At 42.1% G+C, this 144,179-nt stretch overlaps 7 protein-coding genes and 2 pseudogenes across 8 annotated transcripts; 5 read left to right on the plus strand and 4 right to left on the minus strand.

Annotated features, from left to right (window-relative positions):
- The first annotated feature begins 17,245 nt into the window (after positions 1-17,245).
- LOC136507587 (uncharacterized) lies at positions 17,246-20,307 on the plus strand (annotated as a pseudogene).
- A 14,626-nt stretch (positions 20,308-34,933) lies between these two features.
- LOC136508947 (small COPII coat GTPase SAR1A-like) lies at positions 34,934-38,551 on the minus strand. The gene is made up of 3 exons (XM_066503726.1): positions 38,267-38,551; positions 37,034-37,165; positions 34,934-35,466 (listed from the first exon to the last, which is right to left on the minus strand). Exons 1-3 carry the CDS (start codon positions 38,393-38,395, stop codon positions 35,146-35,148), a joined length of 582 nt encoding a protein of 193 aa, XP_066359823.1. The 5' UTR covers positions 38,396-38,551; the 3' UTR covers positions 34,934-35,145.
- Positions 38,552-42,760: 4,209 nt separating this feature from the next.
- On the minus strand, positions 42,761-59,911 carry LOC136508532 (uncharacterized; annotated as a pseudogene).
- A 1,642-nt stretch (positions 59,912-61,553) lies between these two features.
- On the plus strand, positions 61,554-64,396 carry LOC136509169 (RNA pseudouridine synthase 1-like). The gene is made up of 2 exons (XM_066504000.1): positions 61,554-61,893; positions 63,302-64,396. Exons 1-2 carry the CDS (start codon positions 61,554-61,556, stop codon positions 63,982-63,984), a joined length of 1,023 nt encoding a protein of 340 aa, XP_066360097.1. The 3' UTR covers positions 63,985-64,396.
- A 370-nt stretch (positions 64,397-64,766) lies between these two features.
- Positions 64,767-65,959, minus strand: LOC136509052 (DNA-directed RNA polymerases II, IV and V subunit 9B). Of its 2 annotated transcripts, none has more exons than XM_066503852.1 (4): positions 65,757-65,959; positions 65,571-65,646; positions 65,253-65,449; positions 64,767-65,126 (listed from the first exon to the last, which is right to left on the minus strand). In XM_066503852.1, the coding sequence occupies exons 1-4, from the start codon at positions 65,757-65,759 to the stop codon at positions 65,046-65,048; spliced, it is 357 nt and encodes a 118-aa protein (XP_066359949.1). In that variant the 5' UTR covers positions 65,760-65,959; the 3' UTR covers positions 64,767-65,045. The 2 variants fall into 2 exon arrangements, with proteins under 2 accessions (XP_066359949.1, XP_066359950.1); XM_066503853.1 differs by having other exon boundaries at positions 64,778-65,126; positions 65,253-65,411; positions 65,757-65,956.
- A 23,900-nt stretch (positions 65,960-89,859) lies between these two features.
- On the minus strand, positions 89,860-95,778 carry LOC136506408 (uncharacterized). The gene is made up of 5 exons (XM_066501332.1): positions 93,275-95,778; positions 92,692-92,880; positions 92,488-92,616; positions 92,021-92,223; positions 89,860-90,967 (listed from the first exon to the last, which is right to left on the minus strand). The coding sequence occupies exons 1-4, from the start codon at positions 93,321-93,323 to the stop codon at positions 92,153-92,155; spliced, it is 438 nt and encodes a 145-aa protein (XP_066357429.1). The 5' UTR covers positions 93,324-95,778; the 3' UTR covers positions 89,860-90,967; positions 92,021-92,152.
- Positions 95,779-100,991: 5,213 nt separating this feature from the next.
- On the plus strand, positions 100,992-101,312 carry LOC136507588 (uncharacterized). The gene has a single exon (XM_066502261.1). The coding sequence runs from the start codon at positions 100,992-100,994 to the stop codon at positions 101,310-101,312; it is 321 nt and encodes a 106-aa protein (XP_066358358.1).
- Positions 101,313-136,197: 34,885 nt separating this feature from the next.
- On the plus strand, positions 136,198-139,667 carry LOC136507907 (phosphatidylinositol:ceramide inositolphosphotransferase-like). The gene is made up of 12 exons (XM_066502503.1): positions 136,198-136,878; positions 137,030-137,119; positions 137,323-137,409; positions 137,520-137,588; positions 138,042-138,122; positions 138,224-138,295; positions 138,379-138,439; positions 138,529-138,631; positions 138,736-138,831; positions 138,907-138,953; positions 139,038-139,162; positions 139,252-139,667. Exons 1-12 carry the CDS (start codon positions 136,843-136,845, stop codon positions 139,324-139,326), a joined length of 942 nt encoding a protein of 313 aa, XP_066358600.1. The 5' UTR covers positions 136,198-136,842; the 3' UTR covers positions 139,327-139,667.
- Positions 139,668-140,443: 776 nt separating this feature from the next.
- On the plus strand, positions 140,444-143,224 carry LOC136508415 (uncharacterized). Its single transcript, XM_066503082.1, has 3 exons — positions 140,444-141,428; positions 142,357-142,472; positions 142,885-143,224. Exons 1-3 carry the CDS (start codon positions 141,318-141,320, stop codon positions 143,222-143,224), a joined length of 567 nt encoding a protein of 188 aa, XP_066359179.1. The 5' UTR covers positions 140,444-141,317.
- Positions 143,225-144,179: the final 955 nt, after the last annotated feature.

Genomic DNA, 144,179 nt, shown 5'->3' on the forward strand with positions numbered 1-144,179 from the left:
TGACACACTCGTTGAAACCCTTAGGATTGTTATCTTTAGTCTGATCACCTCCTGCCATTGTAAACATAAAAAATAGGAGCAAACAGTGAAAGTTATCCCTAACAAATGACTACGTGGTTGCAGTGGTGTCACTTTTCACAGCAAGTGGAAGCATCTTACCAAGCTCTTACAAAGTTCTTACCAACGCAAGCAGTGGATGGTACAACCGGCGGCTGGTTCGTGATACCTGTGAGGCAGTGGTACCGAGATTGCAAGACCCTTTTTCTGTACTGATCTGAAGAGTTTGTGGAGCTTGGAAGGCACACAAAGAGTAATATGTATATCTGGCACACAAGTCAGTAATAGAAAGTAATACTGAATTATAGTCCAAAGTACTTATTCTCGTTGCTGGTCTAAAATATTCCAAGTACCAGGTGTGTGACAAAAGTATGGTGGATAGCAAGATGATAGGTGTGTGAATAACAAGTATGATGGATGGAAACAGAAACACAAACAAGGAATCAGATAGCACATGCAAACACAGCTCATTTTGGTCTTCTCTATGTGCTCCTCTAGATATTGTTCCTCTTTTGCCCCTCTCTTTTTTTCCTATTTTTTGGGCTGTCGTTGTTTTTTTGGGAAATCTCAACTTTTTTATTTTATTTTATTTTGATATTTTCCTTTACTTAGGAGCACAAAAGAAGTAACCACAAAAAATATGAGCTTAAACAAGTGAAAGACGTGGCCTGTGGAAAATTTTGAAAACTTGCTCAAAATCGACACAAACCTTATGACCACGAAAAGAGGATCTTGTGACCACTTTTTGACCAATTTAAAATTTTTGAACCCCGGTGCATGTGGGCAAAAGTCATTGGACAATGACAGGTGCATGTGGGCCCTATAATTTAGGAGGTTCTGTCACAGACTGGTATCAGAGCGACCATTACAAAGTTTTTTATAGTATTGTTTTGCAAAAACTTCAAAATGATTTAGGGCAAATAAATTTAACCTGTTAATTTGGTCCAAATTGCTTCCGACTTATCTTAATTCATTCTCGCAATTCTTTATTTGATTAATAAGGCTTTATATGGTGGAGTGGTAATCTTATTATGTCCTATATAATAATAACTATTGTTTATGTACCTTATGAGCTTTGATGCTTAAGTTTCGTAAGGACGATTCATGCATCATGATTAATCCACTTGTTAATTACTTTCCCTCTTAGTTTGAGTTGAGTAGTATAAGTCACATTCTTACTACTCTTTAGACTTTTCTCAGATTATCTTACTGTTATTAAATCTTGCTTTCTATAGTATGGTTCGTACCAAAGTAACGCCCCGTAAGTCCGTTGGATCCAGAGGAGTTCCTCGTCACCAGCTTGCCCCTAGGAGTGATGGTGTTAGCAGTAGCAGCTTGAGGCCTGATCCCCAGGCTGAGGTACAGAGGCTTTCAGCAGAGTTAGCACAGGCTACTAGAGATAGGGATGATTCGAGTTTCCCGAGGACATCCGACATGCTTCTTAAGTTACCGGGAACATATGCATAGTCGTCAAAAGTCATTGGAAAATAACAGGTGCATGTGGCCCCTATAATTTAGGAGGTTCTGGCACAATAAAGCTTTTGCTACCTTTTATAGATCTCCAAATTAAAAATGAAGATGCCAAGCTGGATAATGGAAACGAGGATCCTGATCTTTCGTCAGGTGGTGGTAACTATTGTTGTGGCAGAGAATGACACACCGATCCGGCTTCAGATCGAAAGATCGAACCCTGCAATCTTAGCACCATAGCTCCTCTGGTTATCAACCGAGTCTCGGACTAGGTTGACCTCGCCAAGAAGGCTAATCCCTGCCTGCGCAATGAAGAACACAAGCAAGAACAAAAAAGAACACAACCAAATTGCAGATGAATGATTAATCTCTCAAAGTTAGGGTCTCACAAACCGATGAACGGTGAAACTGTTCTTGACAGAATAATCTAAGCAAAACCCAAACCCTAATGGAGGGGCAGCGGCTGTTTAAGAAGACTCTAGGGTCGTGCAAGACCCCTGGACGCGCCCCTAATGGGCCCAAACTCGATACATGGTCCAACGGACCAAAAGATGGTGTCGCAGCACCCTGGTAGATTCTGGACGCTAACTTGTGATCATGATTCCCGTTGATTCTGAACAGCTTTTGACGTGAAACCACTTGGATTGGCTTCCTTATCAAATTAGCTTTCCATCCATATGTGGATCATCGAAAACGGAGTCCACGTCTTGGGTGACTAGTTTAAGGCAGACTGGTCCTGGAGGCCGAGACAGACTCGAAATCATATTGGACCGGGCCTCTAGTTCCTGTTTGACGTCCTTGCTGGTCATCTTCGCCTTCACCACGTCCTCTAAGTCCTTCATGACCCTCTCCAATGTTCCTAAGCAACATAACATCATTAGGTAGTAGTCTATTCTCAAAAGTATAAAAAGAATCGCTTAAGAACGAGCTCACCTCTAAATTGAGTTGACGCATTCGAGCCTGGGTTATTGGACCTTACATGACGGTTGGAGGATCAGCGGGTACATCCGAAGGAGTGATGTCCTCATCACTAGATGCACCACCATTGAAGCCTAAGGATCCTACATTTACTGTTAAGGAGGCCATAATCTTAGTGCATGATATTATAAATTATTGTCTAATGTTGTTGTAAACATCTTTGTGCCTTATGCCTATTTATCTCTAAAACCCGAAGTGCTTTGCAATTCAGTTAAAACGCAACCTGCTGCAACTGTACCAGCTCTGTGGACGGGAGTCCAAGCGGTTATGGCTAATTCTCCCACTTGTGGCCCGGGGCATGGTCCAACTGGTGCCACAGCCCACAATTGCATCGTACTTCGTACCCGATAGAAGAACGCGCAAGTGGAAGGGGTTGGCTGGGCTGGGCCGGCCTTGTTTGGTTTCATGTGACCAAACAACTAGTCGTGTGGAAGAAATATAGGAAATAATTGAGCTATGCTAATGGACTGTGATGGCTTATCCTTGTGGGCCAAAAGTGAGAAAGAGAGGAAAAGAGAAAACAAAACTTTTTCTTTTGTTTCAAAGCCATCAAAAGTAAATTTCCAAACTTATTTCATAAAACAAATATGGAAAATATTTTTAGTATATTTCTAAAGACTTTTGAAAATTAGACTTAAACTAAACTTGTTTTTCAAACAAAATTTTGAAGATTTATTTTTGAAAAGAGAACAAAATCTATCGAGGCATAAGCACATTTTGTAAACTTATTTTTCACATAGATAAAATTATGCAGCTAGCATAAAGGCAATACCACCAATAAAGTTATTTCATAAAAAATATAAAGTTTAGTTTCTTTATCAACATTGGTAAAAAAAACTAACTAAAGATAGGAGAAAATTGAAGAAACCATTAAATCATTTTATTCTATTTAGTAGTTTCTATTCACAACCCAAAATCAGAATTTTAGGGGTGTGACAAAGAACTAATTGATAAAGAGAAAATATTAGAATACACAAAGAAGTACTTTAATAAACCTTAATTAGTGGAATATGCAAAAGAGAGTTGCGCAAACCAAGGACCAAACATAGATTTTTTTTATAAAGGAAGGATTTTATTAATTCACCATTATTATATCGATATGATATAATAAAAGTGAATTCACTTCCTGCTTCTTCCTAAACACATTGCCAAAGAGAAAAAGCATGACACTCTAATGCCATTAGTTCTGAGACTAGATCGCCATACATGTGTCCAGGAGAAAAAGGCCGTAGCCGCTTGCATCAATTGTTGCAGTGCCTTCAACATCAAAGCCAATATGATTCTATGATTGTGAGACTTTAAAAAAAACTAAATAAATTCTTAAAATACCTTGCATCCAAAATGGATTCGGTTGACCTTGATGTACGCATTTTATTGCTTCCGGCGCAAACTCTTGCAGGATCACGTGTTCCTGGACTCATCGGATCCAAGCATGTGCGCATCAAACGAAGTCGCAACTTGCAAGGCCTCAATTGAAGCTACAACAGATATGCATATCTTACGTGAATATACAAACACCATTATCTTATTATATCGATCAAAACAAAAGAAAAGTATATAGTACTAGATATCCCTAGCTGCTTAACGGCCTGTTAACTGGCTAAAACTAAACCTAGCGTATCAAAATAGTGAGACAGAATTAATTTTATAGCTAAATATTTAACCAGTTGTTAGTTATCACCAATTAATTTAAATTAGTTTTTAGTATAACTAGTAACTAGCCTTGATCGGTCCAGAGAGACTTGTTATGGACTCTAGACATGGAGCATCTAGTCAAGACTGGATCCAGATACAACCTCTTTTGCTGATATGGCTGGCCTCACCGTGAAACAAGGTCCTTTGATCTAGGAGTACAGGCCACTCAAAAATCGAAACTTGGCTGACATGAATGGGGCCGAGGACCCACTAGATAATTTTCTAGCTCTATCTTCATTTTCCACTTGGGCACTTGGCACTAGTTAATTAAGCTCGTTTTCAGCCTGTAACTAATAAAAAAAGAAAGTGAACGTGCAAGAGGAAAATGTCATGTCACCATGTCGGTGGCATCTATCAAATTAATTGTCTATTTGCACTATCTAAAATCGCAATATGATTTTTTTTTCTGGCAGGACAAGTTTTTGGCACTCTCTTATTTTACTACACAAGATTTTTTGATGTAAAGTTGATGCTTATTATATTTGTATTTGTAATAGTTACTTATAATTTGATTTTGTAAAATAATTGTATATATATAGGATATTTTTGCAATAGCTTCCTATAGGTTTAGTTTGAAATAGTTACATTTGTTTTTGAAATAGTTACTTACATTTGACATAAGTTGATTTTTTTTCAATTCAATACACATTATTTTTTGCAAAATAACTATATATACCGATATTGTTCCAAGAGTAATACTTTTACGTTAGCATCAGATCTAAATGAATATAGGATATACACTAGTGCACACAACATTTGTACTAGCAGCACTCTTTGAATTTTCATTAGCGATTTTGTAAATCCTCGGTGTGAAAGCCTAGTGAAAATGACGATGTGTTACATTTGTGTGTGATTAGAACTATCCATGTAAATGATTTAAACTGGTGATATGCTTACACAACCCGCTAGTGTAAATGGTTTTCAAGAATTCATAACACTAGTAGAGAAACGACATTTGATCCACTTCGAAATTTGGGTATAGTCCCGGTATTTGTCGCGTCCGGGACTAGAGAAACCTTTAGTCCCGGTTGGTAGCTCCAACCGGGACTAAAGGTTCACTTTTACTCCTGTTTTGTCCCTCCAACCGGGAGTAAAAGTCTATTCCCGGCTGGAGGATCCGTCCGGGACTAGAAAGGGATCTTTAGTCCCGGTTTCTGTCTACAACCGGGACTAAAGGTCCCCTCCTATATGCCCCTTGTTCCTCTCCGAGCTCGAGCCACTTCGAGCTCAGTGTTCTTGCTTCATCGCTGGCCTCTCTTCTTCCTCATCATCGGTGATCACAAGATTTCTTCCATTCCTCCATCGATTCTTCGGTTTTAAAGGTTACCAACTTTATACTCTCATGTTTCATCAGTAGCTTATTTCATTTTGTGGACTAGATATATGTGGTTTTTTTATGATAGATTTTTTTTCTTTGTAAGCCATTTAAGCTCAAAATCACTTTAAAGTTTGCATATTTGGATGAAGGAAGGTTAAAGAAGTTATTCAAAACTAGTATTGAGCTTTCATTTCTAGCATGCATAGCACACTTCATGCTTTAGAGATATAGAGAATTTTAAAGTTTTTTTAATTTTATTTGTTTATAAAATGATAAATTTATATTATATTAAAAATGAGTATAGAGAGTAGATGGCAACTGCTTCCGGGTTCTCGGCCTCTCATTGGGTTACAAAGCGACTGAGGCCGCACCTCCCTCTCATTGCATGCGGCAAGTGTGAGGAGAAGATTGTGATGGAGTACCGGGTGAGGAAGGAGTGTCCCAACAAGGGCTGTATCGTCTACAAGTGTCCGGATCACAATGTGAGTTATTTTGTCACATTTGATGATTATGGTTAATTTATACTTATTTTCATGATGATTGTGATTAAAGTTCTAATTTTTTGTTTTAATTTCAGTGGGATGGCACTGGATGTTCAGGCTGGTACTAGGAGGAAGAGTATGTTGAACATGTGCAAAACTCTCTTGCACAGGCGGCTACGGCGGCTGATGAGGCAGTGATCCTACGGAAGAAGCCCATAGATGTTGAACAAACGCATGATCTGTCTGTTTTAGTTGGGATTGGTCGCGAAATCCTTATGCTGCTGAAGTACATTTTAGCTTTAGTTTTTTTAGTGGTAGTTGTGATTGTCTACATTGTAGCGAGACTTTCATAAATTAATACATTGTGTGGTGTCATGCATATTGTATAATTAACTAATTATGTTCTAAGTTTTAATATGGTATGTATGTCATGTAATGCAAATGAGCCGACATTGGATGTACAATGCTGATCGTCGCTCCCAAGAGTTCATTGAGGGCGTGCATTCTTTCTTACGTGTGGCCGAGGCAAACAAACGCGATGATTTCATGTGCTGCCCATGTGCCATATGTAATAATTTGAAGGAATATGCTAGCTCAAGGAGTCTTCATTCACACTTGTTGAAGTCAGGTTTCATGCCAAACTATATTTGTTGGACGAAGCACAGAGAAACCGGGGTTGTAATGGAAGAAGGTGAAGAAGAACAATGGGACGATGATGACATTATTGCTGAATATAGGGCCTTCAATGATACTGCAATGGGGGAAGCTGAAAAAGAGGTAGGGACAGAAGATGAGCCCACTGATGATCTTGGTCAGGCCATTCGTGACACATAAAGAGAATGCGAAAGTGAAAAGGAGAAGATCAAGTTCGAGCGCATGCTAGAGGATCACAAGAAATTGCTATACCCAACTTGTGATGTGGGGCAGAAAAAGTTGGGTACCACACTGGAATTGCTGCAATGGAAGGCAAAGAATGGTGTATCTGACAAGGGATTTGGGGAGTTACTAAAAATCCAAAAGAAGATGCTTCCGAAGGATAACGAATTGCCCGCCACTACGTATGAAGCAAAACAGGTAGTCTGCCCTTTGGGATTAGAAATCCAAAAGATACATGCATGTCCTAATGACTGCATCCTCTACCGTGGCGAGGAGTACGAGAAGTTAGATGCATGCCCGGTATGTCATGCATTGCAGTATAAGATCAGGTGAGATGACCCTAGTGATGTTGAGGGCGAACGTCCCACGAAGGAAATCCCTGCCAAGATTATGTGGTATGCTCCTATAATACCATGCTAGAAACGTCTGTTCAGAAACAAAGACCATGCAAAGTTGTTGTGATGGCACAAAGAAGACCGTAAGGTAGACAATATGTTGAGACACCCTGCTGATGGGTCCCAGTGGAGAGCAATCGATAGAGAATTCCCGGAGTTTGCAAATGACACAAGAAACTTAAGGTTTGCTTTAAGTATGGATCATATGAATCCTTTCGGGGAGCAGAGCAGTAGTCATAGTACTTGGCCTATTACTCTATGTATCTACAACCTTTCTCCCTAGTTATGCATGAAGCATAAGTTTATTATGATGCCAGTGCTTATCCAAGGCCCAAGGCAACTTAGCAATGACATCGATGTGTACCTGAGGCCACTAGTTGAAGAACTTCTACTTTTGTGGAATAGACCAGGTGTACGTGTGTGGGATGAGCACAAACAGGAGCACTTTGACCTACGAGCATTGTTGTTTGTAACAATCAATGATTGACCTGCTCAAAGTAATCTTTCAGGACAATCAAACAAGGGATATAATGCATGCACGCACTGTTTTGATGACATTAAAGGTATATTCTTGAAAAAATGTCAAAAGGTCATGTACCTTAGCCATTGTCGATTTCTTCCTGCGAATCACCCCCTAAGAAAGAAAGGCAAGCATTTTAAAGGTAAGGCAGACCACCAGACCAAGCCGGGCAACCGAACTGGTGAGGATGTACTCAATATGGTCAAGGATGTGAAAGTAGTATTTGGAAAGGCACATGGCAGCGAACCTATTCCAAACAACGCCGACGGTCACGCACCCATGTGGAAGAAGTCCATATTTTGGGAGCTACCCTATTGGTAAGTCCTAGAGGTCCATAGCGCGATCGACGTGATGCACTTGATGAAGAATATTTGTATAAACCTGCTAGGCTTCATGGGTGTGTATGGGAAGCCTAAGGACACACTTAAAGTACGATAGGACCTACGGTGTTTGAAAGAACGAGACAACCTGCATCCAGAGAAGACAAATGATGGACGCCATTACTTAAGTCCTACCAGCTACACTCTTACCAAAGAAGAGAAGGAAATCATGTTTGAATGCCTAGCAAGCATCAAGGTACCATCTGGATTCTCCTCGAATATAAAGGGTATAATAAATATGCCAGAGAAGAAATTCCTAAACTTAAAGTCCCATGACTGCCACATGCTCATGACACAATTGCCTACCATTGCATTAAGAGGAATTCTACCTCCAAATGTATATCTAGCCATCGTGAAGCTATGTGCATTCCTCAATGTAATTTCTTAGAAGGCAATCGATCCAATGGATCTAGCTAAACTACAGAATGATGTGGTTCAATGTCTTATCAGCTTTGAGTTGGTGTTCTCTCCTTCCTTCTTTAATATCATGACACACCTCCTAGATCACCTAGTCAAGGAGATTAGCATTCTCGGTCCTGTATTCCGGCACAACATGTTCCCCTTTGAGAGGTTCATGGGAGTCCTAAAAAATATGTTCACAACCGTGCTTGACCAGAAGGAAGCATCGCCAAGGGCTATGGAATAGAGGAGGTCATTGAGTTTTGTGTTGACTTTATTCTTGACCTTAACCTGATTGGTGTTCCTGAATCGCGACATGAGGGGAGACTAAGTGGAAAGGGGACACTAGGGAAGAAACCATATATTGGTATGTAGGACAATTATTTTAATAAAGCACACTACACAGTTCTGCAAAACTCCTCTTTGGTGGATCCGTATATCGAGACACATAAAGAGTTGCTCCGATCCAAGTTTCTAGGGAAGTCTGAAGCTTGGATTACGCGTCAGCACATGGAAACTTTCAGCGACTGGTTACGAAAAGAATGTCAGGGTGATGAGAGTATTGATGAGCAACTTTATTTGTTGGCTAGGCAGTCATTGTGGCATATCCTCACATACAAAGGATACGAGATAAATAGGAATACATTTTACACACTAGCCCAAGATAAAAGGAGCACCAACCAAAACAGTGGTGTGCGCATAGATGCCACTAACCCTAATGGAAATAAACAAACACATTATGGCCGCATAGAGGAGATATGGGAACTAAACTATGCACCTACTTTTAAGGTACCTTTGTTCAAGTGCCAATGGGTAAAGATGATTGGAGGCGGGGTAGCAGTCGACAACCAGTATGGAATGACAACCATGGACCTCAACAATATTGGGTACAAAGATGAACCATTCGTCCTTGCCAAGGATGTGAATCAGGTGTTCTATGTCAAGGACATGTCTATAAAACCGAATAGAGGGAAAAACAACAACGACCCAATCAATGAGTCAAAGCACCACATAGTTCTTTCAGGGAGAAGAAACATCATCGGAATTGAAGACAAGTCAGACATATCAGAAGATTATGAAAAGGATGACCGAATTCCACCTTTCATAGTGAACAAAGACCCAAGCATCCACCTAAATGATGAGGACACTCTATGGTTACGACGCGATCATAACCAAGGGATATATGTTAAGAAGAAGTTCACTACTGTGCCCGCTTGATATATATAGTGATGTATTAGACCTATTATGTAATAATTGTGACTTCAGATTTTTTTGTCATGTTTTCATATTTTCTACGGTTTAAATGAATTTTCTGCTAGATGGTGGATTTCCCGTGGAGAATGTGTGATGAAAAACCAAATGATGAACGTTAATAAGATGTAAAAACTAATTTTCTGTCGAAAAACAATAGTTTTAATGATTTTAATTAAGTAGTATATTTTTGCATGGTGAAAATTGTAATTATTATTTACACTATGTCAAATATTTATACAGTAAAACAAAAGAGTTTAGTTTACAAATTTTTATTGTGTATAATAATGCAAAACCAAGTCCAAGAATTTTTTTTATAATTTTTTTGGATAATATTTTATTTATTAGGCAATTAATAACTCTCTGCATATTTAGTCCCCCTGATCAGTTGAAAAGCGGCTGCGCTTCCACGGAGTTGCTAAATTAAGATGATGCAATGCTATGTTTCCCTGTGGATGACATCACTGCACCGTTTACATCATGTGACCTACATATTCCAAAAGAGAATGCCACAACCATGGTGGCTCTCGGTGTTTTTTCTCCTGCAGATCCTACCAAAACACAAAGAATCCATGGGGCAATAATACCACCTGGATATGTTAGTGTCTTAGTGGATAGAGTTAACAAAGGTTTTAGTGATCTGGCTTTTGACATTCCAGGAGGTGATGGGGAGAAGACTCTAGGAGAAGTAGAGAAAACATTCATACTATGGCGCAAGCGCTACATCATTATTCTCGGGGTCTCTAGTCCACCACCGCTTCCTCAATTGCCAGACAATAGGTGCGGACAAAAGTGAACGAAATTTTTTTCACTAATTTTCTATTGACATGCATGATTAAAAATAATAATTTCTTATACCTAATTATTCTTTTTTGTACTCACACAGCAGGGTCTCCGCCAACCTAAGTCCAATTATTCAATCTCTTGATCATCATAGTGTTTCGGGCAATCAGGTGGCAACGCCACCACCGCCGCCACCTCCAAGGAGGTCTCCAACACCTCCAAGGAGGTCTCCAACAGCTTCCCCGCCTCCCTTGATGACTAAGAAGAAGCTAGCTCCTAAGAGGTCCACCCCACAAACGAAGCCGTTGGCCCACCAGCCGGCAAAGAAGAAAGCCTCATCTAATCCAGTTATTCCCCAAAAACTGTCTTACGAGAAAAGTGAAAAAGAATTAAATGCTGCAGTACAAAAAGATGTGGACAATTTCTTCGAAAAAGTGAAAAAGCAATGAGAAGCGAGGGAGAACCTGGAGAAACCGTACTTCTACCTACCTCCAGATCTTCTAAGAAAGAAGGTGGACCAGAAAAAGCGGGAATCTCAAAAGACCCTGCCAAAATCGGACTACGACCGCTCTCTCACCAAGTCATTTGAGGCGGCGTAGAAAAAGACTAGACCAGGGAAAGGTGTTGCACAACTCGGACAACAATCACAACAATCAGTCCCCCCTCTTATCGTTCATAATGAATATGGTTCGAACTTAGACTTAGACGTCGATTTTGAGGAGCTGGCTCGGTTTTACGAGGAAACTAGTTTGGACCTTGCCCAAGTGCTCGCTGAAGGACTATCTGCTCTGAAAGTGGATCCTTGGAAGAAATTTGAACATGAAAAGAGTCCATACAACCCTGAGGCCTTAAGTGAACTGGGTACACAAATGTACCTACTAAACAAGTGGTATATAACGGCGTGTGAACGGGGAGAGGCCATTGTTCCTGTCAGAGTTAGAAACCAACATTACTTCCGTGGCGATGACGTTATATATGTCGAGTTTGTAGAATTACACCAACTATGCCACCTGGACTCTCTCGACAAAAGTCTCATTAGCTGCTATTGTCTGTAAGTGTGATTATTTTCTACTATTAAAGTGTATATATATAAAGCTACATGTATATAAATAAATTATATATCCTCACACTATATTTTTATATATGCAGATATGAGATGACAGAACTCAGAAAGAGAAAGGATAATGATGTTGGTTTCGTTGATCCAAATGTCGTATTCAAACACCCTAACCCCCCGCCTCAATGGAAAGCTGAACTCGAGAAAAATCTCATGAGGTTCTTAGTGAACCAACAAAACATGAACATACTCTTCCCCTACAACTTCAAGTGAGTGTTAAATAATTAATGATGTCGATCATATGGACATTTGTTCAATTATTTGCTTACTAGCTAAGCTATCTCCCATATATATATATATATATATATATATATATATATATATATATATATATATATATATATATATATATATATATATATATATATATATATATAGGGAGAGGCTATTCAGTAGCCAGCTACAGAATAAGTTATTCTGTAGCCACCTCCATTTACCATAATTTTATATACTAATTTACGATAATGTCAATATATATTTACTATAGTTGGGTTACTATAACACATAGGGATATTTACCATAACGTTATAGTAAACCACTTAGTAAGGAGTTACTATAATCTCATAAATTAACATAGTAATTATAGTAACTCAAGGTGGCTACAAAATATGTTATTTTGTAGCCAGCTATAGAGTAGTTGTTCTATATATATATATTGACTCTAGTTAATATCGATCATATTTGTGTATAAAAACATATGCAGCAATCACTGGATATTGATGGTCATTGATATGGCCAATAGTTGGTTGAGCATCTTAGACTCGTTAAGAAAAGAGCAAACAGAGTACCAAGACATGATAGATATTATCCAAGGGTAATTTGGTCTCTCTAGCAACTATATATACCCCGATCTTTTAACTGAAATAATTATTAAAGGCCAAATTAATTTTTTATTTTATTGGGCGCAGTGTTTGGAAAAGTTTCATTGAGGAACACTACATGAAACATTGCAAAGCGCCACTGGATGTAATTGCACACAAAGTAAGTACTAGCTATATATATAATCCAATTAACACCATGCATGCTTTCAATTCACCGGATCTTTTTTCTCATAAAAGTGGGTTCTGAGGCAAGAACAGGGGAACAACTACTGCGGATACTATGTTTCCGAGTTCATCATGGCGTACGCAAAAAGAACTCCTGAAGAGATCCTCAAAGTACGTTATATAAATATATTCATATATTCACAATTTCTTTTGTTGCTCATATATATAAGTAATCATGTGACCAACACATATATATATTAATACTTTTCCTTTAACTTTTATTGAAGACTCTATGGTTGAAGGAAAAAGTCATACGACGTGATCAACTGAAAGCAATTCAAGAGACCATAGCAGGATTTCTTAATGACTAGGTCCTCAACCCCGCCGGCGAGTTCTACAATGACATCAACGAAACATGAAAGCCAAACCAGATGGAGTGAATTTGTTATCCCAAGGATATGATAGAATATACAATGCAAGCTTTATTTGTAATATATATATATATATATACATATTATATGTACATAAAATAACGTACAATATATGTATATGCATGTAATATATACGTTAGTTTCATACTTTAATTTGTATAAAATGTTCAAACATTATAAACGTGTAGAATACGTATATTACTAGCAGCGTAGAATGCATATTCGAAAACCAAAACGAATCATCAATTGAAAATAGAAAAAAAAAAGAAAACCTTTAGTCCTGGTTGGTAATACCAACCGGGACTAAAGGGCCGCCCCATGTGGCCAGGCCGGGAGGCCTCTTTAGTCCTGGTTGGTCTTACCAACCGGGACTAAAGGTGCACCTTTAGTCCTAGGTAAGAAACCGGGACTAAAGGAGGGGCCCTTTAGTCCCGAATTCGTACTCCCGGTTGGAAAACCGGGACTGAAGGGGTTTCCCAACCGGGAGTAAAGCCCGTTTCTGTACAAGTGTAAGTCGAGCAAAAAATAGCATTTTTTTTTAATTTGGGAGAGGCCCGCCAACCAACCTTACTGCTGCAAATCACAAGTCAAAGTCACTTGTGACCAAGTGTCTAATGCATTCTTTTTGTATTCATTTTAACAAATATTGTTGTATTGCATATGAGATCCTAAACTTATTCAAACGAAAAACTTGAACTAGAAAGGTTTAGAACACTTGGATTACTATAACTTTGGTTTAGTTCGTTTCTCCAACTGAGATCATTTGAAAAATTATAAAATTTTAAATTTAAAAATCCTAAAATAGAATTTTCAGGCACTTAAAGTTTTTAAATAAAAAATAGTCAAGTACAAAGTTGCACATCTTTTCGAGTATTAAAACTTTGGTTTAGATAATTTTTCCATACGAGGTCATTTGACAAATTCACAAAAAATAATTTCAAATTATTGGTACTGGCGGCAGGTTAAGAAAACCACCAGCGTAAACATATTTACACTGATAGTTTTCTTATAGATACTGCTGGTACAATTCTCTATTTACACTGACGGTAAACTTAAACATCCGCTAGTGCAAAACCAATTTACATTAGCGGTTGTCTTAAACCTGCGGCCAGTGTAAATAGAGAATTTCTACTCACGGTGACATTAAAGAAACCAGCAGTAGAGATGCATCCACATGAAAAATCTTTAGCATCGACAAACACTGTTTATGTACTGGTGACAATAATGCTTAGTGCCGTGTTATATCTTATATGCAACTAATTGCATGACAACATGGAAGTCCTGAAAGTTGCCTGTACCTACGAGTACAAATCACTTGATGTAATTTACTATATATCTTCTGTCCTCCCTCTCTTGGACCTCAAACCCATCTTCTCCATTCCACAGAACAATACACTTGCTAGACTTGTCAACGTTGATCTTTAATTTCTGGAAAATGTTAGGGAAAATAGTCCCTGGGCACTTCTCTGCCTTCGCCCTATTTTCTTGAATTCTGACCATCATTTTCTTGCTTATGGCCTCATTCATGGAGAAAACCAGATAGAACCTTGCATCTATGATGCTATCATTGGAACTCTCATGCACATTGTTGTGCACTGAGTCACAGTTCGAACCAAGTTTGAAGAGAGCCCTACTCCAATGTTCTGGTGAAGTGGTCATCATGTCCTTAGCTCCTGTTGGTGTGTCCTGAGCAAGGTAGGCTCTGTTCAGGTTGAACAAAACCCCACTAGATGACTTTGCACACCGCCACCACTTCTTCTGTAGCTTTTTGTCTTTTATCTGTGTATTTTTTCCTCCGGATAACATAAATGTGTCTTGCACACATTCTGTGCTCTGCATTAGGTACCAACTCCTTCATAGCCTTAAACAATCCTGCATGGACACTTAGTCAGGTAGTTGTTACAAATCATTTTTGTAAGGTACTAATAGTTAAATATGCAAACAACTATGCGGACACAAGGTTGATATGTGCCCTTGTGGTTCGGATTTGTGATGGGTGATTGTCAACGTGATTCGCGTCTTGGGTTGAGTTTCTAAACTAACCATGGCGTAAGTTGGGTTGTGCAACATATCTTTTGGCTTGTGGTGCACATATGTGGAGCTCGGAGGCGGTGGTCGACGACGAGGAGAAGGTCAAGTAGGGACGTGCCGTGCCGATGAACTGGGGCGGTGAAGGACGAACGCGAGGCTTGGACTGAGGGACCAGGAAGCCGGGCGTCCAGCCGTGGTAGCTGACATCTGGGGACATCGACGAGCGCAAGTGTACATGGAGGAGTGACCATGTTGGCTGAGAGTCAAGACTGCAGACGTGCAAGTCGAGCGGAGGCTCTAGAAGACTTGGCGACCGAGCGGTCATGGACGGTTTGGTGGTTTGGGCCTCAAAACCATCGGAAGGATGGTTTCCAGGTTTGGGCCTCAAAACTCGGGCGGAGCTTCCGAGGAGGAACGAGGCGGCACGTGGTGGAATGACAGAGGTTGCGTCAAGGCGAAGCAAATCTATGAAGGAGGCGTGGCCGTCCGATCGACAGAAAAAGAGTTGGATTGTTACGCTCTCAGGTCAAGTAGTTCGGCTTAAAATATCTAGAGACAAAACTAAAATTATGTAATAGCTCTCTTAAATAGGACGATGGTGCCCCAATCATCCTCAGCTCTACCATTTTTATTTTTCCTTGCCCTTGGTTTTCCCTATCCCTTATTGCTGTTGAGAGAGGTCCACTTATGAAGAAATTCGTGAGTGTATGTCCTCCAGGATTCATTTTTGTGTGTGATTTTCGTTCCTATGTGTTCTTCGTTTTACCTCATTTTCGTTCTGGACTACGATCTAATTTTTCCCGAAGTTTGGATCAACACTGGCTATGATTTCTTGGGATAGGTTTTTACCAAGTTGAATTTCATCTGTGGAAAGTTTGGGAGCGAATCCTTTTATTTTGGGTCGGACTTTCGTCGATTTTGTGCTCGGCGCCCCTTCTCTGTTCATGGCGCAGGAGCGCTTCGTCTCTGTTCGTCGTGTACGGGGTTCTGGTTAGGAGCTTCGGGCGTGAGCAGACCCACGCCGGCGCCGTTCTCTGAGCGGCGGAGTGCAGCCCCTCCATCCGCATCTCGCTTTTCCCTCTGTTCTTGCGTCGGGCTTCCCTTTCCTTCGGTTCGTCGCCTGCGTGCGTTCCCAGGTCCGTGAGGATGCTCGCTGCGGAACAAGGCAGCAACGCTACCAGCGCCGGTGCTCAAGCACCGTGCGAGCTCATCTAAGCAGCGCTCGCCCTGCCCTTCTGGAGACCCGTCGCCCCCGTCTCTCCTCTGCGTTTTGCTGCCGCCGGTTTCCTTGCAGCCACGTCGGTGCGCGAGGGCAGACACCGGTGCCGACCGGCAGCAGTCGCGGGTTCGGAGTGCAGCACCTCCGTCCGTGCTTCTTTCTCTCTGCTCGATCTCGTTCTCCCTTCGTTCGTTGCTTGTTCCTGCTTCACGCACTTGCGTGTGGTGGCGCTAGGAGATCAGTTCAGCAGCACAGGAGTGCTCCAGCGCCGTGCGCCCCTGGTCGATTCCTCTGCAGCGCGTGCAGTTTCTGCTTGCTGAACGAGCGCTAGCAGGCAACTCCATCTTGACCAGCAGCAAGTGCTTTGCATGTTCGTGATTTGGTTTTCCAATTCTTGAGTTGTCACTTTCAAGCTACAGAGCCTAATTATTGCTTGCTCTTCTAGCTAGTCTCATTCTTGTACGAGTGATTTTTGGTGCCGGTTGGCTACCTGATTTTCCAGGTGAATTTCCGGTCCAAACTACTTGAATTTCCAGTTCGAATTTCCAGCTCGCTATTTCATCTGCCGTTCGTGCGTTTGAGCTCTGATTTGTGTTTCGTTTTTTGCATTGGCTTTCCACCATTCAAGGAACCTTTCTAGGTACTCTCGTCACCGGTTGGCTTGAGTATTTTAGATTCGAGAATGTTTGTCGTGTGTTTTATTCTTGGTGGTGAATTCGGAACCGCAGCTGAATATTTCGAAATAAATTTTAGGCTCCCACTCACCCCCTTTGGTCGTCATTTTCGGTCCTTCAATTGGTATCGGAGCCGGTTAAGGATCATTCCACCTTAATCGGTCCGTGATCCACGAAGACGACATGGAGCGCGGTTCCGGTAAACCGCTGTTCTTCGATGGAACAAACTACCTTTACTGGAAGATTCGCATGTCTGCGCATCTTCAGGGCATAGACTGGCGGGTCTGGGAGATTTATGAGGATGCTAATTACGTTGTGCTACCTTAATCGGTCCGTGATCCACGAAGGCGATATGGGGCGCGGATCCGGCAAGCTACCATTCTTCGATGGAACAAACTACCCTTACTAGAAGATTCACATGTCTGCGCATCTTCAGGGCATAGACCGACGGGTCTAGGAGATTTGTGAGGATGCTAATTACGTTGTGCTTGGGGCTCGTATCAATCAGGAGCAGATTGACCAGCACAATGCTAATAGCAGGGCTCGTAGTGTTCTATTTTCGAGTCTTTGGCTTTTGGAGTTTGAGTGGGTTCTGATCTCACTACTGCTCAAGAGATCTGGATGAAGCTTCAGAGCTATCACGAGGGAACCACACAGGTCAAAACCAGACTCTTTAGACGTACAAACGTGAGTATGAGAACTTTGCTCAGTTGGATGGAGAGTCTATCGATGCTATGTTATCTCTCTTCTAGACGATTGTGAACAAGATGCGGGCAAATAAGCCGTAGCTACCTTATGATGATCATGAGAGAGCTCTTAAGTTACTATACACCCTAGATCGGAAGGTTTGGGATGCTAAGGTGTCCGCTATCATTGAGTCTGCTAACTACAACACCCTCATTGTGGATGAGCATTTCAGTAAGCTCAAGTCCACCGAGATCGACTACCAGACTCAAGCCAAAATCAAAAATCCATCTGCACCGACCATGGCTTTAGTCTCAGGTAATGGTTCAAGTTCTTCGGCTAACCCTTCATAGATTTCATTTTCCTTATCATCTTTGGTGTCTGTCACAGAGGAGCAGATGGAGGCACCTAGGGATGATGAGCTGGCACTGATCATCAACCGGTTCTCATGGTTTCACAACAACCACATGAACCGCCGGCATGGTGATCAAAAGGTGGGCTGCTACGGCTGTGGAGACCCCGATCACTTCATCGCCCACTGCCCTAAGAACACCTCCGACAAATATGACACCAGCAAGCGCAAGGACAAGCACGAGTACACCTCCGGCAAGCACAAGTCAAAGGGAGGATTCGACAAGGAGGCGCTCAAGCAGAAGTACCTCAAGAAGGCCAAGGCCCAGTAGCAGACCTTCCTCGCCTCCCTCAGCGACCTCGACAACGACACCAACGACGACCACTCTTACTATCCTTCGAGCGATGAGAAGTCCAAGGGAAAGCTTGAGGACAAGCTGACCGGGCTCTGCTTCGTCGTCGACTCCACCCACGGAGGATTCTGCACCATGACAGTCGATGACGAGGTGAAGGCCAGCAAGGATGAGGTTCCCATCGACGACGACACTTTTGAGGTAACCCCATCCATTGACGATCTTGCTGCTGTGCTTGAAACCATGAATGACACCTTGCTTAGTCAAGATAAGCCGCTTAAACGTGTTGCCCGTAAAAGGAAAGAATATAAGGACAAGCTCGAAATTGCACCGAGGGAGCTTGAGGCTACTAAGAAGTGTGCTATGATAGTGTCTGACGAGGTCGAGTGCGATGAGTGTGCTATTCACATGTCTAATCTTGCTTCCTAGCAGTCCAAGTATGCTTCTTTGCTTGATGAGAACGATGAGTTGAAGTCTAGGTCTAGCTTGTTGGGTGCGTGCAAGTCCTGCTCGGGCTTGCAATCTGAGCTGACAAAGAAGGTTGCTAGGATCTCTTTGCTTGAGAAGGCTAGTTCAGAGAGAACTGCTGCTAGGTGTGCACGCTATGAGGGTTTGGAGCTGGAGCTTGAGTCCTGCAGGCGCGGCAAGATGAGAACCAAGAAAGACAACATAAACCTTCGGTCCATCTTGAGCTGGGTGTCTTGCAGTGAGCCACAGTTGGACATGACGATGAGCCAGTTCAGGCGGGGAACTAGTGCATCGAGTGTAGGCTTTGCTTTAGGTGGGAAGGGTGAAAATCTCTATAGCAAGGTTAGAGAGTACAGTGGCTTGAAACCAAGTGAGAAACCTACTACTACTCCCAAATTGATCAAGATCACTCCACCTGAGCTCACTTTGCCTATCACCAAAGATGGAGCGTTTGAAGAACCTCCAAAAGCTCCACCTCAGAAACAAGTCTGAGTTCCAAAACCTAAATATCTCAAGAACCCACTTGATACTCTACCAAACATCTCTGAGGATCCCCTTCCTAAAGCCAAACAGCCACCAAGAGTGAACCATAACCACAAGAGAGTGAACCAACAACCACCAAGAGAGAGGTGAGGTATCACTGTGACTACTGCCATAGGGATGTTCACCTTGCTGAGTTCTGCTTTAGGAGAAAGAGAGGTGAGCGATGAGAGTACGAGTCGAACAACCGGAACATATACCGCACACCCCATGGCGTACATGTGCCGCCTGTTCAGAGGCGTAGTGCTAGGCCTAGAGGTGCAATGCCTCAAGGTGCTAGGCCTCAGGTTGCGAGACCACATGGTGGTTGTGCCCGCCGAGGTTCAGGTCGTTGTCAATATGACTTTGACCCCCCATGGCGGTGGCTTTTAGTTTTCAGTCCCACAGCTCTAGCGGACCACATTTTCCCCCACATGGTGATTGCTTCCCTCAAATGGGACATGATATGTTTGGTGTTTTTTCTAACACTTTTCTATGGCAAATGAGCCAACACTAGTATCCTTCATAGTTTACTAACCCCAGTGTTGCGCCATTTGCTCATCCCATGCATTTCTATTGATGCAGGACAGAGGCCTAGAGAACACGTGGCTCATTGATTCTAGTTGTTCGTGCCACATGATCGGAAATTCAAAATGGTTCTCCAGCCTCGACCCCGTGCAATGCAAGGAGTACATCACATTTGGGGACAGTAGCAAAGGTAAGGTTGTGTCTCGTGGGACCATTCGGGTCAATGAAAGTTTTGTTCAGTAGGATGTTGCTTTGGTTTTGAATTTGCATTTCAATTTGCTTTCAGTTTCGCAACTCCTTCAGGATGGCTTTGAAGTTCGTTTTAAGACCAGCTTCTCTTGAGTTCTTGATTCTCAGGAAAATCTTGTTTGTCAGATTGTTCCTTTTGGCCGTGTCTTTCGAGCTAATTGTTCAGGTGAATTTCTGGTCCAAGCTGCTTGAATTTCTGGCTCGAATTTCCAGCTCGCTATTTTGTCTGCCGTTTGAGCTCCAATTCGCGTTCTGTTTTTTGCGTTGGCTTTCTACCATTCCAAGGAACCTTTCTAGGTACTCTCATCACCAGTTGGCTTGAGTATCTTAGATTCAGGAACATTTGTCGTGTTTTGGTTCTTGGTGGTAAATTCGGGACAACGACTGAATATTTCGAAAGAAATTTTAGGCTCCCATTCAACCCCCGCCCCTCTGGTCGCTGTTTTTGGTCTTTCAATTAGTATCAGAGCCAGTTAAGGATCATTCCACCATAATTGGTCTATGATCCACGAAGGCGACACGGAGCGCGGTTCTGGCAAGCCGCCGTTCTTCGATGGAACAAACTACCCTTACTGGAAGATTCGCATGTTTGCGCATCTTCAGGGCATAGACTGGTATACTCAGATGTGAACACCAAGCATTGATCACCTCTACTGCTGATGTTAAGGTCTTTCTGTAGTAACCCAAGAAACCAGTACCAAGTTTCATAAGTCTCTGTTGGCACTGCTGCCGATGTCACTGGATACATTTGATTGGTGGCATCTCTTCCAATTGCACATAGTAAGTTACCATTGTTAGCACGTTTGATCCAGCAACCATCCAAGCAATCATCTTTCTACAGCCTGCCAGAAAACTGTTCTTGCATCCATCAAAACCTCTCAAACACTTTCTTGTCCTCAACATCTAGATCAAGACAAACAACTACAGTGCTTCTAGGGTTGCTTCTCATTAGTTCGAATTGGTAGCCATACACCCTGCTATTTCTCCCTTCATAGAATCTAGAGATTGCTGGAGTACTATGGCTTTGGCTCTCTTGCACTTTGAAAGGGAAACATCAACAAGGAAGTCCCTGAGGACTGCATTCTTGATAAGACCCATCTTCCAAGTGGGGCTATCCTTGATCTCCTAGTGATAGTGCTTAACTATTAATGTCGAGGTTACAAGCTTGTTATCCCTCCTTGATGGACAACAGTGGACACATCGTCAAACCTTACAACCTTGCACCATTCAGACCTCCTTGTAACGGACACATATATCAACCAATTACAACCTGGCCAAGTACACTACTATAGAAAATTAAACCTAGCTTATTAAAATAGTGCGACAGAATTATTTTTTAGCTAAATATTTAACTAGTTGTTAGTGAACTCCAATAAATTTAAATTAGTTTTTAGTATAACTAGTAACTGGCCTTCATTGGTCCAGAGAGACCGGTAAAGGACTCCAGACATGGAGCATCTAGTTAGGACCGGATACAGATACAATCTCTTTTACTGATAAGCCGGCCTCACGTGAAACAAGGTCCTTTGATCTAGGAGTACAGGCCACTCGAAAATCGAAACTTGGCAACTGTGGCACTACGGCATCTGCGCGCCATCTGGAAACTAATAAATAGTCTCTGTTGCATACGGCGTGCACATGACATGAATGAGGCCGGGTACCCACTAGACAATTTTCCAGCTCTATCTTCATCTTCCACTCGGTCACTTGGCACTAGTTAATTAAGCTCGTTTTCAGCCTGTCACTAATAAAAAGAGAGTGAACCTGCAAAAGAAAAATGTCAAGTCACAATATGAATTTTTTTTCAGCCTGTCACTAAAATCGCAATATGATTTTTTTTTTCAGGCAGGAGAAGGTTTTGGCACTCTCTTATTTTACTACACATAATTTTTTGAAGTAAAGTTGATGTTCGTTACATTTGTATTTGAAATAGTTACGTATAATTTGATTTGTAAAATAACTGTATATATAGGGTATTTTGCAACAGTTACTTATAATTATATTTTGAAATAGTTATATTTGTTTGTGAAATAATTACTTCCATTTGAGGTAAGTTAGCATCAAGTCTATATGAATATAGGATATACACTAGTGCACACTACATTTGTACCGCCAACACTTTTTGAATTTTCATTAGCGTTTTTGTAAATCGTTAGTGTGAAAGACCTGTGAAAATGATAGAACTATCCATGTAAATGATTTAAATGGGTGATATGCTTACACAACCTACTAGTGTAAATGTTATTTCAGAACTTATAAGTCGAGCAAAAAATAGAATTTTTTTTAATTTGGTGATGACGACGATGATGATGACCATGCCACTGCTGCCGACATTGAGGCTAAGAATGAGGACACCGACGACGACAATGATGGGCCTTCTCACAAGAAGCCGACCAAGGATGATCCTCGCTCTGATAGTGTGGACTTCCCAAAGATTAAGTAGTTTAGATTTATTGGTTTAGGTCTCTAATGTATCAGGCGTAAGGCTGGATAACGAGTTGGTTCGGCTCGGCTCGTTCTGGCTCGTTAAGATAACGAGCTAGCTCGGCTCGGCTCGTTATCCTAACGAGCCAGAAAGCCAGCTCGGCTCGGCTTGTTAAAAGCTCGAGCTGGCTCGTTAAGCTCGCGGACCAGGTATAAAAAATACACAAAATATAATATTTGCATTTATCTAAAGTTTGAGAATAATAATAATATAAAAGAAATGCATCTAGACCAGTTACCAGTCAATTTATAGGGTCTAGACCAGTTACCAGTCAATTATAAAGTGCAAGACATGAAGTAATATAAAAACTAATATAAGTTTTGATACTTTTTTTCCTGGAAGCTTGGCTCGTTTAGCTCGCGAGCGGCTCGCGAGTGGCTCGTTATAGCCAACGAGCTAAAATCTTGGCTCGGCTCGGCTCGGCTCGTTATTGTAACAAGCCGAGCCGAGCCGAGTCAAGCCAGCCACGAGCCAAGCGAGCTAACGAGCTTCGAGTTTTTCGTTCAGCCTTAATCAAGTGGAGTACAATAATGTACTCAAATGTACCTTTATTTTAGTGAATGATGAATAAGAAATAAATTTGATTGTTTCCTAAAATTTTAATGAAGGATGAATGTACCCAAATAGCGTGTTTGCGACTTAGTTGGTGAACCGCTAAAAACCACCATATGATATGGTTATGTTAGCATGGCACAGGTCCGGTTAATACGGACACCGTTAAACTTATCCCTGACCATCCGCCCTCCTTATCGATAAAATCTTGACCGTCCATACGTGTCGCTTATACCAGAATCACCTAGCCGTTTCCCGAACTCCCTTCAGCCCCTGTCGGCAGTGGTTCCTCCCACAAGAAAACCCCACTACGAAGCACTTAGTTCTCCCCACTCGATGGTTCCCCTTCATTGAATCCTAGTGTTAGATGTTTGCATTTGCTTCCAATTGATTTTGGTAATTAGGGCACAATTAAATGCTGAGCACAATAGATGATATCTTCCTTTTTGTCATGTTTGAACTCTTATTTTGCTTGAAATCTTAATTGATGTGCCTCCTAAGATTGTTCTATGTTTTTGTATTGATCGTGGGGCACATGTACTCTATGTCAGCACAAACGACCAAGATGGCCCTTCTTCTCGGCCGGATAATACAAAAAACCGACGGTGACAGTCGACCTCCTTATTGGTGGGATAGGGAGGGTTTTTTCATGATCGGTTGGCGGGATTGAAATAGCGGGGACAAAGACCTGGTGCGACCGCAGTAGTTGGAGTGGGCAAGATTGAACCTAGAGTGCTCGATGGCTGGTTCTAGCTCCAACTCGTCGCCGTGGTCCACATCATCTGGGTCTGACTTTGTGAGAAGGACACTCTCTTCCAGCATTGCAAGATACAACTATCCCGTACTGTGACGGCCCATTTGCATACTAGCCAAAAATTGTGTGCCCTTGCCGCTTGAATGCAGCTCGGTGGATTTCTTGGGGTGATGGGAACCCAGGTTGTCACTACCACAGATGCTACAGAGCACAGGTAACACGATTTATTTCTTGTTTGTTCAGTTGGCATGGAATGTTGAAAGTGCGCTCTAATTATGCTTATTTGTTTTCTCATAGAACAATTTAGATTGCGGCTTCTATAAGTGGTTCGATCCTGCACATGGAACATTTTTAACACTTTGCTGAAAGATTTACTTGATGCGATATGGGAGCTGAAGGAGAATGGGAATGTTATAACAAAGAAAGAGTTCCAATCTGCAGCATTCGACAAGGACATGCAGGAGGTCAAATAATAGATGGCAGAGATTGAAGAAACGACAAGGACATGCAGAACTAGTTTGTAGCAACCACGCCTTTTTTTTTTTAGGGGCGGCTCACTCTGCAGCCGCCCCTATAGTGCCCCCGTCGGGGTCCCACGAGTCCGGCCGCTCCTACAAATGGCATGGTAGGGGCTGGTGATACGAGCCGCCCCTACAAATAGGTCAATTTGTAGGGCCGGCTCACTCACCAGCCGCACCTATAAATTAAATTTGTAGGGACGGCTCAATCACCAGCATCCCCTACAAATAATTTCGTAATTTTCCAAATATTGGTTTTGCATATTTTTATAAATGTATAAATATATTAAAAACAATTTGCCATATTTGCCCGTACACATAAAAAACAACTTGCTGATATCTATCTATATATATATATATATATATATATATATATATATATATATATATATATAATGATATATTTTATTTTTAAAAAAATTATATTTAAAATTGAAAATTTAAATTTGTGAACTTCGAATTGAATTTTAAGATAGAAAATGACCTAAAATGAAAATGTTGTAAACATCAAAGTTGTAAAACTCATCAAGATTTATAACTTTCATTTTGGTCATCTTTTCATGTGACTTAGTTTGAAAAGTTCAAATTTTGAATTTCATAAAATGACAACTTTAAACAACATTTTCAAAGAGTAAATGATTTTAGCTAGAAAAGTCATGAATATAAAAGTTGTATAACTCATCAAGATTTAAAACTTCTATTTTGATCATTTGTTCATCCGACAAATTGATAAGAACAATGTTTACAAATTTTACATATTTCTCATATGGTTTCATAAACTAGATGAGAGATACGTAAGTTTTATGAACAATGTTACTGTCACTTTGTCGGATGAAAAAATAACCAAAATAAAAGTTGTAGGTCGTGATGAGTTCTACAACTTTTATGTTCATAACTTTTTGAGTTCAAATCATTTGGTGTCTCAAAATTTTGTTTGAATGTATTATTTATTGAAATTCAAATTTTGAATTGTTCAAATTTAGTCACATGAAAATATGACCAAAACAAAAGTTGTAGAGATTGATGAGTTATACAACTTTTATGTTCATAACTTTTTCATTTGAAACCATATGCTCCTTCAATATGTTGTTCCACGTTTCCATATTTTTGAAATTCAAAATTTAATTTTTTTCAAACAAAGTCACATGAGAAGATGACCACAATAATTTGATAGAGCATGATTTTAGATTTTTTGGAATGTGACATTGGTAATGTTATCGGACTTGTAGAATGATCGGACTTGTGAATTATGTCAATGTAATGATGAATTATATATGTTCTTGGGATTTGGACTTGTAGTCTAATTGGATATAATGTTCTTGTGAATTGTATATGTATATGTATATGTATATGTATATGTATATGTATATGTATATGTATATGTATATATCTTCTTGTGAATTAGCTGTTGATATAATGTCCTTGAGAATCATATATGTATATATGTTTCGATCAGATTTCAATTTACAAATCTGAATTTATTTTGGTGGAAAAAGGTACTCCGCCCCTACAAATAAAAACTATAGGGGCGGTGTCACACCCTAAAATTTGCCTCTTTTGAAAATTAGATAAAATGATTTATTTCTAAATTTTGGTGCTCATAAAATATAGAAAAATAAAATTTTACATTAAATTAAAATTCATCATAAGGTTTAGCAACATGTTTGAACATACATGCCCTTACATTTGATTTATTTGATTGAGTGGTTTAGATTAAAATTTAAAATAATTTGAATTGCTGAAAGAAATTAAAAATGGCTACGAAATAAAAGAAAAGAAAATTTAAAAATAAAAGAATTTAAAAAGGTTGTAAATTTTATTTTTGGGAACTTACTAAAATTTTTCAGTTTTAGTTAAGTTGAAAAGTATAATCAAAATTCTAATTGAAATTGGTTTGAAAATAAAAAAGGAAAAATAGAAAAGAAAATTGGAAAAGTATTTTCATTTCTCTCCCTCTCTTTTTCCTTTCTCGGCCTGAAGGCCTGCTTCCTCCTCTTGCTCAGCCCAGCAGCTGGCCTGGCCCTCTTCATTTCCTCGCGTGGGCCGAGCGGGCCCAGTGTGCCCTCTCCTTCTCCCTTGGCGCCCAACCCAGTTCTCATTTCTTTCCGCGGCCCGCCTTTCTCCTCCCGCTTGGGCCTGCGCCCTGTTCCTTTGCTTCAGCGCAGCACTTCTGTTTTTTCCGCGCGGCCCAATTTTGCCGATGGCCCAGTCACTCGCACTCCTCTTTTCTCCACTTTCTCGCTGACAGATCGTCCCCACCTGCCAGTCATCTTCTCCAGCTCGTCTACGCCTAGGACTCCACCGTCGTCTGCCTGCCGAAGGAGTCAATGCTTACCCCGCCCCGTGTCGTTGCCGTGCACGCCAAGCAGCCCAGGCTCATAAATAGTCGGTCGAGCCGCGCCGCTTCCCTACTCCTCCCTTGAGCGGCCGCAGCCATCTTCGCCGAGCCACCGCCTATGTCCTAAGCCACGCCGCTGCGAGCTCTACTCCGCCCAACCGCACCCGAGGCCACCACCGTGCCGTCACAGCTTCCCTCGAACCATCCATCGAGCTCGCCTCGAGCTTCTCTTGCTATCTGTAGTCGTTCGGTGCCCTATGGTGACCGGGAAGGTCGAAGCCAACGTCGCCGGCGAAGTCCGGTCATGGCACCGCCATCCAGGTATTACGCCGGCGACTCCCATCTCTCTCCACTCTCGGGCGTCCATATGGAAATCTATGGCCCTGATTACAAGATATCGGTTCGTAGGAATTTTTATTAAAGAGACCCTCGGTTTATTAGTAATTGAACCCGCAGTCCAAAACGTTATCCGTGAGTCCATTTTCTTCTTTTGAAAGCATACTTTGTTTCGGTTAGGTTGAAAATATGTTTTCACTTATTTACAGATTTGCCACTGATTTTGTTTTAGCCATAACTTCTCCGTTTTAACTTCGATTTGATCCGTTCAACTTGCATTAGGTTCGTAATTTCATAATCTACATGTTAATACTACTGTTAAGTAGGTTTTCAACTTTTAAAATTCATGATTAGATTTAATCTAATATTTTATTAAAGAAAATCTTATTTAAATCATATCTTCTACGTTTTAACTCTGTTTTGACCCATTCAAGTTGCGTTAGATTCATAGCAACGAGATCTACGCGTTAGTAATAGTGGTTACCATGTTACTATTTCTATAATTTCATGGTTTAAATTATATCTTGATTAAATTATGCAACTGGATTATATAGATAAAATATGATTTATTTTACTTTAGTTTTATAAATCAAATCTAAATTTGATTTAATCCAATTTATATAAGCTTTTATATAGTTAAAAGTTTTCTTTTCCGTGAATAAAGTAAATCTTTCGGTAGCTGTATCTTTTTCACCGTAGCTCCGATTAGCCTGCTTTTCGCGTCTGTGTTCGTAGCGATGCGTAGAATCATATTTCAAACTCTTTACTTATTTTTTTATGATTGGTGTACTGTTCTAATTTAGATCTATTATTTGCTTCATGTATGATTGTATGGATACTTGTGTGGTGCTTTATGATTACGTCCAGTCGATGAGATATACGTGGTGATCAAGAAGAAGAAGAAGAACGTTGAAGATTAAAGCTTACTGAAGGATTGCTGTTTAAGGCAAGTATAGCATAGGACCATTCTTGTTACATATTCACTTTTAATCACTTAATTCATATTACATGTGTCTACCTTAACTGTCACTAAGGATTTCCTAGTACTTTGTTATCTTGTGCCTTGTTACCTATGGGGTGTTGCATTGGGTAGTATGATGCTAGTGCTCCACTACAACCGTGATCTTGTAACTTGACTAATGGTATATGCAATAATCACTAAAAGATGTTTTTAGCAATATGGAACAAGGGAGCTAGAGCATTGGGCTATTTTATGGTGCTCTAGATTCCTCTCTCTAAGGACTTATCTGTAAGTGATCATCCGTGACTTACAGTATAACTCTGAGGGCTATATGGCTCTAGCTTTAGCTCAGTATGAGGACCTTTTCTAGCTTGTTAGTGGTTACCTTTATTGGCATAAGAATGGCTTGCTGAATCGGGTATAGTGCGGCCTCTGTCCCCATGTGTATAGGCTGCGTGTAAATATGTCATCGGGAAGGGGGCTCTACATTTGTTTGCCGAGTGAATCTAATAGCCCTAACTTGTTAGACGAACCTTTGAAAGGCTTCATAGTGAACCCTGTCAACCTTCCTTGATAGTGGGTCAAGAGGTTGATCACCTCGGGCGAAAGGATAAATCACGACTCACGGTGAAAGTGTACAATCTCTGCAGAGTGTAAAACTGGTATATCAGTCGTGCTCACGGTCACGAGCGGCCTTGGAACCCTTACGGAATAGATGATGAACACTAATGATACTGATGATCAAGATGCTCATTAATGATTACTGTTTATGTTATTCATTATTCATGTTTACCTGATCATGTGTTTACATGGGCTTGTGATAAACTTGTTGATACTCCTATGCTAAAATTGTGACAATTAAAAGCTAATCACGGTTAAACCAGTGTCAGCCTTTTGAGCCTTATGAACCCCATGTCATATTTGTTGAGTACGACATGTATTTACGCTTGCTTTACTTTTCAAATATTTGGATGAAAATCCCGGATGGATACCAGATTGTTAGAATTTAGAGGAATTATGCTTGTGATAAACCAGTTAGTTGTCCCTGTGGAGGTGGAGTCTTCACCTGAAGATCAGAGTTGTCTTTCCGTCGTCTATACTCTGAGGTTATATTCCTTATACTAATATGCTATGTATTTAAGCATTGTCTATTGATATTACCTTTATTTGTAGCTATATGTGAGATTTGACTTCATGGGCTCACATATGGTGTGTATCTGGTTTTGTCCTTCAAACCGGGTGTTATAGGCGGTTGATGTCACAGCTGCCCCTATAAATCTAAATTATAGAGACGGCTGGTGTTATCAGCCGCACCTGCAAATCATTTTATAGGGACGGCTCGTAACACCAATCATCCCTACAAATCGATTTATAGGGACGGCTTGGGAACCGTCCCTATAAATAAATTATTTGTAGACACGGTTGCTTATGTGCTACTGGGGAAACAACCCCTACAAACCCTTACCTGCCCCTACAAATCCTTACGGTAGTAGTGCTGGTCTCTATTCTCTGGGGTCTACTAAAGGAGCAAACAATTTGTTGAGCTCTATTTACACTCCTACCACACCTCGCTCCCATTCATTCCCCTCGCTCTCCTTCTCTGCTCACACTGTTGTTGGTGGACAGGAGCCATTCGTCCTGACCGTTGGAGCGTGCACGTTGATAGGACTCAGCCAGAGTCCAGTCATCATCGACCGGACGCGTTCGGTCGCACTGGCGCTGCTCTAGAACCTCTCTGGACTCGATCAGATGTTGTACTTCGTGCGTCCGATCATCCAGTCTGCTGTGTCCGGTCACGCTGAAAATACTGCCATGACGATGAACAGTGTCATCGTTGCATCCAGTCACTTCTTCGGTCAGTGTCCAATCACATGTCTTTCTTGAGGTGTTGATCATTGGATCATCACGTCGCCTTCTTTCAAGTCACGTTTTGCATCCTATTGAACTACAAAACAACTACTTACAAATCCATTAGTCCAATTTGGTGGTGTTGGTCATCAGACACCAAAATCCAAAGTAAATAGGCCTAGGGTCTATTTTCCTTACAGTAAGACAATGTTTGATTTTTGTGTGACGTCTCATATTGAATTTCTATGTATTTGTGTTACTATATTGCTATTGTTCCCTTATCAATTATTATTATCTAAATTAGCGGTGTTGTTGTCTAAATTTACTTTATAAAACCTGTATATTTATTGTTGTATTAACCTTTGCTGAAAAAATTTGATTAGTTTGGTTAGAACCAGAACTGAACCAAAATAACTGAGAATCGAAATGCTCGGTTCCTAAAATTTCTAGGAACCAAATTTTATCAATAACCGAGGGAACCAAACGGAGAACCGAACGTCCACCCTGACGTGCAGCGCGTGCGTGTCCTAGAGTCAGAGCCTGTGGGGAGCAGCACCCTACTAAAACAAGGTGAAACAACTAAAACATACGTTTGCAACATATGTGTATAACCACTGCAACATATGCAACATCCAGATAAAACACTTACAACATACATCTGAAACAGGTGAAATGTTTGGAACATAAACTTGCAACATACATGTATAGCCACTGCAACATATGCAACATCCAGATAAAACACTTGCAACATACGTTTGAAACAGCTAAAACATTTGAAACATACACTTGCAATATACATGTATAGTCATTGCAACATATGCAACACCAGATCTACTTTTACAATATCCAGATGAAACATATGCAACATATATCTGAAACACATTAAACATACCGTTGCAACATGTGCTCATCTACTTGCTGCCGTCCAATGAAGACTCATTGACGCAGGCATGGGGCAGCACAGTGCGAGGCACGGGCGGTACGTGGCGCAAAGCGGGTCCGATGCAAGGCCAGTCCATCCTAGAGGAATCGGCCGTAGCGGGCGAATAGGAAAGTGAAGCGTCTAGATCTTTTTTAATAAAATGGAGAAGTTGTGAGGGGAGTTGGGCCGATGAGACCTGGTCCGTAGACCCAGTGAAGGCACGCATCCGGCCGAACCAACGTTTGTTAGAGAGCGTTACCGGTTAAAAAAATGGAGCAGAGGGAAAATCGGTAACCGACCACAGCAGGAAAAAGGTGCTTCGTCAAGTAAGGTCCTTCTCGCTTTTGGGTCCGCCTGTCATATCTATATATTAAGGTTCGATGTAAAATTGAAATACATCTGAGGGTGGAGACCTTAGGTGAGCAGGGGGGGTTAGTTGACATGTATTTTATAATTCCTTTACTCTTTTATAGTATAGATCAATAGATAGATAGATATAAGATAGTATAGATATATTTTTTCATGGTATTTTTAATGCTGAATAGAAATACAACATTACACAAAAGGGAAAAAAAATAAAAAGGCGACGTTACTGTTAGTTTCTAAACAAAGGGGAAAATATTTTTTCACTGTATTTTTTATGCTGAATAAAAAGACGATATTACACAAAGGGAAAAATAAAAAGACGACGTTACTGTTGGTTTTTAAACAAAGCAAAAAAACTAAAAAAAAGCGCAGCGCGTGTTTGTCACGCTGTGGTGGACGATTCGGATGCGAGCGCAGGAAACGGAGCTGGCACGGGCGACACGCGAATCTAAGCGGACAGGAAAAATAAAGCAAAAATAAAAAGACGACATAACTGATAGTTTTTAAACAAAGAAAAAAAAAAGGCAGCGCGCGTTTGCCACGCGCGACGCGGTGGCGGACGATTCCCATAATTAACCAGTTTTGTCAGGCTTTGCCTGCGTGGCACAGGCGGTGGCACCAGTGTACTAATTGTGATCACGAGTCAGACTCGTGTCATTAGCGTGTGACTGCAAGGGTCACACCGCCGTCTCCGCCCGCGCCTTTATCAAGCGGCGCGCGTTCGCCACGTTCGCCACGCTCCGCGGTACGGGACTATCCAAGCTGTCAGGTCGGAGGCCCACCGATCGCCGAGGGGTTAGAATAGCAATAGCACAGCTCTGATTTCTTGGATCCAGTTCCCTGCTTCTGCCCGTGTTTTATGCTCGGTAACTAGGGATGAAAACAGTATGGATATTTTCCGACCGTATTCGAAACCGAATCTGTTTAGAGGGATTGAGATCTGTCCGTATCCGAGTCCGGATATCCAACATCCGATACCGTATTCGTATTCGAATACTCAAATCGCATATTTATGATGTCGATATCCAATCGTATTCTATCCGACATAGTTGACACTATCCGTATTCGAATCCGAATCCGGACAAAAATATGAAAACAAATGTAATATCGGTGATATACATCCGTATCCGATCCGTTTTCATCCCTATCGGTAACATATCATACCAAAAATTTTCTGTTTCTCATCGGCTGACGATATTTGGTCTTGGTGTTGATCTGGGGATTAAGGAAAACAAACCTCGGAAATTTCATGGCCCCCTCCTAACATATCATACCAAATATTTTTGCTAGTGTAACTATATTTTTTATTTATATTAATTTCTTTGTGAATTTTCTTATTTTTTATTTATATTAAAAGAGAGAATATAACAAAATTCTTGTCATATATACCTAACAATGTCTTCTAGATAAAAAAAAATCACACAAAGCACAATTATATAACAAAATCACCTATATGAGCACATCCAAAATGCAATAGATAATAAAAATTATCCCTATAAGAACATCTGAAAGACTTGGCGACTAGATCTTGAGATTTACAAAAGCATCATAGAGCCTCGCTGTTAATGGACATGTCGTCTACCACTAAAAAATAGTGACTTAAATCCTATAAATACATATATAAAAAAAAAATCCGAACACCCGTGTTAAGTCAATAGATTAACCTCGACGGTCAACGCGAGAAACCTAACCAGTTGAACTTGTTATCGATTTTTACAAGTTGAATCTTTGTAGCTTGCCCTAACAAGTTGAGCCACGCTCGATTTTACAAGTTGGATCTTTGTATCTAGCCACCCCTATGTATAATTCGGCTCTGCCACTGCGTATATCGCAATTACAACCCAACATGTCTCTCTACTAATCGCTAAGGTTGCACTCCTCAACTAACGATATACTAATAACCTTACAAATGATTAGACATTTTCTCAATACCTCGTGGAAGCAAACCAAGAAAGCATGAATAAACAACTTTCTAGTTAGTAGGCTAACATAACCTCTAATGAATTATGCAAAATAAAACCGAGCTACAAAGCTAGGATAACCCAAACTCAAAGTGACAAGCAGCTATGAATAAACAAATAAATTGGACAACAGCTCATGCAAGAGATCATGATAACGTTCACTGTAGCAAAGAAAAATGCTTAAACATTAAAACATGCTATGGCGGAGTACAATGGCTCACGCGTACAGATCATGAATGATTACTGTAGATAGAAAGTTGTTGGTGCTGAACTTCTCTGAACATGACACTCAGAAAGCTCCTGAATGAATGAAGCTGTTGCTGCTGCTGTAAAACCCGAGAGTTCACAAACCTGCACTTATTGTCGATGGACTGCTGCTTCTCCTGCTCAACTGCTGTTGTGCTACTATCTGCTACTCTGCAAGAGCTAATGAGAACCTGCAGGGCGTGCAAGACACTGAGGAGAAGAGAAAGCAGACAGAGAGGCGCACTGATGAAGAAAATTAAACAGCCTGGCCTCTAGGTTCAGTACAAACCGGAAATTATTAATCAAGAAACCTAGAGGAAATTGCTCAAATCTTTGGCACATTAACCCTTCCATTTCAATCGGCAAGAGCAAAAACAAACTCGAGAGACTAGAAAGGACAAGCTCACAGAGAAAAAGAAGAACTGTTGAGAAACAAAGCAGCCTGTAGCAAGAACCACCCAAGCTCCACTGAGAATCTCTGAAAATAACTCAAATCAAATGTGATTCAAACAAAATTATAACCACAACCTTGTCATACCATAAGTGATCCATTCCAACGGAGAACTCCCAACCAGAACCTTGCCATAACATGAGCCATCCATTCCAACAGAGGCCTCCTGGAAAGATTGAGAACCTTGCCATACCTTGTCATCAACATAAAATTCGGAACCTTGCCATTCCAGGAGTGCTCCATTCCAAAAGTGAACTCGCGAAAAGATTGAGATTGTCATCACCATAAGATCTGGGAAACCCTAAAAAAAATGGGGACCATGCGTCATAGCACCAAAAGCCCACAAGAAATTTGCCCCAAATTGCACTCAAACCACAAGAATGTAAAATACCAAAAATAACTCCGAAAAACACGAAAATAACAAATTTCAGATTTAGAGAGAAGTAAACAAGCTTGATCGTTGGATTGCATTAAGACGTGCGATTACAATCCACTTCTAGCGCTAGTCAAATCTAATAAAATGGACAAAAGCTCAAATCAAAGAGTCTCTCATTTCTCTCTCTAACCCTAGCCTCCTCTCACACCAGATGACAGTGACCCTCCAAAGGCTTAGTCATTATCACTAACGACTGCAAATTTTCACCGCTCAGGGTCGATGCAACATTTACCGCTCAAGGTCTGACGCATTTGATACAATGCTCAACGAGTCATCTTCTTCCTCATGACCTTCACAATCCCAGGCATCCTAGGACCAAAGGCCTCCCTTAGAGCTTGTCCTGTTAGTCTTCAATTCAAGGGGATTGATTACAAGTCAAAATCCTTTAATCCCCTCGACTGAAGACTATCAGAACAAGCTCTTAGTTAGTCTACGGTCGGCAAAAGTTTAACCCTTCATGGGAAGGCGTCCAACTGTACTTTTTTCCCCCAAAATTCAGTCGACTGACGTCAGGTATGAAAAAGAAAAACAAAGTAGACAGCAAGAAATCAAGAGCTCCAGCAATGAAGTATAAAAGGTGCTCCTCTTCCACGATCACACTGTAACAGAAGAAAAATCTGGCACAAGATTCCAGATTTTGCACTACTTCCATGAACACATATGTACTGGCACCATGAACAACCATGACCAGGCAGCTAGCTCCCTATCTCTCTTGTGGTAGCTAAGGTACAGGGAGTACCACGGTGGGTAGCTAACACTAGTTGATGTACTGTGACACCCACTTAAACCCATCGCCATACCCCATCTTGCGAACAATGCTGCACATGAACACCTCCAGGGGGCGGACGTTGGAGTCGCCCAGGTTAACCTTGCCCTTGCCAGTGGTGAAGTTGCTCAGCCCCATGTGGTAACGGAGTTCCTCCTCGGATGCGGCATAAGGGATGTCGATCTTGTTCCCCAGGATCAGGAACGGGACAGTGGCCAGGGAGTCATCTGAAAGGAGCGCATCTAGCTCCTTCTTTGACTCAGCAAACCGCTCCTTGTCATAGGCATCCACGAGGTAGACCACTGCATCCACCTATATCAGAATGAAAACAGGAAGGTTCAGCAAACCAAATGTCGAAAGCACACACGTCCAGTTCCACCAGCATTCACAGTAACACGGTAAATTAGGAAGTCAAGATTTGATCATGAGGAATAATAAAAGTAGGCTATACAAGTATGCAGCAGGGCACCAAAGCAGCATCTCTAAGGAAGTGCCATAGTAGGATATGTTTCATCAGTCATCAGATCATTGCATGATTTTGGTAAAGGTATGCTTCAAACTAAAAGTGCTTCGGATATAAAGTGAGGACCTAATGCTTTATCTAAGAAACAATTTCCCAAATCCAAATACCTCGTTAAAACCCTGTACCTTCTAAGGTCCAATTTAGACATATAAAGTCAGACATTTGAAGTGGACGAAACGGTTTTATTTTCATCCAAGACAACAGGTACTAGCAATCCATGCGTCCTAACATAACAAATTCAGCATCAGTGTAGCAATGTAAGTCCTCCCTATGAAGATGCACCTTGCAAGGAAGATGCATTTCTGTCAGGCACTCCTAATTGTCTCGTATTCCTAATGTCTCTTCTATCAGGAACTCACACTTAGTTTCTTGTTTGTGGGCTTAGTTTATTTGCAGTTTCTAGTTTGGACATCCTCTGGACCCTACCCATCCTTGGATCCCTCTCAATACCTCCCCCATCTTCAAACCTTTATACTCTGCCCTTTTACCTAGAGTAAACTCCAGACTCTAGTTCAAATGTCTCTATAATCTATATTGGCATATAGTCACTTTCTTTAGCATTCTCATATTACAGAAGTATATCCCATCATATTACAGAAGAATATCCCAATGACTAAGCCAACTCCACCACCTCATCGAACAATAGAAAGCTAAAAAAGATGAAAAGTATAAGGGGGTGTTTGGGACTGCTCCACAAACTCTGCTCCGCAAACTCTACCGTGGAGCAGCCCATAAAAAACTGGAGTTTGTGGAGCACCTCTTTAGGTGCTCTCACAACTTCATCCTTTTTCCTCGAACAAAGTCCGTGGTGCTGAAACCGTTTGGCTAAAAAACGTGGAGCGGAACAGTCCCAAACACCCCCTAAATATTAGTTGCAAGAATAAATGCTAGTTGGGCACACAAAAAAACAGACAAAACCAGAAGTCCAGAAGAGCATAATTCCAAAAGATTATGGAATCTACATACTATCAAGCATATCTCCCACTAACAAACTAAAAGTTAGATGGCTGCACCAAGGTGACTAGCATATAGGGGTGGGCAATGGGCTACTTAATATTGTATGCACTAAACCCACCGACCAACTTGATGGAAATTTGGTAATAAGCAACAGGTGTTGCAAGTGGGAGCAAAAGTGAAGACCAACATATTCAATGTCCTCTGATAATGATGCCAACTAAAACATTTATCACTCGAAACGAAGCATGACTACTGTATTTCTAAAAAAAAGGAACTAGAGAATTAGAAAAGGATAGCATGAAACCACCAGAAATCACAAGTATAGGATAAGAACACATTGATACAACTACACACCAAGTTATTAATATTGAAGAAAAAAAAGGAAGAGTAAGGTGGGACCTTAGCATAGTAATCCTTCCAAACACGGCGAGCAATCTGATGTCCTCCTAAATCAAATGCCTTGAACTTGATCTTCCCAATACTCAACTCTTCAGAAGTTGGATATTGTGTAGGTTGATGCTGAACCAATCTCTGCCAAAAAAAACACAGATCCCAGAAAGAAATTCCATGAGCCTACAGATGTTAAAATATAAACTGCATAGAACTTTCCTTTGTTATCTGCTTAGCTTCAGCACATACAATTTTTCAGCAGGATTCTAGTTCTTATTGATAACTGTTCAAGTAACAGATCTAAAATTGAAGTTCCGAATGAAAGAGACAACCTTTCCCCAGATTTTACAGCCTAGAATTCCAGAAAATCGATAGGTTATCTTAAGCCCAAATAACTGAAAGAAGCAAACTATTCTTCAGAACATGGAACTTTTCCAGGTCTAGCAAGCAATCCAGAGCTCAGAGAAATGGTCAAGCCAGACCAAACAAGGCAACCCCAAGTCTTCAGAACATGGAACTTTTTCAGGTGTAGAAAGCAATCCAATGCTCAAAGAAATGGTTCGGCCATACCAAACAAGGCAACCCCGACACCAACATAAACTCGTACTTCCAAATCTGGGCAAAGGTACTGTCTATCCCCAGGGAAACCTTATCCAGGGTAGGAAATGAAATATGATCGAATTGTTCCCAGTCCACAGTTTTGAGAGATTTCCAGTATCACTTTTGCAAGGCATGCTCTTGAAAGGGCTATAATTTGAATTATTACATAAAAACAACATAAAGAACACTCAACCCTTCAAATGGACATCATAGGGGTAGAAAACTAAAATTGGAGTGGAAACAAAAGCCCACCAACCTAAAGAAATGCGCGCTCATCCACTTATATTTGCGCTTAGGCCTCTACAATTTTACTCCCGAAAGGATGTAACCACAGTACCACACAACTCCCCCTGAAACTAAAACTACACGAAGGTAACACACACAAGGATTCACCAGATCATCACAATTCCTCCAAGCCTCACCAAAACTAAAACTGTGGGACTTTCAAATCGAAACAGAACTCCGCAATTCACAAAAAAGCATCGACCGCATAGCTCAAAGGGACTGTTTTTTTTTTTTTGGAAATAAAAATCTGGTAGACATATTAACCCAACCCATTCAGCCCATCCAACCATCCCGGGAAGAACCAGCAACACACAGCATCAGTTTGGAAAAAGAATAGAAGAGATATTCTATCCCGACCTCGTCCTTGAGCATGTGAAGGAGCGTGGTCTTGCCGGCGTTGTCGAGGCCGAGGAAGAGGATCTTCGCCTCCTTCTGCCACAGCCCCAGCGACGCCAGCACCCCGTAGAACCAGTCCACCAGGAACATCTCCGCCCGCCCGCCCGACTACTCGACAGCCGGCGCGCAGCGCGCTTCTCTTCCCTGCCCCTCTCTCTAGGTCGCCGGAGGAGGAGGAGAAGGCGGCGGGCGGCGGCAGCGAGCAGGAAAGTCTTAACGGATCTTGGCGGCGGAGGGGGGAGGGCAGCAAAAGAGATGATGAGGACATATGCGAGGAGGTCCCTGAGGATGACAGGTGGGGTCGGACGCTTGGTGGGGCCGGCTTAGCGATGGGGGTAAGTAGTGGTTGGTGGTTGGTTGGTTTGGAAAGATACCGCGGGCCGCGCCGGGCGCACGCGGCGGATTCCCATTTCTTTGTCTACGTGGAACATATTTCTACGTATGTCGACGATACAGCCATACATACGGGTAGAGTTTCCTACGGCGGCTGTCAAAACACTCTGACTTTATTTACTGTATGACACCATTTCAAAATTTAAAACTACTCCTGCTGCTTCTTGTGATTTTTCTTGAAAGGATGGCTACGTTCTTTGAGACTTTGATAGCGATATAAGACTAAGGCCTTGTTCCGCTTACCCTATATTTAACTTGATCGGTTTCTTTTTTTAATCGAAATAGTATTTTTCTTATACAACAATTCAGTCGGAGCAGTGTTTTTGAGCCAAATTTCAGATCAGCGAACAAGGCCTAAACATGCATTCATTTATGAGGTTTATATTTATATATTTTTTTAGTTGGAACGGGTGGCCGTATAATGGGTATAAGTTCACTTCAACAAATAATAATAGAAACAGGGTTACCAAAAAATTAATAAAACATTGGAAGTTTGTAGGTACTAGAAAACTCATAGCGCGCCGCGCCACCTTTGAGATGGTCAGCGGTGTTTTCACTACTGTGGATAAATATAAGTGCAGAGATACTAAAAAAATAAATTTTATGTTACCGATGCTAAAAAAGGCCTGAAGGAGGTGATGAAAGCATATCTCAGAAATCCATCAATTGTAGCCCGTGTTTAGTTGCAAAAAAAGTTTCAAAAAAGTACTACAGTATCTATCACATCGAATCTTGCGATACATGCATGGAGCATTAAATGTAAATGAAAAAAAAAACTAATTACATAGTTTGGTGGGAAATTACGAGACGAACGTTTTGAGCCTAATTAGTCCATGATTGAACACTAATTGCTAAATAAAAACGAAAGTGCTACAGTAGCTAAATTCCAACTTTCCCCTCAACTAAACAAGGGCGTAGATTTTCTGGAAGCATATTTCAACATAAGAATACAGGTAAAACGATAAAAATAAGGGATATCTAAGCTCTGCCGGATGATCACCTAGCTTTCAATCGCCATCGAGCCGTCTAGATGATGGCGATCACCAAGAGTAACAAGCACAAACTCTCACTTGATCAAGACAAACCTAATCAGAAAGGTGGATGCACATTTGCTACTCCCTATGCATTAATGAGGTCCTTAATCTTGGATTATCAAATCTCACTCGCCTCACTAGGCTCTTGCACTCCAAAGTGTTTCCTCGGCTGAACAAATGGGCAAGAGAGGTGAAATGGACGAGTAGGAGATGTATTTATACAACCACATTCAAATCATGACCGTTGGGGTCCAACTCAGCAACTTTTGGGGTGACCGGACGCGTCTGGTCAGTACACCACGGCTACAAACTCGCCAACGCAAACGGTCGACCGTTAGAGTGACCGGACTCACCGCGGAGTCACCCTGACCTGACGCGTCAGGTCCCCGAAAAACCTCTCTGGATGCATTATGTTGTTGACCAGACTCACACACGCACGGGTCCAGTCACTATTTCTTCTCAGCGTCTGGTCCTTCTTAGTACAGAGACCCCGTGGCTACAGTTGGTGGCACCTGTGCGTCCGGTCCTAGCTCTGCGCCAGCGTTCGGTCGTCCTTCTACCCCTGCAGCGCGCGCCATCAACTGACCGAACTCACCAGGACCGAGTCCGGTCAGGGCATCATCATGCGTCTGGTCCTCCTATCTTGCTTCAAATCACTTCCAAATCAACAATCTATATGAATGAAGTTGACTCCAATTGATCTTTGGATTGTCCCTGAGCTATCTAGTGCTAAGTTTGATAAGTGTGCACCACACTTAACACATTAAACTTACATAGGTCAAGCTACTATTTCATACCCCCTTAATAGTACGGCGAAAGGAAAAAAACAAAGTCCTAAACTATTATAAATGTCTCTCCAACGCCAAACGACACTTAGAACTAGTCCGTTCTTAACCTTGTCGTCCATCCTTTGAAAACCGAAACGATTTCCATCGACAGGGGCATGAAAACCATAATTGCCCAATCAATCATCATTACCATGACCTAACTCAAATTGCCTCTGCAAAACACACGTTAGTCATAGTAATATTGTGTCGTCATTAATCACCGAACCCAATTAGAGGCCTAGATGCTTCCGGTATATACCATATACATCTAGGTTGTTCTTTTCCAAATTGTCCGACTCTCAGATCCTCCAAATGCATGCATGTGTGCCGATCTCTTTTGGACGGCCTGTGAGTTGATCTTTTCAAGTGTTTTCTTATACAAACGTGAGAATGTTCATCCTGCACCATGCCGAGATCTCTTTTGGACGGCCTGTGAGTTATCCTAAGTGTTTTCTTATATAAACGTGAGAATATTCATCCTGCACCATGCCGAGATATTTGGTACCAAACTAAAGCTGGATATCGAGCCAGCTCGACTTGGCTCGGTCCAACTCGAGCTGGCTCGTTTCTCGACTTGGCTTGTTAATATTACGAGATAGAGGGGCAGCTCGACTCGACTCGACTCGGCTCGTTACTGAGCTCGAGCTGGCTTGTTTAGCTCGTGAGCTACTAAAAAAAATAAGACACATATGTTTATAATGTTTATGCTAAATTAATTTTAGAAGGTGATGTCCACCATTATGCAACCATACATGATTAATACATATCTGGTTCATCAAAAGTATCAATCATGTAACATAGCTGGTTCATCTATAATCATGCAGTTCCAGCATACTAACTAGTTGCTTGCCACCCCAAACTTAGGAAAGTCAACAGATTCAATGTCAGCATCATCTTCTCCCTGGAAAACAATCCATAAAATCAACATTTAAGTACCACAATAATTATAAAATTAAAATTCATATAAAACAGCTGAAAATAAGGATTATATACCAATAGAATATGTGTACACTTCTAGGTCAGCATCATCATCTTCTGGATTTATGGTCGTGGACTAATAGACCTCAGCTTGTTTCAGCTCGCGAGCTGGCTCGTTAAAATATCGAGCTAGACTTCCAACTCAACTCATAAAAAAAATAAAACGAGTCGAGTCGAGCCGAGCTGAGCCGACCACGAATCAAGCGAGTTGACGAGCCGCCAGTATTTTGCTCAGCCCTATACCAAACGGGTACTGCAACTCGACACCTGGAGGCTGGAGCTCAAGGTCTGAAATAGGCAGGTGCAGCAGCAAACCATGAGTACCGTCAAGTTCTACCTGCCGCTAATGGTACCGCATTCATTACGAAGGGAGTACCATATGCCTGTATCCCATGGCAATTAGCAGCAGCAGTAGAGAGTTCTATCAGTAATATTTAAATCTTTGGCATGACATCAAAATATGCATGCAATTTATGTTTTAAGTTAGAAGTGTTTGGGGGGGGGGGGGGGGGAACCTGTCCACTATGGCAAAGGAAAGCTATATCTAGCCCGCATCCCTAACCTGAAACACCGAATGACACGAAAATGACCCAAACAAATGACAAATGCGAAGGTAGGCAGAGGCTCTCTCAAAAGCCTTTGGCTCATACGCATCTGGATCGACCAGTGCTTGGCCTCCAGTTCCTGCATGCCCGGCTCAGCTGGCTCCTGCTGCTAGCCATCCTGCTGCACAGAACAAAGCAAGGAGAAATCAGAGAATGCAAAATGAACCCAATGAATGAGTAATAAAAAAAATCCAAGCACAGCAACAAACATAGCTACTACCTTTAAGGCTTTAACCCCCACAACCAACATGAGCAAAAGGCAGCAACCAAAGAGCCAAGGCCGCGCCTGAGAAGAGCCTCCCCTACGCAATTTAATGGTCGGGCGTTGACATCATATTTGCACGGAGCAAATGCCTAGCACAGATTCATGACATTTACCACACCATTAAACACAGTTTCCAATGCAAAACATGCTTAGCATGTTACAGACCCCGTCCTTGGTTAGTTTAACCATGCATACACAGGCAGCCACAGATGAAGTCCTCAGCTCCTAAATCCTCCTTCCTGGGACCAACTACAAAATAGGTGCCTAGTTGTGGTAGACGAGTGACCGCAGAGCATCTTCACCTCCCTCGACAGATCTACCGTCCCATAGTGATGCATGGTTCCAAGAGATGATCAGTTAGCGTCGTACTCAACCTTCCTGCCCTCTTCAGCTTGGCATCTCTTCCTGCAACAAAAAAATGCCAGTTGCATTTCTCACATAAAGCATGTACAGGAGAAAAAACATCAAGTTAGTGCACCAACCTCTTCTTCGGGCAATGCAGCATGCAACCCTTCTCACGATGTCCGATTTCTCCACACTGTTCGCACTGTTTACTTGCGCATGGTTCCTCGCTTGTCTTGGTTGTGTACTTCCTCTTCCCAAGTCCTGGCTTCAACTGCAGTGCCAGCAGCTTGAAACCAGGGTCCACCCGAGGCCACTGCGACTTGCCTGTCATGGGTGGAACTATACCGCTATATGCAGCCCTAAACCACTCAACATAGCAGTAGTCATGGACAAAGGATTCTGTTGACACAAAATGTGACGTACTGTGCCTCACACACAGCAAGCCGAAAAGCGTGGCTTCAATCGGGTTCCCGGGTGTTTCGTGATCCGGAAGCGTGCCAGTCAGTTTGACCTGAAAACTAACAAGGGATAAAACAATTAAATGTCAAACCGGAACATGTCGGGTAATACCGGACAGTTCCACATGTATGGCCCTGAAGCCACTTACAACGACATACGGCTATAGAGAGCTGTCTGCCAACAAATTCATAAACCATTCAGCTAATCGTAAGGTAAATGCACGTAAAGACCTAATTGCCGAATGCATGTGCATGGGAAGACACGTTTGAACAAATGAAATTAATTATGAGTTAATGCATAACCAAGCTCGGCAATCCAACCGAATTGGGATCCATGAAGAAGGAACGTACAAATAAAAGCGATTAAACTAAACTAAAACCTGCATCTGCCGCACGATACCTAGTTTCGTTAAAGCTTAAACGTGATTAACATGCATGAACCCGCAACATGTGACAATCTAGATTAAGACAATTCGGCCACTATGAGCATTTTATCTATTTTGCAAGTGTAATATAAGAATAGACAATGATCGTTGAAGCACGAGTAAAACCACAAGAGAAAGAAGTCTGAACAATATCAATCTAGATTGGGCAGAAGTGTGTTACAAATATATAAGAGGTTTAAAACATGCAACACTGGATAACTTAATGAATCTATTTAGATTTGCCATATCTAATATAGAGCCGATAACTATCTTGCCTTCACTAAGCATATGAGTAAACGCCTGCCGCACGGTATCTACTCATAAACGAAGCATAAGCAAAGACTTCCTGATTGTCAAGCAAAGATCCGCCGCACGACCATTGAAAACAAACAAGACTGCTTGCACCATGTCTAAATCCACCGCATGATACTAAACATGATAACAAGGTTGTCGGAACTTACGGAGGTCGACGGATCGATAATTCCCCTCGAAGAACTCGACGACACGACAAGAGGACTCGAAAGTTGGCACGGGGCCGGTTGTATTGATTTGGTTGTGAACCCTCCTTACAATGGTCGAGGGTCAATATTTATACCCTAGACAAAATGTGAGTCCTAAAGGACTACGATTTACAAAGGAACTTCTAAACAAACTTGGAAACTTACGATTCCTTACCCTAAACTTATAGATTCCTTTATTAATACAACTCTCATCTTCCCGATCGGTCTTGCCTGCCATCTTCTGTCTTCCCGAATGGATTTACCGCCTTCCAGAATAACCGACCGCACAAGCATTTAGCCGACCGCTTGCGTTGTTTGCCGAACACCCTTCTTCTCGCATGTGGGTCTACCTGTCATCTTCCAGAATCGACCAAAATCCAGTGTTAACACATGCCCCCTCAATTCCGGGATAAAAGTTGTTTTATTCTGGAATTGACCACAAGCTCTTTCATCCTCCTAGGTCATCACCGTTCAAAACCGCAGCCGCTGCCCAAAAAATTCAAGCTTTCAGCGCAACCTCGGACCTCCTTCCAATCTTCAATGGCGACCCAGGATGAAATTCCAGAGGTAAACTTCATTTATATTCGGCAACTTTCATCTCATCCTTCCGCTCCTTTTTTGATTTACTCCCCTCTGATTTCAATCATCTTCTAAAGGAGTACAAGAGCCAGATTTTGATCCCTTATGCTGCCAACCCGACTCCTATTTCCTTGGCCCAATGGGAAATCCTGACCCTTCTGAAATCATTGAGAAGGAAACCCAAAGAATTCCTTTCAAGTCTGGGATTACCTCACCAAACCGATGGCCAAACACATTCAAGAATTGGCCATTTCCCCCAATCACCGGATGGCGTAACTGGTACAGGAGAATGTTGGAGAAGAGCAGCAGCCACTGGGAAAGTCAGGACATCAGTCATTGTCTGGAGTTATCTTTAGCAGAGACACCCAGGAATGATTCTCTTCTGATAGCAGCTTCTCACTTTTGGTCTGACGCCACCAATGCCTTTATCTTTGGTCATGGTATTATGACCATCACTCTAGCCGACGTATTCATGATGACTGGTTTGAATGTGTCATTGCCAGTATATCCTTATAAGTACAAGAGCAAGAGTAATCAAAGAGCCGTCAGTTCTGGATGTGGATGGATCAAACATATCCAGAACTATATGAATGCATCTGGCACCGTTTCTGACAAAGAGTTGAAAGCCTTCATGAATATGTGGCTATGCAGATTCATCTTCTGTGGAAAATCCAATGAACCAACCCTGAATCACATGGTAATGGCTGAAGACTTAGCTGCAGGCACCCAGATCCCATTAGGCAAATATCTTTTAGGGTCTGCTTATCATATGATGCATCAGATCACCCTTCAGATGCACCACGGTGGAGAAATTTCTTATGTAAATGGTCCCTGGTGGCTAATTCAAATGTGGCTCCAACTATATATGCATCAGATAACCCCTGTGAGCCTCTTCAACCTAAGTTTCCCCTCAGTTAACTATGCTGAAGGCAGCACAGCAAAGGTCAAGGCTTGTCAGACTTATGAGGAAGCAGCAGCATCTATAAGCATTGATATAGACATTGGTTATCTCTTCAAGCTATTTTTCAAAGGATTCGGCAATGTGCTCTGGTTTCCTTACAGAGAGAATGAAGATCTGACTTTGCCCTGCAAGTTTAGCTATGAAATTGGTTGTTCAGGCCAAGAATCCACAGAGATTTTCAACTCCTTTATCAAACCTTGCACTTTGCCAGCCGAATTTCATCATGGGAGATTAGTACAATCCACCTATGAATTCTATTATCCAAACATGGTGGCCAGACAATTAGGATGCGGCCAACTGCCTCCAAAATTCCTCTTCTCAACAATCATAAAATCAAGGGAAGTACTAACAGAAGGAATGGAAGCCAAGAAGGTCTTTGAATTAGGATGGGAATTACCAATATACGAACCATCTCCATTTGGGCTAATAGATGTTGCTCACCCTCTCTTTGTCTCTTGGTGGCAAGAATGGCATGCTCATATCTTCAATATATCAGTTCATTCTTTATGCAAAAACTTGCAACCCGATTTTGCTTCTGACAGTGAGGTAATTTCACTACACCCATCATTTCTTGTTCCTGAATCCATTTCTTATTTTAACATCTGGTCATGCACAGGATCTTGAGTTTACTCCCCCTGCCAAAGCAATTCAGTACTATCCGGTTGGCCCCAAACCTGCTCTGGGGTTTGATGCTCCAAACTTAAAGGAATTCATGAAAACTTCTGCAACTTTGGATTTAGCACCTCTAAAGGCACTCATGAGAACTCCTGCTACTTTAGCTGCTGCATCTTCCAGAGGAAAAAGCAAAAGGAAAACACCTGAAAGTTTCCTCTTACCCAAGAAACCAAGGACCAAGAAAGCCAGATCATCCCTTAAGGCATGAACCTTTTGTTTTCTTATCAGTTCAACCATCTTATTTAGCAGTAAGCCTGACTACCTCTACACTCACTTCTTCCATTGCAGCCACAAGTCGAAATTCCCATACTGGGTAATACCTCAGCGCCTGCAGAACCAACCCCTGAAGTTTCTACTGAAGATGAAGAAATCCACGATAGCGAAACTTCAGAGACCTATGAAGCTGAAGGTTCAAAGGCTCATAAACCTGATGAGACTATAGGTAACATTGTTCAACCAATTCTCCTCTCCTTTCTCTTTAACAACATCTATCTCTTATGCTCATTATCATTTACTTTACTGAGAATAGATGAGATCTTAGATGAACTGGCAAGGGAAACTTCTCCTGATCAATCTCCAGACCCGTCTCTTCTGAACCTTCAATCAAGTCCTCCAGCAAGCCAGGGTATAACCCATCCTGATGACCAATCAGCCCAACAGGTAATGCCTTGTCTCATACTATATTTTAGCAAAATTACCCAATCGGCTAACACCTTCTTTCTTCCTCTTTGTCTAGAAGAACATCACTAAACCGACCACCAGTTACTCCTTCTCTATTGAGGACTACATTATTGAGAAAGGTGAAGAGATTACTTCTCATCAAACTTTATCACTGGAGAATCAGGCTCGACTCAAAGAAGTGATTACTCTGCTGAATAAGGATACCATTAGTCTGGTTCAGGATGCAGACTAGATAAAAGACCTCCTTGAACTCATTGATCAAGATATCCCTTCTGCTCTCAAGGCTCCCCTAGAATCTGCAGCCCATCTTGATGATCACTTTGCTATGGTGAGAAGGGCAACCAAGAACATATCTTCGAGGGCCGCTCTGCAGAAGGATAGATCTTTGAAAAAGCTCTAGATTAAAGATCTTCACTCTCATATCCAGACTACGAGAAATTCCTTGGCAACCTTGGAGCCTGAACTGAAATCCATGGAGGATGAAAAAATCAGACTAGAAGTTCAACTAGCCGAACTGAATGCCAAAATTCAGTCTCACAGGGCCCATATAGCCAATCTGCCGAAGAACATAGAAGCAACTTCACTAAAGATAGCTTCGACCATCAAAGAAGACCAGCAGATCAAAAATAAGTTATCCAGCATCCAGAGTTCCGAAGATGAAGACCAAAAAGTGCTAGATAATGTTAGCCGAATCAGGACCGAGGCCATAGAAGCAATCAATCATCTTCTGAACCAATAGACATTAGGCTTGTAATAAACTTCAAGTGTGATACCCTTTTTTCCTTGATTAAACAACTTTATGTTCATTTATTTTCATTCGTTCGGAAAAAGCAATCGGCCATTTTCCTTTAAATTACTCGATTAGAATGTAGCCGATTGTCTCCATTCTTCCGATAGCCGAACGAATCCAATCCAAATACTGTGAGGGTATAGCCGAACAATGTTAGCTCCAATAAATCATGGAGATATTCAAGCGACGTTCGACTTAACTCAGGCCTGGCCCAGTCCAGTAACGGCCCAGCCGAAAGGGAACAAACCTACTCCGCCGTTCGGGATTCTCGCCCCACAACCCCGTGGAATTCGCCACGATCTTTCGCTTCAGCTTATAAATAGACCTTTCCATTGGCCTTCATCACTATCTTTGCCTCAGCATTCTCACATCTGTCTCTTCCACTTCCTTCATTCGATTCATTCCAGAAGGAAACCCTAACCTCCACCAAAGCAAATGACGAACAGTGGCAACCGTGGCAAGCGTCCTGCCGACGGAGAGGCTGAAGGAAGCAGAGCGTCGCGCTGCCGGCGTCGTGGGTATGACTCAGTTCTTTGTCCCCTTTGCAATCTCCTCGTTCATCTATTAATTCCGATTTCCCCTTCCTCATTCATCAGGATAAGAGTCATCAGCTCCAGCCAATACCATCTCCTCCCTCCAGTGTTGGCAACTCAACCGGGAACTCCATCATCCGGCTCCTCCAGATCTTCCAGCTCCTCAAGCTCTTACCATTCCAACCCTTGGGGTTCGGCAGAGCCAGCAGATGCACATCATCCATACTCTCACGAGGAGGCGCTCAAGTTTCGCTAGGAGAGGAACGAAGCCCGAGAGGAGCTAGGCGACGTATCCAAGAAGTTCGGCATCGATCAAGCCGAATGGGAGGATCAGCGGAAACAATTCTGCGATGCCATCACCGGTTTGATATCCTCACTTAGTTTTATCATCCTGACTTCCTTCGCTTGCCGATCCATTTCTTCTTTCATGCCCAGCTCTTTCCGCGGAGAATGACCGCTTGAAGATGGCGGCGAACAAGATTGCCGACAAGGTGAATGCTCAGGGGGAGACATCCGAGGCACGCCTTGATGCTGTGGACGGCCGCATTGATCAGGCCGTCATCCAAGGTGTGCACCTCGGCGCTTCTCTCGGGCTAGCGGCAATGACCTCCCAAACCAACGAGGACTACTCCTCCCAGCCAGTTGGCTTCGTTGGAGGACGCCCGGACGAAGTCGACGACATCGATGAGCGTCTGGAGGCCTACGACGATCATGCTGCTGCCCTTGCCGAAATCACAAACCCCCAATCCATCCTCAACAAGTTATTTGAGGAGTAGTTTGTATTAGGATGAACTTTATAAACAATCTCGTCTTTTGGAATAATATTTACTTCTTTGATTCTTTTCGGTAAAATTCCACTTGCGACTGTCAGAAAAAATGCTGAAAACAACCCAGTTTCAGACAAACATTTTTTGTGCTAGAGGCGATGCAAACTGCATCGGCTATTTTGTGCTAAAGGCGATATGAATGATATCGGCTATTCTCAGTCTCGTATCTGATTTTTAGGCTAAAGGCAATTTTTTCCTTGTCGTTTTTCTGATCTACATTCACGAACCAACCTCAACACTGGGATAGTATTTCTTAATAAATCTTCCATTGATAGCTCTGGTAAACTCTTCCCCAAATAAAGTCTTCAATATGTATGCATTGCCAGGTACACACTTTACTATTCGGAAAGGACCTTCCCAATTTGGAGACCATTTGCCGAATGCTCTATCCTTTGTTCCAACCGGCAATACAGTTTTCCACACCAAATCTCCTTTTGCGAATTGCTTCAGCCTAACCCTTTTGTTATAATACTTGGCGACGCGTAATTTATTTTTCTCAATATTTTCTAATGCCTTAAGACGAATCAAATGTAAATCTTCCAATTCATCCATCATCAGATTCTTATAGTTTTCTTCTGCTAATTCTTTCTGTAAAATAACTCGCCTTGATCCTGACCGCAGTTCCCATGGTAACACAGCATGATGTCCATAAACCAGTTCATAGGGAGACGTTTGAGTGGACCCATGACAAGCCATTCGGTAAGCCCACAATGCTTCATTAAGAACCAAGTGCCATTTCCTTGGTTTTTCATCAATCTTCTTCTGGATAATTTTAATCATAATCTTATTTGATGCTTCTGCCTGACCATTAGCTTGTGCATAATAGGGAGAAGAATTATACAACTTAATCCCCATACTTTTGGCAAAGTCACAGAATTCTGAAGAAGTAAATTGAGTTCCTTGATCAGTTGTTATAGTCTGAGGAATCCCAAATCTGTAAACTATATGTTCCTTAACAAAACTGATCATATTCTCTGACGTTACCTTCTTCAAAGGGATAGCTTCAACCCACTTGGTAAAATAATCCGTGGCCAAGAGTACAAATTTGTGTCCCTTACTAGAAGGAGGATTGATCTGACCAATTAAATCTATACCCCATCCTCTGAACGGCCAAGGCTTGATTATAGGATTCATAGCAGACGCTGGAACCTTTTGAATATTGCCGAATTTCTGACAATTGTGACACCCTTTGTAATATTCAAAACAATCTTCCAACATAGTTGGCCAAAAATAACTAGTTCTCCTAATTATCCACTTCATCCGATGAGCTGATTGATGTGCACCACACAATCCTTCGTGAACCTCATACATTACTTTCTTGGCTTCTTCTTGACTTAAGCATTTGAGCAACACTCCATCGATGGACTTGTAATATAACTGATCATCAAGAAACGCAAATTTGAGAGCTTTGTACCTGAGTTTTCGGGAAACCTCTTGAGATGGATTTTTCAGATAATTGGTAACTTCGTATCTCCAATCACCATCTACTTGATCAGTATTTAAAACATCTTCTTCTATAGCAAAAATCTCCCGATTCTCTCGGTATCCAGAAGCAGCTTGAGCTAACTTATTTGCTTCTTCATTGCACTCTCTAGGGACATGATGCAAGGTTACTACCAGAAAATTCTTCAAAAGTTCTCTACATTCCTCATAATATTCTCTTAACACATTGTTCTTGCATTCATACTGACCATTCAATTGATTAATCACCAACTCAGAATCCCCAAAGATTTCGACAGCAGCTGCCTTTACTTCTATAAGAAGCCGAAGCCCTCTAATCAATGCTTCATACTCTGCCTGATTATTAGTAACATGAAATTCAATAGGAACCGCGTATTCAAAAGTCTTTCCTTGTGGGGAAATCAAGAGAATACCAGCACCACCACCTTTGTTACAAGATGATCCATCGAAGAACAAAGCCCAAGGCACAATGCTTACCACTTCAACAGAAAGATCCCGATGTTGGGTAATAAAATCGGCAATAATTTGACCCTTTACCGCCTTTGCCGATTCATATCTTAAATTAAATTCCGACAACGCTAAAATCCATTTGCCAATTCTTCCATTCAAAATCGGCATTGATAACATATGCTTGATTACATCAAAACTAGAAACCACCACGCATTCGGAATTCAACAAATAGTGCCGAGATTTGGTACATGAGTAATATACACATAAGCAAAGTTTTTCTGCAGCCGAATACCTTGTTTCCGGGTCTAACAACTTTCGGCTAAGATAAGCTATGACTCTTTCTTTTCCTTCAAACTCTTGCATAAGGGCCGATCCTATCGTTAGGCTATCGGCCGCCACATACAACTTAAAAGGCTTGTCAAGTTGTGGAGGTACCAGCACAGGTGGTGCTTTCATATATTGTTTGATCTCATCAAAAGCCTTTTGTTGTATGTCACCCCATACAAATTTTTGATCTTTCTTGAGCTTCAATAAAGAGGAAAAAGGTAAAACTCTTTCTGAAAGATTGGATATGAATCTTCTTACAAAGTTGATTTTGCCTAACAATGATTGCAATTCTGTGAGATTAGTTGGCGGCACAACTTTGTCTATTGCTTCCATGCTCTTCTTACCAACTTCAATTCCTCCTTTATGAACTAAAAATCCCAAAAACTCACCAGCCGAAACTCCAAAGGCACATTTGTTTGGATTCATCTTCAAGCCATGCTTTCTTGTGCACTCCAGAGTCTTTCTTAAATCGGCTAAATGTCTTTCATGATTTCTAGACTTGGCTACTACATCATCGATGTAGATTTCTACAATCTTGCCGATCAGCTCGTGAAAAATATAATTCATAGCTCTTTGATAAGTTGCACCGGCATTCTTTAACCCAAACGTCATGACTATCCACTCGAACAAACCAATATGACCAGGACATCTGAAAGCTGTTTTCGAAATATCTTCTATTGCCATAAAAATTTGGTTATAGCCAGCATTACCATCCATAAAACTAATGACCTCATAACCTGCTGCTGCATCTACCAGCAAATCGGCAACTGGCATTGGGTAACCATCCATGGGAGTTGCCTTATTAAGATTTCTGAAATCTATACAAACTCTCATTTTTCCATTTTTCTTGTATACCGGTACTATATTTGAAATCCACTCTGCATACTTGCATGGCCGAATGAAGTTTGCTTCTATTAATCTTTCAACTTCCTTCTTTACATCGGCTAATACCTCCTCTTTGTATATCTTTCGTGGAGGTTGCTTGTAAGGACGAAATCCAGGTCTAATGGGTAATCGATGCTCAACAATGGAACGATCCAATCCAGGCATTTCCGTATAATCCCAAGCAAAACAATCTTTAAACTCTTTCAACAGGTTTATCAACTTTGATTTATATTCTGGGTCTAACTTTGCACTAATATACATCGGTCTTGGCTTAGAATCATCACCAACATCAATTTCTTCCAATTTATCAGCCGACATAAAACCACGTCCCAACTTTCCTTTGTTGCCATCGACAGGATTTCCCATTAAAAATTACTATGAGAGCCGACTGCTTGGATCGGCTGTTGGTCCTCGCTGAAAACATTCACAGGACCTTCTTTCCACACTTTTCCGGAGAAACAATCAACGCCTTCATATTCCCAATAGGTAGACTCTGTAGTAGCAACACTTACCGAATCATCAGCATGTACAATTTCAACATCATCTCCAATCCATTGAATGAGAATTTGATGCATGGTTGAAGGAATGCAGCAATTAGCATGGATCCAATCTCTGCCCAAGAGTAGACTATATGCCCCCTTGCCATCAATGACAAAAAAGGTAGTAATCAGAGTTTTCGATCCAATGGTCAACTCGACATGGATAGCACCTCGGGTATCGGAAGGATTGCCAGCAAAGTCTCTGAGCACCATGTCAGTTTTCAACAATTCTTCATTAGTCATCCCAAGTTTCCTGAAGGTAGTATAAGGCATGATATTGATAGCAGCCCCTCCATCGACAAACATCTTAGTTAAAGGCTTGCCATTGACATATCCCTTTAAATAGAGTAGTCTCAAGTGACAATTCTTGATTGGTTTATCAAAAACAGCCTGCTGTGTTAATATAAGCTGAGCCATCAAATCCTGACATTCACTTTCATCAAAATCAGAGTACACCTCTTCTTGGACATCTTGGCTTTCGGGAGCTATAAACTCTGATGGGAGGAAGAAAGCCATGTAAGCATTAGCCGAAGGACCACATCCATCAGGCTTCTTTTTAGGACGCCATATTTGCTTTGTTTCGGCAACTTCCAATTCCAGCTCCCTATTCCTCAACCATTGCACTCTTCTTTTCTGACTTTTCCTCAGGCCTAGAGGACACCACTATCCTTTTTGCCATACGTATTTATAGAAGTCAGCTTCCTCATCATGCACTCTATTATGAATCCAACCCGAACCTGCAACTCTTTTCCTTTGCTGATTCTCAAAGCCACCTATCTTTAAGCGCCGATCATCTTCAGGAACCTTTGTTCCAAGTCTTTCATAGACGGGACGGCGGTTGACTCGAGATTGCCTATACTCGAAGTACTGAACACTACACTCCGGACAATTATTTCTTGCAGGCAACCTCAAACCTTCATTCCAACAATGCCTAAAGAACGAACAACCCCAATGAGACTGCTCCTGTTCTGTCATGTATTTTTCTTGCTCCCTTCGGTATACTTCTTCCTCATACCTCCGGCGTTCTCCCATAAACCATTGCTTCTTATAGTATTCCTTCTCTTGTTCCCTCTGCCACTTGTTTAGCAAAATACGTGATGTAACTCTGGGTTCGGAAGTTTGACCTTTTTCGGTTCGGCTATTCTGAAACCGAATTTGTTGCTGCAGCTCTTTACTGGTGACTTGCCGATCCGGGTCAACAGCACCACTCTCCTTTGCTCTATCAGAAGTCAACACCTTCACCTTGCCTTTACCCTTGAGATCATTGGCAGAGACCATATTCACAGAGAAAGAAATCATATTTTGTGGAAAAGGCTGATCATCAATTTTCATCTTACCATCAAACCTCAAATGTCCCTCTTGGATAGCTTTCTGGATTCGTATTCTGAATACTCGGCAATCATTAATAGAATGAGAATTAGTGTTATGGAAACCACAATACTTTTTGTCTTTCACTCCTTCAGGACGTAGCATAGGATGTCCTTCTGGCAGCTTGATGCGCCCTTCCTTTATCAACAATGCAAAAAGTCTATCTGCCTTAGTAACATCAAAATCATAGGTCCCCTTTTGTTGCTTCAACCAGCGTTGACTAACTTGAGTGGGTTCCTTTGCCCAATTTAACTCAGCTGCAGCTATCTCATCTTCATCAATATACTCAGTCGCTTCATCCAGAAAACCTTGATACACCTCATTAGTGGCATTGTTCTTCTGAAAGCGATTATCTCTCCTAAATCCTTGGGCTTGGTTACTCATAGCTGCTAAACGCTGTGCAAGTTGGCCAAGATCATCAAACTCCAAACCGAACAACTTCTCCCTGATATTCGGCAACATTCCTGCTATAGCTATTCCAGGTAGTTGATCATCTGGTAAATTTAAAGAATAACACATATTCTTGGTCTCCCTAAATCTGCGAAGATATTCCAATGGTGTCTCATTTGTTCTCATCCTCAGACTCATGAGATCAACTAACTTCTTCTCATTAGTACCCGTATAGAAATATGAATGAAACTTCTGTTCTAGTTCTGCCCACGTACCAATGGAATGAGCTGGTAGAGACGTGAACCATGTGAAAGCTGGTCCTGTAAGAGACAAAGGAAAATATCGAATTCTCCAAGCTTCATCTGAAGCAGCTTCTCCAAGCTGCATTAAGTATCGACTGACGTGCTCTATGGTACTAGTATCATCTTGACCAGAAAACTTAGTTAAATCTGTCGGAAGCTTCACCCTTGGAGGTAACGCCACTCTGTTGTACCATTCTGGATAAGGAGACTTGTATGAATAGGATTGATTCTTTGGCTTCAAACCGAACTGATTTTGCATCATATCGGCCATCCTGTGCATCAAAACATCAATGCCTGGATCTTGATTTCCTTGTACTTGCACTCCAGAAGGCAATCCTGAAACACTTCTATACCCTGGATTTGGCATAGCATTGATAGCACTGTAATCAGTAAATTCTTGATACCCATCACCATACATATTCTTTTGCAATCTGTTTGATATTGGAGAAACTCTATAAGCCGAAGGTGGCACTTCCCCTGTGGTACCAAATGTCACCTGGCCATAGGTGGGATGTGATTGCTTTTCAGTATGAGTCAATCCACCTATATTTGAAGGCGACGCTACTTCTTTTCCAACAGGCCTCTCTTGATGCTTTGGAACATTGAAAAGCGTCGGCCCATTGAGTGGTCCAACATTTTCTTCAAAGTATTTATCAACCATTGGACCAAAAGTACTGATCATGATTGCCCGAAAGGTATTCAGAAAAGCTGTGTGATGGTTTGTCATGGTTTCTCCCATGGCTTTATAGATCAGGGCTGCCATCTTCTGAGCATCTTCCTCTTCAGTGTAATCAGTTTGATGCGGAAGAAGAACCCTTGGCATTGACTGCTTTTGAAACACTTTATTGCTCTTGTTTTTGGAAAAAGACATCAAACACTTCCGTTGGTATTGCTCACATGCTTGTAGCACTAAATCCTTGTAATTATCTGGCAATTCTGCCATGCTTACGTCCAGAACATGATCATTGTTGATCTCAGATGCCATCTTGAACTAGCAGACTGTCCCATCGGGCGTGCCAAAAAGTGTGTTGACACAAAATGTGACGTACTGTGCCTCACACACAGCAAGCCGAAAAGCGTGGCTTCAATCGGGTTCCCGGGTGTTTCGTGATCCGGAAGCGTGCCAGTCAGTTTGACCTGAAAACTAACAAGGGATAAAACAATTAAATGTCAAACCGGAACATGTCGGGTAATACCGGACAGTTCCACATGTACGGCCCTGAAGCCACTTACAACGACATACGGCTATAGAGAGCTATCTGCCAACAAATTCATAAACCATTCAGCTAATCGTAAGGTAAATGCACGTAAAGACCTAATTGCCGAATGCATGTGCATGGGAAGACACGTTTGAACAAGTGAAATTAATTATGAGTTAATGCATAACCAAGCTCGGCAATCCAACTGAATTGGGATCCATGAAGAAGGAACGTACAAATAAAAGCGATTAAACTAAACTAAAACCTGCATCTGCCGCACGATACCTAGTTTCGTTAAAGCTTAAACGTGATTAACATGCATGAACCCGCAACATGTGACAATCTAGATTAAGACAATTCGGCCACTATGAGCATTTTATCTATTTTGCAAGTGTAATATAAGAATAGACAATGATCGTTGAAGCACGAGTAAAACCACAAGAGAAAGAAGTCCGAACAATATCAATCTAGATTGGGCAGAAGTGTGTTACAAATATATAAGAGGTTTAAAACATGCAACACTAGATAACTTAATGAATCTATTTAGATTTGCCATATCTAATATAGAGCCAATAACTATCTTGCCTTCACTAAGCATATGAGTAAACGCCTGCCGCACGGTATCTACTCATAAACGAAGCATAAGCAAAGACTTCCTGATTGTCAAGCAAAGATCCGCCGCACGACCATTGAAAACAAACAAGACTGCTTGCACCATGTCTAAATCCACCGCATGATACTAAACATGATAACAAGGTTGTCGGAACTTACGGAGGTCGACGGATCGATAATTCCCCTCGAAGAACTCGACGACACGACAAGAGGACTCGAAAGTTGGCACGGGGCCGGTTGTATTGATTTGGTTGTGAACCCTCCTTACAATGGTCGAGGGTCAATATTTATACCCTAGACAAAATGTGAGTCCTAAAGGACTACGATTTACAAAGGAACTTCTAAACAAACTTGGAAACTTACGATTCCTTACCCTAAACTTATAGATTCCTTTATTAATACAACTCTCATCTTCCCGATCAGTCTTGCCTGCCATCTTCTGTCTTCCCGAATGGATTTACCGCCTTCCAGAATAACCGACCGCACAAGCATTTAGCCGACCGCTTGCGTTGTTTGCCGAACACCCTTCTTCTCGCATGTGGGTCTACCTGTCATCTTCCAGAATCGACCAAAATCCAGTGTTAACAGATTCCACGTCAGCATTTGTCTCCGTGGTTATCCATGCCAGAGCATGGAGGCAGGGCTTCTTGGTTAGTTGCCACTCCCCGCAGCTGCGGGTGTGCTCGTCCAAGTCCACCACGTGCCTCCATGGCACCATGTCCTGAGAGCTGCCAGAAACTTCACCGGTCTGCAACCCGCATTTAGAGACCTTGATGTTTCTCAAACTCCTTATTTGTGTATTAAGTTGTTGGATAACTGCAGGGAGAATATGGCCAGAGAGCTTGCTTCCAATACACCTCCTTTTGTACCAAACCCCCATTGTCATCTGCCTCAACTTATCAATCAAGTCAACCAAAGGCATGCCCTTTATGTTCAGAGTCCATTCTAAGAAACTTTCAGTTAGATTATTATCACCAACATCAGCAGAAATTGTTAATCCTGGTAGATTCCCTATAGCCTTCTTCAATTGCTCCATGAACCAAGTCCAGTTATCATTTGAAGCAGAGTCAAAAATGGCCCATGCGACAGGGTACATCCAATTGTGACCATCAAGCGCACAAGCACATGCTAATTTCCCTGAGTAGATGCCAGCCAAGTCTGTGTAGTTGAGTGCAATGTCAGGTCTACAGCCTGTTTTGAAGCCATCTATGCATTGCTCCAGAGCAAAGAAAAGCTTGTCGAAGTGGACATCATCTCCACATATCTTAGTGCAAATCTCCACAACTGAGCCTGGAGACAAGGAAAGAAGTTCAGCACTGAAATTGTACAATGTTTGAAAAGTGTCTTCCCAAGACTGAAAAATCTTGTTCATCGCTTTCTGTCTTCCACCCCATACTGTAGCATAGCTAACCTCTACACTATACACCTCCTGCAGTTTCTCTTGCAACTCTTTTGCTCCTAGTTCTGGACTCTCCCTCAACCAATCAGCAGCCATCTCTGCAACCCAGCTTTGTGATGCCATTGAGGTAACAGGGTTACTAGTAGATATGCAATTGTGCTCTTGAGGCATCATGCTAATCTGCAATATAGGAAACAGAAACACAAAACAAATTAGACAAGTTACTAACGTTAAGCAAGTTAACAAGTTAGGCAGGTTAGAGTAGTACCACAACAGTTGGTTCGTCCCGCAATTTGCGTGCCACAATTCTCCATGGACAGCCTTCTGCCTTGCACTCAGCTCTATACCTAGTCTTATCAGTCTTGATTTTATGCACCTGAAACCCCATCTTTATTCCATGCTATCTCAGTGCCATCCTGAAGTTCTCCATCGAAGGGAAATATTCATTTACTTTGATCCTTGGATTTTCATTGTCATACACAATGTTGAACTTAACATCTGCATAATCATCAACTGGAATTTGTGTAGTGGAAGTGTCAGCATAAAAAATAGGATAAACCAAAGATTCCTCACTTTGAGTCTTTCTGGCTGCTTCCTATGCATCAGCTTCAGCCCTCAGCTCAATATCCACAAGGACTTCATCATCCATGGAAATGCCCTCATCATCCATCAAAGTAGAATCTACATTTCCCTGAAGTAGCACAGTAGGACTGTGGCTAGCTGCTGCACATGACTTCTTAACATTAGCAGCTGCTAAATGCAACTTCTTTGCATTAGGACCTATTGTGTACGTCTCCTTTGTTTGAAAACTTCCTTCCTGCAACTCCTTTACATGAGCACATCCTTCCTGTGAGTATGCCTTCTTTCTGCATGTCAATATGAATTATTCATTGCTATAGGGTAAGCTCAAACGAAAACTGGAAACTCTATTAATACGCTTCTAGTGACAAATCTAACATGCACCCTATTATAACAACAAAAGCCTTGGACATTTTGATGTATTAGAGCGTCAATGCTATATAGCATCAAAACAATTGGTGTACCATATAAATAAGCTCTCTACTATTAACAATAAAAGCCAAACCGAACAATGTCCAGATACAGAGAATAATCTGTTTGCTTAATGCGATGCAATGCTTGTAGGCTGTTCAGGTAAGACAGGTGCTTACTCCACTTCCTGTTGAGGTGCACCAAAGAATTCCCTCTTGGAACTTATCTCCACAATAGGAGTTCTCAGAACTTTGCTTAACTCCACCATCATCATGTCCTCCTGAAATCAAAATTTAAAAGTTTAGCATTCTCCATAAATCAAGTAAATGTGATCAAAGACATATATATACATGAACAGAAAAGCCTAAACTCTACATTGTTTTATAGGCATGGACACTAGAGCCTGCATAGGAACTTCTATGTTAAATAGAAATAGAGAGGGGCAAATCATGTGGCTCCTCCGTCAAGCCCTCTATCATACCAAATAACAAATTGATATTTGAGTTCTCATGGAAAACACAATGGATGGCTCACGACAACTCGATGGCCATAACCTAAGCAGTTAAAATTTACTCAGTTATAGGCCTGCCACCTGAATAACAAATTGATATACAATGTAGCCACCTGAATGGCAACTCATGAATCGGGCAGCCCAGAAGAGCGACAAGTACATCATCACAATTCATACAACAAGTGATGTAAAGCGCAGTATAAAAGTCCCAGAAGAAGCACCCCGAGAATAGCGGAGGAGATTGGAAGGGGAAGGGAGGCGAATACCCACATTGGACGATGACGACGACGCCCGCATCCTCCTCCACCCCAAATTGCCAACCACCGCCACTACCCAAATTGCCCGGAAAACCCCGAACCCCAGAGGCTCCAGGCTCACGGGAGGATCCCTCTACCCCGGGATCTCACCAGAGATCCGGGAAAGCCGCCGGCGCTCACGGCGGAGGCGACAGGCGAGGGTTTGGTTTATTTCTTTTCTTTTCTTTTAATGAGATGACAAGCACGGGAGGACTTTTTGGAATTCAGCTATTATGGGAGGTGGGTTTCCCAAGAATGCCATCCCGAAACGGGACTTCGTCGGATCGTCATTATGAAACATGGCCAACACGCCAAAATGCCATCCGAGGGCTTTGGGACTCTTTTATTCCTCATTTGCCCCTGCCTTGCCCCAAGCGAAGGCGAGGAGGATGCTGCTGCTGTGGCCGGCCTGGACGCGGTGCTCAAGGCGGGGCTGGGGCTGGGGCTGGGGCTGGCTGCCGCCGCGCCGCGGTCGGGGCGTGCCGGCTCAGGGCTAGGTGTCGCGATGCCGCCGCCGGGGCTGGGCACTCACGAGCAGGGGAGCAAGCCGAGAGCGGCCGAGCAGCGAGCGGCAGCGCCCAGCGGAGTCGCGCCGTTTCGCACGCGTGGACACGCGGCCATGCGCGAGGCCGAGCTCGAGAAGACACTGCCGAAGCCGCGACGTCGTCCTCGTCCTTTAAAACGCGAAGCAGCCGGCACTCCTCTTTTTCCTCTCTCTGCTCGCCGCCGGCGAACTCGACACGCCGGCGAAATTCGTCGCGGCCGCGCCATCTCCGCCCAATTGCTCGCACTCACGGCTTCGCATCATCCTTGCGCACCTCCTTGACCCAGCTGCAGCGGTCCTAGTCACCGGAATCAGCCATGCGCTCGATTCCCGCCGTGGCCGTCCACCATGGCCATCACATAGGGGCCGCCGTGCGCTCGCCTCTCCCATTCACCTCCGCCCAAGCCGGCCATAGCCTCGCCTTCCCCAGCATTGCGGCAGTGCCCCCACAGCAACATCACTCGCTCGCTCTTGCCGCGCCCCACGGCAGCGCCTCCCTCTCGCCTTCGCTGCCCCCATGATGGCCACGACTACGGCGCTTCCCACCCTCCCCCACCCACGACGGCCATGGATTATAGCATGATAGCGACGTGCCCAAGACCAGCCATGGTGTACAGCAGCTCCTCAGCAGGGCGAAGCCAAAGGATTTCATCCAATGAACTCCCTCTTGTTCATCCATGGAGGCAGGGGCAGGCACGCTAGAGAGGACGACGTGCGAGGGAGCGTGCGGGGAGAGACAGGCCGCCGTGGGGGAGCTGGTCGTGGGGACAGGGGCCACCGTGTGGGGAGCTCGCCGTGGAAGAGCTCGCCCGCTTGCGCTCCTCCTCGGTAGAGGACGAGGAAAGCATGCGCTCGCTCGATCTGTTTGCTCCCTCTGTTTCGTCGATGTGAGGAGCAGAAGGAAAGGGCAGGGGCAAACGAGGAAGAAAAGAGTCACAAAGTCGTCAGATGGCATTTTGACATGTTGATCATATTTCATAATGGCAATCCAACGAAGCCCCATTACGGGATGGTATTCTGGCAAAGCCCACTTTCCATGATGGCTGAATTCCAAAAAGCCCAGCACGAGATACTCAAGTGCTACCGTTTTTTTACCTCAATGACGAAACTACCCCTGTCCCTTCTCCTTCTCCAGCCTCCTGCCGGCGCCGCCTCCCCGCTCCGCTCCCTCCTGCCACCGGCGCGCCGCCTAACGGCGATGTCAGCGGCTACGTCGACGGCGCCGTCGAGCGGAGAGTATCCTTCCCCGGTGTCCCCGCCCTACCCGGCCGCCTCCAAGGACGTGGAGCTCCGGCGCGCCATGACCGCCTCCGCGCGCTCCGCCGCCTTCGCCTCTGCGGACGTCGTGTTCGAGGACGAGTGGCTCGCCGTCGTCGACAAGCCCGCCGGCGTCTACTGCGACGCCCTCCTCACCTCCTTTCCTTGCTCTGCCATTTCAGGTAAAAAAAGATTGAACTTAAAAAAAAAATCTGCTTTTAGGTGACAATGGCGCTGCTACAGTTGCAAAATGCGATTCTGCATAGCTCATTGCTTGTGATTTCATACTTTGATCATCCAGTGTGAGTGATATCGATCATTTGGATGACGAAATTGACGGATTTTAGGTAGTTTGTGATCTGTGTGCAATACAACGTGTTGTCTAATGTTATTTTACTGATGGCAATGCCATTGCTCAATACTTGGTTTGGTTAGGACATACAGGCTATGTGATCAGTGCAAAGGAATGAGTGCAAAGTGTGCATTGGAAGCTATTTAGGAGCATTACAATGTAGAATGCGTTTTGACAAATTGTGCAATTTTGCGTTTCATTACACTACCACAGGCATAAGGCAATCTGTAATTTTGACAAAGTGTTGATTCTCATTCTATTCTCAAATGATCTAAGCTTGTATAATGCTATCTTAATGGACTAGTTTAACAATTCCTACTAGCAAGTGAGCGTCCAGCACTGAAAGTATGGTATGCTATGATGATAAAAAAAAAATACAATGTGTATATTTGAGCTTCCTCCGCAAAAAGAAATGGCTTTAGAATCCATTTCCCATAAGTAATACTTATAATTAGCCCATGTGTTTTTTTATACCAATTAGAAAGCCTAAATGTGGGCTAATTTTGGGCTAATAAGAGCTAATGAGGGCTAATTACTGGTTAGAGTCCATTAGCCCTTAGTAGCCTATAATTAGCTCATGTTTAATCCATTTTCACAAGGTGGGCTAATTTTTAGCCCTGGGATCCAAACAGGCCCTTATTCTAGAACTAGAATTATGTTCAGCAGATGTAGAAGCAGAAGGGCATACGTGATACATCATACAGCTGTGCGGACTGTCGGACTGATATATTATTGTCTTGAACCCCTGTTTTTTTTAAACTTTGCTTGAGTTTCTTATTGCCTGCAAGCAATATCAGTGCAAACTAATGGCTGTAGGATTCTACTGAGCACAAGTTTTAATAATGGATCATATGAAGCTCTATAGTTTTATCATTTAGAATTTGTTTCCGCAACTCTTCATTTATTTTTGGGAGTTTTTGAATTGAATACAATATTCAAGGTTTGATATTTGTTTCTTGCCTTGTCTCCCAAAGCGTATGGAATTAGTTGTCTGGCTACTTTAGGACTATAGTTGTAACTTCTGGACAGGCTGAGGTGTGGAAACAACACTTCTGATCTGCCTGTCTTTTGTCAGAAAGTAAAAGTTTGATACTTAAGTAACCTGCTACATAATAATATCAGTGTGCTTTTTTTTTATTTATCATCTAGATTTCATTATTTGAAGCCACAATTGAATTGTTTTTCTTTACACTAGTATTGTTCTTGCTTCACTAAGTTCTGACTATTGCGACTTGCAGAGGATCCAGCAATTAAACCTAATCTTCACCTTGCAAACAGGCTGGATCGTGATACCAGTGGGCTCATGGTTATCACCAAATGCAACAAAGTTGCTGGGAAGCTAGTGAAGGCATTCACTGATCATAAAGTCAAGAAAACATATCTAGCTCTTTGCATAGGTTGCCCACCGACATGGGAAAAGATTAAGATATGTTCTGGTCATGGGCGATCAAAACATGGTGCTTGGCGTGTATATGCTATGTCTGATGTTGGCCGTTCACTGCCAGGTGGTTCTGTTGTAAGGGACATGAGCACACAGTTTCAAGTTTTAGGGGTCAATGGTAAAGGGCAGTTTAGAGAACCCAACAACTTTTGCACCGATGATATCGAGTCAATTACTGTACAAGAAAAGGCAGCTGACCAGACTTGTAGTGGTGATGTGAACAACAGTGCTATTTTGGTTAGAGCCTATCCTCAAAGTGGACGGACACATCAGATTCGTCTACACTGCCAGTATCTTGGTTTCCCAATCAGAGGTGATGTGAAATACGGTGGGGTGATTGAGTGGAACGGCGTAGAGTGTGATGGCCATGCATTGCATGCAGAGAGCTTGTCATTTGTACACCCTATCACTGGATTGCCCATCACTTTCCGGTCACCTCTCCCTTCATGGGCAAAAGATTGTATATCAACAATGGAATAAAGTTCCCTTGATCTTATTGTGATGCACGGTGCTCCAGTTGACACTGAAATATCCACCAAGGATGTAACTCTGAACGGCCAAAAGCATCATCTCTTGAAACCCTTCTGGGCGTAGCATTGGGAAAGGGCACTATCAAGTGCCTTTCTTTATTGTGGGGATGCTTATCAAAATCTTTACGCCGTGGATAGGATATCACAAATACTGTGTTGACTGTTACAGGCTTGTAGCACAGTTTTATTTCAGACTGTAATTGTAGCATTTGTACTGTAGAGATATTGAGTTGTTTGTTGTAATATTGTTTCAAATTTTGAGTATGCAAATGCATGCACACATGTTGTACCATGGATATTTATTTGGTCGTTCAACAAGACATCCAGAAATTTTGAGATCCACATCTAAAGTTGCTCTTGAAAGGGTGGCAACAGAATGGGAATTTTCAGTATCTCAAATGCAGTTCTGCAACTGAGCTAGTTCTTGGTTTGGATGTCCATTTGAGTGAGCTGAAAATCAATTAAGCACATGGCTGTTGAAGAAGTTTATAAAAAACTTGCATAACCATGAGCTGCAGAAATTGGTTAGTTGATTTGCCGTGGCTGTTCTGTCCTCAGGGGGAAAAAACTCGCATAACCGTGTGTGTGCCATGTCAACTGAGTACAGAACAGCCATTGCAAATCAACTGTATGTCTCTAACTAATTTCTGCAGCTCAAGGTTAATTTGCTTGAGTGGATGAAACCTTAATAGACGATTCCTCTTAAGGTTCACCACAAGTCCACAACTGAAGCTACCACAGAACTGCAGAGGGAAACATTAGAACATCGACAAAAAAAATTCCTCATCTCATCCTTTCTTTGATGCAAATGAATGGACCACAGGTAAGTTTACCCTGCTGAAGTTATTGAAAAAATGTCTAGTGCCTGAACGCACTCGGAACATACAATACAACCAGTTCACATGCCAATATGGGCAGCAGGTCTCTGGGATGAAATTTTCCAAAAATCATCATGTCGTCCTGGCTGTTGCACCAGAAGAATCGTACGTCTTGCTGAATCGATCAGCGCCTTTATTCTCTCCAGCGGTTGCCGCAGCTCGGGTTGCAGCAGACAAAGAAGAGCGTCATCCCTTCCTCGCCTCTTGCAGTCGCCTGCAGTGCCAGGGCAAAAGAACCATGGTGAGCTCCTTGTCAGAAGTTTCTCACTCATGGTCTATGAAGAAGACGATGCTATTGCTAGCTCTTGAGAAGGAGGCGGCGGAGGAGGAGGTGAGCGACCTGGAAGAAGACGGCCTCGCCGTGGCCGCAGGAGGCGCAGCGCACCGACTTGGTGCGGGGCAGCGTGGGGTCGCCGGCGACGTCCTGGAGCACCTGGGTGAACTCCCCGGCGCTGTGGTGCACCACGTTCCGGTACACGCAGTTGTTGTCGGCGACCTCCTGCGGTGCGGCGGTCCCAGCAGAGCATTTCAAAATGGCTAAACCACGTCAGGAATCTAGAAACAGGTAGAGATGGAAGAACAAGAGATATGCGTATGCTTCAGAGAGAGATCCGAATGGATCCGAGACGAGGCTGATGGATCGGCGAAGGAATGGAACCTGGTGGTCGCAGTTCCGGCAGGCGTAGAGGAGCACCTTCTGCTCCCGGTCCTCCTTGGGGTACAGGATGTTGTTGCTGCCATGCCAAGAAAGAGAGGGTGCCGTCAGTAGAGCAGAGCAGAGCAGGTGAAAAAGGAAGCGAGCAGGCAGCAGCATCAGCAGCGGTCGTCGTCGTCAGCGGCTTACCATTCACGGCAAAACTTCATGGTACTCATGGCTGCTGACCGGCTGGGAGAGCCTGCTTTGCTTCACTGCTGAGTTGACTCCGGTGCTGCCTAGCTGCAAGATCTTGTTTTTGGTGGTTTCCGGTGGTGGAGCTGAGGTGAATCGTATTCCTCTTTGCAGGAAAATGGTTGATTGGGAATGGAGGAGATTTGGTCAGAGGAGGTGAGCAGGCACCACTGCCCATTTTAAAATAGGGCACAAAGTGAAGATATAATATTAAAATATCGTTTTCTTTGAATTGGTGATGATGCTCAGATGCTGCCTGCCTGTGGGCTGTGGGGGCGCCTGGGCGGGTGGGGCTGGGGACATGAAAGACAGAGAATGCCCGGGAGTGGCCGTGACGGGAGGCCCACGCGGCCCACGAGGCTATGCACGGCCACGTTGTCGTACAGACGCACACAAGAAGTCGCTGCTCCGCGTGACCGTCCGTGATGCCGATGCCCTAATCCTAATCCTCGTCCACACTGTGTCGCCGAGGGATCAACTGACCCGGCTACATATTTGCATGGCCTCGCCACTGCTTTACTATAGTAAGTACTGGTTACGAGAAGGAAAATGTTTAATGGTCGTCACGTAAGACCAGGGATGGAGGAGACGGATCGGATTCGTCGTAGAGTCGGATCTAGATATCACTTGCTACTAATATTTTAATTTAAACTACAAATTTTTTTTGTAATAAGAAGATGTCTCAAATTCACATTTCTATTTGAATATTTACTCAATTCAATTTCGAAGTACATATTAAATTCAACATACATAAATAGAATTTTATATTAGTACTAAGCTCATCGATAACCAATATGAAATAAAATTAAAATACACTTCTAAAAATCCCTAGTATCAAAACGAACTGAATTATAATGGATAATATTTAATAAAAGGATAGGTCGAGTGGAAAAATTGGGCGTTCGGCTGGTACAGTTGGACACTGTAGCATGGTTGATTTTGGATGATTAAATAGTATTCTGTGAGAGAGAATAAGCTGAAACAAGCTGGCACATGACCAGCCGAACGCAGTGGAAAACGGTAGGCAACAATTAGCCATTTTGCTTAATCAATGTTTCCGTACTTACAAAATTATTATACAAGTAGAGGTTGAAGTATGTGGGTATCAAGCATGAACACGGATAACTCATAAAAAATAATACAGTTATCAATAAATATTTAATAATTATTAATATATCATTATTTATATAATATTTATCATAAAATTATAAATTATATAAAATTATTTTACATCACTAAATAAATAACTTAAAGTATTAAAATGATTTACAACAACAAATATATTAGGTTTAAAATAAATTAATTTAATCTTTATGTATCACCAATAATATTATATTAATAATAAAAGTTAGGGTGAGTTTTCCCTACACGCACGTGTATCTACTCCGACCTGAGTATACGCACGCAAGGATAGAAGTCGGGATGGTGGTGGTTCGGATTCGAATCGGATATCCGCGGGTTTCGGGTCTAGCGGTTTCGGTTTTGGGTACTGGTTTTCGCCCACGGATTTCGGATTCGCATACCCGAAAAGTAACAGTTTTAGTGCGGTTTTTCAATTTTACCCGTGGATCACCATTTGGGCCCCGAAACAATTCAGCCCACTAGTAGGCCATTAGCGACCCCAGGTATATAACCCTCCAATCCTCAATCCCTCGCCCTCTCGCCTCTCCCTCACCCGGTCCACCCCCACCTGACGACGGCTTTGCTCGGGCAGTCGAGAAGTCTCGACGCCATGCCTGGCCCTCTCTCTCTCGATCTGTCAGAGTCACCGGTGGAGGTGGTCTTGCCCTCACCTCGAAGTCTCTGCGCTCGAAGTCAACGGCCTCCTCGGCCCCGCGTCAGCGCGTCCCCATCTAACGCACAAGTCCCGACGGCCGCCTTGACCCTCGGCGGTCAGCGCCTCGGACGCCGCTCGAGCTCGACGCTTAGTAGCGGCCAGGGGCGGCGCGTCCAGCCCCCAGCAGGCAGCACCGGAGGTCCGTAGCAGCCCACAGCACGCGTGCGCACCAGGAGCAGCACGCCGACGCACCCAGCCAACAAAGCGGAGCTGTGGAATCTATTGTAAATTTTCGGGTTTCAGAGGATCCGTCGGGTTTCGGGGATCCGTCGGGTTTGGTTTCAGGGATGGATTTCCACCTGAAAACGGTGTTCGGGCGGATTTGGGTTTTAAGTTCGGGTTTCTGTTTTACGTGCACGGAGACTCCACCCGATTCGAATTCGACCCGTTGCCATCCTTAGGTAGAAGCAGTCCCGCGGACCTAGCTAACGGGCCGGTGGCTTAGCTAACAGGCCGGTGACTCCCACCTATCTAATTGGATTTTGTGCACAAACAAACCCGTTAAAAGTATCTGCATGTGCACGTGTTGAGTTGACGTCAGCCGCCGTTATATATCTCCATTATTTGTGCCCGGCGCTGATTTGTTGGCTTCTTCGAACACCTGTATACTTTTTTCTACTGCCGTATATGCATCCACTACCACAGAATGGACTTGTTGTCCCGAGCGGTAACAGCCTTTAGTTCCGGTTACCGCGCCGGGACAACGATCCCGGGACTAAAGGTGGAACCTTCAGTTCCGGGTCATCGAGCCGGGACTAAAGAGGGACCTTTAGTCTCGGTTGGTAACACCAATCGAGACTAAAGGCCCTCCAGCCGAGCGAACCTGGTGCACCCTTTAGTCCCGGTTGGTAACCCCAACCGGGACTAAAGGTTCCTTTTCTTTTTCTTTTTTTTTGTTTAATTTATTTTCAGTTCAGTTACACGTATTTGTTTAATATATAATATGTTTTTATGTATGTATTCTACGCTGCTAATATAAATACACGCATGCGTATAATTACATCTAATTCTCATCTTGAACATTATTATATTCGAATAAAGTATGAAACTATATATATTATAGATATATATATATGTATATATACAACACTTTCATAATCTTGTTCTCGAAAATAACGATATCAATAAACATTTAATTTACATCATTTATTCCTTAAGATCAAAGTAGAACTCGCCGTTGGGATTTAGCACTTTTTCTAGAAGATATCCTGCTATTGACTCTTGAACTGCTTTCAGATGGTCTTTTTGCATGACCCTTCGTTTCAACCATTCAGTCTTGCATTTGAAATAAAAGGAAAAGTATTAATACACATATATGTATATATATTCATTTAAAAATAAATAAAAATTGATATATACGTACTCTGAGGACATCTTCAGGAGTTCTTCTTATGTGCGCAGTGATAAATTCATAAACGTAGTATCCACACAAGTTATTACCTGGTTCCTGCCGCAAACACCACTGTACAAGAAGAAGATTATTCTCATCATCTCACACGTAAATTGAAGTACGATATAGTAATTAAACACATGGGGAAGTGTATATAGTACAACTTACTGGTATTTCAACTACATTAAGTGGTGCCTTGTAATCCTTGCGATGTTGCCGAATAAACTCTTTTCAAACCCTGTGCGACCAATAATGTACGATCGTTAATAAATTATGGCAAAGTCTATTCAATAATAGTTGTGCGCGAGAGATCAAAATTACCCCTGAATAATGTCTATCATATCTTGGTATAGTGCCCGTTCTTTTCTCAACGAGTCAAAGATTAGTAACCGACTTGAGTTTAACTCAATGACAATGAGTATCCAGTGAAAACTGCATTGGTTTATACACACACGTACATGCATATAAGTTGTATTGATATTACATAAAATGTGTAGACTACATTATTATTAACACTTACTCAAAGTTGTACGGGAAAAGTATTGTTGTCTTGTCGTGCTGCTTCACGAAGAACATCATGATATTCTCCTGTGCTTCAGATACCCATCGCTCCTTGACAATAATACCGGTTTTGAATACGATATAAGGATCAATGAAGCCAACATTGGTGTCTTGTATTCTTTGGAGCTCTAACATCTGGAATCTGTATATAAATATAAGTTATATGTGAGGATAATTATATACACGTACGCATGGAAGTGAGTTTATTAAATAAAAGTAAGAATCACTTACAAACAAAAGGAGCTAATGATTGATTTGTCCAGAGCGTCCATGTGGTATAGTTGATGCAATTCTTCGAAACTAATATGTAAGATGTCATCGCCACGGAAGTAATGATGGTCTCTAAATCTAACAAAGATCCACTGCTCACCCCTGCCACACGTCTGCATGTACCACTTGTTGAGCAAGTACATTTGCGTACCCAATTCATTCAAAGCCGCAGGGTTGTACAGACTTTTGCCATATTTATAAGTCTTCCAGGTATCAACTTCTAGGTTCTGGATTGGAGCTTTGCCCGTCAATTGATCCAAGGTTAAACCAGTATCTTGAAAAAAAGCATTAAGGGCTTGAACCGACACTTCTCCAGAGTTGTCTGGTCAATAGACTTCTATGTTGGAACCATATTGATTAGCAACAACAAGATTTTGCATTGGTTGCTTCTGTTGTCCGAGCTGTGGGACATCCTTCCTTGATGCTCTTTTCCTTTTCTTATCTATATCATGTGACTTCACGAGGGAGCGGTCATAGTCTGATAGTGGCGAAGGCTTACGAAGTTCAATCATCTTTTTCTTGTGAGCATCGACCTTCTGCCTCAGCACCTCTCGTGGTAGGTAAAAGTACGGCTTCTCCTTAAGCTTCGCTTGACTCTTTTTTTGGTATCTATAAAAAAATCTTTCACTTTTTTGTCTTCTTCAGCTGCTATTTGCTCATCAGTTTTTTTAGAAAGTATTTCTTGAGAAATAACTCTTTTTCTCGGGGTCTTCTTTGCCGCCGGGACCTTAGACGTCTTTGTAGTGCGTCGCTGTGGAGGGGTGGGGGCGGTGTTGGAGATCGGCGTGGAGGCGATGTGGTCGGTGTTGGTGGAGACCGGCGTGGAGGCGTTGGAGATCGTTGTGGAGGCGGTGGGGCCGGTGTAGGAGTTGGAGATCGTCGTAGAGGCGATGGGGCCGGTGTAGGAGTTGGCGATCGCCGTGGGGATGAAGTCGTCTCGCCCCCCGCGACGCTGTGATGAGATGGGGAATCAATGATTAGGCTAGGCTGGGGAGAGACCCTGCTACAAAAACAAGTTATGTGTCAATTATTTTTTAAGCCAATAGAAAATTAATGAAAAATAATATTTCATTCACTTTCATTCGTACCTAGGGTGAGGTAGGGGAAGCGGTGGCGCCCCAGGAATGATGATGAAGCGTTTGCGCCATTGAATAAATGTCTTTTCTGCTTCTCCTGGTGTCTTCTCCCCATCACCGCCTTCAATGTCAAGAGGAACATTGCTGTAACCTTTGAGCACTCTATCGACCGAGACGCTAGCATATCCAGGTTGAATAACTGACCCATGGATTCTTGGTGTCTTCATTCGGTCTATTAGAGATACAACCCCGATAGCCACCATGATTGATGCATTATTACCATCTGGAATGTGCAGCTCATATGTTGTTAGAGGCTCGGTAATGTCATCAACAGGGAAGCGCAACCCAGCGTCGTCTTGAATAACTGGCAGCTCTGTAGAAGCACAACTGCTTTTCATCTGACCAACGGGGCTAATGGTGACTCCCGGCGTTGATTGCGATTGCATTTGACTCATTGCTAGCTGCACTTGCCTCTTGATCTCCTCCTGCATTCTTGCCTCAAGAGATTTTTCTCGTTCACGTGATTCAAGCAATGCTTATCGTGACTCATCAACAAATTGCTCCAATGCACGGATTCGTTCTGCCTCCTCATCCTTCTTTCTTTGGCGGCTTCTGTAGGTATCCTTGTCTGCTGGGAATGCGTGTAGCCACGGAACCGCCCCATAGCCTCTAGTTCGACCACTGTGTTCGGGATTCTCTAGTGCATATGTCAATTCATCCTTCTCTCTGTTGGGCTTAAAAACACCACTATCAGCTTCTTTCCTAGCACGAGCTAGTCTCTGTGTTGCTCTCTCAATTTTTTGGCCGAAAATTAGCTTGCTAGTGTCTAGGTCTAGGCTTCCCCCATGAGCGTAGAACCAATTCTTCGCGCGTTGAGGCCAGTTCTTCTCTATTGTTTCAGGTATAATTCCCTTGGCAGTAATCTCTGCTTCTAGGTTCTGCCACTTGGGAATAGCACTCTTATAACCACCTGATCCCATGCGATGACGGTATTGCTTCTGTCGGGCATTCTGCTGATTTCTCATCACACGTTCCTCACTATCTTGGGATGTCTTGTATTCTACGAAGGCATCCCAATGGGACTCCAACTTGACAAACGCCTTAGCATTGAAATTCGGCGTAGCATTCTTCAAGATAAACTTTTTATACAATGTCTTCTTCCAACTCTGGAACAATGTTGCCATCTTCTTCATTGTCCAATCCCTCACTAGCTCCTTCAAAGCATCATCTGCTTGTAATATGAAATGCTGAGTGATATCTCTCCAAGCTAGGTTCTTGTCACGATCAGATACAAAACTAACATTAGGAGCGGATATCTTCTGCTTCCATTCACGAGCACTAACTGGGATCCTATCCCTTACAACGAACCCACATTGATTGACATATGTCTGAGCATGTGGTCCCAATGGTTTGCCGGTGTCGGTGTCGAATTCTGATATTATGAAACGGCCCTCTAATGGTTTTTTTGGCCCTCGGACTTTCCTACTTTTGTCGGTGGTTGATGTAGATCCAGAGACCGGCTACATGAGTAGAAACACAATGATTAACAACAAATATACGTACGCATGCATCTATAAGAGATGATAGATAATCGAATATACCTCGCCAGTATTTTCTTGTGCGATAATTTGTTGATCTTCAACCACCGGCATATTCAGGATATCCTCATAATCAGCAAAGTACTGACTCGTGTCATCTACATCCACATTGGTGCCGGCGTTGATAATATCCGCCATTATGTCATCACTCAAGTTATCATTCGGAGCAGCCATTTGTATCTTCAAGATAACACATAGATAGAATTACTATGGTACATAACATAAGTACATGTGATAACACATATAGAATTACTAAATCCAATTAAATATAATAACACATAATATTTCATCAACATGGAAATAAGTACATGTATATATATACACATAGAATGATACAATATATTTTCTCTCTCTCTCAACACATAGAAATAAGTGCATATGTCTATATCTCTAAATATGCATGTGATACACATAGAATATCTCTCTAGATACAATTTTTTCTCTCTCTCAACACATAAAAATAAGTACATGTATATATACATATAGAAATAATTAAGTACATATGTATACATATAGAATCTCTCTCTAGATATAATATATATAGAGAGATATAATATATAATTACTAAATCCAATTAAATAAATCTAACATGAAATTAGATAAACTAGTAAGATAATACATTTTAATCTAACATATATCAAAAACTATAATAAAAAACTATCTAAAAAAACTATCTAAATAAAATACTAATTAAATTTTAATACATTTAAATCTAATATATCAAAAACTATCTAAAAATAACTAAAAAACTAACAATAAACTACATGTACTTATTTTAATCTAACATACAGCCGAGACTTTGTAAAAAAAATCTAAAAAACATGGCCGATCGAGAGCAGCAGATCATATCGAGTTCGACGGAGGCCGTACGGCGTGGGCGCGCGGGAAGCGTCGGCGACGGATGGTGGGGTCGGGTGCGGCGGTGGAGACGGGATGCGGCGATGCGGGCCTGGAGAATGGCGCGGCCGGGTGGGGGTAGACGACGACGGCGGCGCGGCAGAGACGAGCTCGACGACGGCGGATGGCGCGGCCAGGCGGGGCTGAGCGACGGAGGCGAGATCGAAGATGAACAGAACAGACGTTCGATATATATAGCCTGCGACCCTTTAGTCCCGGCTGGTAACACCACCCTTTAGTCCTGGTTGGTCTTACCAGCCGGGACTAAATGTCCTTTAGTCCCGGCTCGTGTTGCCAGCCGGGACTAAAGGTATTTTTTTGGCGGGCACCGAAATTGCCGCCCACCCTTTAGTCCCGGTTCTTGGTCTGGGCCGGGACTGAAGCCCTAAAAAATTTGCCAACCCGTCAGCGTAATTGGAAAGGCCTGGGATTTTGTTTTTGTTTAATACTAGGTTAATCAATTAATTCCATAGCAACTTCAATACTTTGCAATATTTATTTTAAAAAATACTATTGATTAACTAATTATTTATTGTAAATAGGAAAATTTTGTAACCTAAAGTTTTTAATTTCTTTTATGAATATAGAATATAAATGTTACTAATACTAAGTATTTTGTTAATGCAAAAATATATTTCTAACTTAAAATTAATAAAACTAATATTATTCGATAGGAAATTTATTATCACATTATTGTAACGTCAATGTTTCAATTTTTTCTCGGTTTTTGACCAAAATTGACAGGAATTTTTTGTTGAACCTATAAAAATAGAGAAAATGTAGTATTTTTTGTTCTACAACTTTCTCAAATGAAAAAATGGCCTGTATAAGGATTGTATATATTGATGAGCTTAACAAACTCGGTATTCAAAACTTTTCAATTTGAGACAATCTAGGGTCCCGAAAACTAGTTTGTAGGCATCGAAATTTAAAAATCACAAATTTGAACCATCCAAACTTTCTCAAATGGAAAGTTGACCAAAACAACAATTGTAGATCTTTTTGAGTTTAACAAACTTGGTATTCAAAACTTTTCAATTTGAAGTCATTTAGAGTTCATAATACTAGAGTCAAAGTGTTATTTTTTTATTTAACCAAATTTGACTTGGTCAAACTTGCTCAAATGAGACACTAAATGACCTCAGATGAAAAAACTCTGAATACCAAGTTTGATCATCTCAGCAAAATCTACAATTGTTACATAGCTCATTTTCCCATTTGAGAAATTTTTATCAAACACTAGTCACAACTTCTTGAATCTCATATATACTTTCTAAAACTATGTCACACACTTGTGAAATTTGAACTACATTTTGTTCAAACTTTCTCAAATGAAAAAATGGCCTATATAAGGATTGTATATATTGATGAGCTTAACAAACTCGGTATTCAAAACTTTTCAATTTAAGACAATCTAGGGTCTCGAAAACTAGTTTGTAGGCGTCGAAATTTAAAAATCACAAATTTGAACCGTCCAAACTTTCTCAAATGGAAAGTTGACCAAAACAACAATTGTAGATATTTTTGAGTTTAACAAACTTAGTATTCAAAACTTTTCAATTTGAAGTCATTTAGAGTTCATAATACTAGAGTCAAAGTGTTGTTTTTTTATTTGACCAAGTTTGACTTGGTCAAACTTGCTCAAATGAGACACTAAATGACCTCAGATGAAAAAACTCTGAATACCAAGTTTGATCATCTCAGCAAGATCTACAATTGTTACATAGCTCATTTTCCCATTTGAGAAATTTTTATCAAACACTAGTCACAACTTCTTGAATCTCATATATACTTTCTAAAACTATGTCACACACTTGTGAAATTTAAACTACATTTTATTCAAGCTTTCTCAAATAAAAAAATAGCCTATATAAGTATTGTATATATTGATGAGCTTAACAAACTCGGTATTCAAAACTTTTCAATTTGAGATAATCTAGGGTCCCGAAAACTAGTTTGTAGGCGTCGAAATTTAAAAATCACAAATTTGAACCATCCAAACTTTCTCAAATGGAAAGTTGACCAAAACAACAATTGTAGATCTTTTTGAGTTTAACAAACTTGGTATTCAAAACTTTTCAATTTGAAGTCATTTAGAGTTCATAATACTAGAGTCAAAGTGTTGTTTTTTTATTTGACCAAATTTGACTTGGTCAAACTTGCTCAAATGAGACACTAAATGACCTCAGATGAAAAAACTCTGAATACCAAGTTTGATCATCTCAGCAAGATCTACAATTGTGAAGTCATAACATATTACATAATATCCGTCTCTAAAACATAATATATTAAACATGCATCGTTGTATCATGCGGGCACAACAGTGAATTTCTTCTTGACGTATGACCCTTGGTTATGATCTTGTCGTAACCATAGAGTGTCTTCATCATTTAACATGATGCTTGGATCTTTCTTCACTATGAAGGGTGGAATTCGGATATTTCTTTCGTAATCTTCTGACATGTCTGACTTATCTTCAATTCCCACTATATTTATTGTCCCAGAAAGAATTATGTGGCGCTTTGGCTCATTAATCATTGAGTTGATGTCTTCGTTTTTTCCTCTCTTTGATTTTGTAGATATGTCTTTCACATAAAACAACAATTGTAGATCTTTTTGAGTTTAACAAACTTGGTATTCAAAACTTTTCAATTTGAAGTCATTTAGAGTTCATAATACTAGAGTCAAAGTGTTGTTTTTTTATTTGACCAAATTTGACTTGGTCAAACTTGCTCAAATGAGACACTAAATGACCTCAGATGAAAAAACTCTGAATACCAAGTTTGATCATCTCAGCAAGATCTACAATTGTGAAGTCATAACATATTACATAATATCCGTCTCTAAAACATAATATATTAAACATGCATCGTTGTATCATGCGGGCACAACAGTGAATTTCTTCTTGACGTATGACCCTTGGTTATGATCTTGTCGTAACCATAGAGTGTCTTCATCATTTAACATGATGCTTGGATCTTTCTTCACTATGAAGGGTGGAATTCGGATATTTCTTTCGTAATCTTCTGACATGTCTGACTTATCTTCAATTCCCACTATATTTATTGTCCCAGAAAGAATTATGTGGCGCTTTGGCTCATTAATCATTGAGTTGATGTCTTCGTTTTTTCCTCTCTTTGATTTTGTAGATATGTCTTTCACATAGAACACCTGACTCACATCGGCAGCAAGGACGAATGGTTCCTCTTTGTACCCAATATTGTTGAGGTCTACTGTTATCATTCCATACTCTTTGTCGACTGTTACCCCTCCTCCAGTCAGCTTTACCCATTGGCACCGGAACAAAGGGACTTTAAAATTAGGTGCGTAGTCTAGTTCCCATATCTCTTCTATGCGGCCATAATATGTTTGTATATTCCCATTTGGATCTGTTCCATCTATGCGAACACCACTATTTTGATTGGTGCTCTTTTTATCTTGGGTAACTGTGTAAAATGTATTCCCATTTATCTCGTACCCTTGGTACATGAGGATATGCCACGATGGCTACCTAGCCAACAAATACAGTTGCTCATCAATATTGTCATCGCCTTGACATTCTTTTCGTAACCAACCACTGAAACTTTCCATGTGCTGACGCCTAATCCAAGCTTCAGTCTTCCCTGGAAATTTGGATTGTAAGAACTCCTTATGTATCTCGATGTACGGATGCACCAATGACGAGTTCTGAAGAACTGTGTAGTGTGCTTTATTGAAATAATCGTCTTCCATGCCGATATATGTTTTCTTCCCTAAAGTTCCTTTACCACTGAGTCGCCCCTCGTGTCGTGATTCGGGAACACCAATCGGGGCAAGGTCAGGAATAAAGTCAACACAGAACTCAATGACCTCCTCTGTTCCATAGCCCTGGGCGATGCTTCCTTCAGGCTTAGAACGGACTTTCACATATTTCTTCAAGACTTCCATAAACCTCTCGAAGGGGAACATGTTATGTAAGAACACAGGTCCAAGAATACTAATCTCCTTCACCAAATGAACTAGGATGTGTGTCATGATATTAAAGAAGGATGGAGGGAACACCAACTCAAAGCTGACAAGACATTGAACCACATCATTCTGTAGAGTAGCTAGTTCCACTGGATTGATTGCCTTCTGAGAAATTGCATTGAGGAATGCACATAGCTTCACGGTGGCTAGACGTACATGTGGAGGTAGAATTCCTCTTAAAACAACTGAAAGCAATTGCGTCATAAGCACGTGGCAGTCATGGGACTTTAAGTTTAGGAATTTCTTATCTGGCACATTTATTATACCCTTTATATTGGAGGAGAATCCCGATGGGACCTTGATGCTGCTTAGACATTCGAACATGCTGTCCCTCTCTTCTTTGCTAAGCATGTAGCTAGCAGGACTTAAGTAATGACGTCCATCATCTGTCTTCTCTAGATGAAGATTGTCTCATTCTTTCATGCCCTGCAAGTCCTGGCGTGCTTCAAGTGAATCCTTTGGCTTCCCGTACACACCCATGAATCCTAACAGGTTCACACAAAGATTCTTTGTTAGGTGCATCACGTCGATTGCGTTGCGGACCTCTAGGACTTGCCAATAGAGTAGCTCCCAAAAGATGGACTTCTTCTTCCACATGGGTGCGTGTCCCTTAGCATCTTTGGGAACAGATTCACTGCCTTGTCCCTTTCCAAATACTACTTTCACATCCTTGACCATTGCGAGTACATCTTCCCTGGTTCGGTTATGAGGCTTCTTCCGATGGTCTGGCTTACCTTTAAATTGCTTCCCTTTCTTTCTTACTTGGTGATTCAACGGAAGGAATCGACGATGGCCAAGGTACACGACCTTTCGACATCTTTTCAAATATATACTGTCAAGGTCACCAAAACAATGTGTGCATGCATTATATCCTTTGTTTGTCTGACCTGAAAGATTACTTAAAGCAGGCCAATCATTGATTATTACGAACAACATTGCTCGTAGGTCAAAGTGTTCTTGTTTGTACTCATCCCAGACACGTACACCTGGTTTGTTCCATAAAACTAGAAGTTCTTCAACTAATGGCTTCAAATAGACATCAATATCGTTGCCAGGTTGCCTCGGACCTTGGATGAGGATCGGCATCATAATGAACTTTCGCTTCATACATAACCATGGAGGAAGGTTGTAGATACATAGAGTAACTGGCCAAGTGCTATGACTAGTGCTCTGCTTTCCAAAAGGATTCATACCATCTGTACTTAAGGCAAACCTTAAGTTTCTAGCCTCATTTGCAAACTCTGGAAATTCCCTGTCTATCGCTCTCCACTGGGACCCATCAGCTGGGTGTCTCAGCATATTGTCTACCTTACGGTCTTCTTTATACCACCGCAACAACTTTGCATGGTCTTTATTTCTGAACAAACGTTTTAAGCGTGGTATTATAGGAGCATACCACATAACCTTGGCAGGGATTTTCTTTCTAGGACGTTGTTCACCCTCGACGTCACCAGGATCATCGCGCCTGATCTTATACCGTGATGCTTTACATACCGGGCATTCATCTAAATTCTCGTATTCATTGCCATGGTAGAGGATGCAGTCATTAGGACATGCATGTATCTTCTGGATTTTTAATCCCAATGGGCAGATAACCTTTTTTGCTTCGTACGTAGTGGTGGGCAATTCATTTGGCTTCGGAAGCATCTTCTTTATAAGGTTCAATAAATTCCCAAATGCCTTGTCGGATATACCATTCTTTACCTTCTACTGTAGCAATTCCAGTGTTGTACCCAGCTTTTTTTGCCCCTCTTCGGCCGTCGGGTATAACAACTTCCTATGATCCTCAAGCATGCGCTCGAACTTAACTTTCTCTTTTTCACTTTCCCATTCTTGTTGTGCATCACGAATGGCATCGCCAAGAGCATCACCGAGATCATCTTCTACCGCTACCTCTTCTTCATCTCCCCCCATTGTAGTATCATCAAAGGCACCATACTGAGCAATAATGTCATCAATGTCTAAATCTTCCCCTTCACCTTCTTCCATCATGATCCCGCTTTCTCCATGCTTAGTCCAACATATATAGTTTGACATGAAACCTGACTTAAGCAAATGTGAATGAAGACTCATTGAGCTTGAATATTCCTTTAAATTCTTACATAGGGCACATGGATAGCACATGAAACCATCCCGCTTATTTGCCTCGGCCACACCTAAGAAATAGTGCAAGCCCTCAATAAAGTCTTGGGAGCGGCGATCGGCATTGTACATCCAATAGCGTAACATAATCTGTATTACACGATAAATTATGAAAACCTTGAACATAATTTAGTATTTTATTACACAACATAAATGACACACACACTGTTGATTAATTAACTAAGTCTGGCTACAACGTAAGCAATCCCAACTATCACTAAACAAACTAAAACTACAATGCACTTCAGTAACATAATTATTTCGTGATCGTACGCAACTAAAACAGACAAATCATTCTTCTGTTGAATATCAATAAGCTTCTCCTGCTGGCTCACTGCCTCATCAGCAGCAGCCGCTACCTCAAGCGCACCCAAATTCTGCACGTATGTAGCATAATCTTCCTCCCAGTACCAACCATCGCATCCATTGCCCTCCCACTGTAATTAAAGCCAAAAATTATTTAGTCAAAAATATTCAAGAAAAGCAGGTCAATTAGCCATATAGATAAAATGCGTAAGAAACTCACATCGCGATCCGGGCACTTGTAGAAAACACGACCCTTGTTGGGTCCCTGTCTCTTGACTCGGTACTCCATCACAATCTTCTGCTTACACTTGCCGCAGATAATGAGAGGGAGTTCTGGCCTCAGTTGTTTCGCAACCGAACGAGAGGCCGATGATCCGGTACCAGTTGTCATCTACTTTCTATACTTATTTTTGCAAACTAGTGTAAATTTCATATTTTCTAAAATGATATATTTAAACAAAACTAGTACGGATTTCACATGTTTTAATAAATAACCATCCGTACTAGTTGACCTTGCTTACGTGATCATCTCGGCCAGCATTTCTCCACCGGACGGCACCGTACTTGGCCAAGGAAGAGCTCCGATTCTATGAGAAAGGGAACACGGTCTTCCACGACCGTTGCCACTCTCCCTCGTAGCATCAAAGTTCCTCCTTGACGTCCGTTACCGCTCGACAGAGAACATGTTGGCCGAGCTGAACACGGTCCGCAAGTTCAACTAGTACGGATTTTCTATAATTTTCTAACTATTTACTAAGTTTTTCATTTCATAGAAAATTTAATTCTAAAAAAAGGCATGATTTCTAAGTAGTTCATTTCATGGAAAAAATAATTCTAAGTGACCTGCTCGATATCGGCGAGCTCGTGGACGTTTAGGTTGCCGAGGATAGTAACATTTGTAGATCTGAAGTTATCAAATATCCATCAAATTATAGCTCAAAAACATGTTTCAATAAATGACCATCCATACTAGTTGACCTTGCTTACGTGATCAACTCGGCGAGCATTTCTCCACCGGACAGCACCGTACTTGGCCAAGGAAGAGCTCCGATTCTACGAGAAAGGGAACACGGTCTTCCACGACAGTTGCCGCTCTCCCTCGTAGAATCAAAGCTCCTCCTTGACGTCCGTTACCGCTCGACAGAGAACATGCTCGCCGACCTGAACACGGTCCGCAAGTTCAACTAGTACGAATTTTCTACAATTTTCTAATTATTTTCTAAGTTTTTCATTTCATGGAAAATTTAATTCTAAAAAATAAAAGGCATGATTTCTAAGTATTTCATTTCATGAAAAAAATAATTCTAAGTGACCTGCTCGACATCGGCGAGCTCGTGGGCGTTTAGGTTGCCGAGGATAGTAACATTTGTAGATGACATTTGTAGGTCCGAAGTTATCAAATATCCATCAAATTATAGCTCAAAAACATGTTTCAATAAATAACCATCCGTACTAGTTGACCTTGCTTACGTGATCATCTCGGCGAGCATTTCTCCACCGGACGGCACCGTACTTGCTAAGGAAAAGCTCCGATTCTATGAGAAAGGGAACACGGTCTTCTACGACCGTTGCCGCTCTTCCTCGTAGAATCAAAGCTCCTCCTTGACGTCCGTTACCGCTCGGCAGAGAACATGTTTGCCGAGCTGAACACGGTCCGCAAGTTCAACTAGTACGGATTTTCTACAATTTTCTAACTATATTCTAAGTTTTTCATTTTATGGAAAAATTAATTCTAAGATCACGTAAGCCACCGGGGACGAGGATGGCGCGTGCTCCAGCGAGGACGAGCGAGACGTGATTTTGATGAACTAATTTAACTTTTGTTTATCCAAACATATATGCAAATCATCATGTGATTTTGAGCTAAAAATGGCATATAAAATCATAATAAAGTCCAACATATAAAGTTACACATGCATCTACATCGCAAAATGAGATAAGCTACTGATAAAACATAAGATGATTAAGTTTGTTACCTCCAAAATCGAAGAGCAACACCAATGGAGGGGGAGAGAGCAAGAACAACAGCAAGCTGAAGAACAGAGGCAGTGAGTTTGAATGGAATGGCTCGGGCTCGGGGAGGAAGAAATGAGCTGGATTATAGGCCGGGATAATTAGTCCCGGTTAGGGGTCCAAACCGGAACTAAAGATTAATCTTTATTCCCGGGGAATTACCCAAACCGGGACTAAAAGCTTTAGTCCCGGTTGGTATTACGAACCGGAACTAAAGGTAGCCGGGACTAAAGATCCCTGCCGCGCGGACGACCGTTGGGCAGGGACCTTTAGTCCCGGTTGGTATTCGGGACTAAAGGGTCCTTTAGTCCCGGGGGCAAAAAATACCGAGGCTAATGCTAATTTGGGACATCGTTCTAAAGTCTGTTCTCTAGTAGTGATCCATGTCAAAACAGCTAGCATGGATGCATACTTCTTGTTAGGTAGAGTATGAGTACGTACATACGTACTGCTGTTGTAGGGAGTATGTGTATGCACGCATTATTTTAGGTAGAGTATGAGTATATACGTATACGTACTGCTATATATAGTAGAGAGTATGTGTACGTACGCATTATTTGAGAAAAGGTATGATTAAATATATGCACACTTTTTGGATAGGAGTATAATTACGTACTTATTTGAGAAGTGCATACTTTTTGAATGGGAGTATATGTATGCATACTGTTTGGGAGTAGGTACATATACTCATGGAATTTTATTATGTCTTTAGGAGAAAAAATAGTATGCTAGTATATTGATGTACATAGATATATGTCCATACACAACTGGTGAATGCGTAGAAGTAGTAACACAATAAGAATACAATATTTGAAGTGTATTGATCTGAACATGTATCCGGTGATACCCTAATTTAAAAGTACCAAATGATACTCTACTCTAGTTCTGAATAATGTATCGAGAGCATGCACATTGGCCTGTTCGGCTTACCTTAAAAGCCGACTTGTTCGGCTTCTTTTTTTAGTCAGAACAGTATTTTTTCAGCCAATTTCATCCCGCCAGTGCCGGCGATTTTAGGATCCTACCTGCACATTACTATGTACGCTGTCACAACATGAATTCAAATGCTAGATTTGAAGTACTAATAGAGGCCTTCTTGAACCTGCTCTATTCATATACGAATGTGAAGAACCATGAACCTGAGTACTGGATTTTTTTTTTGTTTTGTTTTTATTTTTATTTTTTTGCGAAAGTGAGTACTTGAAATTTGAGGAGGAAGGAAATAAACATTTTCCATTTTCGTCATGCTACGGGGCAGATATATGCCATTTCTTCATGCTTTTTTTACATAGTGACAGAAGGGTGTCTGTTCATCTAAAGAAAACTAATGATGCATGCAAGTGATATATACTAGCTTAACAGGCCTATCTTGCACAAATATAATAATATGCAAATGAAGACGTGTTGCTTGGATCATGGTTCATTGGTTTGGAAGTTAATCACATTGATGAAAGGAACATGTGCTGTGGAACTCCACCAGATCTGTTACGTTGTCGAGTATTCAACAATGTCTCCTTTACATGTTCGCCCCTCTACTTTCTCCTGATTGTGAATACGTACTCCCACAGATTGTGAGTGGAAAAGATCGACAAGCTGGCAATGTCTGCGTAGCATCTTTCGGTTGGAGCTGCAGTGGCATATGCATGTCTGTTGAGAGGATCGAAGATGTACATACTACCTCCTTTGCCTGTAAATATGTAGCATACTTAGCTTGGTAAGCTCTCGTGGTGGACACCTGCAAAGGCAACTCCTCAAGAAAACTTGCAAAGCCCAAAGATCATGCCCCGTGGAATATGATCTGAAACTGCAGAAAACAGGATGTTGCCAACGGTAACTTTGGCTTGAAAACACGCAATTTTGGTATGTGACTGTTCGTGACTTTCGGTGGTGTTAGGAACTCCAAGTAGGCTTGCAACTGATGTTACTGACCTTAGATGTAGGGGAGAGTTTCTACGCTGATGCGTATGGAAGCAGAGATCATGTAATGTATAGAATATCCTGCCTCTGAATAGTTACATAGAAGTCTATATGCTTGCTCAGAGTTCATAAAAAAATCTCTCATGATCTATTTTTCTTTTGTCTGCCATTTTTCTATGCCGCCGTTTGTTTACAGATTTTTCTATCAATCCATCTTTCCTACAGGTTCAAAGCTATTTTTTTAAAAAAAAATCCATCCTTTTATATTCAGATTCAGTCCAATAAGAATCGTTATTATATGTCCTTTTAGTTTTTTTTTCCTGAAACCAATGCATTTTTTGTCTGGCCGGATCTGCACATTTATATACCTGCTCATTTTGTTGCATTCAGATTCAGTTGCTTTTTCACCTGTTTTCTTATGGTAAGTATTTGATTTAGTAGTGCTTGGGCATTGACAGATTAGTGTTAAGGATGATTTTTTTAGATGGTGAACACTTCTTTTGCTAATTGGGTTGAACGCAGGTAAAAATTAGTCATACATAATTTCACCATTGTCATTAAATTTTATTACTGGAACTTCTCATTCATTTCCCTAAACTCTAACCTAGAATGTAGCCTGAAGATTTTAATTAGACTTGGCAATGTTTTCTCTAAGTTGTCCAATCAGTCCTTAATACTAAAGAGATAGCAATTGATCATTCTTTTTATATCCTTTGTTAAGTTCTTGTATTTGATAAATATGTGTTTCTCATTTAGTTGTTGTTTGTGACAACAATTATATTATACGTCGGACAAGTAGACAGTTATAAACATAGCTCTTTTTACCAAGTACCTTTTTCTTTTACCTTGTTCCTTTTTTATATCAATGCATCTCAGTGTCACTTGAATAGATCTGGTCAATGAAATCACAGGATGTTAAATTTTATATTTATGTTCACGCTGTATCTTTTAAAGTTAGTCAATGCAACAATCGATGATGGTTCTCTTTATTTTAATCAATGTAACAATAAAAAGAAAAAGGGGATTTACTTTAGTTAAATTCATGTATTTCTTAATTGTGGTAACCACGGCGGCTTTTCTGTTTTCATGTCTGATCCACTACCTTCATTTCTTATGAGATATCAGTTTATGTTGTACCTCTCAAAGAAATGCACAATGTCTTTAAACTTGTAGTTTATCCATGTCTTATCCTAATTAAAATATTATTTAATCATACTTATTAACATTATGGTGTAATTTTACTTGTAGTACTCTTGCACGTTTTTCTGACCATTTAAGTTTCTCTACATAGATTGGAACATGTACACCCGTAATTGTCCCTTGTATCAGTTTTATTAGTACTTGCCTGTTTATAGTACCACATGTTAGGGCTTCTTTTGTTCTTAATAGTACATTTTTACATCCCACCTGACTATCTCACTGATTTGCTTGAATTTTAATATTTTTTTCTATTTTTTTTTCTTCAATCCATGAACATTTAAGTTCTCTTGTTATATTGGAGCCTCTACACCCTTAATTGTATCTTGTGCTCCCTACATTCCAAATATAAGTTACTTTGACTTTTTTGGTACATCCAATTTGCTATGTATCTAGACATAACGTCAAAGCGACTTATAATTTGGAACATAGGGAGTAGCGGTTACATTAGTATGTGCCCTTTTACATTATTGTACTTTAACTTTTTATTGTTATATTGTAGCCTCTACACCCTCAAATGCAGTACATTTTAATCTGATTTGCACTCCTATTATTTCGAACCACATTAAGCCTAGTATTGATTTACTTGATGTACTATGAAGCTATATATTGCACTATTGCAGCACTTGGTTCACTAGCTCTTAGTGGTATTTGCACCACATGTGTGTATTTTGTCTTGCTATTTGCTGACATATCATGGTTGAATTGACTGCTACATTTTAACTTTATTTATTTGGTCTCGCTATTTGCAAACTGAATTGACTGCTACCTTCAACTTGTCTATATTTGGTCTAGCTATTTGCAAACATGCATGTTCGAGGTAGTATTTGATCCGATTCAATTTAATTTTAGAGCATAAGCTATGAACATTTTATTCTAGTGTAGTTTTGTTAGATTAAGCTCAGAGTCTAAAGAAAGCTCTTATATGGGTGATGCTGATGTCAATATATGAGTGATGCTGATGTCAATTGCATCATGGCTCCAACACATTCCAAAAGAAGTTGGACGCAAAAGGGAGATATGGTACAAGCATATGTTTGAGAGGAAACGAGAAAGAGCATGAAGAGGTACACAGCTTCAACAAACGTATTTCAAAACATTCACGAAGAGGATGCTGTGAGCAACGTTTGGAATGATCATTCTTCGGCTGCTCCAGGAAAGGTAGCCAAGAAGAAAAAAAAGGAGTTCTACAAAAAAAAATGAGACTAAAATCCATTTGGTTCATGGGCGATGACATATTTTGCCATGTTCTGTTCATCAGGAAACCTCTAGAATACTATTTCTGTTACTGCTACCTATTGCCATGACGGCTGTTGAGACTTGTGTTGTAACTTTATTCTATCGTGGTCATTTATTAGGGACTTAAGAGTACTATGCTATTAAGTATGATGCTTAATGGATTGTGCTTCCATAGAGTAATTGCGCACAGTTGATTTAGATAACCTTAAGAGTATTAATGAACTACAATGCTTCTCTGTTCAGACAATAGGAATAAGTATGAAAAACAAGGAAATAAGGGAGGGAATGGTGTGGTTTTGTGGAATACATACACGACCAATTCAAATTGGCAAAAAGTTTTAGGTAAGCATATCACGTCGTTATGAAAACTGTGTTGTGGACAACCTGTAGGATGTGTGTGTGTTCCAATAGTCAACAAAGGTTGTTAAATATGCTGCATCAAGTGCCTAATTAACTTAACTCCACTCATGGCTTCACTATCATACAATAGTGTACAAGAATTCTGATTGCTATAGGTCGGAATATGTAGTACTGTCGTTGTGTAAAACAAGCTCAGTTTTCCATCAGCAACTTGGGTTTCTTCAAATGCACGGGTGGCAGAGAAAGTGACTGTAGCCATTACAATAATATGAGAGGAATCTTAAAAGTTAAAACCACAAGATTCAGTGTCATAATACACCATCAACAAACAGTGTGTGCATGAAACAACAAAATAACAGTGTTTCGTGACTCGTTGGACTATCACAAATAAACTTCAGTAATACATTGACTAATTGTTGGTATTTATTAACGCAAATAGAATATGAAGGATTCCGCAAGCGCACAGAATACCATTGTAGCATTTTACTGGGAATATTCTAGGTATCGTTATTTATATTTTACCATAGGAAAACAATGGAGTAAAGATTTATTGAATAGCAAAGGAATAGCTATCAGTCAACATACTAGAAGTTGTTCAAGCAAAGGAATAGCAAAGGATTGCAAGGGAAAAGTAGCTGCAAGGGAAATTAATTTATTATGAAAATACATTTTGTAATTAATCTGATGGTATTTATTTGGTCGCCCTGTTCGCTTGAACTTATCAGCAGTTATGTTTCATCGAAGGAACATTGTTTTTCTCTCACAACAAATCAGCATCAGCCAAATTTCAGCGAGCCGAACAGGGCCGGTATCATAAACATGGATACTTTTTTATCTATAATTAGTCAAACTTAAGGTACTAAAACGTGAAACTGTACTAGAATTGCATTCTTTTTGGGAGGGAGTAGTACTTCGGTTCAATTACTTTTTGCAGTATTGATAGATGATTTTGTTAATTTGTTTTGTTGATTCGCTCCCGTTACAAATATTATTAGGTCGCCGCAAGAGTATCATTTTCCATGACCTCTCACCAATAATCCTAGTATCATTTTCTATGTTTATTTTATAGACATGCATGTATGCGGTATATATATTTATACGTGAACCAAGATTATCACGGTATTTATTCACATGTACCTTATCGAGAATCAAATTTGCACATTATAAAACTTCAAAGTCATATTGCACTATCAGTACCTATGTGCTACATGCAGGTGATATGCCCTTCCACAACTATTTTGACACAAAGAGAGAGATTTTACAATGTGCACCAAAAGGAAAACCATTCACAATAGTATATATAAATGAGGACTCATAAGAATTATTCACACCGTAAAAAAGTTAAAGTCTTGCTTCCTGAGAAATGAAATAATTTTAAATTTAGCCTATTTGGTCAAACGGTGTCATTCATATATTTTCATGTTTTACCTATTCGGTGTCATTAATGTTAGGACTCTTTTAACAAATCTACCCATTTTAATTTCGGATACCTCAGATCTTATTTTTAATCTCAACTCATCTTCGTGCAATTGTGATACCCCACATGTTTTTTTTTTTCATTTATTTTTAGCAATAAGTTTTGAAGATACTTCTAACAGTATCTAGGTCCCTAATTTAGTTTTGATGATTAATGACAACACAATCATGGTGCGTAACGTGTGGATTGCAGAGGCATTATAAGTTGGGTTAATGACTAATTAGTTCTAAGTGTCAATTGCAGTTTAGAGATGCTTAGAGTAGTTTATGACATTCTTTTTCATTTGGTCATACTATAAAAAGGGTATGAACCCGTAGCTTCATCTAGGTGAGTCTAATCAATAGATGTGATGCACACTTCTAGGTGGTCAGCAGATAGGTACATTACCATCCCCCATAGGTGATCAGCATATAGTTACTCCCTCCGTTTCAAATTATAAGTTACTTTAATTTTTTTGGTACATCCAATTTGTTATGTATTTCTAAATACATAGCAAATTCGATGTACCAAAAAAGTGCTTCTCAAATCAACTTATAATTTGAAACGGTGGGAGCATATTGAAAAGACTGCATTGTGACGAGTCAACTATTACTATATGTCTCTTGATTAGAGAATGGACAGAACTTGAAATCATATTTTTGGGAACTGTGATTATTCTCTAATGATTTCACAAGATGCTAAATGCACGGGTACTTCCATCCTCAACTTATTTCCGTATTATGTCCCCTCATCATCAAAATTGGTTTGTAAAAACAATATATTCTACTCACTCCATTCCAAATTATAAGTCTTTTTGGTTCATCCATTTTGCTATGTATCTAGACATATTATTATATCTAGATGCATAGCAAAATGAATGTACCGAAAAAGTCAAAGCGACTTATAATTTGGAACGGAGGGAGTATAATTAATCTAATGACACTTATTTTGTATAATAAATATTAGTATTTTTATAATTACTTAAACTTAAAAGTATTCGATTCTTTAGATAACAATAATTGCATTCTGAAGGGGATAATACTCCCTCTGTCGCTGAATAAATAGATTTTCAAAGTTGTCTTAAGTCAAAAATTTTAACCTTTGATCAAATTTCTAGAAAAATGAGTCAAAATTTATCATCAAATTAGTATCACTAGATATATCATAGAATATATTTTTGCAATATGGTTATTTTAACTTTGATGTGACATACTATCTCTAAATGTTACATACTATATCATAGAACATAGTATGTTACATACTATCTCTGTCTCAAAACGAAATACATTTCTAGATGTATTCTAAATGTATTCTCGATTAAAGTGTATAAAGTTTGACTAAATATATAGTTAAAAATATTAATATTTATGACTTTAAATGAATATACTAATAAAATATGTATCTAATAGTGCCTATTTAGTAATGATAAATACTAGTATTTTTTATATAAATTTAGTTAAACTTGGACATATTTTAATGTAACATTGAGTTACATTTTTTTTGGGACAGAGTACTTATATTTGTACACCAAGCATGTAAAATAGAACCTTCTTGTTTTTTAATTTAATCAAACCACACGAGCACTCCATGTTAATTTCATGTGGCTTTAATCACAAATTCAATGTTAAATTTTAATTCTTTTTCTTCATGCTTAATATGCAACTCCAAACATGAAGAAACAATATATATGAATGTATTTATGTATGTATATGTTCTTAACTAAAAATGCTATTATAGTAAATAATAGTACATTATGAAAAAAAAACTTTACTCCACAATGACAAGTACATCTTAGGTACATTAGTGTACCACTTCCCTAAAAAGTAAAAAAAACATATATATAATGGTTTCTTTTACAATATTATCCAGACGCATGCAATTGTTCTGGGAGAGAAAGTATACTACAATCCGGACGGGAGTGGCAACATGATGTGACAACACTTCCTAAAAAAAACATGATGTGACAACAGATCACGCAATTGCAGGAGTCGTGCTTTGGCGCATCAACAATTGAAACTCTAGTAACTCTGAAATTACTTGAATCGGTGTTGCTAGGAGATCCCTTGTCTAGTATAGCTCTCTTGCATCGAGGGAGTAACTTTGACGTAACAAAAAAAATTCTGATCATGGTCACCCAACAAATTACTTGAGAACCAGAGTATTATATATATGGATGTGAACAAAGTAGTATAAATGCACGAGGAGAACAGGGAAATCTGTATAGAACAAAATATATCACAATATATATAGGGATGAATAAAACGTCTTGAAATTAAAAGGATAAAGGATAGATCTATATATAAGAAAAGGAAAAGAAACATGGCTGCAGAACACAACCAAGATATTAACTGATTGAATAAAAAAAGATATTAACTGATCTTTCAAAATAAATTGGATAAGTGGATCAAAAAAAACAAAAAAATTAAACTGTGCGTTAGAACAAACATTTAGTAAACAAAGGAAAACATTTAGTAAAATAAGAATAAATCTAAATCCATTAAATAGACTGCAAAAAAAAGACTCTCTAGTCAATCAGTTCGCATGCATTGTCTATTAATCGAACGGATATATACTTACAATGGTGGTCTATTTAGTAAAAAAATATATAAACCTGATTTACTACAATTTCTTAGAAAGGGGACATGTCTAAGCTGGCTGACAAAAGGATTAACACGACAATGGGGAAAAACATGGCTTGTGGTAATAAAAAAAATAAGGTATGTGCGTACTAGTAATGTGAACTAAAGGAGACATGGTTACCTCCAAAGATTACTGACAGAATAATTGAAAATGGGAGAAATGAAGAAAGCTACCTGAAGTTAAGCAACAAGAACAGGTACAACATTAACAATGAAAAATATCAGGTTAAGGTTGACGCCTTAATGGATCCAAGCCAAACCTGTAGACAAACCAGAGGAAGATTAGTACAAGGATATACAACAGATCAGTGGTAAGGAAAATAATAAAACAAAGGATCTGGTAAATATAAAAGAGCAGGGAATGCAATACTTATGAATATAAAAGAGAAGACAAGGGATTTATGAAAAGTAAAACAGAGCATGCTTCTTGGTTCGAACTATAAAAGAGCAGGCAAGGCACTTATGCAAAGTAAATAAGATCTGAAAAGAGAGGACTAAATCGAGAAGTTTGGTTACAAGAAAACATTATTAGTAGCACTGTTTGTATTTGCTTTTTCTATACTCCCTCCGGTTCTCTAAAGCAAGTCGTTTTGGACATCGACACGGTCTTTAAGAAATGACTTTGACTGCAACTTTTTGGTATAAAATAATTATAAAATATAGTCAATATATACTTTTATGAAACTACATTTCAAGATGAATCTACTTACATTACTTTCATATTTTCAAACTCAACTCAAAAGAAGTCATTTGTAGTCAAAGTTTAAAATATTTGACTTAAGAAAACCTCAAAACGACTTGCTTTAGAGAACCGGAGGGAGTATTAATTATCTTGTAATATTGTTATTTGTTCTCCACAGAAGCTAAGTAACACTAATGGCAATATAACTCTTTCACAGCCACTTTTATCTATATAGCTAGCTCCATGATGCAAGCATCCCATGGGACTGCGCGGCCTTTCTAGTACTCAATGAAATCAATAATGCATAGGCTAAAACAAAAAAAGATAAAATAAACATTAGTGGAATTATAAGAAGTTAAAGATAGTCTGGTGTCATGGAGCAAAGTTGCAAATAGCCAGTAACAAAATGTATACCAAGCTAGGGTACTATTTCTCAGCAAGGGTGCATGTGGGAATCCAACAATGATTCATTTAATAACAACACGTATAAAACTGATTTAACTCCCGTGCTCTTTTCTATTGAGAGAACAATTGTTTAAATATTTTCTTTACCACTCAATGGATCGTTCAAATGCGGTATGGTCGTACAAATGAAAGTAATACTATTAATGGATTATGGGAAGAAAATTACCTGAATTTGGCATTCAACAACAGGTACTAGATCCAACAAAGAACACTATCACTTTAAGGTTGATGGGTTAATGAATCCAACAAAGAACACTATCACTTTGCAATCCGAACTTTCATCATCCGCTTCATGAAATTATTCATCATCTTCAATACTATTTCCTTCTTCAGTATCATCATGTACACTCTTGTAAGAATTACACTGGCCTGTAAAAAAACGGAGTTAAGTTTACATATTACGATTATTTACACTCTTTTAAGCATAACACAGGTCTCTAAAAAAACAACAGTTAGCTATAGAGATTTTGTGGTTATTCCAGATTCACCATCATCGTCTACACTGTTGTAAGCATTATCTCTTCTAATGTTCTTTATCATTCCCATTGTTTTTAATAATTCAGTTTACTTAGTACTGAGATGAAATGTGAAAGTGTAATCATGAATCATATAATTATAGTAGCCAGTACATACCATTGTCATGAACTTCATTAATAATCTCTATAGTTTTGAGGCTTGGATTTGAATTCTTGTCTTTTTTAGGACATTGTTGATAATTGGTACGTGGCATACAAACAGTACGAAGCAATTCCTGTATGGATCCTACAAATCAATTGTTTTTTAGAAATCATAGCATATCATTCAAAATCAAAACTGAATCATATATCTTGAACACACCTCCAGATGTTCCAATAGGTTGTTGTGTGAACATGGTGCCGTAGTATCCATTCATTGCAGAGTGCATTAACATTGGATCAAGTATATGATTTAGTGGTTGCAGAGCTTGGTATTGTGGTTGACAACTTTCGCCTACAACAGACCTCCACTCGTTCAACTGTTGAATTTCTTGAGGAACAAAATATGCACCTATGAATTCAATAAAACTGTGCGTGAATATAAGCTTTATCACACTGAATATGAAAGTTTCCTAAAAAACTGAGTAAAACAAAACAATATCAAAGTTTTCATCTCTCATTCAGTGTGATAATTATTTCAAACTGAAGTGGCCGAGGCGCCTGCAGGAATGTTTATTAAAACAAAACTAAAAGCAGTAGAGTTGGACAACAAAACAAAAGAAGAACCTAAACATAATTACAGAGAGGAGAGCAACGCTAGCTTTGAAGAACAGCTTCAAGAGACAGAAAAGCAATTTGATTTACTATGTCATCACTAGGACTAAGTCACTCAAATGTAACAGGATATTTAACACGTTTGAATGAAATATTCGATTCGGAAACAAACAAAATAGCCTTGTACGTACCACCGATACTTCTCCAAGTAGTTGGGTTTGGATGCGCCGACCTTAGCATGTATCTGGGATCGATGCTCTGCGAAAAAGAATGAGCATATGGAGCACCGCTGCTTCCAATCGGCTGGGGAATTGCTGCACCACTTGATAGATAATCTGAAGATCTAGTTCCATAGATCTAGAACTGATTTGGTGGTGGAAACAAGCTCGGCTGGGAGTTAATGGCGCCCCTTTCTCTCGAGAACAACATCGTCGTGTTACTACTAATCTTTTCCAAAGAATGCTGGTGCTGGTTGGAGTAGGTATCTGAAACTGGATGGAAATCAAGAGTGGGAACAATACCGACCGCATTAGATGGAATGGCGGATTGCGGCGGCATTGGTACGGACTTGCATAACAAGTACTGATACCGACAGCTATATTTTAATACCCTTCATTTTGTTCTTTCGATTTGTACTGATACTGGTACTAACCTAGAGTTACCTGGTACCTAATGTTAGATGACTGGACTTACATAACTATCTTCATAAGAGCTTTCTTTAGACTCTGAGCTTAATCTAACAAAACTACACTAAAATAAAATGTTCATAGCTTATGCTCTAAAATTAAATTGAATCGGATCAAATACTACCTCGAACATGCATGTTTGCAAATAGCTAGACCAAATATAGACAAGTTGAAGGTAGCAGTCAATTCAGTTTGCAAATAGCGAGACCAAATAAATAAAGTTAAAATGTAGCAGTCAATTCAACCATGATATGTCAGCAAATAGCAAGACAAAATACACACATGTGGTGCAAATACCACTAAGAGCTAGTGAACCAAGTGCTGCAATAGTGCAATATATAGCTTCATAGTACATCAAGTAAATCAATACTAGGCTTAATGTGGTTCGAAAATAATAGGAGTGCAAATCAGATTAAAATGTACTGCATTTGAGGGTGTAGAGGCTACAATATAACAATAAAAAGTTAAAGTACAATAATGTAAAAGGGCACATACTAATGTAACTGCTACTCCCTATGTTCCAAATTATAAGTCGCTTTGACGTTATGTCTAGATACATAGCAAATTGGATGTACCAAAAAAGTCAAAGTAACTTATATTTGGAACGTAGGGAGCACAAGATACAATTAAGGGTGTAGAGGCTCCAATATAACAAGAGAACTTAAATGTTCATGGATTGAAGAAAAAAACAGACACAATATTAAAATTCAAGCAAATCAGTGAGATAGTCAGGTGGGATGTAAAAATGTACTATTAAGAACAAAAGAAGCCCTAACATGTGGTACTATAAACAGGCAAGTACTAATAAAACTGATACAAGGGACAATTACGGGTGTACATGTTCCAATCTATGTAGAGAAACTTAAATGGTCAGCAAAACGTGCAAGAGTACTACAAGTAAAATTACACCATAATGTTAATAAGTATGATTAAATAATATTTTAATTAGGATAAGACATGGATAAACTACAAGTTCAAAGACATTGTGCATTTCTTTGAGAGGTACAACATAAACTGATATCTTATAAGAAATGAAGGTAGTGGATCAGACATGAAAACAGAAAAGCCATCGTGATTACCACAATTAAGAAATACATGAATTTAACTAAAGTAAATCCCCTTTTTATTTTTATTGTTACATTGATTAAAATAAAGAGAACCATCATCGATTGTTGCATTGACTAACTTTAAAAGATACAGCATGAACATAAATATAAAATTTAACATCCTGTGATTTCATTGACCAGATTTATTCAAGTGACACTGAGATGCATTGATATAAAAAAGGAACAAGGTAAAAGAACAGGTACTTGGTAAAAAGAGCTATGTTTATAACTGTCTACTTGTCCGACGTATAATATAATTGTTGTCACAAACAACAACTAAATGAGAAACAAATATTTATCAAATACAAGAACTTAACAAAGGATATAAAAAGAATGATCAATTGCTATCTCTTTAGTATTAAGGACTGATTGGACAACTTAGAGAAAACATTGCCAAGTCTAATTAAAATCTTCAGGCTACATTCTAGGTTAGAGTTTAGGGAAATGAATGAGAAGTTCCAGTAATAAAATTTAATGACAATGGTGAAATTATGTATGACTAATTTTTACCTGCGTTCAACCCAATTAGCAAAAGAAGTGTACACCATCTAAAAAAAATCATCCTGAACACTAATCTGTCAATGCCCAAGTACTACTAAATCAAATACTTACCATAAGAAAACAGGTGAAAAAGCAACTGAATCTGAATGCAACAAAATGAGCAGGTATATAAATGTGCAGATCCGGCCAGACAAAAAATGCATTGGTTTCAGAAAAAAAAACTAAAAGGACATATAATAACGATTCTTATTGAACTGAATCTGAATATAAAAGGATGGATTTAAAAAAATTAGCTTTGAACCTGTAGGAAAGATGGATTGATAGAAAAATCTGTAAACAAACGGCGGCATAGAAAAATGGTAGAGTCAAGAAAAATAGACCAGGAGAGATTTTTTTATGAACTCTGAGCAAGCATACGAGGAGTACCTGCAATGAATCAGGTGGATCCGAACACTAGCTACTTAAAGCAACATCAATTTGGCACGGAGAGGACCATCAACGACAACTTCCCGGCCAGCTTGCCGTCCACGGGGTGGATTCCAGCAGCCGTGCAAGTCAGCAAGGAACGCCGAGAGCACGGCCATCAGGTTGACCCCACCTGCGGACCTGCCCGGGAAGGCCGCGCCGTATTCCGGTCCGGCACCGTACTGGCAGCCGATTGGAATTGGACCACTTCGCTAGGAACAAGAAACCACTGGTTCAAATCCTTTGAGCGTCGATTCTGCTCGGATTGCCCTCACCGGCCGGGATCTATGGCGGCGCCGCTGGGCGGCATTAAAGGTCGGAGCAAGGACAGAGATCGGGGATCTAGGGTTAACAACGAACTATGTCTCCAACAGGAGAGGCATCCCACTACCCATACGCAAAATGCATGGTTCAGAGGGGAAAAAGACCCTCCAATGGAGCAGGCAAATGGAGGAGGCATTTTGCGTCGAAGGAGAGAGGAAACCCAAATCTGCGTCTTCTCTCTCCTCGACGCAAATCTCTGGTGCTCGGCCAGGGTGGGGCACGGCCGGCTCCTCTCGATGCGATGAGCCTCCTCGCTCTGGTGCTCGGTTGTTGCTGCTGCAGAGACTGCTCCGGATTCGGCACCTGCGCGAGGACGGTCGACCGCGAGGAACGACGACGCGTGCAGGAGGAGGCCCCTCGGCTCGCCCAGGGCCTCATCGTCCTCGCCTCCAGGCGCCACCGACGACATCAGACTGTACGCGCCGCAGATTTGGAAGGCACTGGGGCAGGGGTCCAGCCGCGGCGGGTCCGCGGCGGAGCGCGGCCGGCGGAGCCCAGCCGGCGGGGCAAGGCGAGCCCGCGGCGAGGAGCGGCGCGGCGTGGGGAGGTGGATTCGGGGCCGCCGCGGGAGGAGTGGAGGAGGCGGCGAGGCCGGGCAAGATCTTCCCAACTCAGCGGCTACGCGTGGATGGCGGACCTCGGCCCCGACTGCGCCGACGCTGTGGAGTGGAAGATGAGGCCGCCGCCGTGGAAGTACACGACCACCGGGAGCTCTTTGAAGCCGCCGCAGCCGGGGATCTCCGGGACGAAGAGGTGGGCGCACAGGTGGTCGGAGACGGCGGGGAGCCGCCGGCGTGGTGAGGTGGGTCTGCGGCGGAGGGCGACCGGCACGGCGAGGCGGGCGGCGTTCGGATGGGCGGCCATACGGGCTTCTCGTTTGCGTCGGCTGTTGGAAATGGGAAATTTTGGGTCCTAACCTTTTTGCTGTGCAGGACGCAAACCATCGAATGCCTATCGCTTGCGAAACAATTTTGCGTGTTGGTCGGATGCGGAATAGAATGGTCCCATGCATTTTACTCAATTCAGGCGAGAGGAACCAGGCATTTTACTCAATTCAGGCGAGAGGAAAGTTGACCAGAGAAGGTCCCACTATAATAAATAAAGATAAAGTACCATGTAGTGATGGGACTGGTGCGAATCTCGAGAGGTCTAGATAAGTGCGTGTTCAATTTCACCCCTAAATCTCAAAAGGTGCTACAGTACCTATCACATCGAATATTTGCGGCCCGTGCATAGAGCATTAAATGTAGACGAAAAAAAAACTAATTACACAGTTTGATGAAAAATTGTGAGACGAACGTTTTGAGCCTAATTATCCATGTTTGAACACTAATTACCAAATAAAAACGAAAATGCTACGATAGCCCAAAATTACAAGGAACTAAACACGCTCTAAGCTCCACCGGCGCTCATACGCGAGGTTTTTTCAGTCTGCACTCCATGACCCACATGGCATGAGCAGGGAGGGACGCGAGCTAGCCGCTACTGTTGAAGTTCTTGAAGCTGAGGCTTCGCTTGCAGTCCAGCAAAAACCATGGTGGTTGCTCCCGCACCAATTCCATCTTGTACTGCTCATGAATGCTTCATTTATGGATGACACACATGGGCTCGATGATTTGCCTCAACAGCTAACTGACCTATCGAGCAACAGCCTGTTTGGGAGGCCGTAAATGATCGTGAATTATTTACTGCTGGCTGGTTTGGTGTGAGAGAAAAACACTGTTCATGACTGGAAATTTACGATCGTTTACGAGCAGGCTGCAAATAGCCATCTTCAGGTTCCTGATCGTGCAGAAACAAAGAATGAAAGTGGCCATATAACTGAGGTAGCGGAAGATTTGCGAACGAGCAAGGCGGGCGCAGCCGCAGGTCATCCCCTTCCCGGCGCCGTCTCCGGCTGGTGTCCCCATGACATTGTGGGCACCGCCAGCACTGCTACCGGCTGCATTCAAGCTCCCATACAACGGCAGCAGCCATGCGCCCTCACGTGACCAAGCTCAAACGAGTATAGTATGTGCACTACCTGATTTCAGAGGTAAGATTCCTTTCGAATTCACCATGGAAGCTTCTAGATGAACGTGAGGGCGCCATAGGTATTCTTTGTGTCATTGTAGATATATTCCCTCTCCATGCCCACCACGTCGGTGAGGCCACACTAGGCTCATTCATCCTACATCATGTATTAATAATTCATCCAATCTTTGCGGATTGAATCTCTATCCTGTGTAGGTTCTGAATTTTTAGGTGTTAATCTGAGTTTCCCTTGTATACATTAGAGAAGATAAACATTTTAGATTTCCGAATAGTCTGCTCTATTTCTTCTTGCAAACATGTGCAATATCAATATGGTGTAGGGACAGCGTTGTGAAATGACCATGTCTTGAGTACATATTCATAGCAATTAGTATTTTTCGAAATCTGGTTGTCACAAAGATCAAGCCCCTTATCTTCTTTTACTTCTCTTTTTCTTTAGTTATCCTGCTTGCCTTTTGGGATTAGTAGGGAGCCATGAGAAATTAATTGATCATTGTGCAATGATTTCTTTAATTCGTCACATAGCCACATCTGATCGAGTTCAAGCAAATCTCTAGCAAGGCAAGAGTATATGCCCAAACCATCAGCAAAGTCGAGATGTACCAGCCTCTACTCCATCAAGGCTCACAGCGTTTTGAGGTCTGACCTTTTTCTCCTTTTTAATCGTCATCATGGTTTTACAGTGTTTCTAGATCATGTGATTTGTTTTTTAGGTGAAAAAACCAAAATGAGAAGAGTCAGAGGTCCAAGGAACAAGGGGTTGGTCTCACCTGATGGCACTACAGTCAAGGAGCTGCCAAGGTCAATTTGGGGTTGAGATTGGTCCTCATTGCTCCTGCTTTTTTACAGTAATTCCAGGTCAATACTTACTCGATCAGATCTTGTTCAGAAACATGGTTACAGAGGCAGAGTTGTATTTAACATGTAGGATTCTATTTTAGATGTTCTTTACATGATTGGCACTGTAAATTCAGTGGAATTGTATTATTGTATTACAAGGTGTGGATTGCACTTCACTTTCCATATCCATAGTAACAAGATAACTAATTAGTTTGATTCAGTTTTTGTGATATATTGTCTGCCCATGGGTATAAATTGTCCATATAGACCCTTCCTACTCTCCCTACAAAAGAATTATATTATGAGTTCCTTCTTAGTTTCATAATCCACTGACCCTCCAATCAAGGATTATATTCCGAATTCAATCAGACATCATGTCTGCCTTCCTTCTCTTAGCTATACATTTTTGTAAACTCTCACATGTCCTAGGTACTCTTAAAAAGTTGTAGTTTGGCAACTCCTAAAAAGATATTGGGAGGAAAAAAGATAGTCATCTCCAAGAGTTTCTAATAAATGACATCTAAAAAATCAAATTGAGGCCCACGTCAACTTTTTCCGGCTTTTTTTTGTTTTTTGTCACGGGAAACATATCGGCGTGCTGTACCCTGAGCCCACGATCTCCCTACCGCCGCCGCCAAGTCCCAGCCAACGCAGCCACCACCCAGCCAGCTGCCGCCTCCTTCCAGCCAGCGACGCGAGTACTACTACTGCTTCTACACGGCAAGGTGTAGATGTCTATCCAGTCCCAGAATACCCAACCGGGGAGCAGCAAGCGTAGATGGACGTTTATCTCCCCAGCCAGCAAGCAGCGACCACGGAGCAGCAACCCAAAGCGACCACGGAGCAGCAACCCAAAGCGAACACGGAGCAGCAACCGATTCCAAATCGTGGCTGCTTGCTTTATCCCTTCCCAGTTCCCCCCTCTTCGTCTCATAATGCCAACATCAGGATTCTCGCCTCGGTAGAATCATGATGTTTGGCAAATCTCTGTTGCAAAGAGAATTAGAAGATTCCTCATCGGACGACGATGATTGTCTCATCATGTCAGGAGCTGCAATTGTTGAAACACATTCAAATAAAAAAGGAAGACATGGTGGTTCTGTTCTAGGGCATAAAGTTATTTATCGAGATAGAGAAGGTTGGCATCAAAGGATGTTTCAAGATTACTTGGCTGATGATCCGACATATGGTCCAGATTTATTCTATCGGAGGTTTGTGCGCATTCACTTGTGATATGATCACTAGTACGCTAAGTAATTATTCTAACATTTATTTTATTTTTTAATTTCAGGTATAGGATGAGTCGGGACCTTTTCGTACACATAATGAATGTTGTAGAATCATACGATGACTACTTTGTCCAAAAAAGGAGTGCAGCCAATGTTCTTGGATTAAGTTGCTTTCAGAAAGTCACAGCAGCATTTCGTATGCTAACATATGTAGTTCCAGCTGATGCTACGGATGAGTATGTTCACATTGGAGAAAGTACCGTAATTGAGAGCCTACGTAGGTTCGTTGCTGTAGTTGTTGATTTATTTGAAGAAGAATACCTGAGATATCCTAATGAGGCTGACACAACACGCTTACTGGCACTCGGTGAGCAAAATGGTTTTCCTAGTATGTTAGGGTCCATCGATTGTATGCATTGGGCGTGGAAGAATTGTCCTATAGAGTGGCATGGTCAGTACAAGGGGCATATGGAGGAGCCCACTATTATTTTGGAGGCTGTTGCTTCCAACGATCTTTGGATATGGCATGTCTTTTTTGGAATGCCTGGGTCTCATAATGACATCAATGTGCTTCATCGGTCTCTTTTATTTGCTAAGCCGGCTAAGGGCAGAGCTCCTGAGGTGAATTATATCATAAAAGGTCATGATTATACGATGGGTTATTATCTAGCCGATGGTATATACCCATCATGGGCTACTTTAGTGAAGTCCATCTCTCAGCCTATGGGGAACAAGAACAAATATTTTGTCAAAGCACAGGAAGCAGCGAGGAAGGATGTCGAAAGAGCTTTTGGGGTTCTGCAATCAAGGTTCGCCATTGTTCGAGGAGCAGCTCGTTTATGGGACACGGAGACACTGGGCAACATCATGAAAGCTTGTGTCATTATGCACAATATGATTGTCGAAGATGCGGGAGTCGTTGACCCTACTGAGCGGTTCGATTACGGTGGCCAAAATGTGGAACCTTCTCATGAGAGTAATCACACCCTCGATGAATTCATTGAAGCACATAAAAGGATCAGAGACAAGGAAATGCACCACTAGTTAAAAGCAGACCAATTATATGCTTTCAGTACCAACATATACCATTACGCTCCTACATTGTATCTGCCTATCTGGCTAACACTAGCACAATACTAAGATCGGCAGGCACACATCGGCCGGCCACAGCCAGGCACCCTCTCGGCAACAAGCACACATAGGCAGCAGGCACACAGCGGCACCATACACACAGCGGCATCGCACAGCGGTAGCAGCTGGCGGCCAGCGGACAGCCACGACCGGCCATAGGGTGCCACGGCCTCGCACGCAAGACAGCAGCCCGCCATGGCCTGGCAAAGAGGCGGCATTCGGCCATGACCTAGCACGACAAGCACATAGGGACGACTTCTGATCCAGTGATACAACAACATAGCAGCAGATCCAAAAGAGCATGGCCACGACAAAACATAGGGACAGACGGACGGTGGCGGGCAAGGGAAACCTAGCGGCGAGGTGTCGCCGGCGACAACACAGCAAGCCCATGGCAAAACGATAGATCGGAGTATGTACCAGGTCACGATGTCCGTGGCGGCGTCGTTCGTCGACCTGGACGGCGAGCGATGGAGGAGCGGCTTCCTTCCTGTACGACCGCCACGAACTATGGAGGAGCGCGCGAAGGATAGACCGGCGGCAAAAGAAGGTGCGCCAGGATGGATTCCACGCGGGAAGGCGAATCCGCGTGACCGACGAGACGCGCAAAGTTACGCGCGTGGGGAGGAGATTTCCCAAGTGCCTAAATATTAGAAGGATGAATTAGAAAATGTTGGAGAGATTTTTTCTCATTTTCCTAAAAACCAAGTATTAGTAAGGCAAATAGGGAACTCTCCCTAAACCTCTCCCTAATCCTTGATTTTTAGGAAAATGTGAAAAAACCCTCTCCAACAACTCCTAATACAATCTCCTAATATTTTAGGAGTTGGGAAAAAACTCCCTCTTCCGCATAACTTTACGCACGGCAGACTCACGCGTATCCTCCACGGCGCAAAGGTCGCGACGTTTTCTTCCTTTCCGCGCCCTTCCTTTGCCGCGGTTCTGTCGTCGTGCCATTGTTCTTCATCGAGGGCAGAGGATCTTCGCCGCCACTGACCAAGCAAGAGGTAAAAACTCCATCGATCTACTGCTCCGTTCTGGTATTTTGCCGTTCGTTGGTCTTATCCACGCCGCCGCCGCCGTGGATGAGCTGATCGAGAAGGCGGACGGATTCGCGGGCATGTTCCCGGAGCACAAGTACGAGATCGTTCGGCGGCTGCAGGAACGGAAGCACATCTGCGGGCGCCCGCGCTGAAGAAGGCGGACATCGGGATCGGGGTGGCGGACGCAAGACGGACGCGGCGCGGGGCGCGTCGGACATCGTGCTCACGGAGCCCGGCCTGAGCGTCATCATCAGCGCCATGCTGACGAGCCGCGCCATCTTCTAGCGGATGAAGAACTACACCATCTACGCGCCATCTTCCTCTGCTGCTAGCTTGTCTTGGTGGCCGGCAGCCAGCAGCTTTTTTTTTTGCATTGGACTACTTGCCTGCTGCATGGTACTGTGCTACTGCTTGCCTGCATGCTAGTGTGCTCTGCTGATGGCCGCTTCATGGTACTGTCCTCTGCTGATGGTTGCTGATGGTACTGAACTGCTACTGGCCGGCAAATACTGCTGCTCCGCTGATGGCTAGTTGCCTGACTGGTGGCCGGCGGCCTGTGGCTCAAGGTCGGGAGGTATGGTCGGCCTGCTGGGAGGTGCCGCCAGTCTGTGGCTGGGAGGTGGTGGCCACGGCCGGTTGGAACTGCACGGCGCTAGGGCACGAAGGAGGAGCGGCGGCGGCCTCGAAGACTCGCACGGAAAAAATTACCGAAAAAGAAAAAACTCAAGTGGACCAAATTTTAATTTTTTTAGAGTGGAATATTGGGTACTATTGGAGATGAGCTTCTTTTTTTTCTCTTAATATGTTTTTAGGAGTTGGAAAACATAGTGTTTTTAGGTGGAAAGTTTAGAAAACTCTTGGAGATGCTCTAATAAAATTTATGTATCAGAATACCCAACAAAGATGCCAAGGTGGAAATGGCTCACCAGTCGTACTCCCCTAAACATATTGATGCATTTGTTCTCACCAAGAATAGTCAACATTGTCGCCTTACTGTGTTGTTGCATATTTTAGCACGTTTTTAGGGAGGCACATATTTAGTTACCCGAATACTCGTTGTTCCTAATCTCCAGGCCACATCTAAGGGCTCAATACTTTAATTAGTTGTCCTGCCAGCTGGTGGTTGCTCCACCGATGGCACGGCAAAGCCGCGCCAGGTTTCTAGTTGACTTGGATTTTTCCATTCGAGGGGATCTGCCAAGCAAGTTGTCTGCCTCCGCCGTTCTGCATATTGCTGCATATTGAGCAAAAAATATGATTTGATATGATTAATATATCTTAGAAAAATCATATCTTTTTTTTGTAGAATTAAATGAAGATAATTTTTATATGAAAATTGTAGATCTCAACGAAATCTACAACTTTCTATTTTTGAGTTTTTTTCATTTGAAATCGTTAAGATGCTCAAAAAATTAATGACATATTTAGACTTAAGTGTATTTTTTACTTTTTACACGTGCAGTTTAACGACGTTAGAGTCCAAATTGACGGCAGTGGTATGGAGGGCACAAAAAAGTTAGAACAGTGACGCTAAAGACCGCTGAACTTTTTCGGAGACGAGAATTACAATCTTTTTTAACGCCACACATGGAACTCCCCCGTCTTCTTTCCTCCCCACACCGCCCCTTTCTCTGTCTTCTTCCACCTCCCCACGGGCTCGCAGGCTGCGGGTGCGAGCTGCGAGCGTGCCAGCGTTGGGGCGCCGTCGGCCACAGGGAGTCGGGGACACCGGCATCGGATTCGAGAGCACCGGGCACAAGGACGCTGGCCTCGGGTTCAAGTGCGCCAACCGTGGGGACGCCAGCCTCGGGGGCAAGCGCGCCGGTAGTGGGAACGCAGTCCAGAGGCCTCTCCCGCCCGACGTTACTGCCCTGCTTCAGCGCCTCCACGCAGATCCACGCTAGCCTCGTCTACGCCTCGTTAGCACTGTCGTCGTCTTCACGCCTCACGTCGCCCAGATCATATTGACCGCCGTCGATTTTGTGCTCGACTTTATATATATATATATATATATATATATATATATATATATATATATATATATATATATATATATATATATATGTGTGTGTGTGTGTGTGTGTGTGTGTGTGTGTGTGGTTGGTGGCCTTTATTTTGGACTCGATCTCGAATCTGGATTTGGTTTGGTTGTTGGTGGGTACCAAGTCGTGTCATGTGCGTGCTGGATTTGATTTTGGGAAGAAGGAGATCTGGGTGCTTACTATGTTTTTTGATCCTCTCTTGATATGTCCTGTTATTTCCTGCCTTCCAAATTATTGTTGGCTCGCTCGTGTCGGTTTCGCCCGAGAGTTTGTCATGGAACTGTTTTTTTTATGAGTCTCTCTACTGCATAGACCATGTGTTTTATATAGTTTCAACCCATGAATTTTTTTTCATCATAGAATTAAGATCAACAATCTCCATCTTTCTTCCACCTCTAGCTTCCCCAGATCACAATTTTTTTCTATAGAAGGATAAATCATAGATCCGCCGTCGCCGTCAGGCGCCGGAGCGAGCTCGCCGGTCGCCGCCGTTGTCGGCGGTGGTCACCGGTGAGAAAGAGAGAGAGAGAGAGAGAGAGAGAGAGAGAGAGAGCGTGCGCTTGTGTTGTATAGTATTTCTGTTTTTTTATTCGATTTATAGCTCCTTTTCATTTGTGTTGAATCTTTGGCTGAGAGGGCAGACGAAAAATAACTGACGAAAAAGTAGGTTGAAATTTTGCCTCTTTAGCATTAGTATTAGGTAGAGATAGAGAAGAGTTCATTGAAAAGCATCCAGCATCATACGTTATATGTACCCTTATATCTTGATTTTTGCAAATACTAGTATAAGATGATACCTACAGACAAGCTATTTTTAAAAGCAGTTCATTATACTGGTGTTTAACTGATTACCACAACGGCAGCGCTAAGGCCCACAAGAGCGTTCAGGAGTACTATTTTAGCTTATTCTATAGGCTTCTCTAAGCAGAAATCAAGCGACGGGGCCGCGCGGCATGCTCGTACGTGAAGCAGCTCGCCGAGCTGTAGCAAACGTGTCTCCAATGACGGACGTGCCACTGATACCCCTCAATGAGCCTGATTGGTGATAGCCAAATTTTAATTACCAAAACTCAGGTAAACCAAAATTTTAACACTCATTTGGTTTGCTACAAAATTTGTCAACATCTCACAATTAGCATACCAAATCAATGACAATAATTTTTATCCTAGTTTTAACAACTTTTTCTTACCCAATCTCTGGCATAACTTTTGATAGTCAACCAAACAGACCCAATGTGTCTGCAAGCGTTGGATGGGAGACAATCATTGAGAAGAATAATCCATGTTATCTATACTAGCAAATATGTCTGTGCGTTGCAACGGGAAAGAAAAACCTATTAAACGTTAAAAGAAAAATGAGAATGTTACATTTCTACTTATTTTTTTTTGTACACTTCCCATTAGAATAATAAGGTATAGTTTATTTTATAATAATCATGACATTTACGGAGTACGCTATAAGTTAATATTGGCAATAATATGATAATGTCATGTTAAGTCTGTTTCAAATTAAAACTATAATCTCGATAGATATTTTTTCTTTCGTTCTAAGGCATAAAAATATTTAGTCGTAAATATATCATAACTTTAATTTTCATACTATCATTATGTTGGTAGACTTACATTTCTAGGTACGTGATTTTTAGTGAAGAGCTATAAAAGTATGTAATTCTATTATCTGATCAAAGTCGGTAATGGGTTTTGTGTCGAGGATTGGTCCGTCTGGTCATGACTATAATAGAGATTGTGGCAGAACCGTCTGAAATAACACACCTTCGGAGACGCTCGTCTTCCACCAGATACTAAGCACCCCGAAAGCAAGCTACCTCGGATGGATTCTGTCGAGTACATCCTAAGGGAGAACTCGAATAATCCACGTTTTCCCTTCAGGATCAATAATGAGAATGAGTTTACATTACTTAGTCCATTTCATACAACCAGAGTTCTTAGAAATACATTATTACAGTACCAAGTTCAGAGCGCGGAATTTAAACAGCGAAATTACAATAAACATCTAACGGTAGAATACAAGGATCCGTCTGTACCCACCAGAAGAATCCTCCACAATGACCTAAATAGAGTTATAGCCCTTGAACGTGCGGGGTAAACCCACAATGAAATCCATGGAAATCTCCTCCTATTTCTAAACAGGGATAGGCAAGGGCCGCAAAAATCCCAGGGTACGCATATGGTCTACCTTAATTCTACCACAAGTATCGCACTCCGCGACATACTTGGTGATATCCTGCTTTATATTTGACCACTAATACAAGTGGCGCAAATTATGGTACATTTTGTTACTTACTAGATGGATGGACAACTTGAAATGATGAGCTTCATCCAAAATCTTTCTTCTAAGCGCCTCACTTGACGGAACCACCAATCTATTTTGGAACATCACCACACCTTGGTCATCAATACTAAAATGAGGACCACGCCCTTCGGCAATTAACTTCTTGATATGCGGGATTTCTGAAACATCTTGCCTTTGCTCTATAATAATTTGCTTGAGTAAATTCGAGACTAGAGCAATATGGGCTAGCACCTCAGCATGGTTGAGAGACAAGGGTGCTTCTTCAACTTGATACGACTTCTGGCTCAAAGCATCAGCTACCACATTAGCTTCCAGGATGATAATGAACTTCTAAATTGTAATCCTTCATTAGCTCCAACCATCTCCGTTGCCTCATGTTCAACTCAGACTGAGTGAAAATATATTTGAGGCTCTTGTGATCCATAAAAAAGTGTACTTTATTTCTCAATAAATAATGCCTCCAAATTTTTAGAGCGTGCACCACAGCAGTCAGCTCTAAATCATGGGTGGGATAATTCACCTCATGCTTTTTCAGCTGGCATGAAGCATAAGCTATCACACGCCCATCCTACATAAGCACGCATCCCAATCCAATCCTTGAGGCATCATAATGCACATCAAAAGGCCTGTCAATATCTGGTTGGGCAAGAATAGGAGTAGAGGTAAGAAATTTCTTTAGGGCTTAGAAAACTTCTTCACAAGCCGGACTCCATACAAACTTGACATCTTTCTAGAGCAGCTTGGTTATCGGTTGAGCTATTTTGTTAAGTCAAAAATGAAATGCCAATAATAACCAGCAAGACTAAGGAACTGATGAATCTGATGCACTGACTTGGGAGATTTCCAATTTAACACATCTTGCACCTTGCTTGGGTCTACAGAGATACTTTTAGGTGTCAGAACATGTTCCAAAAACTACACTTGATCTAATCAAAACTCACACTTGCTGAATTTGGCATATAGCTTGTGTTCCCTTAATCAAGTTAGTACTATCCGAAGATGTTGTGCATGCTCTTCTTTGTTCTTGGAGTATATCAAGATATCATCAATGAACACCACCACAAACTTATCCAACTCTGGCATGAAAACTGAATTCATGAGGTACATGAAGAATGCAGAAGCATTGGTGAGACCAAAAGACATGACTAGGTATTCATACAACCCATACCTAGTAGAGAAAGCTGTCTTTGGTATATCTTATGGCCGGATCTTAATTTGATGATAACCCGAACGAAGATCAATCTTTGAAAACACTTTGACACTAGCCAACTGATCGAACAAAGTATCAATACAAGGTAAAGGATACTTGTTCTTAATGGTTACCGCATTGAGCGAGCGGTAATCCACACACATCCATAGAGTATCGTTCTTCTTCTTCACAAAAATAGCTGGACAACCCTATGGTGAAGAACTAGGATGGATAAATCCCTTCTCCAATAATTCCTCTAACTGCTGCTTCATTTCAGCTAGTTCTTTAGGAGCCATGCGGTAGGGACGTCAAGAAATATGAGTAGTGCTAGGTTCTAACTTAATGGAAAACTCCACATTTCTATCCGGTGGTAATCCAGGTAGATCTTTAGGAAAGACATCCAAAAACTCACAAACCACGGAAATAGAGGCAAGATCAGGAGAAATCTAGGTAGATCTTTAACAAAATAAGCAGCAACTGGTAAGGCTAAATCTGAGGGCATAAGAAGAGACATCCTATCCTCAGAAGAAGGAAGCCGTAACTCAATAACTCTCTGCTTAAGGTCCAATACTACCCCATAAACACGCAACCAGTTCATGCCCATAATTGCATCTATGCCTTGCACAGGCAACATCGTGAACTGAAGGCAGTAAGTGTGAGTGGCTAGCACTAATCCAACTGTGTCCATCTAAGTATTAATGCACAACAGCGCACCTAGAGTAATGATTCTGTAGGCAATAGGTATAACCATAAGAGATATATTGTGCTTCTATGCAAACCCCATGCTCATGAATGAATGTGATGCACCAGAATCAAACAACACATATGCTGGATGGGAATCAATGGTAAATATACCAACCATCATTGGTTCATTTTGCAAGATTTCCTCAGCCTCAGTGAAGTTAACTTGCCTAGAGCGGCTTATAGGCACCTTCTTCTTGATGATCGTTCGCTTGATCAAATGAAAGTTGGCTGAGGACTGAGCAGACTGTGCAGGCTAGTTTTGTGGACACTTCTGAGCATAGTGGTCTTCCTTGCCACACTTGAAATAAGCACCAGGCTTGTTCCCCTGCTCCTGATGCGGTGGGACCTACTACCCCTAGGGCTATTGTTGTTGCACCTGTTGAGTGAGTGCATGGTACTAAGTGGGAGGTGCCTGGTGGGTCTGTTGAGGCTAATGGGATGACTGCCCACCCAAAGACTGGTAGGTGAAAGCTCTAGTTTGGTTTTGGTGAATTGATAAAACCCCAAGTGCTAACCTAGTTTATCAAAGTGATCGTGAGATAGGTAGCACATTTCAAGTGGTGAATCAAATAAAGATCATGACATGATGATGGTGATGCCATGGTGATGATCAAGCGCTTAGACTTTGAATAGGAGAAAAATAAAAACAAAAGGCTCAAGGCAAAGGTATAAGTAGTAGGAACCATTTTGTTTCGGTGATCAAGACACTTAGCGAGTGTGATCACATTTAGGTTTGATAGCCATACTATTAAGAGGGGTGAAACTCGTATCCAAATACGGTTATCAAAGTGCCACTAGATGCTCTAACTCATTGCATATTCATTTAGCATCTAGTGGAGTGCTAACACCCTTGAAAATGTTTGTGAAAAATATGCTAACACACATGCACAAATGTGATACACATTGTTTTTAGCACTTGGGAGCAAGGGTTCGAAACTTCACCGGTGGAGTGTCCGACGATGCCACCAGCGCCCTATACAGAAAAGACATGGTTTCATAGAGTGCACCGGACACTGGACTCGGCAACACCAGTGCATTCGGTTTGTGGCAGCAGATGGCATGCAGGTGTAGAGCTGACCGGACACTACATGGTAAAAGTGACCGGATGCGCAGGGCCTATGTCCGGTCAATGATGATATATGCTGACGTAACACACTGAGTTGATCCAGAGGGGATTGGACGTAGAGGCAAGTCCGGTCACCAGGGATCGGACGCGTCCGGGCGCAAAATAGAGGCTCGGGGAGCTCTCTAGAAACGACCGAAGCTAGGCGTTGCAGCGTCCGGTCATGTCACTGTGTTACGTCTGGTGCTAATGACGTGGCGCTCGGGGGTTTGGTCTGTGTGTTGATTGGACATTGGGTGAGTCTGGTCCGGGGTGACCGAACGCATCCGATTGTGATTGGAACCTTACTAGAAGTGACCGGATGCTGGGGTCCTGTGTCCGGTCCTACACTATAGAGCGTTCGGTCATAACTTAAATGTATTGATGACCGTTGAGATCAGGCAATCAGCATTTGAAGCAAGGGACATGTGGTGAAAATCTATGGACTAGACGCTAGGGTCCTGTGTCTGGTCAAACCGACCGGTGCATCCGGTCACCTCGATTTTTAGTGGACTGTGGAGCCAACAGCTCTATTTCATGGGGGGCTTCTATTTAAGCCCCATGGCTAGCTCTAGCTCACTCTCTTGGCCATTTGCATTGACATAGCAACCTTGTGAGCTTAGCTAAAGCCCTCCCACTCATCTCCATCATTGATTCATCATCTTTGTGAGATTGGGAGTGAATCCAAGTGCATTGCTTGAGTGTTTGCATCTAGAGGCACTTGGTGTTCGTGTTTCGCTACAGGATTTGCTTGTTACTCTTGGTGGTTGTCACCACCTAGATGGCTTGGAGCAGCGAGGATCGTCAAGCGAAGGTTGGTGATTGTGTTCGGCTCCGATCATGGTGATTGTGAGGGGTTCTTGACCTTTCCCTGGCGGAGAGGCAAAAGGTACTCTAGTAAATTGCTCGTGGCTTATGTGATCCTCATCTTATGTTGGTTGTGCGGCACCCTATTGAGGGTTTGGCATGTGAACCTCTAAGTGAGTGAATCGCCACAATGAGGACTAGCTTGCCGGCAAGCAAGTGAACCTCGGTAAAAAACATTATGTCAACATTTGATTCTGAGATGATTGGTCTTCATTGATATTCATTCTTGTGATTGATTGGTTCATTCCTCGACTCGGTGGTATAACCATCTTGCTCTCTCTCTCTCTCTCTTTACATTACCGTAAACTAGTTGTCAAGTTCTTTAGTGTAGCTAGTTGTGAGAGCTTGTTAGTTTGGTTAGTGTGGCTCTTTAGTTAGCCTTTGAGAGCACATTAACTTAGTATAGTGACATAGCCATTGTGTGGATAGAGTCTATCTAAACTAGAATTGTGTTAGGTTGCTTGCATTTTTAGTAGGCTAGCGCAACACTCGCTTCGCCTTATATTTGTCTAACAGGTTTGCTAAATGTTGTTGTAGAATTTTTAATAGGCTATTCACCTCCTCTAGCCATTAGGACCTTTTAGTAGGGCACCTGATGATGATATGACACCCATACATATGACCATGTTTGGCACATGTTATGGAGGAGTAGGAGTCCAGCAAGGGTGTCCAAGTCAAGAAGGAGGCCTGAGGCTAATTCGGTTCGAGTCCCTAAGGTGGAGGCCCAAAGCAACTCAAGTTCAAGTCTACCTCGGCCTCTAGGACCAGTCTGTCTTAAACTGATCACCCAAGACGCATCCAGACTCCATTTTTAACGATCCATGTATGGTTGGAAAGATAATTTGATAAGGAAGCTAATCCAAGTGGTCTCACATCAAAACCCCTTCAGAATCAATAGGAATCATCGAAACAAATCAACGTCTAGAATCTACCAGGGTGTTGCGACACCGTCTTTTGGTCCGTTGGAGGCGAGGTCAACCGGATCCGTGTCTTGGTTGATAACCAGAGGAGTTATGGTGCTAAGATTGTAGGGTTCGATCTGAAGCCGGATCGGTGTGTCATTCTCCGCCACAACGATAGTTATCTCTACCTGACGAAAGATCGGGATCCCCGTTTCCATTAAGTAGTAATCAGAGCTAAGGTATACCGTCAGGTTCATATTTATCCCCTAGTTTTGAGTGTTTCACATTTGTCCCATAGTCCAGTGCCATACTTGTTTTTTCCTATCCTAGAACCTTCCGCGTCATAGCCTTTGCATATTTTAGTTTTAGAGTCCATCGTGTTGAGTTTGTGTCCTAGTTGAGGTCTTGTTGCTGGTTAGGTCATGTTAGAGTCTAGTTCGTGTGTTTTCCCCCATCGTTTCCATCAAATCTTTGCTTCGGTGACAAATTTTGCGCACAGTATTCCTGTTTTGTCCTCTAATTTGGAGTCAATTCTTAAAACTTGTCTAGTTTTCGTATACGAACTCAGATTTCGACGTTCCATATATCAAAATCGATCAGAAATTTTTTTTCAATCCGTCCATCCTCCACTATGCTGGGGTCGGAGAATTTTAATTTGGTAAAAAACTGGTCACAAGATTCTCTTTTCGTGGTCATAAGCTTTTTGTCATTTTTGAGCACATCTTCTAAAATTTCCACAGGCCACGTCTTTCACTTGTTTACGCTCATATTTTCTGTGGTTACTTCTTTTGTGCTCCTAAGTGAAGAAAAAATATCAAAAAAAGAAAAAGAAAAGGTTGAAATTTTTCAAAAAAACAACGGCAGTCCAAAAAATAGAAAAAAGAGAGGCAAAAGAGGAACAATATCTAGAGGAGCACATAGAGAAGGCCAAAGTGAGTTGTGTTAGCGTGTGCTATCTGGTTTCTTGTTTGTGTTGCTGTTGCCATCCACCATACTTGTTTTTCACACCTCTGTTACCTTGCTATCCACCATACTTGTTTGTTACACACTTGGTACTTGGAACATTTTAGACCAGCAACGAGAACAAGTACTTTGGACTATAATTCAGCATTACTTTTTGTTACTAACTTGTGTGCCAGATATACATATTATTCTTTATGTGCCTTCCAAGCTCCACAAACTCTTCAGATCAGTACAGAAAAAGGGCCTTGCAATCTCGGTACACTGCCTCATAGGTATCATGAACCAGCCGCCGGTTGTACCGCCCACTGCTTGCGTTGGTAAGAACTTTGTAAGAGCTTGGTAAGACGCTTCCACTTGCTATGAAAAGTGACACCACTACAACCACATAGTCATTTGATAGGGATAATACTTTTGTGTTGTCTTTTGCTATTTTCTAACAATGATAGGTTGTTCGTATCCACTGACTTATGATGGTATAGGTGCTGATAAGTACATGGAGTGGGAAATTGCCATAGATAAGATATTTGCTACTCGCTTTATGTGTCCAAGGAGAAAGGTAAAAAATGCAGCTAGTGTTTTGCGACATTCTGCTTTATCTTGGTGGAAGTCTTTAGATCCTTCTGATAAACCACAAACTTAGAATGATATGAAACTCCTTATGCGAGAAACCTTTGTTAATCCACCTCCTGTTTTGACTTCATATGCTGAGGTGCACCATTTAGAGGAAGAGTCTGTTGTTATTCCTCTTGCTATGACTAACATAATGTCCATAAGCAAGAGGATGACATGGAAGAAAATGAGGAGCTCACAACCTCATATGCAAATTCAGAACCATCACTTCACAATGCACCTATTACTCCTGCTGAGAACACAGGTAATGCTCATGGTGCTACACTCACGGAAGGTGAGAAATGTTTTAATGTACTAAATTTTTCTACAAACCATGCTATTATAGAGCAATTGTTAGTGAAACCCTCTCTTGATTTATCTCTGTCCCATGATAATCTGCTTGAAGTTCCTTGTGACAAAGATGAATTGGTTGATGATGCTTCAGTTTTACATGTTTTGAATCCAGTCACTTGTTCTGAAAATAAACATATTATTCATATTGCTAATAAAACTGATGAGTTCAAACTGTTATCTTCTTTACATACTTGCACGCAAGACAGCAGCCCGCCATGGCCTGGCAAAGAGGCGGCATTCGGCCATGACCTAGCACGACAAGCACATAGGGACGACTTCTGATCCAGTGATACAACAACATAGCAGCAGATCCAAAAGAGCATGGCCACGACAAAACATAGGGACAGACGGACGGTGGCGGGCAAGGGAAACCTAGCGGCGAGGTGTCGCCGGCGACAACACAGCAAGCCCATGGCAAAACGATAGATCGGAGTATGTACCAGGTCACGATGTCCGTGGCGGCGTCGTTCGTCGACCTGGACGGCGAGCGATGGAGGAGCGGCTTCCTTCCTGTACGACCGCCACGAACTATGGAGGAGCGCGCGAAGGATAGACCGGCGGCAAAAGAAGGTGCGCCAGGATGGATTCCACGCGGGAAGGCGAATCCGCGTGACCGACGAGACGCGCAAAGTTACGCGCGTGGGGAGGAGATTTCCCAAGTGCCTAAATATTAGAAGGATGAATTAGAAAATGTTGGAGAGATTTTTTCTCATTTTCCTAAAAACCAAGTATTAGTAAGGCAAATAGGGAACTCTCCCTAAACCTCTCCCTAATCCTTGATTTTTAGGAAAATGTGAAAAAACCCTCTCCAACAACTCCTAATACAATCTCCTAATATTTTAGGAGTTGGGAAAAAACTCCCTCTTCCGCATAACTTTACGCACGGCAGACTCACGCGTATCCTCCACGGCGCAAAGGTCGCGACGTTTTCTTCCTTTCCGCGCCCTTCCTTTGCCGCGGTTCTGTCGTCGTGCCATTGTTCTTCATCGAGGGCAGAGGATCTTCGCCGCCACTGACCAAGCAAGAGGTAAAAACTCCATCGATCTACTGCTCCGTTCTGGTATTTTGCCGTTCGTTGGTCTTATCCACGCCGCCGCCGCCGTGGATGAGCTGATCGAGAAGGCGGACGGATTCGCGGGCATGTTCCCGGAGCACAAGTACGAGATCGTTCGGCGGCTGCAGGAACGGAAGCACATCTGCGGGCGCCCGCGCTGAAGAAGGCGGACATCGGGATCGGGGTGGCGGACGCAAGACGGACGCGGCGCGGGGCGCGTCGGACATCGTGCTCACGGAGCCCGGCCTGAGCGTCATCATCAGCGCCATGCTGACGAGCCGCGCCATCTTCTAGCGGATGAAGAACTACACCATCTACGCGCCATCTTCCTCTGCTGCTAGCTTGTCTTGGTGGCCGGCAGCCAGCAGCTTTTTTTTTTGCATTGGACTACTTGCCTGCTGCATGGTACTGTGCTACTGCTTGCCTGCATGCTAGTGTGCTCTGCTGATGGCCGCTTCATGGTACTGTCCTCTGCTGATGGTTGCTGATGGTACTGAACTGCTACTGGCCGGCAAATACTGCTGCTCCGCTGATGGCTAGTTGCCTGACTGGTGGCCGGCGGCCTGTGGCTCAAGGTCGGGAGGTATGGTCGGCCTGCTGGGAGGTGCCGCCAGTCTGTGGCTGGGAGGTGGTGGCCACGGCCGGTTGGAACTGCACGGCGCTAGGGCACGAAGGAGGAGCGGCGGCGGCCTCGAAGACTCGCACGGAAAAAATTACCGAAAAAGAAAAAACTCAAGTGGACCAAATTTTAATTTTTTTAGAGTGGAATATTGGGTACTATTGGAGATGAGCTTCTTTTTTTTCTCTTAATATGTTTTTAGGAGTTGGAAAACATAGTGTTTTTAGGTGGAAAGTTTAGAAAACTCTTGGAGATGCTCTAATAAAATTTATGTATCAGAATACCCAACAAAGATGCCAAGGTGGAAATGGCTCACCAGTCGTACTCCCCTAAACATATTGATGCATTTGTTCTCACCAAGAATAGTCAACATTGTCGCCTTACTGTGTTGTTGCATATTTTAGCACGTTTTTAGGGAGGCACATATTTAGTTACCCGAATACTCGTTGTTCCTAATCTCCAGGCCACATCTAAGGGCTCAATACTTTAATTAGTTGTCCTGCCAGCTGGTGGTTGCTCCACCGATGGCACGGCAAAGCCGCGCCAGGTTTCTAGTTGACTTGGATTTTTCCATTCGAGGGGATCTGCCAAGCAAGTTGTCTGCCTCCGCCGTTCTGCATATTGCTGCATATTGAGCAAAAAATATGATTTGATATGATTAATATATCTTAGAAAAATCATATCTTTTTTTTGTAGAATTAAATGAAGATAATTTTTATATGAAAATTGTAGATCTCAACGAAATCTACAACTTTCTATTTTTGAGTTTTTTTCATTTGAAATCGTTAAGATGCTCAAAAAATTAATGACATATTTAGACTTAAGTGTATTTTTTACTTTTTACACGTGCAGTTTAACGACGTTAGAGTCCAAATTGACGGCAGTGGTATGGAGGGCACAAAAAAGTTAGAACAGTGACGCTAAAGACCGCTGAACTTTTTCGGAGACGAGAATTACAATCTTTTTTAACGCCACACATGGAACTCCCCCGTCTTCTTTCCTCCCCACACCGCCCCTTTCTCTGTCTTCTTCCACCTCCCCACGGGCTCGCAGGCTGCGGGTGCGAGCTGCGAGCGTGCCAGCGTTGGGGCGCCGTCGGCCACAGGGAGTCGGGGACACCGGCATCGGATTCGAGAGCACCGGGCACAAGGACGCTGGCCTCGGGTTCAAGTGCGCCAACCGTGGGGACGCCAGCCTCGGGGGCAAGCGCGCCGGTAGTGGGAACGCAGTCCAGAGGCCTCTCCCGCCCGACGTTACTGCCCTGCTTCAGCGCCTCCACGCAGATCCACGCTAGCCTCGTCTACGCCTCGTTAGCACTGTCGTCGTCTTCACGCCTCACGTCGCCCAGATCATATTGACCGCCGTCGATTTTGTGCTCGACTTTATATATATATATATATATATATATATATATATATATATATATATATATATATATATATATATATATATATGTGTGTGTGTGTGTGTGTGTGTGTGTGTGTGTGTGGTTGGTGGCCTTTATTTTGGACTCGATCTCGAATCTGGATTTGGTTTGGTTGTTGGTGGGTACCAAGTCGTGTCATGTGCGTGCTGGATTTGATTTTGGGAAGAAGGAGATCTGGGTGCTTACTATGTTTTTTGATCCTCTCTTGATATGTCCTGTTATTTCCTGCCTTCCAAATTATTGTTGGCTCGCTCGTGTCGGTTTCGCCCGAGAGTTTGTCATGGAACTGTTTTTTTTATGAGTCTCTCTACTGCATAGACCATGTGTTTTATATAGTTTCAACCCATGAATTTTTTTTCATCATAGAATTAAGATCAACAATCTCCATCTTTCTTCCACCTCTAGCTTCCCCAGATCACAATTTTTTTCTATAGAAGGATAAATCATAGATCCGCCGTCGCCGTCAGGCGCCGGAGCGAGCTCGCCGGTCGCCGCCGTTGTCGGCGGTGGTCACCGGTGAGAAAGAGAGAGAGAGAGAGAGAGAGAGAGAGAGAGAGAGCGTGCGCTTGTGTTGTATAGTATTTCTGTTTTTTTATTCGATTTATAGCTCCTTTTCATTTGTGTTGAATCTTTGGCTGAGAGGGCAGACGAAAAATAACTGACGAAAAAGTAGGTTGAAATTTTGCCTCTTTAGCATTAGTATTAGGTAGAGATAGAGAAGAGTTCATTGAAAAGCATCCAGCATCATACGTTATATGTACCCTTATATCTTGATTTTTGCAAATACTAGTATAAGATGATACCTACAGACAAGCTATTTTTAAAAGCAGTTCATTATACTGGTGTTTAACTGATTACCACAACGGCAGCGCTAAGGCCCACAAGAGCGTTCAGGAGTACTATTTTAGCTTATTCTATAGGCTTCTCTAAGCAGAAATCAAGCGACGGGGCCGCGCGGCATGCTCGTACGTGAAGCAGCTCGCCGAGCTGTAGCAAACGTGTCTCCAATGACGGACGTGCCACTGATACCCCTCAATGAGCCTGATTGGTGATAGCCAAATTTTAATTACCAAAACTCAGGTAAACCAAAATTTTAACACTCATTTGGTTTGCTACAAAATTTGTCAACATCTCACAATTAGCATACCAAATCAATGACAATAATTTTTATCCTAGTTTTAACAACTTTTTCTTACCCAATCTCTGGCATAACTTTTGATAGTCAACCAAACAGACCCAATGTGTCTGCAAGCGTTGGATGGGAGACAATCATTGAGAAGAATAATCCATGTTATCTATACTAGCAAATATGTCTGTGCGTTGCAACGGGAAAGAAAAACCTATTAAACGTTAAAAGAAAAATGAGAATGTTACATTTCTACTTATTTTTTTTTGTACACTTCCCATTAGAATAATAAGGTATAGTTTATTTTATAATAATCATGACATTTACGGAGTACGCTATAAGTTAATATTGGCAATAATATGATAATGTCATGTTAAGTCTGTTTCAAATTAAAACTATAATCTCGATAGATATTTTTTCTTTCGTTCTAAGGCATAAAAATATTTAGTCGTAAATATATCATAACTTTAATTTTCATACTATCATTATGTTGGTAGACTTACATTTCTAGGTACGTGATTTTTAGTGAAGAGCTATAAAAGTATGTAATTCTATTATCTGATCAAAGTCGGTAATGGGTTTTGTGTCGAGGATTGGTCCGTCTGGTCATGACTATAATAGAGATTGTGGCAGAACCGTCTGAAATAACACACCTTCGGAGACGCTCGTCTTCCACCAGATACTAAGCACCCCGAAAGCAAGCTACCTCGGATGGATTCTGTCGAGTACATCCTAAGGGAGAACTCGAATAATCCACGTTTTCCCTTCAGGATCAATAATGAGAATGAGTTTACATTACTTAGTCCATTTCATACAACCAGAGTTCTTAGAAATACATTATTACAGTACCAAGTTCAGAGCGCGGAATTTAAACAGCGAAATTACAATAAACATCTAACGGTAGAATACAAGGATCCGTCTGTACCCACCAGAAGAATCCTCCACAATGACCTAAATAGAGTTATAGCCCTTGAACGTGCGGGGTAAACCCACAATGAAATCCATGGAAATCTCCTCCTATTTCTAAACAGGGATAGGCAAGGGCCGCAAAAATCCCAGGGTACGCATATGGTCTACCTTAATTCTACCACAAGTATCGCACTCCGCGACATACTTGGTGATATCCTGCTTTATATTTGACCACTAATACAAGTGGCGCAAATTATGGTACATTTTGTTACTTACTAGATGGATGGACAACTTGAAATGATGAGCTTCATCCAAAATCTTTCTTCTAAGCGCCTCACTTGACGGAACCACCAATCTATTTTGGAACATCACCACACCTTGGTCATCAATACTAAAATGAGGACCACGCCCTTCGGCAATTAACTTCTTGATATGCGGGATTTCTGAAACATCTTGCCTTTGCTCTATAATAATTTGCTTGAGTAAATTCGAGACTAGAGCAATATGGGCTAGCACCTCAGCATGGTTGAGAGACAAGGGTGCTTCTTCAACTTGATACGACTTCTGGCTCAAAGCATCAGCTACCACATTAGCTTCCAGGATGATAATGAACTTCTAAATTGTAATCCTTCATTAGCTCCAACCATCTCCGTTGCCTCATGTTCAACTCAGACTGAGTGAAAATATATTTGAGGCTCTTGTGATCCATAAAAAAGTGTACTTTATTTCTCAATAAATAATGCCTCCAAATTTTTAGAGCGTGCACCACAGCAGTCAGCTCTAAATCATGGGTGGGATAATTCACCTCATGCTTTTTCAGCTGGCATGAAGCATAAGCTATCACACGCCCATCCTACATAAGCACGCATCCCAATCCAATCCTTGAGGCATCATAATGCACATCAAAAGGCCTGTCAATATCTGGTTGGGCAAGAATAGGAGTAGAGGTAAGAAATTTCTTTAGGGCTTAGAAAACTTCTTCACAAGCCGGACTCCATACAAACTTGACATCTTTCTAGAGCAGCTTGGTTATCGGTTGAGCTATTTTGTTAAGTCAAAAATGAAATGCCAATAATAACCAGCAAGACTAAGGAACTGATGAATCTGATGCACTGACTTGGGAGATTTCCAATTTAACACATCTTGCACCTTGCTTGGGTCTACAGAGATACTTTTAGGTGTCAGAACATGTTCCAAAAACTACACTTGATCTAATCAAAACTCACACTTGCTGAATTTGGCATATAGCTTGTGTTCCCTTAATCAAGTTAGTACTATCCGAAGATGTTGTGCATGCTCTTCTTTGTTCTTGGAGTATATCAAGATATCATCAATGAACACCACCACAAACTTATCCAACTCTGGCATGAAAACTGAATTCATGAGGTACATGAAGAATGCAGAAGCATTGGTGAGACCAAAAGACATGACTAGGTATTCATACAACCCATACCTAGTAGAGAAAGCTGTCTTTGGTATATCTTATGGCCGGATCTTAATTTGATGATAACCCGAACGAAGATCAATCTTTGAAAACACTTTGACACTAGCCAACTGATCGAACAAAGTATCAATACAAGGTAAAGGATACTTGTTCTTAATGGTTACCGCATTGAGCGAGCGGTAATCCACACACATCCATAGAGTATCGTTCTTCTTCTTCACAAAAATAGCTGGACAACCCTATGGTGAAGAACTAGGATGGATAAATCCCTTCTCCAATAATTCCTCTAACTGCTGCTTCATTTCAGCTAGTTCTTTAGGAGCCATGCGGTAGGGACGTCAAGAAATATGAGTAGTGCTAGGTTCTAACTTAATGGAAAACTCCACATTTCTATCCGGTGGTAATCCAGGTAGATCTTTAGGAAAGACATCCAAAAACTCACAAACCACGGAAATAGAGGCAAGATCAGGAGAAATCTAGGTAGATCTTTAACAAAATAAGCAGCAACTGGTAAGGCTAAATCTGAGGGCATAAGAAGAGACATCCTATCCTCAGAAGAAGGAAGCCGTAACTCAATAACTCTCTGCTTAAGGTCCAATACTACCCCATAAACACGCAACCAGTTCATGCCCATAATTGCATCTATGCCTTGCACAGGCAACATCGTGAACTGAAGGCAGTAAGTGTGAGTGGCTAGCACTAATCCAACTGTGTCCATCTAAGTATTAATGCACAACAGCGCACCTAGAGTAATGATTCTGTAGGCAATAGGTATAACCATAAGAGATATATTGTGCTTCTATGCAAACCCCATGCTCATGAATGAATGTGATGCACCAGAATCAAACAACACATATGCTGGATGGGAATCAATGGTAAATATACCAACCATCATTGGTTCATTTTGCAAGATTTCCTCAGCCTCAGTGAAGTTAACTTGCCTAGAGCGGCTTATAGGCACCTTCTTCTTGATGATCGTTCGCTTGATCAAATGAAAGTTGGCTGAGGACTGAGCAGACTGTGCAGGCTAGTTTTGTGGACACTTCTGAGCATAGTGGTCTTCCTTGCCACACTTGAAATAAGCACCAGGCTTGTTCCCCTGCTCCTGATGCGGTGGGACCTACTACCCCTAGGGCTATTGTTGTTGCACCTGTTGAGTGAGTGCATGGTACTAAGTGGGAGGTGCCTGGTGGGTCTGTTGAGGCTAATGGGATGACTGCCCACCCAAAGACTGGTAGGTGAAAGCTCTAGTTTGGTTTTGGTGAATTGATAAAACCCCAAGTGCTAACCTAGTTTATCAAAGTGATCGTGAGATAGGTAGCACATTTCAAGTGGTGAATCAAATAAAGATCATGACATGATGATGGTGATGCCATGGTGATGATCAAGCGCTTAGACTTTGAATAGGAGAAAAATAAAAACAAAAGGCTCAAGGCAAAGGTATAAGTAGTAGGAACCATTTTGTTTCGGTGATCAAGACACTTAGCGAGTGTGATCACATTTAGGTTTGATAGCCATACTATTAAGAGGGGTGAAACTCGTATCCAAATACGGTTATCAAAGTGCCACTAGATGCTCTAACTCATTGCATATTCATTTAGCATCTAGTGGAGTGCTAACACCCTTGAAAATGTTTGTGAAAAATATGCTAACACACATGCACAAATGTGATACACATTGTTTTTAGCACTTGGGAGCAAGGGTTCGAAACTTCACCGGTGGAGTGTCCGACGATGCCACCAGCGCCCTATACAGAAAAGACATGGTTTCATAGAGTGCACCGGACACTGGACTCGGCAACACCAGTGCATTCGGTTTGTGGCAGCAGATGGCATGCAGGTGTAGAGCTGACCGGACACTACATGGTAAAAGTGACCGGATGCGCAGGGCCTATGTCCGGTCAATGATGATATATGCTGACGTAACACACTGAGTTGATCCAGAGGGGATTGGACGTAGAGGCAAGTCCGGTCACCAGGGATCGGACGCGTCCGGGCGCAAAATAGAGGCTCGGGGAGCTCTCTAGAAACGACCGAAGCTAGGCGTTGCAGCGTCCGGTCATGTCACTGTGTTACGTCTGGTGCTAATGACGTGGCGCTCGGGGGTTTGGTCTGTGTGTTGATTGGACATTGGGTGAGTCTGGTCCGGGGTGACCGAACGCATCCGATTGTGATTGGAACCTTACTAGAAGTGACCGGATGCTGGGGTCCTGTGTCCGGTCCTACACTATAGAGCGTTCGGTCATAACTTAAATGTATTGATGACCGTTGAGATCAGGCAATCAGCATTTGAAGCAAGGGACATGTGGTGAAAATCTATGGACTAGACGCTAGGGTCCTGTGTCTGGTCAAACCGACCGGTGCATCCGGTCACCTCGATTTTTAGTGGACTGTGGAGCCAACAGCTCTATTTCATGGGGGGCTTCTATTTAAGCCCCATGGCTAGCTCTAGCTCACTCTCTTGGCCATTTGCATTGACATAGCAACCTTGTGAGCTTAGCTAAAGCCCTCCCACTCATCTCCATCATTGATTCATCATCTTTGTGAGATTGGGAGTGAATCCAAGTGCATTGCTTGAGTGTTTGCATCTAGAGGCACTTGGTGTTCGTGTTTCGCTACAGGATTTGCTTGTTACTCTTGGTGGTTGTCACCACCTAGATGGCTTGGAGCAGCGAGGATCGTCAAGCGAAGGTTGGTGATTGTGTTCGGCTCCGATCATGGTGATTGTGAGGGGTTCTTGACCTTTCCCTGGCGGAGAGGCAAAAGGTACTCTAGTAAATTGCTCGTGGCTTATGTGATCCTCATCTTATGTTGGTTGTGCGGCACCCTATTGAGGGTTTGGCATGTGAACCTCTAAGTGAGTGAATCGCCACAATGAGGACTAGCTTGCCGGCAAGCAAGTGAACCTCGGTAAAAAACATTATGTCAACATTTGATTCTGAGATGATTGGTCTTCATTGATATTCATTCTTGTGATTGATTGGTTCATTCCTCGACTCGGTGGTATAACCATCTTGCTCTCTCTCTCTCTCTCTTTACATTACCGTAAACTAGTTGTCAAGTTCTTTAGTGTAGCTAGTTGTGAGAGCTTGTTAGTTTGGTTAGTGTGGCTCTTTAGTTAGCCTTTGAGAGCACATTAACTTAGTATAGTGACATAGCCATTGTGTGGATAGAGTCTATCTAAACTAGAATTGTGTTAGGTTGCTTGCATTTTTAGTAGGCTAGCGCAACACTCGCTTCGCCTTATATTTGTCTAACAGGTTTGCTAAATGTTGTTGTAGAATTTTTAATAGGCTATTCACCTCCTCTAGCCATTAGGACCTTTTAGTAGGGCACCTGATGATGATATGACACCCATACATATGACCATGTTTGGCACATGTTATGGAGGAGTAGGAGTCCAGCAAGGGTGTCCAAGTCAAGAAGGAGGCCTGAGGCTAATTCGGTTCGAGTCCCTAAGGTGGAGGCCCAAAGCAACTCAAGTTCAAGTCTACCTCGGCCTCTAGGACCAGTCTGTCTTAAACTGATCACCCAAGACGCATCCAGACTCCATTTTTAACGATCCATGTATGGTTGGAAAGATAATTTGATAAGGAAGCTAATCCAAGTGGTCTCACATCAAAACCCCTTCAGAATCAATAGGAATCATCGAAACAAATCAACGTCTAGAATCTACCAGGGTGTTGCGACACCGTCTTTTGGTCCGTTGGAGGCGAGGTCAACCGGATCCGTGTCTTGGTTGATAACCAGAGGAGTTATGGTGCTAAGATTGTAGGGTTCGATCTGAAGCCGGATCGGTGTGTCATTCTCCGCCACAACGATAGTTATCTCTACCTGACGAAAGATCGGGATCCCCGTTTCCATTAAGTAGTAATCAGAGCTAAGGTATACCGTCAGGTTCATATTTATCCCCTAGTTTTGAGTGTTTCACATTTGTCCCATAGTCCAGTGCCATACTTGTTTTTTCCTATCCTAGAACCTTCCGCGTCATAGCCTTTGCATATTTTAGTTTTAGAGTCCATCGTGTTGAGTTTGTGTCCTAGTTGAGGTCTTGTTGCTGGTTAGGTCATGTTAGAGTCTAGTTCGTGTGTTTTCCCCCATCGTTTCCATCAAATCTTTGCTTCGGTGACAAATTTTGCGCACAGTATTCCTGTTTTGTCCTCTAATTTGGAGTCAATTCTTAAAACTTGTCTAGTTTTCGTATACGAACTCAGATTTCGACGTTCCATATATCAAAATCGATCAGAAATTTTTTTTCAATCCGTCCATCCTCCACTATGCTGGGGTCGGAGAATTTTAATTTGGTAAAAAACTGGTCACAAGATTCTCTTTTCGTGGTCATAAGCTTTTTGTCATTTTTGAGCACATCTTCTAAAATTTCCACAGGCCACGTCTTTCACTTGTTTACGCTCATATTTTCTGTGGTTACTTCTTTTGTGCTCCTAAGTGAAGAAAAAATATCAAAAAAAGAAAAAGAAAAGGTTGAAATTTTTCAAAAAAACAACGGCAGTCCAAAAAATAGAAAAAAGAGAGGCAAAAGAGGAACAATATCTAGAGGAGCACATAGAGAAGGCCAAAGTGAGTTGTGTTAGCGTGTGCTATCTGGTTTCTTGTTTGTGTTGCTGTTGCCATCCACCATACTTGTTTTTCACACCTCTGTTACCTTGCTATCCACCATACTTGTTTGTTACACACTTGGTACTTGGAACATTTTAGACCAGCAACGAGAACAAGTACTTTGGACTATAATTCAGCATTACTTTTTGTTACTAACTTGTGTGCCAGATATACATATTATTCTTTATGTGCCTTCCAAGCTCCACAAACTCTTCAGATCAGTACAGAAAAAGGGCCTTGCAATCTCGGTACACTGCCTCATAGGTATCATGAACCAGCCGCCGGTTGTACCGCCCACTGCTTGCGTTGGTAAGAACTTTGTAAGAGCTTGGTAAGACGCTTCCACTTGCTATGAAAAGTGACACCACTACAACCACATAGTCATTTGATAGGGATAATACTTTTGTGTTGTCTTTTGCTATTTTCTAACAATGATAGGTTGTTCGTATCCACTGACTTATGATGGTATAGGTGCTGATAAGTACATGGAGTGGGAAATTGCCATAGATAAGATATTTGCTACTCGCTTTATGTGTCCAAGGAGAAAGGTAAAAAATGCAGCTAGTGTTTTGCGACATTCTGCTTTATCTTGGTGGAAGTCTTTAGATCCTTCTGATAAACCACAAACTTAGAATGATATGAAACTCCTTATGCGAGAAACCTTTGTTAATCCACCTCCTGTTTTGACTTCATATGCTGAGGTGCACCATTTAGAGGAAGAGTCTGTTGTTATTCCTCTTGCTATGACTAACATAATGTCCATAAGCAAGAGGATGACATGGAAGAAAATGAGGAGCTCACAACCTCATATGCAAATTCAGAACCATCACTTCACAATGCACCTATTACTCCTGCTGAGAACACAGGTAATGCTCATGGTGCTACACTCACGGAAGGTGAGAAATGTTTTAATGTACTAAATTTTTCTACAAACCATGCTATTATAGAGCAATTGTTAGTGAAACCCTCTCTTGATTTATCTCTGTCCCATGATAATCTGCTTGAAGTTCCTTGTGACAAAGATGAATTGGTTGATGATGCTTCAGTTTTACATGTTTTGAATCCAGTCACTTGTTCTGAAAATAAACATATTATTCATATTGCTAATAAAACTGATGAGTTCAAACTGTTATCTTCTTTACATACTTTAGGTTACATTGAATTTGATGTTTTGTGTAACCTAGATTGTTTAGAGGAGAGCCTTTTTAAATATGCTAATTTGCCTTGGTTTTCTAAACACACATATCATGTTATTGGCAAATATAACAACAAGGGACAATATATGATACATCGAGTATACATTCGTAGTAATATGAATTTTCCTTTTGTTGTACAAGGTTATGATCGTTTAGAGGGCAGCCATAATAATACAAATATTTTCTTATGTTCCTCAAAAAAACAAGCTCACTTCCAAGAAGAGGAGCATTGTTGGTGGCTACCTATGTCTGCTAGACCATCTATTCCTGCATTGTCTTTGGTTAGTTCTAATCTTTTGCAGGATAGTGTTGACATACATCGTGTGCATTTGGATCATGAAGTTTACATGCTTGCTGAAATTTCTTAGAAACATGGTCACGTTCCTTCTCACACTTATTTCAGTTTTCTTTGTCTTCGCAACCCCGTTCTCCTTTATGTTGTGCAGGATTAATTTCAAGCACAATCGACGCCGAGGACGGCTTTTCGTCAAGAAGGAGAGGATGATGATGACATGACACCCATGCATATGACCATGTTTGGCACATGGTATGGAGGGGTAGGAGGCTAGCAAGGGTGTCCAAGTCAAGAAGGAGGCCTGAGGCTAATTCGGTTCGAGTCTCTGAGGTGGAGATCCAAAGCAACTCAAGTTCGATTCTGCCTCGGCCTCTAGGACCAGTTTGCCTTAAACTAGTCACCCAGGACGCATCCAAACTCCATTTTCAATGATCCACATATGGTTGGAAAGCTAATTTGATAAGGAAGCTAATCCAAGTGGTCTCACATAAAAAGCCCTTCATAATCAATGGTAATCGTCAAAACAAGTTAGCGTCTAGAATCTACCAGGGTGCTGTGACATCGTCTTTTGGTCTGTTGGACCGTGTATCGTGTTTGGGCCCATTAGGGGGCACGTTTAGGGTAGGTGAAGACCCTAAGACCTTTATAATCATATGCCCCCGCCGCTATTAGGTTTTGGGGCTTTGCTTAGATTAATCTATCAAGAACAGTTTCGCCATTCATCGGTTTGTGAGACCCCAACTTCATGAGATTAATCATTCATCTGCAATTTGATTACTTTCTTTCTTATTCTTGCTTGTGTTCTTCATTGTGCAGGCAGGGATTAGCCTTCTTGGCAAGGTCAACCGGATCCGTGTCTTCATTGATAACCAGAGGAGTTGTGGTGCTAAGATTGCAGGGTTCGATCTTTCGATCTGAAGCTGGATCGGTATATCATTCTCTACCACAACGATAGTTATCTCTACCTGACAGAAGATCGGGATCCCCATTTCCATTAGCACCCACCTAACAACCTACACCTTCTGAGCCTGGGGTGACTAGAAGACCCAGTAATCACCCACTTGTGCTTTCACTCAGCCTGGAAGTCACGCTAAAGTCCCTCCATGGCAATAGCAGCATTTATCATAGCATCAAAAGTTTGGTAGTTCCCTGTGTATAGTTCCTTCTACAGACTACAAGAGAGACCATGATAGAAATGATCCATCTTCTTCTCATTAGTATCAATGTGTGTCCCAGCATTTTGTGACAGATGGTTGAACTTGTTTACATAGTCCATCATAGACATGCTCCCCTGCCTTAGGTCTAGGAACTCCATTAACTTCCTATTCAGAACACCAGTAGGAATGTAGTACTCTCTAAAAGTGGCGGTAAACTCCTGCCAAGTCACACGGTGATCCACCGACTGTATGGCATTAAACGTGTCCCACCATGCACTAGCAGAACCTAACAGTTGTTGTGCTGCAAAGCGCACCTTCTGTTCTTCAGTTATAGTGAGCAGCTAAAACTTCTGCTCCAGCATACAAAGCCAATGCTCTGCATCTAGAGGCTCAGTAGTTGGCGTGAACGTGGGTGGGTGTGTCTTCAAGAAATCCTAGTAAGAACAGGGTCCCTCGGGAACACGGGCACCACCTCTGTTCCCGTCATTGCCTCCGTGGCCCCCACGGGTGAAGCCACCAATCGTCTGGGCCAGCATCTCCAAGGCATGGGCTGACTCATGCCGAGCAACCAGCATCTCCGCCATCATCTCCGCATGGGTCATTAGAGGTGGTGGTGGAGGAGGAGGAGGAGCCAGAAGTGGGGCCTCATGGCTCTCCCCATTGTTGTTACCAATGCCCTCACCACGACCGTTATCACTTGGGTCCACCCTAGCGCTAGTACTCCCGTGACTTGACCTCAGGTTCATCTGTAAATAGATATGAACCAACCATTAGGGATAACCCTCTAGATTAGGAATAAGATATTAGAGAAATGATAAGACGTTTATTAAAGTATTCTTTTAGGTTATCCTATCAATTCACTAATCCAATTATAAGTGTAGGGGGAGTTTAGTTTAAGCAAGATTCTCTTTTCATGATGCATGCATCGGCCTACACGTTCACTCAAGCCGAAATATAGCGCCATTTGCAAAATTTTCAGCACATCGCACACTCACTTTCTGCTTGCTAAATGATTCTTACGCAGCGTAAGTTAGTGTACCTACAGAAGATTGATTAGATAAAACCAGTGCCGCTATCCTAGATAGACCATATTACTAGGGCTTATACTTATTTATATAATTTTATCGCATTCTATTTTTCGCAAAACTTTTGTTGATCAAATTTTACATTTTGAAAAGAGTTATAAAACTCGTAAGTCATTATTAGCTTTGATACCTCCTGTGGTAGAACCACCTGAAATAACACACCTTCGGAGGCGCTTGTCTTCCACCAGACACTAAGCACCCCAAAAGCAAACTACCTTGGACGGATTCCGTCGAGCACACCCCAAGGGAGAACTCAAATAATCCACGTTTTTCCTCTAGGGTCCAATAATGAGAACAAGTTTATATTACTTAGTTCATTTCATACAACCAGAGTTCTTAGAAATACATTATTATAATACCAAGTTCAGAGTACAGAATTTAAACAGCGGAATTACAATAAACATCTAATGGTAGAATACAAGGATCTATCTGTGCCCACTAGAAGAATCCTCCATAGAATAGCTACTCTTCAAGCTGCACCTACAACAGGGGTAAATAAACCCTAAGTACCCAAGGTACTCGCAAGACTTACCCGACTAGTGGGAATAATTTTCCGACTTCAAAGGATATGATAAGCTTTATGATTTGTTGGGTTTTCTTTTTGCAAAAAGCAATACTAGTAGTGAATCCTTATATATGTTTCTTATTAGTAGTCATGATTAGTTCATTATCTAACCATTCTAGGTAAGCACCTGCTCTACTTTCAAGCAAGAGTTAAGCAGTCAGATCCATTTCACCACCTTTCATCTTTCAGTTCTTACTATGGTGCTAGATTATAGACAAGTTGTACCGAATTACCCGGCGATTCATGAATCAATGTGCCTAGCTGGGTACCCTAAAACATATGCCCTACTTGTACCCCAGGCATAAGCAGGACCAACCCATCACCCTCCTGTCAAGGGGTCCAGGTCCTCATCCAAACTTGGACTCCAAGCCCTCACACTTGAGTCTCGGACTCAGTGTGGTGCTTAGACCTCCACCATCCCCAACTCCAATCAGTCGGTCTGGAAAGAGCCAAAACTCATGACAAGACAACAACGAGACTTCTCTACTCCCATAAACAAGTATGTGCTCAGGATAATAAGTCTGTGACCTGACTAGAATCCAATGCAATGGCCGGTCCTTAACCGACATGGACAGGGAAAACAGTGTAACCAAGCTATGCCCCGTTGGCCGCGAGACACAACCTCTCACACACACCAATACCCATACTATATCCCTGCCCGGTCTTTATTTTTCCTTTCACCATTTTATCATGAGTGATAATAATAATCACCTATTGTGAGTAACGGCAGGTTACTCACGCTACCGATAAACCTAAGTATAGCAGCTACTCGACCTAAGCTAGTAGGACTCATAGGTAGGTATATCTATTAATGTAGTTTCAATATAAATCATGTAACGTAAATGCACATCATATATATATTTTTAGTGATTATTCAAAATAAGGGATCGGGGCTTGCCTTGGGCAGGCGCGGTGTCAGCTTAGTCAGTCCGTGATGGCTCTAGGACCTCCTCCTACATGAGGATCTCCTCCCTCATACTCTTCAATCACCTCCTCATACTCCTACTCGCCCTCGGTCATGAACTCCACCAACTCATTCTCTACATGCATACAATGATGATGCAACACCCAATATTAAGGCAATAATAGTTCTTAAAATAAGAATACATCTCCTAAGCCACTAAGCTAGCTCCAATGACTAAGATACCGAGCTAATCGTCATTCCTATCCAACCAGCAGGGGTTCACCTACAAGTGCTACTTAGCAACTAAAATATATTCTTACTCTTATTAACGATTTCCTATATACTACAACAAGGAGTACTTAGCTATCTTATTTTTCAACCGATTCTAAGGCTACAAAAATTACAGTAAACACATAATAATACAATGAATCTACTATAAAAATTTTATGGTCAAAGCTATTACCAATTTGCCACAAAAATTCCTACAAATACTAACCTAAATAATACTAAACACTCGCAAATGATTTAATAGCCGCTGGTATCAAGAAATATATATATATATATATATATATATTAAATACACTAACAGATAGAGCACAATTTTAGGAACATAACAAAATTAGTTTCACAAATTTTGGACATCTACATGATTTTATATGATTTACCAAAGTTTAGCTCAGAATTATAAATGAAAAGCTATTTCTATTTCCACAAAAAATCTAAACCGATTTTGGCCCACATGGCGCAACACGCGCGCGCGTGAGCGCGCGGCGGCCCACAGGCGAGGCGCGGCCCACGCGCGGAGGCGATCCACGGCGAGGAGGCCTGTGCGCGCTGGCACATATGCAAAAACACCCCTACACTATGAGCAAAACAACCCACAGTCCATTTACTATTCCTATAGACGACACTTATGCAAGAGAACCCTCAGACCTTTTTCCTCTTTACAACGGTGTGGCCCTCGGCCATCCCCGTGAGCTTCGGCGCGGCGACGATGGCATTGGACAGCCACGCCAGCCAGCAGGGACCTGCGCTGGCTCCACTAACGGGCCGACCTCCGTCTACAACCCTAGCGCATACACTAGCCTAGGTTATAGGAGCGGTGGAGCTTGCGGAAGTGGTGACCACGGCGTACGGCCATGCGCGACAGCGGCAAGGCCATGTCGACCACCCTAAGCCACCACGGGGTGAACTAGCTAGCGCTATAGCATCACTATCTTACCCTGGTTGTGGCTGCGGTGGTGGTTTGGCCGAAGGTTCCCTGAACAGGGCTGGCCACGTGTGGGTGGTGGTGTGCAGCGGCGCTCCGAGACGGCGTGGCCGCGTCAGTGGCTACGACGGCGCAGTAGAGGTGCAAGTGAGGTGTAGGGTGAAGTGGAGGTGGAGGCAGGGTTCGTGGTGAAGATGGATTGACAAGGGGTGGAGCGGTGGGTGGCTGCGCTCGGCCATGGCCGGTCCCGGCCTTAATGGCACGGCGGAGAGGGAACTTCCAAATTAGAGTTTGTCGTGGCTCGATTCAAGGCGGGGTGGGGACGGTTGGCACACGAACATCAATGCGCATACACGGGCAAGCGAAATTGAAGGCAAGTGCCTACGCCCTAGCTCACCGTGGCCGCGACGTGACGGTGGAAACAGAGGTGGTCGGGCGCACAGAGGCGGGCAGGGGAAAAACGAGAAGACGGGAGGCTGTGGGGACGCGGTCAGTAGCTGGTGAGTGCACCTTGGCGCGATGCGGTTGGCGCAACCAGTATGGCCCACGGCCGGCGCTAGCCGACGTCACACGCTCGAGGTTAGCGTGGCCCGCGCGCCGCAGTGCCATAAATAGTATGGCGACGGCGGTCTAGCCCCGCACGCACAGCGCCCAAGCGGACCAGAGGCGCAACGCGGTGCAGCAGCTGGCGAGAGCGAGACGGTGACGCGACAGCAGTGGCAGCGTCACGACGTGCGGTGGGGCAGCGCGTGGAGTAGGTGGTCGCGGCGCTCGGTTGTGCGAGCAGCAGCAACGCACGGCAACGGCAGCAGGCAGTGGGGCAGCGCAACGGGACGAGTCGGCATCCACAGCTCCACGCGGCAGCAGGCCGAGGAGGCCAGTGATGTGGCCAGAGCAGCGGCACGGCAGCGCGACGGGACGTCCGTGCGGCAGGGCGGGAACGGCGTCCAGGACGCTGGGCCCGCGTGGCAACAGCAATGCGCAGCCAGGCCGACCGACCCGTGGTGGACCACCGAGCACGCCAACGTGCTCACACGCAGAACGCCTGACGCAGCGGCGACGACCACTGACGCGCGGTGACCGCACCCACGCCAGGGAAACAAACCGGAAACGTGTTGTGCACGGATTTTAAAGCTTCTACCGCGACCAACCCATTACTCCTAAACATTACTCCTAAACATAAACGGTCTTCACTACACTAAAGATGGTATATGAGGCTACTTAATCAAGCTATAGCACTACATCGCTCTTTAATCCAATTCCTCAGAATAGTTTGCTAAACATAGCAATGTCTAACTGTTAACAAACTTCGAAATTTTTCTAAGTTTTGAGTTGAACTCTATTTCAAATTGCATTTCTAAGCTATTGGAAATCTTAGCTAGTAATATCATTTTTCAACCGTAGGTATTTCATTGCCATCTACAAAGTTTGTACTTCAACTTTATTTAAGTATCACATACATCTTCTATAGTATTTTTGCTTAATAAAAATTGATTTTAAACACTAAGTGATATAACATGACTATTGAATTAACTTTTATTTCGCATTTTCATTGATCATTTTGAGTTACGGAAACTGATCTACACACTCTATTACATGCATTAACACATAAACCTGATGCTCATGGCATATTTTAGTAAATGATTTACAGTGTAACACTAGATCTCTCTCAATTTCCCTATAGTAGTCCACATCAAGAATCACATTGTTATATGCATACGGATTAGAGATAGATCTATTTTGGTTTATATTAGAACTACTTAAAATTTTAGTTCACGGATTGATTAGTTGGATCATCAGCTCATTCAAATTCTAATAAAAATATATTTTATTCCTTATGAAAACTACATTAACATTTTGTGGTCAAAATATTTGTTTAATAAAGAAAAGTTAAGGGTTCAATCCCTATGAAGCCGGCCTGCACTTGACGCTAAGTTGCTTGCCTGCGTATTTCTTTTTTTTCTTTTTCCGTCTAAAAATTGGTTTGTTCGGTTTTTTTTAGTCAGAACAATATTTTTCTCTCACAACAATTCAATCATAACAGTGTGTTTTAGCCAATTTCAGCTAAGTTTCGGAACGGAGCCTTTATATGGACTCTGGCATGCAGCGCCGATGCTCGATTTGGACTCTATCGGATGCCAACTTTGTCCTGGTTTCCTTGTCAACAGCAGACAATCCCATGTACGAAGACTATTGCCTGGTGTATTTGATCCCCCGTACATGTGGCTAGAGCATCCTTAGAAGCACTCGGATAGCATCTTTATAAGCACTTAGATTTGGCATATCTGATATCTTTATGTAAAATATGACCCGAACCAAATTTGATTGCCAAAAGAATTGAACTCCGTCTCATTGTAATCGGACTCCGTATCAATGCTATACGCGAATTGTTTTAACACATGTGAGCATGTCTTATGAGTCTGAGTCACGTACACGACACAATATATTTTGAAATCCGACTCTGTATCGCGTTACACAAGAGCTATTCTAACTTGTACGGAAGAAAACTCTCCATTGTCCGGTAGTTGGAGGGAGACGGACCCAAAAAATTTGGATGGGTAAAAAAAACAAGTGGAGAGAAATTTTGCCTCTTTATTATTACTAGCAAATTTACACGTGCGTTGCAACGGGAGTCTCTTACATTTATAATTATATAAATCAGTTTTATAAAAATATCATTAATTATCAAAAATGGTTTTATTAACCGCACAAAGGGTATAATCCCGAAAAAAACTTATCGCATCATCAGCAGTCATCAGTGTCCGAAGCCGTGGCTCGCCGGCTGTAGGAGGGGACAAGAGAGCGGCTGCGGCGACGAACTCGCGCAGCGCGCGAGCGACTAGGATTGCGAACTCGAGGATGACCCCTCCGCCGTCACCTTCGTCGTCGTCGCCGCCTACGTGTTCCTCATCCTCCTCTTCGGCTGCCTCCACCTGCTGGAGATGGAGCGCTGCTGCCGTTGCAGGGACCAAGACCAGCTCCTAAAGCACGGCGTATGGGGCCTCTCGGCGCTGCGCGCCAACAGGAGGAGCGGCGGTCTTGGTGCTGCGCGCGAACGTATGGCTACGCAGACGGGTGGGCAGGCGACGCGTGCGGCCTCGGCGGGACAACAGAGGGCGACGACTCGGCGTAGACGCCTCAGATAGTTAAGTTTTGACGAACGCGAAGCAGGCGGCAGTCCGGCACAGGTATCTCGCCGACACATCTTCCCTGAGCCCACGATCTGATCGAATTTTTTTGTTTGAATTTTTGTTGGTGCAATCACATATTTATGGTGGTTGTTTTTCTCTATTTCTATTTGGATTCGACTTCAATCCAATTGCTTGGCTGAGGCATGCGTATTTCTCCTTCCTTCCCTTGTTTGCCCTATTATTATTTTGTGTCTGAACTTTGTTTTGAGTCTTCACTAAAAACGAGTAGAATTTAAAAGCGACCAGACCAAAACGAGGCGACCAAAAAATTAGTAGAAAATTTCCTTTTTTTAATTGTCTGGTAGTTAGGAGGAGATGGACCAAAGAAATAGATGGATAAAAAAAATACTAAAATTTTATCTCTTTATTATTAGGTATATATATAGAAAAAAATAAAGTTCATAGCCAATGGACTCTAACCTAGAAAAACAGAAATAAAAAAACATTAAAACACAAAAAAACTCTAAGCGGAACAAAGTTCATGGCCAATGGAATCTTTAAGAAAACCAAAATTTAACAAAAACACATCAAAACAGGAAAGGACTCTAAATGGAACTGAAAAAAAAGACGGAACTTGGAAAAAAGGAAATCTAAAAAAAAAAGACATCAGAACAGAATACGGAAAAAAAAAGTTCATGGCCGATGGCTCTCACCGGAACTGAAAACAGAAATAAAAGGACATCGAAACGGAAAAGGGGCTCCGACCGGAACTAAAAAAAAAAGTAGGACTCAATGGCTGAAAATACTGTAATGGCTGAATTGTTATGAGAGAAAAATACTGTTTCGGCTAAAAAAAGAAGACAAACAAACTGAATATGGGGTAAGCCGAACGAGACCAATATATATTAGAATCGGAGTCCGTATCATCGTTAGACGCAGGTTGTTCTAACACATATGAGCATAGACCCAATATGTTTTGGAATCGAATTCCATATCGTGCTAGACAAGAGCTATTCTAACTCGTATGAGCATTGTTATTATATATATAAATCCGGACGGAGGAAACTCTTCATTGTCTGATAATTAGAAAGAGACGGAACAAAAAAAATAGATGGATGAAAAAAAAATACTAAAATTTTACCTCTTGATCGTTAGGTATATAAATATAGATATAGATTTATGTAAAAAAAATGCTAATCTGGACCCTCCTAACGACCGTCGCCTGGCCTTTGTGTCTGGGCATGCCGAGCCAGGGACGCATTGGACCACAACACAACAGTAGGAGAGAATGCGCATTATGCTGTGTTTAGTCGTAGGAATTTAGATTTTAGGGTTATCGTAGCACGTTCGTTTTTATTTAGCAAATAGTATTCAAACATGGACTAATTAGGCTCAAAACGTTCGTCTCGCAATTTCCTATTAAATTGTGCAATTAGTTTTTCTTTTCATCTATATTTAATGCTCCATGTATGGGCCGCAAATATTCGATGTGACAGATACTGTAGCAATTTTTTGGAATTTGAGGTCCGACTAAGGGGGTGTTTGGGACTGCTCCACAAACTCCACCGTGGAGCAGCTCCACAAAAAACTGGAGTTTGTGGAGTACCTCTTTAGGTGCTCTCACAACTCCACCCTTTTTCCTGGAGCAGAGTGCGTGGAGCTGAAACCGTTTGGCTAAAAAACGTGGAGCGGAGCTGAAAAACGTGGAGCGGAGCAGTCCCAAACACGCCCTAAACAAAGGCTAAAGATCTGTATGATTTGGAAGCAGCTGCAACAGGTTCAGCATAATTTGGAAGCAGAATCGAAGTCGAAGGTGGATTCCACGAAGGCACCGCCGGAAGACCACTCTGTACAGAATCTCTTTCCCACCACATACCCGCCGGCCGCCGCGTTGGACTCCAGAGCCGCGTCAAACACAACTGGCCGCGTCAGGTCCAACCTGTCAATCAACTGCCATGGTTCTTCCGTTATACGCGCACAAGGCTATTCCAATTCCTTTCTAGAAGCCTCCCTCTCCCGTCCCTCTCTTTGCCTCCTCTGGCAAGAACCCGGCCGGCGGCCGCCGCGTGATTTCTTGCAGTGCAGAGGAAGGAAGTCAGGAACAAGGGAATCCATATTTGGAGAGGCCATTTGGATCCCTGGCTGGCTCCTCTAGATAGATAAGATTCAGAAAGAGTAAGAAAAACGAGGCCTGATTTCTTGCAGGTGCGTGCGGCGGCAGCGCATGCGCATTCTCTCCTCTCCCCGTCTTCCTCTCCCCGGACAACCCGGCCGCCGCGCCCCCCTTCTTCCACCCTCGTTGTTAGATTAGAGTACCATCGGCCAGGAACCCTCGCATCCCGACATCCGATTTCTCTCCCTCCCTCTCCCCCCCTTCCCTTCCTCCTCTGCTTCCGGGGAGGAGGAGAGGAAAGAGACGAAGGGCGGCGCACCGGGAAGGAGGACGACAAGGAGGAGGAGGCACATAATCCTTCCTTCCTCTTGCACGCGGGAGTCCTCGTCCTCAAGCCTCCTCCTTGGCCTTGGCTCGAATTCCAGGTGCCATAGCACGACCTCTGCCGGCGGCCACTGGCACCCATGTCGCCCTTCTACCTCGCTCGCGGTGCTTCCAAGGTCCGTCCCGTCCCGTCCGTGTGGTTTCGTTTGGTGCTTGGATTTCGTTCATGTTTTCGATCGGGCCTCTGTTAAGAGGCAGAGGCCTCGCCTGATTCTGGTTGAAAAGGCTTGCCTTGGATTTTGAGGATCGGGTTTATTTGGCGTGCAGCTAGTGAGAAGGATTACCTCGGAGACATCAGTCGAGCTCAAGATTCTCTCTGATAAATGGCGGCTTCTCCTCGCTGGCCTCATTTTCCAGGTAAATATATATCAACTCTGAGATTCCTCCCCTCCCACTCCCATGGGGTGATTCATTCATTCATTCTTAATGCTTTTCCAGAGAGATTTTTTTTTGGTACTAATACTAAATTGATAGATGATCAGCTGGGCATTTGCAGTTTTCTTACTTTTACAGTCACGCGTAATAATTCTAACTTATATTTTTTTAAATAATATAAATAGTACATCCATGGTTTGGCCGCTCATGGGGTTCATTACTTGCACCGGCCGGGGCCCACCCTTCAAGATCTTGGCTTCATGATTCTTCCGGTATGTCTACAGATTGGTTGAGAACCAACCAATGCACAACATCTATCACTATAATTCAATACTGGTGATGCTTACTAATTTGCGTTTTTGGCCTCCTGAATTTCATGTAGGAGCTTGGGAAAGAAAGGGGTTACATCAGTGAGACATTGTTTACATTCATCTTCCTCACCTTTGTATTGGTACTCATCTTTTTTTGTTGTCTTTCTTATTTTCCCTTCCAATCAGGGTAGATGGCCATGATTGCACATTAGAAGTTGGTTATTTGTTTTTAATAAACCAATCAATAACTTTGCAATGTCTACCTGACGAATAACTATGCCATGCTTTATTCACAATGTACTCTTTACTCACATTTGCAGTCTCCTATGGCTACCAAATTTTCTTGTTCTATTCCTGAAATGGATCTATTTTGTGTTCAAATCTGCAAATTTAACCTAACTCAAAGAATAAATTTTGACGGAGGTAACCCTGCTTTTATAAAGCCAAATACGTCTTACAAAGGAAGTAACCTAACTCAATTGTGACAACATGATTTCAATTTCCAGTTGTTTTTTCCCTGAAATGGACCAATCTTTCTCCTAGCTGCAAGTTTTGCATTGCTCAATTGTAACAGTGTCAATTTTGCTTTGCAGTGGACATTTCATCCTTTCATCCTTCAGACTAAACGCTTCTACACTGTTCTGATATGGCGCAGGGTACTTGCCTTCTTATGTGTAAGTGTTTCTTTACTGCAAGTTTTTTATGTGATTTCCTGATCAGATGATACCTTAGTTTCTATTCTAAAACTTACTGGGACTTTTTTTTGTTTCTTCAGGCTTCTCAGTTTCTTCGAATAATAACATTCTATGCAACACAGCTTCCAGGACCTAATTATCATTGTCACGAGGTATCAGATTTTGTTATAAGTTGATTACTATGTGCTATGTCATTATGACTTGGAAATACTTTTTTTAATCTCATAATACACAGGGCTCACCTCTGGCTAGATTACCACCACCCCATAATGCAGCTGAGGTCCTTCTGATTAATTGTAAGTGGTGATTCCCTATGCGTCAATATATTGTGCCTCTCTTTTTTTATGTCCAAATAGCCTGAGCTTGTTCTGTCATTTGACTACAGTCCCAAAAGGAGTGATTTATGGATGTGGTGACTTGATATTTTCATCCCACATGATTTTCACCCTAGTTTTTGTCATAACATACCAGAAATATGGAAGCATAAGGTGAACATTTGTTGTCCAATTAATTTCTTCTTGTTTATGTCAGCCCATTTGTGAAAGATATGTTGAATGATGTTTAAGTCCTATTTTCTGTCAATTCATGTCAGGTTTTGTAAGATGCTTGCTTGGTGCATAGCTATTGCTCAGAGTCTTCTTATTATATCTTCTCGCAAGCATTACAGTGTTGATGTTGTTGTTGCATGGTTAGTACATATTTACTGAACTGGATGATTATGCCATGTTCTTTTTCCCTTTGTTGATGCATCTTTCTTACTCAGGTATACTGTGAATTTGGTGGTTTTCTTTGTGGATAAGAAGCTTACAGGTGAGAAAGAATCTAAGCTAATGTTGGAGTAATCTTTTCCTATGTGGTTCCATATGTCACTAACACTTGAATTTCATCCTGTAGAACTTCCTGATCGATCGGTGGGATACACATCAGTACTTCCTGTAAGTTCAAAGGATAAAGATACCAAGTTGAAAGAAGAAAATACGAGATTGCTGAATGGTAACTCTATGGATTCAGCTGATCGGGTATGAAATTATCATGACAAGATGGCTATAATTTTGTTGAAATATCTTGCTTATTACCTGAACTGCAATATTGTTATGTTGCGGTGCAGAGACCACGAACACAAATGAATGGAAAGCAAATTGAGAATGAAAGCCATGTTGATAGTGAAACTGTGAAAACATGATAAACTCTGATGGAGGGGGTTTTGCCATCTAAAAGACATTCCAGACGACTAAAGAAGAAATATGGGATGCCGTGCGCTTTGGTGCCTAGCTCCTTGACGACTTCATGACATAGCTACGAAGGAAATAGTTTTACATCTTGCTGTTCTAGGCAGCAGAAGTTTTGTTTGCAAAACTGTATATCTTTCTCAGCTGTCTCATTGTAACCCCTTTTCTTTCTGGTTTCTTTCGTTTATTTTCCAGCTTGGAATTCAGATTCTTTATACTAATTGTGTATAGTTAGCACAGGTTCTTTACATGTGAACAGTAATCATATGGACAATATAAGATTGTCCTTGCTATATGTACCAGTTGTTATTATTCTAAGTCAACTTATTATTCAAATCAAACACCTCTAGCATAAAATTACTTTTCTAAAATAAATTATCTGAAAAATTTTATAATTTTTTTAGCAACAAGTGAACAGGCGCGGGTGGGGTCACACTCACACGTGTTAAAAATACATACTCAAAGGAGATTACATACTCCATCCGTCTCAAAACATTTGGCCTTATAAGATTCAATTTTTGTCTCGAAATGTGTGACCTCACTTCTCAATGCACTTTTTTGTTTTCTCTCCTCGCAATACATTATTATTTTTTTCATTTCTCAATATATCTCTATTGTTATTTCTTCTATCTCTCTCCTTTTTTTTTTACACCACGCATCTTTCTTAATTCCTGTGTTTGAACCTAAAACATCAAATATTTAGAGACTGAGGGAGTACATTGATACTAGTATATATTAAATAACTGCAGTCGTTTTGCTTATGAAAAAGAATATAGCAACACATCTGTAACATGAAGTTTAGTTAACCGAGGTTGACGACAATTTCAGCCTGCCATGAGGTCCATGACTAATGTAGAGTCCTCTAGGACCGGATGTGCAATAAGGAAATTTGCCAAAGCTCGGCCTTTGATGACCTTTTGTGGTACACAAGTTATATATGTTGTATTCCATCATAAGCAAGGCCCACTTGTCATCTTCCTCGCGCTCAAGCCCGTCGTCTTCCTCATGCCTCCCCTGCCCCACCCCCACCTTCCTCGCCCGCCGCCCCTGGCAGCGGCTCCCTCGCCGCCGGGCGAGCCACCCGCCATACCACCTTCGTCACTCCACCCCATCCTTTGCTAATCCCAATCGAAGGGCAAGCTCTGACTCGCCGCCCCCGCTACCGGCCCAGGCCAACCGGATGTCCAACAGCGCCCGCTCAGCGATGCCCTCGCCGCGTCGGGCTCGCGGGTACGGGGGCACGCGCTCCGCACAACGCGTGACCCGTCACCCATTAGAGATGAATGGGTGCAAATCTGGTGCGAATGACCCAGAGAAAATTCATTGTAAAACATACTTCGAAATTTTGAAAAAGACCTATGGCTATGCCAGAAAATTCAACTTTTGTGACAGAGTACATTGTAACATCAACTATGGCTATGCCAGTCTGCGCTGCTGATGCTGATGAGAGTGTGACCGCTGCAGAAACACTTTCCCTTTGTGCAGCCAATAAACTTTTCTTGTTGGGCGGCAGGATGGAGGGAAGCATTTATGCCAAATTGATAGTGAAAATTCCAATTATCTGATATCCATGCTAGGCTGTGGTGGCTGACAAAGGGTTTTCATCTATCACAATCATCAACCGCTCTCCGCGCACGCTCGCGCCCGCCGGCCGGCGCTGACTGCTCTCCGCGGTTGCTCTGCCTCCCCACGCCGCGCCCGCCTCCGCTCAGACTCCCACCGTGACTTCTGTTCGTCACTCATCAGCGCGGCGGCCTGCGTCCAGGTCCAGCCAACGGAGAGGAACCTAACCCTAGCATCCCGTCGCCGCTGCCGGCGATCCTTCGGATCTCCGGCGAGCGCCACCGCGGATAGAGTGATTCACCCAGTGGGGGAGATTGAAGCCCCTTGGTCTGGGAATTTCGGGGGGAGCAAGTGATTTGGTGGTGAAGGCAGGTCGAAGGCTATGGGGTCGTCGTCGAAGGTGGTGCGGCCGGAGGAGGTGCTGGAGTCGCTGAAGAACGACGGCAGCATCGACGTGCTCCGCATGAAGATCATCGCCCAGCTCAAGGCCAACGTGCGTGCACGCCTCCCTCCCTCTCCCGATTCCCCTCCTATTCATTTGAGTCTTTTTCTTTTGCTCCTCCTTACTATTACTATTATGTTAGAAATTGTTTGTTGTATGATGAGAGTGCATTATTTAAGAAATCACTTCCAGCTTATGTTGGTGGACCTGCTTAGGAGATATGCTCATAGTATGAGACTCTAGGACGATCTGAATTCATGATATAGCTATCCAGGCTGGTTGTGTGTGTTTTCTGTACTCGATGGAATCAGTAAGCTTTGTGACTAAATCATTAAAATTAAGTTAGAGTTCAGTAGATTGTTTAAATGCTGTTGCAGTTCAGAGGCGATCGTGCATGTCCCAGGAGAACTTTAAACAGGGATTCAGGGAATTGGTTTGCATGAGAATTAGGGTATTTAGTTGTTCTTTGCTATCACGTGGCTCTCGTTTTGTTGTCGGTTTCAATCTGTATTTCCCTTGCATCAACGTGACTGTTCGAGAATTGTTTTGCATTAGAATTTGGGTATTTAGTTGTCCTTTGGTATCACGTGGTGTTTCCTCATTGGTTCTGTTCTACTTTTCCCCATATCAACGTGATGTATCGGGAATTGGATCACACAAGAATTTGGGTATTTACTTGTCCTTTGGCGTCACTTGGCACATGTTGTTTCCTCAGTGGTGTCATTCTGTTTTCCCCTCCAAACAGCATTACGTTTCGGGAAACTGTTCTTTTTCTTTCCTTATTATTTATTAGCATACAGTTTTGTGTGTGCGTATGTCAGGATATTCTTGTCGATGTAGAATAAAGTCATTTCTGCATTGTCTTATGCTACATGTACCCTTCTTCATGCTCTTGGTATCACTCTATGTCAGGCTCACCTGACCAATAGAGTACTGAGAAGTGGAGATTTGGTGATGAACTTTCTTACTTTGATTTCAGGAAGATATGAAGAAAAACACTATGATGATGGTGGAGCAAAGCAAGGTACTGAACACTCCTGGAGCTGAGAAAAAGACCAAGAGGGAGTTGTTTGATGCACTTCGACAAGAACTGGAGTAAGCTCCTGCCTTTCTGTTTGAATCTATGCTCAGTAAGTCAGTAACAGTACATTACCTGGTTTGTATTTGGCCTTAACCACAATTTGCTTATCTGGATGTTACAAAATGTTTATAGCAGTTTTTGCTAAAAAAAGTAAAAACATGTGTAGCCTTGACCTCATACACAAATCTCCAGGTCTAGGATAAGCCATCTTCCTACTGTGTTGTTGCCCATTGCTGGTTGTTCAAAAAGTAGTAAAGTGGTATAGTTCCCATGATTTTATTTGTTCTTCCATTGTTCTGGTGTAGAAAATCCAAATTTGCGTCTCGCATTTCGCAGTTTTCGACTCCATTCCCTACTTCTTGCCTCAACCAGTATGAAAATTTCATCAAAACTATGATGCAGTGCTAACTGTTTTATGCAATGCAGGACTCCAGTCCTTGAGAAAGGCTCCAAGGCAGTTTGGGAGCTGATTCTAGACAATGGTGGATTAGGGAAAGAGATAACCGAAACAGTTGAGAAAGTCTTCTGCCGGCTCAGTGGAATCGACATGATGCCACCTCCGCCTTCAGCCGCTGGTGCTCATCAAGAGAAAGATGACATGGCTGTTGATGAAGTTGCGAAGAGCAAGGAGGTGGATACTTTCGAACCATCCTCATCAAGGAAGAGACCCTTCAGCAACATCAACCGAAAAGGAGTAGGTGCTTTACCAAATGGCAGTGCTACGGACCAGCATGATGAGTCCGAGGATAGTGACCAGAAGATATGATGCTGCTCTGCGCTGTAATTTTTAGTTCAGGCTGTAGTAGCTTTGGTGTTTGAATGATATAACAAGTCGAATTGTGATCCCTGCATATCCTAGGGTTGTATGGTATATTGGCAAGTTATACTTCCTGTTCATACAAGTTCTGTGAGCAACTGCTGATGGATAAGTCTCATGTGTGGCTGGTCTTTGTGGGGCTATGATGCTCACATGGTCATGGTCTTTGTGGCTGTTTTTCTGTTTTTAGGACAGCATCTTAGCTAGGACAGCATATTAGCATCTTAGACTAGCATCTTGGCATATGCTTGGCTGGCTAGCAGCCTATAAATATGTAACCCCAACCCCTCAGGTTGGTATGGCATTTGTGTGAGCTTGTGTGAGAAATAGACAAGAAAATTGCCCCAACTCCTAGTGTCATCCTCTCTCGATGAGAGTAAGAATTCTCCTACTACCAAGAGTGAGAATTCAGCGACTAACAACTGGTATCGGAGCCGTATTATCCTGTAGCCTAAGCATCTCTTGCTCATCTTCTCTCCCAGCCCCACAGCAGCCCCAGCTGTTGGCAGCAGCAGCTCCTCCGGCCGCTCCTGTTCACTCCTCTCCTAGCTCGTCTGAAGCAGCCCTCTCCCCACGCAGCAGCCCCCCGGTAGCGCGTCATGTCCGCAGGGCAGTCTCAGCGCTCGGTCGCCTCGAGCACGCGGCGTCGGCAGGAGGCCGAACTTGCCGCGGCAGAGGAACACGAGCGAGCGGCGGCAGAGACCGCTGCGGCGGCGGCAAGGGCGTCGAGGCTGGCAGCGGCGGAGCTGGCAGCAGCCAGAGCGGAGCCGGAGGCAGCGGCGGCGGCGAATGCAGCGCGTGCGGCGGCAGCGGAGGTCGAGGCTCTGCGCGGCAGCATCGGCAGCTCCATTTCCGCTGACGACACCGCCGACGCGGACCTCGAGCTGCTAGGGAGGGAGGCAGC

This window comes from Miscanthus floridulus, chromosome 15 (genome assembly GCF_019320115.1).
Source record: "Miscanthus floridulus cultivar M001 chromosome 15, ASM1932011v1, whole genome shotgun sequence".
NCBI classification, from domain to species: Eukaryota; Viridiplantae; Streptophyta; class Magnoliopsida; order Poales; family Poaceae; genus Miscanthus; species Miscanthus floridulus.

Coding starts and splice junctions, on each gene's coding strand:
- LOC136509052 (XM_066503852.1), bottom strand. Junction 65,450..65,570: donor GCCGGAACTGCGACCACCAG/GTTCCATTCCTT, acceptor GACGTGGTTTAG/CCATTTTGAAATGCTCTGCT. Junction 65,127..65,252: donor GCGAGGCCGTCTTCTTCCAG/GTCGCTCACCTC, acceptor CTGGCACTGCAG/GCGACTGCAAGAGGCGAGGA.
- LOC136507907 (XM_066502503.1), top strand. CDS start 136,843: ATGTCGCCCTTCTACCTCGCTCGCGGTGCTTCCAAG. Junction 138,296..138,378: donor CTAATTATCATTGTCACGAG/GTATCAGATTTT, acceptor CATAATACACAG/GGCTCACCTCTGGCTAGATT. Junction 138,832..138,906: donor GTTGATGTTGTTGTTGCATG/GTTAGTACATAT, acceptor TTTCTTACTCAG/GTATACTGTGAATTTGGTGG.
- LOC136509169 (XM_066504000.1), top strand. CDS start 61,554: ATGACGAAACTACCCCTGTCCCTTCTCCTTCTCCAGCCTCCTGCCGGC. Junction 61,894..63,301: donor TCCTTGCTCTGCCATTTCAG/GTAAAAAAAGAT, acceptor TGCGACTTGCAG/AGGATCCAGCAATTAAACCT.
- LOC136506408 (XM_066501332.1), bottom strand. CDS start 93,323: ATGCTAAGGTCGGCGCATCCAAACCCAACTACTTGGAGAAGTATCGGT. Junction 92,881..93,274: donor TACTTGGAGAAGTATCGGTG/GTACGTACAAGG, acceptor TTGAATTCATAG/GTGCATATTTTGTTCCTCAA. Junction 92,617..92,691: donor ACCTATTGGAACATCTGGAG/GTGTGTTCAAGA, acceptor ATTGATTTGTAG/GATCCATACAGGAATTGCTT.
- LOC136508947 (XM_066503726.1), bottom strand. CDS start 38,395: ATGTTCCTGGTGGACTGGTTCTACGGGGTGCTGGCGTCGCTGGGGCTG. Junction 37,166..38,266: donor TTCACATGCTCAAGGACGAG/GTCGGGATAGAA, acceptor TTTTTTTGGCAG/AGATTGGTTCAGCATCAACC. Junction 35,467..37,033: donor GGAAGGATTACTATGCTAAG/GTCCCACCTTAC, acceptor ATTCTGATATAG/GTGGATGCAGTGGTCTACCT.
- LOC136507588 (XM_066502261.1), top strand. CDS start 100,992: ATGGGGAACAAGAACAAATATTTTGTCAAAGCACAGGAAGCAGCGAGG.
- LOC136508415 (XM_066503082.1), top strand. CDS start 141,318: ATGGGGTCGTCGTCGAAGGTGGTGCGGCCGGAGGAGGTGCTGGAGTCG. Junction 141,429..142,356: donor TCGCCCAGCTCAAGGCCAAC/GTGCGTGCACGC, acceptor CTTTGATTTCAG/GAAGATATGAAGAAAAACAC. Junction 142,473..142,884: donor GCACTTCGACAAGAACTGGA/GTAAGCTCCTGC, acceptor TATGCAATGCAG/GACTCCAGTCCTTGAGAAAG.